This window comes from Physeter macrocephalus, chromosome 4 (assembly GCF_002837175.3).
Source record: "Physeter macrocephalus isolate SW-GA chromosome 4, ASM283717v5, whole genome shotgun sequence".
In the NCBI taxonomy this organism is placed as follows: domain Eukaryota; kingdom Metazoa; phylum Chordata; class Mammalia; order Artiodactyla; family Physeteridae; genus Physeter; species Physeter macrocephalus.
The window spans coordinates 21,147,692-21,268,827 of record NC_041217.1 but is presented as its reverse complement, the minus strand read 5'-3'; the positions used below and the strand labels follow the sequence as shown (position 1 = coordinate 21,268,827).

The 121,136-nt window shown below is 42.2% G+C and overlaps 3 protein-coding genes and 1 non-coding gene across 9 annotated transcripts; 2 read left to right on the top strand and 2 right to left on the bottom strand.

The window, feature by feature from the left end:
- Positions 1-9,141: 9,141 nt before the first annotated feature.
- On the top strand, positions 9,142-43,472 carry TAF1A (TATA-box binding protein associated factor, RNA polymerase I subunit A). Of its 6 annotated transcripts, none has more exons than XM_007127487.2 (12): positions 9,142-9,264; positions 9,947-9,967; positions 10,222-10,344; positions 14,251-14,420; positions 18,513-18,626; positions 23,722-23,920; positions 29,201-29,331; positions 30,108-30,266; positions 37,447-37,513; positions 38,605-38,728; positions 40,475-40,629; positions 43,090-43,472. In XM_007127487.2, exons 3-12 carry the CDS (start codon positions 10,224-10,226, stop codon positions 43,200-43,202), a joined length of 1,353 nt encoding a protein of 450 aa, XP_007127549.1. In that variant the 5' UTR covers positions 9,142-9,264; positions 9,947-9,967; positions 10,222-10,223; the 3' UTR covers positions 43,203-43,472. The 6 variants fall into 6 exon arrangements, with proteins under 6 accessions (XP_007127549.1, XP_007127547.1, XP_007127548.1 ...); XM_007127485.2 differs by having other exon boundaries at positions 10,212-10,344; XM_007127486.2 differs by lacking the exon at positions 9,947-9,967.
- Positions 43,473-49,718: 6,246 nt separating this feature from the next.
- On the top strand, positions 49,719-71,138 carry HHIPL2 (HHIP like 2). The gene is given in 12 exon segments (XM_007127488.2): positions 49,719-49,823; positions 49,825-49,900; positions 49,903-50,036; positions 52,323-52,386; positions 54,112-54,210; positions 54,213-54,303; positions 56,409-56,740; positions 62,328-62,379; positions 63,112-63,266; positions 66,950-67,040; positions 69,930-70,012; positions 70,714-71,138. Coding segments are annotated over 12 exon segments (1,707 nt in total).
- Positions 71,139-78,449: 7,311 nt separating this feature from the next.
- TRNAT-UGU (transfer RNA threonine (anticodon UGU)) lies at positions 78,450-78,522 on the bottom strand. The gene has a single exon. It is a non-coding gene; the product is annotated as a tRNA-Thr (tRNA).
- A 1,150-nt stretch (positions 78,523-79,672) lies between these two features.
- LOC102975640 (adenylyltransferase and sulfurtransferase MOCS3-like) lies at positions 79,673-81,923 on the bottom strand. Its single transcript, XM_024130679.2, is given in 2 exon segments — positions 79,673-81,812; positions 81,815-81,923. Coding segments are annotated over 2 exon segments (1,362 nt in total). The 3' UTR covers positions 79,673-80,559.
- Positions 81,924-121,136: the final 39,213 nt, after the last annotated feature.

The window sequence follows — 121,136 nt, the reverse complement described above, 5'->3', positions numbered from 1 at the left end:
AAATCTTTTGCACAGCAAAGGAATCCATAAACAAGACCAAAAGACAACCCTCAGAATGGGAGAAATATTTGCAAATGAAGCAACTGACAAATGATTAATCTCCAAGATTTACAAGCAGCTCATGTAGCTTAATAACAAAAAAACAAACAACCCAATCCAAAAATGGGCAGAAGACCTAAATAGACATTTCTCCAAAGAAGATATACAGATTGCCAACAAACACATGAAAGAATGCTCAACATCATTAATCATTAGAGAAATGCAAATCAAAACTACAATGAGATATCATCTCACACCGGTCAGAATGGCCATCATCAAAAAATCTACAAACAATAAATGCTGCAGAGGGTGTGGAGAAAAGGGAACACAAACAATAAATGCTGGAGAGGGTGTGGAGAAAAGGGAACCCTCTTGCACTGTCGGTGGGAATGTAAATTGATACAGCCACTATGGAGAACAGTGTGGAGGTTCCTTTAAAAACTAAAAATAGAACTACCATACGACCCAGCAATCCCACTACTGGGCATATACCCTGAGAAAACCTAATTCAAAAATGTTCATTGAAGCTCTATTTACAATAGCCAGGATATGGAAGCAACCTAAGTGTCCATCATCAGATGAATGGATAAAGAAGATGTGGCACATATATACAATGGAATATTACTCAGCCATAAAAAGAAAGGAAATTGAGATATTTGTAGTTAGGTGGATGGACCTAGAGTCTGTCATACATTGTGAAGTAAGTCAGAGAAATACAAATACTGTATGCTAATACATATATATGGAATCTAAGAAAAAAAAAAGGTCATGAAGAACCTAGGGGTAAGACGGGAATAAAGACACAGACCTACTAGAGAATGGACTTGAGGATATGGGGAGGGGGGAAAGTGAGAGAGTGGCATGGACATATATACACCACCAAACGTAAAATAGATAGCTAGTGGGAAGCAGCCGCATAGCACAGGGAGATCAGCTCGGTGGTTTGTGACCACCTAGAAGGGTGGGATAGGGAGGGTGGCAGGGAGGGGGACGCAAGAGGGAAGAGATATGGGAACATATGTATATGTGTAACTGATTCACTTTGCAGAAACTAACACACCATTGTAAAGCAATTGTACTCCAATAAAGATGTTTAAAAAAAAGAAAAAGAAATAGAAAATAAGTCTCTGGCCTTAATGTACTCGAAAGTTGAAAAAATGTTCTGATGATTTTGGGAAGAAGTGGGCTAGCTCTTTAATGAGGTGGTATTAAAAAATATATTACTATTTTGAAGCAAAAAAAGACTTATTATAGTTACATTAATTATAATAGTGTGATATTGGTGTAAGCAGATACACAGTAGGTCCATGGAATAGAATAGACAGTCTAGAAATAAACCCACACATATATAGGCAACTGATTTTCAACAAACATGCCAAGGCAGTTCAATGGAAAAATGTTAATCTTTATAATAAATGGTGCTGAAACAATTGAATAGCCATAGGTTAAAAAACAAAAATCAACCTCAACCCTTACTACACACCATATACAAAAACTGACTGGAAATAGGTCATTGACCTAAATGTAAGAACAACTTATTGAAGAGAACATAGGAGAAAATGTAACCTCAGGTTTGCCAAGATTTCAAAAACACACACAAAACCCACAAACTCTAAAATAAATAAATCAGTAATATGGGCTTTATAAAAATAAAAACGTTTGTCTGGGGCTTCCCTGGTGGTGCAGTGGTTAAGAATCCGCCTGCCAATGCAGGGGACACGGGTTCGAGCCCTGGTCCGGGAAGATCCCACATAACGCGGATCAGATAAGCCCGTGTGCCACAACTACTGAGCCTGCGCTCTAGAGCTCGTGAGCCACAACTACTGAGCCCGTGTGCCACAATTACTGAGCCTGCACTCTGGAGCCCGTGCTCCGCAACAAGAGAAGCCACCGCAATGAGAAGCCTGCGCACCACAATGAAGAGTAGCCCCCGCTCTCCGCAACGAGGGAAATCCCGCATACAGCAATGAAGCTCCAATGCAACCAAAAATAAAATAAATTAATTTTTAAAAAAGTTTGCTCTCGGGCTTCCCTGGTGGCGCAGTGGTTGCGCGTCCGCCTGCCGATGCAGGGGAACCGGGTTCGCGCCCCGGTCCGGGAGGATCCCGCATGCCGCGGAGCGGCTGGGCCCGTGAGCCATGGCCGCTGAGCCTGCGCGTCCGGAGCCTGTGCTCCGCAACGGGAGAGGCCACAACAGAGGGAGACCCGCATACCACAAAAAAAAAAAAAAAAAAAAGTTTGCTCTCACTTTTACATTCACTGTTATGAAAATGTAAAGATAAACCACAGACTGGGAGAAAATATTTGCAAAACATACATTCAACAGAGGAATTGTATCTAGAATATATAAATAACTATTACAACTTATTAATAAGAAGACAAAAAACCCAATTTGAAAAAAGTGGGTCAAAAATTTGAACAGACACTTCACTAAAGAAGATACAAATATGGCAGGTATGTATTAATGTAAGAAAAGATATTGAATACCATTAGTCATTAGGGAAGTGCAAATCCAAACCATAATGAGATATTATTGCACATCCACTAGAATGGCTAAAATTTAAAAGACTGATGTCTGATTTGAAAGACTGATAACAGATGTTGCCAAGGATGAGGATAATTGGATCTCTCATAACGCTGCTGGTTATAATTTAAAATGATTCAACCACTTTGGAAAACAGTTTGACAATTTCTTTAAAAATTACACCTTATCATATGAATGCCGTCTTTCCACTCCTGGGTATTCACTCAAGAGAAATAAAAGTATATGTCCACACCAAGACTTGTCCGCAAATGTTCATAGTGGCTTCATTGGTAATAGTAAAAAAACCCCACAAAAAACAGAAAACAAAGACAAACAAACAAAAAACAGCTGTCCATCAACAGCTAAATAGATGTTAAATTTTGGCATATTGCTCAGCAATAACAAGGAACTATTGATACTAGCAACAACAAAGAAATTCTGAGTGAAATAACACAGACCCCCAAAATAATACACACTGTAAAACGGCATCTATATAAAATTCTAGAAAATTCTAACTAACCTATGACCGTGGTTGCTTAGTGATAGAGCAGGGAGACTAGGGATGGACACAAAGAAACATAAGAGAAAAGACGACAGTAATGAGACCTAATCTTACTAGAGTGAAATCATCCTGTTAAAGAGGATCAGCCTCTTCAGTAAGTGGTGCTGGGAAAACTGGACAGGTACATGTAAAAGTATGAAATTAGAACACTTCCTAACACCATACACAAAAATAAACTCAAAATGGATTAAAGACCTAAATGTAAGGCCAGACACTATCAAACTCTTAGAGGAAAACATAGGCAGAACACACTATGACATAAATCACAGCAAGATCCTTTTTGACCCACCTCCTAGAGAAATGGAAATAAAAACAAAAATAAACAAATGGGACCTAATGAAACTTAAAAGCTTTTGCTTTTAAGGTCTGATTTTGAAAGATTATTAATCAAGCACAATAATTTAGACTTAGAATAAAAAACAGAAAGCTATCAGACTTTTAGTAAAGGGATCATATAACCGAAGTGGAATTTAAGCAAGTATCCTGTTCTAAAAGCCAAGGAGAATGAAGATTAGTGTTGGGCATGGCCAGTAGAGTTAAATCCTTTTCCTACAATTAAAGGGCCACGTCAAAGTCATGTCAAAGGGTATGTTCTCCTGGGAGTGCGTCATATACAAGGCAAGGTCTTCTATCACCATGTACTATTTGTCTAGTCCTGACAAATATTATTCCCATTTCTACTGAACGAAGAAAGAAACTCAAACATCTGAAATTGCCAGTAACACATAGGCTTATATAGAAGTTCTTGTTTCCGGTTCTGCCTAATTTACCTTGGCACTATTTTCACAGAAGTCAAATATTTGGTGCTTTGAACAAATACAGAACAAATTCCAGGGTAGGGCCTGGACAACACAATTTCCACAGTTTAGACTGTTTGGCTTTACCTATTTATGGTTTTCAGATAGGAATTACTTCCTTACTAGGACAATAGCATAGGCAGAGAATGTAGTCAAAAGGATTAAACTAGGTATCAGAAGTCTAACTGTGTGACCTTAGGCAAGTTGCTAACTTTTCTGAGTCTCAGATTCCTTGTCTACAACATTGGGGCTCATAGTAAAACTTCATAACGTTTCTATAAGAAGCAATGGGAGAGACTTCCCTCCTGGCGCAGTGGTTAAGAATCCACCTGCCAATGCAGGGGATGTGGGTTTGATCCCTGGTCTGGGAAGATCCCACATGCCGTGGAACGCCACAACTACTGAGCCTGCACTCTAGAGCCCATGAGCCACAACTACTGAGCCCGCGTGCCTAGATCCCCTGCTCCGCAACAAGAGAAGCCACCGCAATGAGAAGCCCACGCACCGCAACGAAGAGTAGCCCCTGCTCACCGTAACTAGAGAAAGCCCACGCTTGGCAACAGACCCAACGCAGCCATAAACAAATAAATAAATACATAGAAGCAATGGGATAATATATTAAAATGTTGCCCATTTATGTTGTTTAAATAATTAAACAGCAGAACTTCAGGCTCTTACAGCCAATAGGAATGGTTGATGGTACAAGACTCTCAGCAAATCAATGACTTTGTCACAGAGGAGACATTTTTTGATAGTACCTCTACCATGGAAACTGTTCCCTTCTTACTAAAAGGTAGCATGGAGGGTAACAGAACCCCCAAAGTGTGCTTGTGAGGTCAAACGTGCCTTCTGGAAGGAGACATTGAGATCTGAGAAGAAGAAAATATGCCCTTGATGTAACATACAATCACAGCAGATGTTACAGATCATACACAGCAAACCTCCTGAAGGTTCAGCATTTTGATTGATACAAGCAGTATAAATCAGGAACCGGAACATAAATACCATTATGAAGACTGCACTCAAAAGTGGATCCTAAGCAATTGCACACTGAAAGGGTAAGAGTTCTCTGCAAGTACAAAAGCTCATTCCAATTTAATTCTACATGGCATTTGAAATGGTATGGAATACATAAGAGGATGAATCAATGACATCAAACTAGAATGATTAAACAGAGAATCTAAGTATAACTTGATATTTCCCTTAGTTCTCACTGATTCTCTAGAACAATGCTGTCCAATAGCAATATAATGTCAGCTACATATGTCATTTAAATTTTCTATAAGTCACATTAAAATCAAAACAGATGAAATTAATTTTAATAAATTTTATTTAGTCCAATATATCCAAAATATTATCATCTCATCTTGTAATAAATATAATAATTATTAATGAGATGTTACATTCTTTATTTCATATGATATCTTTGAAATCTGGTGTGTATTTTACACTTACAGTACATCTCAATTTAGGTACATTTAAAGGCAGCACAGCTCTAGAAAGCAGGGATTAAATATTAACACCAGATCCAAACCATATATTATACATATTTGCACATTATTTTGTATACCTTTTAAAGAAAAGCAAAGCTTAAAATTGTGTTTTAGGATTTAAAATATTTTTGGCCAACCTCTCTTGGAGCTTCTGTGGAAAGAGAAAGAATGATGGTGATTATCTCAAAACCTCCAATTTTTTGTTTGCAATCAGACTTTCGTTATTTTGTTATCATTTATTTTTCATAATTACCTTAAACACATTTACTATTCTTGGCAAACATAAACCACGAATGACATTTAAATGTGTAATAAAATACTTTGCACAAGAGCCTTATCCCCTTAGGTTGAATTGTAGGAAAACACAGTTGCAGAACATGTTACTTGTTTAGGCAAATGTTTCTCACTAGAGCTCTATTGGCATTTTGGGTGGAACATTCCTACCAGTTGCAGGATATACAAAAACCCTAGCCCTGGCTATGAAATTTTAGTTCCATCCTTAGTCATGGTAACAAAATAATTGCCCCCATGCATTCACACCCACCCCCGGTAGAAAGGACACCAACCTCCCAGTTAAGAAGCACTGCTTAAGACTTTTGTTAAAATCTGATCAGTTAACAAAGCACCTGCGGTTGTGAATATTCTGTAAAAGAAACGAATTATAATATCAACCTAAGAAAAAAAATCCCTATATATCAAAGTTACTTGGAACTACAAGGGAGATTATATATATGTATATATATATATATACATAAAATTAAAGCTAATACTACCTTACTAGATGTCTTACATGTCTGAATTTGAATTTTCTCTCCTCTGAGAGGGGTCTTATATTGTTCTACTTCCACATCCCCACATTCGTTCCCTCTTCCACACTATCTTAAGTTTACACCTGAATTAATTGTATTTTTTTCTTTGTATTAATAGTCAAATCATGGATATATTTTGAATTATTTGGAATGACTGTAGAGGATTTTTTCCCCTTTATTCTTAACAAAAGAACATGCTTCTCAATTAAAACGTAGGAGAATATAGGTTGAGATGCAGGATGTAGAGTTATTTGGATAAAAATTGTCATTAAGTGGGAATTCCCTGGTGGTCTAGTGGTTAGGACTTAGCTATTTCCTTGCCGTGGCCTGGGATTGATCCCTGATGGGGGAACTAAGATCCCACAAGCCGCGAGGTGGTGCAGTAAAAAAAAAAATTGTAATTAAGTAAATATACATCATCTTCATGATGGCTGATCTCATTTACCCCTTATAACCAGGTTTCTCCACAACAGAACACAGTTACTCCTCAGCATTAACAGCTACCGGTTGTATGTTAAAGCACCCAGGAAAAGCAATATAGTCAGTGACTATCATAATGATTGAGATGTATAATGATATCAGTAATTATTTTTAGTATAGCTATCTTTTGGATACAACAATCATCACTAATATGATAATGTTATCTTTAAAATTGTATGTATGTATGTATGTATACTAATCGAATCTCTGTTGTGAACATAAACATTAATTGGTACTCTAGAGCAACTGTTGGCAAACTATGGCCAATAGGCCAAATCCAGCCTGCCACCTGTTTTTGTAAATAAAGTTCTATTAGAACATAGACATTCTCATTCACTTACATTTATCTATGACTGCTTCTGTGCGGCAACAGCAGAGTTAAATAGTAGTGGTGACAGAGAGACTGTATCACCTACAGAGTCTAAAATATTTACTCTCTTTAGAGAAAGAGTCTGTTGACCCCTGCTGCAGATTGTAAGCTAAAGGTCAGCAAAAAACCTACACAAATGATTTTTCTTTTCTTATGGCTAGAATGAATTTTATGGAATGAGATCAAGGAACTGTTAGTTGTCTTGGGCCAAGGTCTCTTCCTTATAGAGGAGCATTTAGGACTGGAAATCTTGACACTCACTGTCTCATGTCAGAGGTGAGAAAACCTGATGAAGTTCATTTTAATGAGGTTTAAGAAGTATCTTTTCTAGAGAATTTTCAGGTGAATCTAATCTTTCTAATTGGTGTCTGAAACATTCTTTATTAGATTGCAGGGAATCTAATAAAGCTTCACGGGAATAACTGAAAGGTTTGTGGGAATAATATTGTCTAAATAAGAGTTTTTTAAAAAATGTAATTCATCATGTTAAGTTGCTCTTTGGCACAATGCAATTGTAAGAACATCTTTTTGTTCCTTAGAACATGTTTTCGCCTAGATTGGAATCTAGAAGTCTTCGGTACGCTTTGCTTTATGTTTGCATTTTTGTCATGCCATTTCTTTCTTTTTAATCTTGTTTATGCTATCGGTAGTATAGTCACTTTCTTTTTACTCTCTTCTCTCCAACACATTTTCTACCAGAATTGTACCATGAAAAATGAAAGAGGTAGGTAGAGCACAGCAAGATATCAATGTTAGTTCTTAACTTTCTGTCTTTTGTCTACTGTTGTCTACAGTTGTCTGATAATGTTAAGGTAAATCAGAAAAATCTTCCCCATTTTTGTGGGAGCATGAATTTCTAACCAGATAAAATCCATTCTAGTTTGGCTTTGGTGAAATTATACTTCATAGCAAGGGAAGAAATGTAGCCAGACCAAACCTTTATACTAGAAAAGTATGGCTATATTATTTTCTGTGTGTCCTCTTGGACCACAACTGTCATTTAGTCAGCCTTGCCTGTGGAGTTAGAGCAGGGGCTTGAGTGAGACCAAGGATTTATGACACAAAAAGCAGCAGGAGAATTTTTCTCACAAGCCCATAGCTACTGCATAGTATTTGTGAAGACAACATGTAATCAAGTATTTCAACATTTTAAGGAATCCCTGTACAAACTCTCACTAGACCCTTTAATCACCTGTACAATATTGTGATTCTGCTCAAATGGTTCACTTTCAGGGCAGGGGAAACTCAAAAGATTCCTGTGGGAGCCCATGCCATTATTTGTGCAGCCTTAGTTATGAACAAAACTCTTGTAATGACTTTAAAGCTGCTTCTCTTTAACTTTCACTACTTAGTACTAGTTCTGTTCTCTGATGCTACGAAAAAAGTCTGACTCTTCCTTCACAGATGAGCCCCCCAAATTTTGGAAACATTGTGTTCCAACGAGTCTCTGCTTTTCCAGTATCATCTTCCCTAGAACCCCTCAATTTCCCCTCATTTCACATTTAACCATCTTACTTTCAACCCTTATTTCATTAAGTTCGTCAACGTTCCTCATGAAAAGTGACTCCACACCGGTGCACAGAACCACTGCCGCTGAGAAGGAAAAGATATTCTCGTCCAAATTTGGGGGAAGCAGTCAGAGTCATTTAAATTCAAAGCTAAACCTTTAATGAAAAAGAAAAACGATTTCAAGGAAGCAATTAACAGGCTATGCAGAGATTTATCTTGTTAGGGCCACGAGCCGCGCCTCCGAGGCTCGCGGCACGCGCCAGCAAGCCAAGCAGTAACTGAAAGGTCGTCGTACGGGGAACTACTCGGGTAAAGTGACATTCTGCTATTTGGACTGTTACCCTCATCCAGCCGGCCTCACGGTGCATTAATCTTCATTTGCAATTAAAGTCTCCTACTTTTTTTCCGCCGAGACAGTCTAAGATGCACACCTGGGTCCAATCCAATGGGAAGGCAGCTGTCCACGGCCAATTCCGGATCACTTCCGGGTCGAGGCGCCTCCAGCGCCCAATCGGGAGTTAGGGGCGGGGCTGCGTCTGCGCGCCGCCGGAGCGCCGGGGTCAGGTTTTGTGCGCTTTCGCTCTCAAGTCGCTAGCTCCGCTTCGCGTGCGAGGTTGTTCACGCTGGTCCGGAGTCTGGAGATTGAGTTTGGTGTCGCATAAGAACTCTGGCTTTAGGCAGGTAAGTCCCGCGGTTGTCTTCCATTTCATTGCCTGCGTTCACAGTGGAACGGGAATGGCTGTAGTAGGATTCACCTGTGTTCTCATATTTTCTCCTGCTCCTCTGAAACCTTGAGTTCTGAGGGCGAGCCTGGAGGCGTGGGGCAGCTTTGGTTACCGTGACAACTGCAAGACACCAGTTTAGGCTTTGAGAATTTGGGAAGGGAGAGCTTCTTCTGGAATGACTCCTTAAAATACGTGTGAGTCGGGTTCAAACTCAAGTGTTATTTCAAACCCGTGCTCGTAACCACAGAATTTGATTTTGAAAGGTTTATTCGGGTTGTGATGTGGAGAAGCCAAATTTGAGGCAGGGTAAATAGTTAGAAAGCTAATGCAGCAATTCAGACACAGTTTGAAGGTGTCCCGAGCCAGGGGAGTCGTGTAGAGTTGCGGAGCGGAGAGAAGATAGGAGAAGTGCTAGCAGGAAGTACCAGCAGGACCTAATAATCAATTGGATATGTGGAAGGAGGGAGAGGGGTCCTGAGCATCTGGACGGTTAAGTCCAAACTCAGCTTGACGCAAGGCTGTTTTTGTAGATACTTTGTAGCCCTGGTGTATAGAAAGGGCCCAATAAATGTTAAATACTACTGTTATTATTTGTCATATTGTTTTATTATTCATTATTTTGATGTTTCTTCCTCTAGATGACTTTTTTAACTTAAAAGGTTAGTATCTTATCTATCTTTGTATCTTCTTGAAATATAGTAGTAGTTGCAGTTGTCTTTTTTTTTAAATGGGTCATTCATTTTGGCTGCTGACATAATTAAATTCATTTCTTACTTTAAAGGAACTACCAGGTACAATTAATTTTGTTGATCATTGATATTTATTAGATAAAAGATGGCTGTCTTTCTGTATAACTCAGAAGCCTGTGGATTAAGATGTACAAAAAGTAACTGATGTTCTCAGTCTGGAATAGGTATGAGTGATTTCAGTGAGGAATTGATAAGGCCCACAACAGAGGATGAACAGGGGGAACCGCATGTGCCCTCTGGTACAGGAATATGTCTTCCTTGGCTCCAAAAGCATATAGAAACCATAGGTAAGTAAAATAACATATAACCATTTCAGCTCTGATGCAAGGAGATGATAAGATGCAATATGGATACGAAAATGGATAACCAAGCTGGTTCAACTTTCAAAATAAGAATGTATGAGGATTTTTTTTTTTTAGGCTGTTAATAAAAAAGAAATAATAAAAATAGATTCTTTTTTTTCTTTTAGAATTCTTTTTCTTTGAATTAATAACAGTCTGTATTATGGTAGATACACTTTTTTCCCCCCAGTAATACTTACTGAGCATTTATTATATCCCTGGCATTGGTTAAATATTGGGGAGACATAGTTGAAGAAGAGATGATCTCTACCACTGAGGAGTACATACCAGAAGTTTCTGTTGAATTGCATTGAAATAAGCCCTAATAGAATTGATCTATAATAGATTTCAAGAAAGGAATGTTTTCTTCTATTTTCATTTAATGTAGAAATAAACAAGTTTTTCTATGGAATAAATTCCTTATCAGAATATATAAAAGAAGCAGTTGTCTGTATGTTGGCATGTTGGGTCATGTAGTCCTGGGAATACATTTGAACCAGCACTTTTCTAATTGCCCACAAATATATCTTTCTTAGCCTGGCTTTCTTTCCCCTTGACTGAGATTCCCTGGATCCTAGAGTTTAGCTCTTATTTCTTTATTTTTTAATCTAAATATCACCTCATTTAATTATCTCAGTAAATTAGTCCTCAGTAAATCTATGTGCTAGGCATTTTAGAGATGAGGGAACTGAACTTCAGAAGTTAAAATTCTTAATGCCGGTATCAGGAGTCAAATCCAGGCCTATCTGATCTCAAAGCCTACATTGAGATACATATATTGAAAAAAGGGATAATATATGTAAAGTGCCTAGCATAGAGCCTCATGCATAGTGAGTGTTGAAAAAATAATAGTTTACTTCCTCTTTCCTCATTTTATTTTTGCTGAATTAATGTACATGGTTTGAGCCAGGTTTGAATGAAAGGTACTTCAGAGGGGATGCTACCTCACCCCTTGTAGGGAACTAGTAATCTAAAGTTTCTGCTAGTTTTAAGGCATACCTGGGCATGTGTCTGTCACCAGTGTTCTATAGAGAGCTTGAGTCAGTCCACAAACAAGTAGGTTTAAGACCAGAATTTACATGCTGAGACATGTTTCATATACTACAGATAGTCTGTTAAACCCCAAATACTTTCTGTCTGCAATGAGAATATGCTTGCAGGTAATATTGACATTGTAGTGGTAGTTAACCATAATAGGAAAACACAATTGCCTAACAATTATTTATTTTTTATTCTCTTAAATTTCTTTTGGCGTTTTGAAGGGTGTGTCCCCTAGAATAAAAACTTTGAAGGTGGGCACCAATCTGGAATAAAGCTGTATTTTGAGCACCTAGAATAGTGCTTGGCTATGGTGGTGCTCAAAAAATATTTGTTGATAGGCTGACAAGTTTCCAGGTTATTTCAAGGAAATTAGAAATTAGGTTGATGGCACTGGTTCTTTATTGTACCTCATTCCACCAAATTTCTTTTCCTTGACAGTTATTCTTAAAGTTTATCAGCAACAAATAAGATTATCTTTTGCTCACAAAGGATGAAATGAGAGCTACTCCTGAGGTAATTAGGCTCAGTTGGAAGACAGGAGGGGAATTTTCCAAGGATTTATGTGTCCTAGTCTAAAGTTAATTTCCAGTTTGAGCTCTGAAAACTTGAGAGGTAGAAGGGAGTCTGGCCTGAAATCAGTATTCCTTTAGGTGAATAACTGAGGTTTTAGGGAAGAGGTATTTTGTCACTTTCTTGGCCTAGCTGCCTGGTGTTGCTGCTGATACTGGGAGTTTGGGGGTAGATCCTGTTAAATGCAGCTTCTAATTCAGAGAGGTGGGTGGGACATAGTATTCTGCATTTCTAATAAGCTCCCTGGGGATACTAAGACTACATCAGGATCCCCAGGTGATTTGTATGTACATATAAAAAGTTTGAGAAGCACTGGTCAAGAGAAATAGTCTTTGGGACTTCCCTGGTGGTCCAGCGGTTAAGACTCTATGCTCCCAATGCAGGGGGCCCTGGTTTGATCCCTGGTCAGGGAATTAGATCCTGCATGCGGCAACTAAAAGATCTGGCACACCACAACTGAAGAGCCCGTGTGCTGCAATGAAGATGCCGCGTGCCGCTACTAAGACCCGGCACGGCCAGATAAATAAACAAATAAATATTTAAGGGGGGAGAAAAAAAAGAGAGAAATAGTCTTCTACTTTTTTTTTTCCTGAAGAATTAGGTACTATCTTGCACAGTTTTAAGGTGTGATCTAAAACTTGTATCATAAGTTTGAGAGTTGCAAAAGGCATAATTTTCAGCATATATGGGCGCTTTTAAATGAAATTATCATGTGACTTAAAAAAATAATTTGGTGGAATCTAAATAATATAGGGATGTGATACCTTTATCATCCATTTAGTATTTATGAAAAAGCTTTTAATAGATGGAAATTTTATATTGTTCCTTTTTCTTTTATACTTTTATTCTTGCCATAAAGTATGTATCTACATTTAATTAATTTTTGCTAATATCCTGTAAGGTTTTAAGTATTAAAATCTCTTCTGGATTGAGAAATCATTGTAATTGATTTTTGTACCCACCTAATCAAAATAACATAAGTAGTGTTACAATTTTTGTTAAATTTTAAGTATTAAAGGTAAATTTTTATAGCCTATTTATCTCAATAAAATGGGTAAGGTTATCGCTTTTTCCCAGTTCTTACATCTGTGGATGAATATTACGTATTCCTAGAATGAGAAAAGATTTAGCTTCAATTCTACCGTATTTTGTTTTAATCGGAAATTCTGAGAAAGTTTAGTCACATAAGTAACTAGCTGGCAATGAATGGAGTTTAATTATAGCAATGTATCAGGTCTTTGGATTCCTTCTGAATTATTTATGAAAAAATTACATAGTGATCTAAAAGAAAAAATTATTAGGGTCTCCTACAATTTTGATAAGCAAAGAATTAAAAATCACCTGACTTGCAAATGGATGTGTTAGAGACGTTCACTTTCTCAACACTAAACACCTGTATTTTCACCTTAAGGTAAAAGATAATGATTTTGATCATGAAGCCTTGTGTATAGGCATGGTTTCCTAGGAGATCAGTTTTAGGAAAGAGTATGTGAGAAAGTTGAAGATCTGCAAGTTGATTGCTGTAAAACTATCTTTGCGTGGCACTTATTAGTCTCTGTGTACTCCCAGGGGTGAGGGTACCCCAAATGGAAGACTGCTGGCTTGTACGTGTCTTTAGTAGCGTGGGAAGAGAAGAGGTGGCAATATGCCACCTGTTACTCATAACCGGGGTTGTAACTAAGCACAAATATTCTTAACAAGGGGATTGTCAGTACTTTCGAGATATAAATGCTAATGTCTACAGTTATTATAATCTCCTTTGCATTGACATCATTGAGTTACTGGGAACTCAGTCCTTAAAAAATAAAAGTGCACCTCTTGGTGTTTTCAGAACATAGGAAGGTGAAAAAGACCATACTTTCCTAGGATGACCCTGATGATTTTTACCCATTCTAAATACTTGGGACTGTGCTTTTGGGGCCCTCTTTAAGAGATTCTTCCCAGATTGTTTAGTGCAAGGATGAAGGGACAGTTGAATCAGATTTGAAGGATCTGGTGATCCTGGTAGCCTAAGAATGTCAAATTAGACATCTTCTAATTAGATATTTTTTTCATTTGCTAAAACTGGTTAAAATGGGTGGAAGAGTTTGTTTCAAATGGAACCAGCTTTGGAATTGGGGATGGGTTGGGTTAAGTAATACCTACTGCTCTACTTGTTAAAACTATGCTTATCAGAAATGTTTCTTGAATTGTTGATTTGGGGTCACTGTGGGTCAAGACTCTCCTCTTTAACCTTTATAGCGACTGGAGGAAAACAAGAGAAGGATTTTGCTCAGACAACAAGTGCTTGTTTAAGTCTTATCCAAGAAGCTCTGCTGAAGCACCAGTGGCAGCGAGCTGCAGAATACATGCACAGTTACTTTCAGATCTTGGAAGATTCAGATAGCAATAAAAGACAGATTGCACCGGAGGTAAGTAAGGTCTGAGTCTGCTGGAAGACAGGACAGAATCCTGGGAGTTTCTGCCTCTTGAACTCCACCCAGAATAGCTTTTGCTATTGATTGATTTTACTAAAAGCTACTAAAAGTGGTTTTGGGTAGAGAGTTTGTATGAGGACATTTTTTTGCACACTTCTTTTTCCTATTATCATTTTAAAGGAGACAAAATTAGTTTTAAATCTGAACTCTCCGATTCCCCAATACTCATTCATTTAAATAATTCTTTCCCTGTGTCCTTATTTTCCCTTTTCTGTAGGACGTTCCCCATCTTCAAACAAACATGTTGTCATTTCTCCCATTTAGCATCATCTGTTGACCCCTACTTCTTGCACAGGCTGCACCCCATTTCTCCGTTCTGCCTTTCAGCAAAACTCCTTGAGAGAGTTGTGTGTACCTGTCCATTCCAAACCCTTTCCAGTTAGACTACCCACCAGCCATCACCATTTCTACCAAATTGCTTTGTCACGGTCAACAGTGATCTCCATGTTGCTGAATCCAGTGGCAGATTCTCAGTGCTCATCTAACTTGATCTGTCAGCAATATTAAACATAGTAGATCATTCCCTCCTGTGTGACATAGCTTCTTTGTCTGGCTTCCAGGACGCGGTACTCTCCGTTTTTTCCTCCTACCTCACTGGCCATTCCTCAGTCTCCTTTTCTGATTCCTCCTCTTCTCCTTTGCTCTCTGACGTGGGACTACCCAGGAACTCTAACCCTTAGTTGTTATCGTTATCTGAACTCACTCTTGATGATCTCATTCAGTTTCATAGCCTTATATTCAGTCTGCATGCTGGCGATCCCCAATTATGTATCTGGGGTCCTGACATCTCTCTTCACGTCCAGATTCCTGTATCCAACTGTCTACTCAACGTCACCTCTTGATGTCTAATATCAGCTAGTATGGTATGTCATATCTAAACTAGCTCTTCTGATAGTCCCTGTCCAGCCTAATTTTCCTCATCTCAGATGACATTTCCTTTATGTTTGTAATTGCGAGGGCCAAACTCCGGGGTGTTCTTTCTTTTATACCCCATATCCAAACCATCAGTAAATCCCATTAGCTCTACTTTGAAAACAAGCTCCCTGCAGTTTGAGTACTTCTCACCTACTCCATTGCTGCACCTGGACTCAAGTCCCTCTCACCTCACTTAGATGACTTCTTGCCCTCCCCTACCCCCGCAGTCTATTTTAAGCATAATAACCAGACTGATCCTTTTTTAAAAAAAACTGGTTTTATTGAGATATATTAACACGCCATACAGCTCACCCATTTAAATTGAACAGTTCAGTTCAATTGCACAGAGATGTGCAACCGTTACAGCAATCTAAATTTAGAACATTTTTCGTCATGCCCAGCAGATACCCTGTACCCACGTGTAGTCGCTCCGTTCCAACCCCCAGCCCCTGGCAACCACTAATCTACTTTCTATTCTGGACATTTCATATAAATGGAATCATATAACATATGGCTTTTTGTGAATGAATTCTTTCACCGAACATAATGTTTTCAAGCCTTTCCACATTGTAGCATATTAGTACATCATTTCTTTTTATTGCAAAATAATATTCCAGTGTATGGCTCTACCTCATTTTATGTATCAATTCATCAGTTTTTAGACATTTGGGTAGTTTCCACTCTTGGTTACTATGAATAATGCTGCTTTGAACATTTATGTACAAGGTTTTTTTTTTTATGTACAAGTTTTTGTATGGATGTTTGTTGTAATTTCTCTTGGGTGTATACCTAGGAGTCGCATTGCTGGGGCATAAAATAATATGTAACCTCTTAAGGAACCACTAGACTGTTTTCCAGAGTGACTGCTCCATTTTACGTTCCCACCAGCAATATACGAGTGTTCCAACATCCCTACGTCCTCGCCAACCGTATTATTGTCTGTCTTGATTTTAGCCATCCTAGTGGTTGTGAAGTGGTATCTCATTGTAGCTTTGGTTGGCATTTTCCTAATGATTAATGATGCAGCATAGTCCTTTTAAAACGTAAGTGAAATCATGTCACTCCTCTGCTGAAAACACTACAGTGTCTTCCCATTTCACTCAGAGTAAGAGCCAGAGTCCTTCTGATTGCCTGCAAGTTCTCCGTGCTCTGCCCACTCCCTTTCCCCCTTTGACCTCATCTCCTATTACTGTCCAACTTGCTTTTCCTTCTCCAACCTCACTAGCCTCCTTGCTCTTTCTTGAACAACCATACTCCTTCCTGATTGGCTTTGCCTTTGCTATTTCTTTTACTTAGGAAGGTCTTTCTTCAAATATCACTATGGTCACCCTCCTTCAAGTCACACCTTCAGTGGGGCCTACCTTGACTATTTAAAATTGCAACTGGGGCTTCCCTGGTGGCGCAGTGGTTAAGAATCCACCTGCCAATGCTGGGGACACGGATTCGAGCCCTGGTCCGGGAAGATCCCACATGCCGCGGAGCAAGCCCATGTGCCACAACTACTGAGCCTGCTCTCCAGAGCCCGCGAGCCACAACTACTGAAGCCCGTGCACCTAGAGCCCGTGCTCCGCAACAAGAGAAGCCATCGCAGTGAGAAGCCTGCGCGCCTCAATGAAGAGTAGCCGCCGCTCGCCGCAACTAGAGAAAGCCTGTGCGCAGCAACGAAGACCCAACACAGCCAAAAATAAATAAATAAATAAATAAATAAAATAAAATTGGCACTGCACACCAACCCCCTTCACTTTCCAACTGGCACTCCTCCTGATCCCTTTATCCTGCTTCATTCTTTTCCCATAATACTTGCCAATTTAATTATTATATTTCTTGGTTATTGTCAGTCTCTCTACAATAGAATGTAAATTCCACAAGGGCAAGGATCTAGAACAGTGCCTGGCATATATTGTTAAATTTATTCTATAAAAGACAGTTTATCCACAAATAACTTCACATGAATATCTCAAGTAGTTTTTACTATTACAGTAACCATTGCATCAGTTAGATATTTAATAGAGCCAATAAATATTAAAGAAAAAAATTTAACCATTGATTGAAAGTTTAGTTAATGGACTAAAGTTATACAGATCTGTAAAACATTGGCCCAGTTACAGTCTCTTTTGGTCCAGAGTTTGTTTTACAAAATGAAAGAATCAAATCAGTGGTTTCCAGACACTTGTTTGGGCTCTGTTTAAATCGCATAGGGCTTTTGTTTAAAATGTAGATTCCTGTGCTGCACTCCAGTTCTACTGAACTGAAGTCTGAATCCCTAGAATATTTATTTTTAAGTGGTGTCCCAGATAATTCTACATACAACAAGGTTTAAGAACCACTGTGATAGGATAATCTCCACATTTTCTTTAAGCATCAAAATAACTGCAATTTGGTGTTCTGTAAATGAAATCTTGGTCTTTCTGAGTTGGGAAGATGAGTATTACGAGTACACAAAACAATATGTATGTTCAGAGAAAGAATTGATTTAAAATCCACTTAAATTTACTTTGAAGTCACTATTGAAGTACTTTAAATTGGGTTAAGAGAATAGACCATGCAAAAGAAGAGCTCCAAGTTCTGTCACCAAAGTTTTGGTGCTCTGGGGTGAAAATATTTTTATTAAAATTTGTCCATAGCTGATGAAAATTCTTAAATTGGAGCTCTAAATATAGACTAAATATAGTCAATAGTTGTAGATACTTGATGGGATCTCAAGAAACATCTGGTCCATAGCTCTCATTTGGTAGATAATAAAGATAAGGCTGAGAGCAGTGAAGAAGCCAATATTAATAGAACCCAAGTTTTCTGGCATTAATATTCTTCCTGCTGTACTAGTTAAAAATGTTATTTTCAATATGTATCTTAACTGCTTACCTTCTTTAGACTACTAACTACTGTTATAGTTACCTGGTATTTTCATTTAATCAACAGAAAAGATTTTTATCCCATAAGATATAATATTAGTTTCACTGGGTAAAGTACAGTAAAATGTTGATGGTAGTGGTGTCTAGAAAAAGGAACTATAGGTGGTTTTTTAACATTGTAATCAGGAAAAAATAGCTTTCTTAGATATTGGTTAAGGCAAAGATTTTACAGTTTTGTTAGTAATTTCTGTTTTGACAGATTATTTGGAGGCTTGGAAGTGAAATTCTTTATTATCATCCCAAAAGCAATGTGGAGACTTTCAATACCTTTGCTGACCGGATGAAAAATATTGGTGTCATGAATTACTTGAAGGTGAGTATATAGGTTTTGTGAATTTACATCTGCGGCATTCATTTCTAAAAATTGCTTGTGTCAGTGATGAGGTAGGTAATAATGTAAAAAGCATGAGAAAAGGGGTAAGACACCTGGGTCAATAAGAGAAGCTGAAAGAAAGCAGCATCGTGAGAACCATTTACTTCTCCATTTCCTGTTGCCTACCACGTTGTCTGAGTGAAAGTATCTTCTCTGTGTGTATCTGGCTGCCAGAATCAGTCCTTCAGAGATGGCAGTTGTGCTTCATTATGATGATGGGCCAAATTCTAATATGTTTACTTAAGTCAGTTGAGGTCTCTGAGAATTGATGCTTTTGGAAAAGGGAAACAGCTAAACAAATTGGGAATTTGAATACTTGAGAAAAAAATTGTTTCCAGCTTTGTTGAGATATAATTGACATATATCATGTAAGTTTAAGGTGTAAAATGTGATGATTTGATGCATGGATATATTGCCAAATGTTTACCATAATGAGGTTAGTTAACACCTCCATCCCCTCACATAATTACCATTTTGTTGTTGTTATGATGAGAACGTTAAAGCTATATCCTCATAGCAGTTTTCAAGTTAACAGTGCTATAATCACCATGCTGTACATTAGATCCTCAAACTTACTCATCTTATGATTGAAAAGTTTGTGTCCTTTGACAAACATTTCCCCATTTTCTCCACCCCTCAGCCTGTGGCAGCCAGCATTTTACTCTGTTTCTATGGGTCGGATGTTTTTAGATTCCACATAAAAGTGAGATCATACAGTATTACGATTTTCTGTCTGACTTATTTCACTAAGCATAATGCCCTCAGAGCCCATCCATGTAGTCACAGATGGCAAGATTTCATTCTTTTGTGTGGCTGAATAATATTCCATCGTGTGTGTGTGTAACATTTTCCTATCCATTCATCCATCAGTGCTCACTTAGATTGCTTCCATGTCTGGGCTTTTGTGAATAGTGCTGCAATGAACATGGGAGTGCAGATATCTTGTTGAGATAGTGATTTCACCTTTGGATATATATGCAAAAGTGGATTGCTGAATCATATGGTAGATCTATTTTTAATTTGTTTGAGGAACCTCCATACCATTCTCCATAGTGGCTGGACCACTTTACATCCTGAAGAGAATGTACACCAGCAGTATACAAAGGTTCCCGTTTATCCATATCCTCACCAACACTTGTTATCTCTGTCTTTTTGATGCTAGCCATTCTGACAGGTGTGAGGTGATGTCTCATTGTAGTTTTGATTTGTATTTCCCTGACAGTGATGTTGAGCACCTTTTCATGTACTTGTTGGCCATTTGTGTATCTTTTTTGGAAAAATGTCTATTCAAGTCCTCTGCCCATTTTTAATTGTAATGTGTTTTTTGTTGTGTTTGCTATTGAGTTGTATGAATTCTTTATATATTTTGGGTATTAACCCCTTATCAGATACTTGATTTGCAAATATTCTCTCCCATTCAGTAGGCTGCATTTTCATTTTGTTGATGGTTTCCTTTGCTGTGCAGAAGCTTTTTAGTTTGATGTAGTCCCACTTGTTTATTCTTGCTTTTATTGCTTGTGCTTTTGGTGTCACACCGTAAAAAATCATTGCCAAGACCAATATCAAGGAATTTTTTTCTCTGTTTTCTTCTAAGAGTTTTATAGTTTCAGATCTTACCTTTAAGTCCTTAATCCATTTTGAGTTAATTTTTGTGAGTGGTATAAGTTAGGGGTCCAATTTCATTCTTTTGCATGTAAATATCTAGTTTTCCCAACAACATTCATTGAAGAGACTGTCCTTTGCCCTTTGAGTATTCTTGGCTCCCTTGTCAAATATTAGTTGACGATATATGGATGGGTTTATTTCTGGACTCCCAGTTCTGTTCCACTTGTCTGATGTGTCTGTTTTTATGCCAGTACCATCCTGTTTTGATTACTGTAGCTTGGTAATATAGATTGAAATCAGGAAATGTGATACCTGTAGCTTTGTTCTTTTTCAAGGTTGTTTTGGCTATTCAGGGTCTTTTGTGGTTCCATACAAATTGTAGGATTATTTTTTTCTATTTTTGTAAAAAATGCCATTGGTATTTTGATAGGGATTGCATTGAATCTACAGATTGCTTTAGGTAGTAAGGACATTTTCACAATATTGACTCTTCTGATCCATGTGTGAAAATGTTTCTGTGTTTCTAATGTTTAGGTGGAACTTTCTCCTTTTATAAAAGACTTATCCAAAAGAATTGCCGTACTTAAAAATGTTATGACATCTCCCTCTCTCTGGTATATATGAGACTAAAAGCACTTTCTCAATAAAGTTTTTAAATGCTTTGCTTTTTATATTTTTTTCAGTGCCTCCAAACAAAGTTTTATTGGGACATTGCCACACCCATTCATCTCCATATTGTCAGTAGCTGCTTTTAGTAGGACAGTGGCAGAGTTGTGATAGAGACCATATGGCCTGCAAAGCCTAGAATATTTACCCTCTGGTTTTTTGTTTTTACTTTTACTATTTTCCAAATATTTAAAAATTGCTGTAAAATATGTATAACATAAAATGTGGTATTCTAACCATTTTTAAGTGTGTAATTCAGTGGCATTAATTACATTCACATTGTTGTGTAACCCTCACCAGTATTTCCAAAACCTTTGCATCACCCCAAATAGAAACTCTGTACCCATTAAGCAATAACTCCTCATTCCCACCTTCTCCCAGGCCCTGGTAACCTCCGATCTGTTTTCTGCGTCTATGCATTTGCCTATTCTAGGTATTTCATATAAGTGGAACTGTATAATATATGTCCTTTTATGTTTTGCTGTTTCGCTTAGCATAATGTTTTCAAGATTTATCCATGTGTTGGCATGTATCAGACTTTATCCCTTTTTATGGCTCGATACAATACAATATTCTATTGTATGTATCTGTGAAATTTTGTTTATCCTTTCATCTCTTGTTTGGTTGTTTCCACCTTTTGGCTATTGTGAGTAACACTGCAGTGAACATTGGCGTGCAAGTATCTGTTTGAGTTCCTGCTTTCAATTCCTTTGGATATATACCTAGGACTAGAATTGCTGGGTCATATTTTTTGTCATATATACAAATACATATATTTTATATATATATATAAAGTATGTATGAACATATAATTTTATGTTTAACTTTTTTAGGAATCACCAAAATGTTTCCCATAGTGGCTGCAGCATTTTATATTCCCACTGTTCTCTAATTTTGAAAAATGATTTTACCTAGTTTAGAATTCTTTTCAGATTTTATTAATTTAGGAAAAACTTTTTGCTTCTTTTATGTGCCAGGTTCTCCCTAATGATCTTATTTTCTGGTAGACCACATACATTATAAGTAGAAAGTAAATGGAGGCAGCATATGGTTTTACTTTAGGAAGAATTTTGTAAGTGAACAATTGGAAAAAGGGAATGGCCTGCCTTGGTGTTGTGTGCTCCCATTTTCTTCTTTCAGGGAGAAACTGGATAGCCATTTGATTGGGGAGGGAAGGTAGAGTTTTAAGTAAATTATTGGTTAGATCCTTTTAAGCTCATAGAATCTACTCAGGTGAAGTAAAGAAACCTGAGAGAAACCTTATTTCATACTCTGGAGTCTGAGGGTGGTAGTTAGGATAGGTAATAAAACATGTTTTGCTGTTCATAATTTTAAAAACACTTGCTGCTGTTTTCCAGACAATGTGCTAGCCATGGTTCTTGCAGTAGGGGGAGACAGGCATGTAAATGGAATAAATGGTTATGGGTGCCATAGTAGAAGTGTACTGTACAGTGAGAAGACAAAGTGGAAAATGGTCGGCTTTCTGCAATTTTGGAAAGGGCTGGGATTGAATGAGTAGGGGAGTCGGAAAAGAAAGGAAATGAGGCTTGAGATGAGTGATAAAGCTAGTGGGTATTCACAGTGCATACTGGGGGAAAGAGTAGTCTAGCATGGCAGGGGATAATAAAGAGTTTAATAGCTCTGTGTCTAATGCTTTAGTTACTCTAAAAATCATGTGGGTGGAAGCCAGGGGAAGTAAGCTGAACTCTGTGTGCCATTTCTCAGGAGCTTAGATTTTTCTTCTGTAGGCAATGGGAACTATTGAAGGATTTTACACAAATGACTAATGAGATTTCCTTGGCGGTCACATGGAAGATGGATTGTAGCGGGGCAGGATTAGAGACACCAGTTGAGAAATTATTACAGTAGTTTAAGATGAAGGTTTGAACTCTGACTCTGTTCAGATGATTAACTGTACTTCCCATTATTCTCCTCCTTAATGTCCTCCCTACTTGTATTGCTCGTTCTTTGTGTAATTATTCTTTTTTTTTTTAAATTGAAGTATAGTTGCTGTATAATACTGTGTGAGTTACAGGTGTACAGTATAGTGATTTACAGTTTTTAAAGCTTATACTCCATTTATAGTTATTGTAAAATATTGGCTATATTCCCTGTGTTGGACAGTGTATCTTTGTAGCTTATTTTACACATAATAGTTTGTACCTCTTATTAATCTCCCACACCTATATTGCCCCTCCCCTCTGTGTGGAATTATTCTTATTGCTTCTCCTGTATCAGGCATACACTTGCCATTTGAACCAGTGCCATTCTTCAACACCCCTTATTAAGATGTTTTCTCTGAGTTTATATAACATGTATAAAATAATTTATTGTCTGCTATGGGCTAAACTAGGTATTAGGTGGTATACAAATATCGTCTCACTTAATCCCCTTAATGCCCTTCAAAAGGGTTAATAATAATTGTTCCATATAAAAGAGGAGACTCCCAAAGGGTGAGAGTAACTTACTCAGGTTTATGTAGCTTTAAAGTAGCACTTGAGCCCGGACTCTGTCTTCAATGTCCCTGTTCTTTTCACACTGCCTTCTGTTTGTAAGTTTATATAATTTAGTTCTCATTTACATAATGATAATTTTTTCATTGGTCTTTCTGCTAGATTGAAATTTTTGATAATGAGGACAATATTGCTCCATCATTTGTGTCCTACCAAGGTCTTAGCCCAAATGTATCATATATTTACTGAGCTTTTTGACTAAGGGTTATCTAATGACCTATATGACAGTGGGCTTTTTCTTATTGTTGCAGATCTCCTTACAACATGCATTATACCTTCTGCATCATGGTATGCTTGAGGATGCAAACAGAAATCTCAGCCAGGCAGAGACATGGCGATATGGTGAAAAGTCGTCTTCTCAGGAAGTGTTAATCAACCTTATTCAGGCCTATAAAGGTCTTTTGCAGTATTATATTTGGTCTAAAAAGAAGATGGAATTGTCTCAGCTTGGTGAGTGAATATGAGTGATAAGTAGTAAGACTGACTCAGAGGGACAGAAGGGGTCTGGAGGAGTAATCTAATTCCCCTACTTCCAAGCCTGGCTTTATCCAGATAGTACAAAGAACAGACATTTCTGTGGATGTAAAATTCTTGATCATCCTTTATAAAATTTCTGATATTTAAAAAAACTTTTCAGACATCAATTAGGTGATTTATAGATTAAGTTCATGACCATTTTAGATTCACTGCTTTCTTAAACATGATTTCCAAGATAGGTTACAAATTTTCTTCAGCAGGCATTATTGCATATAAGAAGCATTATTTCCTCTGTGTTTACAGTGGAGTTTAGTTTGTTTCATAATGTTGTTTCTTAGGAAAATACGTTTAAAGAGTAGGGCAAGATAATGTTGTTTCACTTCTGTATAAAGGTCAGAACAGACAGTTTTCTTGATTTACTGACCACCCCAAAAATTGACTATGTGTTCTTCTCAAACTGACTTTCCCTGGTGATGTCATCCTCTCCTGTCCCTAAATTTCTGTTCTTTGGAGCCGTGTGATTCTCTGTACTTTTTTTCCCTTGTATAGTTTTTCTCCATAACTCCTCTAGGATTGACCCCTTCCTTTCTGTTTTCACATCCTCCACCCAAGTCTCAGTTCTGACATTTAATCACGTCATTTGTGTTAAGCAGTGTTTCCTTACTGTCCTTATGTGATAGTATTTCCTTGGTCTCTGGGCATGTGGGTTCACTAATCTCAAAATTCCCTTCCTGTTTCCCATCTTTGATCTCCCCCAAGACACTTCTGAAATGCTGTCTTCATCATGATAATATTGTGAGGCCTTTGTGCATTCTCCTCCTCTAGAATGGCATCTGCCCTTCAAGACTCATTAGACCCCGCCTCCTCTTACCTTAAGTCTAACGTATCAGCTGCATGTTCAGCCTATATCATTTGGCTCTTCACCTCTTGCTTTTTAATCATGCTACGTTTTTTCATGTGTGTTTTGTGTTGTATCTCCCTGTTTAGACTCATCAATCTTTTGAGGTCATATATCTGTCCTCTATTTCTTTTGCTAACCTTGTCATAATGCCTGCCGTAAAGGCTTGCTGATACTGATTTAGGTAAGTTTTAAAGTCAGTATTTACTTTTCTTCCTACACTTTTATGTAGAACTCAAGCAAATATATGATGATTAAAGCAGTTGGAATGTGGCATTTACACCATCACTCCCATGGATAGATAATTCAGTACCTTCTGCAGCTGACACTCTTCTGTAGCAACAAGAGATAAAGATGGGATAATATGTGGTGCTCTTTAGATGGTCTTTAACCTCAAGTGTCTGTTTAATGAGAAAAAAAGTTAGGACTAGTTCTGTATAACCAACTCATAAGAATGGAACATGTGAATGTATGCTCAGAGCTGGTTTGGGATTTTTCCTTGCTGCTGTGGCCTGTGCTCGTTGGCTTTGATGCACTTGGTGGCTGGGAATCCCCTTCCATGCTAAATCCATACCTAACCTGTACTTACTCAGGGATCTGCCTTGCTTTCTTAACCATTTTTTTGATATCATTTCATACCTACTTTCCTGTTACCACTTCATTTCCAGGTTCATATTGATATTTATTCAATTGATCCACTGGGAAGAGAATACCAATCCCTGTTTGGGGGTGGGGGCTACTTTTTTGGCCAAAAAGTAGCACTGGTACCAAAAAGTGTTTTGTGCTTCTATCAGCTGTTGCTTTTGAAAGACTGATTCTCCTTTTAAACCTTTAAGATTGTGAAATATATCCTGAAACAGTGTGTAAAACGAATGTCTGGTAGAATGGATAATTATGAAGCAAACATCCATGTAACTACACCCAGATTAAGGAGCACAACATTGCTGACCCCCTAAAAGTTCCCCATGTGTGCCTATCACACTTCCTCCCAGTGTCTCAAGAAGACTGTCCTGACTTTAAGGGTAACTACTCCCTTGTTTTCGTTAAATACTTTTACCACTCAAGTATGTATCTGTAATTTAGTTTTGCCTATATCTCAGTTTCATATTTGGATTCACACTGTATATATTCTTTTGGGGCCTTGCGTATTTTGTTCAGCATTTAACATGTGTTCATTATAGTTGGATTAGCTCTAGTTTGTTCATTTTTATTGTTGTAAAACCATACGTTGTGTGATATCATGCAATTTATTTATTCCTTCTGTATATTGATGGCCATTTAGGTTGTTAATAGTTTGGGGCTATTATAATTAATGTTGCTTTGAAATTCTTGGGCACGTGTAGTGATGCACATATGTGTGTATTTCTAGGAGTAGAACTGTTGTCACAGAGTATGTATGTCTTCAGCTTTACTGTATAATAGGCTGAACTCTTTCCAAAGTGGCTACCAATTTATATTCCACTAGTAGTCTGATTTGGGCTTTCTTTTGTCTGTCTTCTCTTCATTGTTTGTTATTGTCAGAGTTTTCATGTCACCCAATTTATTGGGTGTGGTAATCTCACGTTTTTTTTAAGAACAACAGCTTTATTGAGAATTGAGATCTGATTCTTAATATGATTCACCCACTTAAAGTATAAGTTCAGTGGTTTGTGGAATATTCATAGTTGTGTATCCATTACCACAATCAATTTTAGAACACTTTTATCACCCCAAAAAGAAACGCTGTAGCCATTAGCAGTAACTCTCGACTCTCCCCAGTTCCTCCTGTCCTAGGCAACCACTAAACTACTTTCTGTCTCTAGAGATTTATCTATTCTGGACAGTTCATCCAAATGGAGTCCTAAAATATGTAGGACTGACTTCTTTGTTACTGACTTCTTTCACTTAGCCTAATGTTTTTAAAGGTTCACCCACATTGTAGCATGTAATGGCACTTCATTCCTTTTTATTTATTTTATTTATTAATATTCCATTGTATGGATATACTACATTTATGTATCCATTATCAGGTGATAGACATTTGGGTTGTTTTCCACTTTTTGGCTATTTTGAATAACGTTGCTGTGAACTTTTGAGGGACCTCTGGACTGTTTTCCAAAGCAGCTGTGCCATGTTCCATTGCTACCAGCAGTGTATGAGGAGGGTACTAAGTTCTCCATGTCCTTCCCAACACTTGCCATTATCTGTCTTTGATATAGCTATCCTGCTGGGTGTGAAGTAGTATCTTGTGGTTTTGATTTGCATTTCCCTAGAGGCTTATAATGTTGAGCATCTTTTCATGTGCTTGTGGGCCATTTGTGTATCTTCTTTGGAGAAATTGGCATTCAGATCCTTTTCTCCTATTTTAATTGAATTACTTATTATTTTATTATTGAGTTATAAGAGTTCTTTATATATTCTAGGTGCAAGTCCCTTTTCAGATAGATGTAGGATTTGGAAATGTTTTTTTTCTATTCTGTGGGTTATCTTTTTTTTTTTTTTTTTTTTTTTTTTTTGTGGTACGCGGGCCTCTCACTGTTGCAGCCTCTCCCGTTGCGGAGCACAGCCTCCGGACGCGCAGGCTCAGCGGCCACGGCTCACGGGCCCAGCCGCTCCGCGGCATGTGGGATCTTCCCGGACCGGGGCACGAACCCATGTCCCCTGCATCGGCAGGTGGACTCTCAACCACTGCGCCACCAGGGAAGCCCTCTGTGGGTTATCTTTTTTACTTTCTTAATGGTGTTTTTTGAGTCACAAAAGGTTTTAATTTTGATGAGGTTGTTTGTTTTTTCTTTTGTTGCTTGTGCTTTTGTTGTCGCATCCAAGAAACCTTTGCCTACTCCAAGGTCACAAAGATTTAGACTTGTTTTCTTCTGAGAGTTATATAGTTTCACAGTTGTTTTTTTAAAAATTCATTTTGAGTTAATTTTTTTATATCACGTGAGGTAGGTAGGGGTTCAGCTTTATCTTGCATGTGGGTATTCAGTTGTTCCAGCATATTTATTGAAAAGGCTGTTATTTTCCCACTGAATTGTCTTGGTACCCTTCTCAAAAATCAGTTGCCCATATATGAAATTTTATTTATGGACTCTAAATTTTCTTCCATTGATCTATATATATCCATACTTATGCCCATATCACAGTCTTAATTACTGTAGCTTTATAGTAACTTTTGAGGTCACAGTGTGAATCCTCCAAATTTGTTCTTCTTTTTAAAGATTGTTTTGGCTATTCCTAGTCCCTTGCATTTCCATATGGATTATAGGATCAGCTTGTCAATTTATGCAAACAAGCCAGCTGGGACTTTGATAAGAATTGCATTAAAGCTATAGATTAATTTAATAAATCTTCCAACCCATGAACACAGGATGTCTTTCCATTTATTTAGGTCTTCTTTAATTTCCTTGAACAATACTACTTTTCAGACTATAATTTTATGTCTCTTTTGTAAAATTCATACCTAAGTAGTTTATCGTTTTTGATGCTATTGTAAATGGCATTATATTCCTAATTTCATTTTTGGATTGTTCATTGCAAGTATATAGATATACAATTGATTATTGTGTGTTGATTTTATATTACGCAACTTTCAACTCAGTTATAATAAGTTTTTAATGTATTCTTAGGATTTTCTATGTACAAGATCATGTCATCTGCAAGTAGAGATAGTTTTACTTCTTCCTTTCCAATCTGGACATTGTTTGTATTGTTTTCTTGTTGAATTGCCCTGCCTAGAACCTCCCTTATAATGTTGAATAGAAGTTGCAAGAGAGGACATTCTCTCTTGCATGCAGTCATTCACCATCAATTCTGATATTAGTTGTGGGTTTTTCATAAGATGCCCTTTATCAGATTGAAGAACTTCCTTCTTTTCCTAGATGTTCAGTGTTTTTATCATGAAAGGTTATTGAATTTTGTCAATTGCTTTTTCTGCAACAGTTGAGATGGTTATGAGGTTTTTGTCATTATTCTGTTGATTTGCAATATTGTATTAATTGATTTCAGATGTTAAACAGCCTTGCATTCCTGGAATAAATCCCACTTTATGTGTTGCTAGATTCAGTTTGCTAGTATTTTGTTGAGAATTTTTGCATCTATACTTATGAGATATTGGTCTGTAATTTTCTTGTGTTGTCTTTGTCTGGTTTTGGTATCAGGGTGATTCTGATCTCATATATCAGTTGGGAAGTGTTTTCTCTCTGTCCTTTTTTAGGGGCAGAGTTTGTGATGAATTAGTACTATACTTGAAGTGCTTGTTAGAATTCACTAGTGAAGCCATCAGGGTCTGAGCTTTTCTTGTGGGTGGTTTATTGAGTACTGATTCTGCAGAAGTCCTCAGTACTGAATACTTTAAAAAATCTTTTGTCTTTGGACAGATGAGGATGATTATGCTTACAACACAGCGTCCCAGAATATGCTCAACCACAGCTGGAAGACATCTATAAACCTTTGTGCATTGATTCAAATTCCTGGAGTTTGGGACCCCTTTGTGAAGAGTTATGTAGAGGTAAGTAAACTTTTCATAAGATTTTATTAGTTTCATTTTGTTATAAGCTTAATCTTTATTGATCAGAAAGGAACTAATGGAGAAAATTGTTTAAAAATAAAAAGAATATGATGCTTTTTTTGGTGTGAATAATTTTTGTTTATTTTACCAATATACTGTAAACGTTACTGTGTTTATTTTCACCACTGGATAATGTGTCATGGCCGAATACAGTAGTCCCTCAGTATCCGTGGATGCTGAAGTCCCTTGCTTTTTGAAAGTTTCATTAGTGCTAAAGTGATAATTATGTTGTCCGAAGATAATCTCTGAAACCGTATGCTAGTGAATCTGGAAATTTCTGTGTCAGGATGGGAAGGAATAAAAGGAAAGGAATTATAATTCCTTATGCACTCCTTTTGTGGCTAAAGTTATGTAGGGCACTGAGGTTAATTGCATCTATGGTCTTTTTTTGGTCTTAGCGTGTCCTACTTTGAAGACTTTATTTCTCATAGGAACACTTCTTATGTTGAAGTTGCTGCATTTTTCAGTAACGAAATATGATAAGGGAAAAATGGGAAACCTTGTAGGCCTTTTTTATGATCTTCTGTGTTCTATGGAGGTTGTAACATATGCTGGTGGAAGCAAAAACTGGCATCACTATTGTTCCCTATATAGTAAATGCTGTTTTTCAGTTGTATGACTTTTTTTGTGCTCATCAGTAAAGTTAAGTTGTACATGATATTTCATGTAGCTATCTTACAGAATTTAGCTAAGATATCATGACTTATTTTATATAGATGCTGGAATTCTATGGGGATCAAGATGGAGCCCGAGAGGTGCTTACCAATTACGCCTATGATGAAAAGTTCCCATCAAATCCAAATGCTCATATCTACTTATACAACTTTTTAAAGAGAGAGAAGGCACCAAGAGAGAAACTGATAAGTGTGCTTAAGGTAGAGAATTTTTATGTCAGTGTTTGAACAGGGTTGGGGATCTACTTTAAGACATTCTTAGGTCACTGCTTTCCAACTTGCATGTTACAACATCCAGAGAAAATAACAGTGTATGTATGGTACACTGAGGTAAAGACAGGAGGCTGCAGCCTCCCGGCAGACCCTCCCATCACTACCATTCCCCCATCTTCTGCCCAAGTGAGACAGAGGGGAGAGGATCAATATTTCAGAAACTGTTTGTCACCCTGGTTGGAAAGTTCTGCATTGCTTTTTTTTTTTTTAGAAAATCATCTTTATTGAAATTTAACTTACATACAATAAAACAGATATTTTAAATGTACACTGGGATGCATTTTTACAAATATATGCATCCATGTAACACCATAATAATCAAGATATTGAACATTTCCATCACCCTAGAAAGTCTCTCATTTCCCTTTGCAGCCAAGCCGCCCATGTACTCTTGGCCCCAGGCAGTCACTGATCTGCTTTCTGTCCCTATGGATTAGTTTTATCTCTTCTAGAATTTCATATAAATGAAATCTGACAGTATGTACTCTTTTTTTTTTCTTTAGGTCTGGATTTTCTTGCTCAGTAGAATGTTTTTGAGATTTATCCATATTATTGTATCGGTAATTTGTTCCTTAATACTGCTGAGTATTATTCCATTTTTATACATTCACTTCTTGATGGACATTTGGGTTATTTTCACTCTTTGGCTATTATGAATACCACTGTGAACATTCATGGACAAGTTTTTGTGTGCACATATATTTTCATTTTTCTTTGGTAGTTGCCTAAGAGTGGAATTGCTGGAAGGTATATGTGTAACTTAAGAAACTGCCCAACTGTTTTCTGAGGAGACTATACCATTGACATTCCCACCATCAAAGTATGAAAGTTCAGTTTCTCTTATTTGTCTTATTGATTTGGAAGTTTTTTTTAATATAATCTGGGTACAAGTCCTTTGTCAGGTATATGGATGGTAAATAGGTTCTCCCAGTCTGTGGCTTGCCTTTTTGTTTTCTTTACAGCATCTTTCAAAGAGCAGAAATTTCTAATTTTGGTTAAGTACAATTTACTCATTTTTCTTTTACAGTTAGTATTTTTTGTCTAAGAAGTCTTTGCCTACTCCAAGATAATGAAGATTCTCTTCTGTGTTTTTTTTTCCAAGAAGTGTTCCAGTTTTATGTTTAGGTCTGTGACAGGTTTTGAGCTAATTTTTTTGTGTAGTGTGAGGTAAGGGTCATTGAAAAGACTATCCTTTCCCTGTTGAATTACATTGGTAACTTGGTTGAAAATCAGTTGACCATACATGTAGACTCCATTGTGTTCTAGTGATGTGTATTTCCATTTGTATACAAATACCACACATCCTGACTACGGTAGCTTTACAGCGAGTCTTGGAGTCATGTCATGGAAGTCATATAAATTTGTCCCTTTTCAAAATTGCTTTTAGCTTCTCTAGGTCTTTTGACTTTTCATGTACATTTTAAAATCAGTTTGTCAATTGCTACAAAAATATCTTGTTGGGATTTTGAATCTGTAGATCAATTTTGAGAGAATAGACATCTTAGAAATACTGAGATTTCCAAACTGTGAACATGGTATGTCTCTCCATTAATTTAGGTATTTTATTTCTCTCTGAAATGTTTTGTTTTTAGTGTATATATTTTGTTAAATTTACCCGTAAGTGTTTCAAGTTTGGGATTGTTACTGTATGTGGTATTCCTTAAAAATTTTTTTTATTGTGATAAAATATATGTAATATGAAATTTACCATTTTAACCATTTTCAAGTGCACATTTTTTCTTTTTTTTTTTTGGCCACGCTATGTGGCATCTGGGATCTTAGATCCCTGATCAGGGGTCGAACCTGTGCCCCCTGCATTGGAAGCTCAAAGTCTGAACCACTGAACCACCAGGGAAGTCCCTCAAGTGCACATTTTAATGGCATTGCCATGAAGTACATTCACAGTTTTGTGCAACCTTCACCACTGTCTACTTCCTGAACTTTTTCATCATCACAAACAGAAACTCTGTATCCATTAAACCATACGGCTCCCCCAACCCCTAGTAACCTCTATTCTACTTTTTAAAAAAATATATTGAAGTATAATTGATTTACAATATTGTGTTAGTTTCAGGCATACAGCAACCTCTATTCTACTTTCTGTCTCTTTATAAGTTTGCTCGTTCTAGGAACCTCATCTAAGTGGAATCATACAGTATTTGTCCTTTTATGTCTTGCTTATTTCATAATGTTTTCAAGATTCATCCATGTTATAACATGTATCAGAATTTCCTTCCTTTTTAAGCCTGAATAATATTCCATTATATATATATGTGTATATATATATATATATATAATGGAATATTATATATACATTATACAAATATATTCCAAATTTTATTTATCCATTCATCCCTTGGTAGACATTTGGGTTGTTTTCAGTTTTTGGCTCTTGTGGATAACTCCACTATGAGCATTGGTGTACAGTATGTGTCTGAGTCCCTGCTTTCAGTTATTTTAAGTATATACCTAGGAGTGGAATTGCTGGATCATATGATACTTCTTTGTTTAACCTTTTGAGGAACCATCAAGCTGTCTCCATAGCAGCTGTACCATTTTACAGTTCCACCCGCAGTGCATGAGGGTTTAAATTTCTCCACATCCTCACCAACACTTTGTTACTTTCCTTTTTTAAGAAATTGATAATAGGGCTCCTGAGGCGTATGAAGCGGTATCTCATTTTTGGTGTACGAAGCGGTATCTCATTTTTATTTTGATTTGCATTTTCCTGATGGTAGTGATGTTGAGCATCTTTTCATGTGCTTAGTGGTTATTTGTGTACCTTCTTTGGAGAAATGTCTGTTTACATCCTTTTTTTGAATTAGGTGTTTCAGTTTTTTGTTATTGAATTTAGGAGTTCTTTATATATTTCATGGTCAGTTTCTAATCATATTTTAGAGGAATAAGAAAAAGAAAGGTCCTTTTCAGCCTATACAAATGACTGAGAAAAATCCTTTCCTACCAATCTTCCTTTCAAAAAGCCAATTAGCTCTAATCTGTACTTGTATAGTCATCAAAATTGACATTATCAAACCTTCATATGTGGAAACTATACATTTTATAAAGTTTTCAACAGGCTTTGTTTTACTGCATAATACTTAAAAAATGTTTTTAAAGAAAATCTGGTTTATTCTTGATTCAAGGCACTTTACATTTTCTTAACAGCTTTTTTGAGAGAGAATTTACATAACATAAAATTCACTGTTTTAAATGCACAATCCAATTTTTTTAGTATATGTGCAGTGTTGTGCAACCATTATCATAATCTATTATAGAACGTTTAATGACACCCCCCCCCAGAGAAACACCGTGCCTATTAGCCCACACCCACCCTCTCCACCCAAACCCTAGGTAACCACTAATCTACTTTCTGTCTCTATAGATTTGCCTATTCTGGACGTTTCATATAAGTGGAATAGTATAATATGTGGCCTTTTGTGACTGGCTTCTTTCACTTAGCATAATATTTTTAAGTTCATCCATGTTGCAGCATGTATCAGTACATCATTTATTTTTATGGCTCAGTAATATTCCGTTGTATGAATAAACAGGTGGAGAAAATATTTTGAACACCCAAAAGAGGATTGGGACTTTCATTTATCTGGCAAGTAGTTTTTTCCAAGTCCAAATACCTTGTGACAAGTTAGCTATGCCACCAAATAACAGCTATTTTCATTGCCAGGGAGTTGATAAACTCCCAGAGGACACTCTGGATAAAGGACCCAAGTCCAATTCTATCAGCGTAGGCTGAGGTTTATTTCTTAATGTGTTTGTTTATTGTTGATTTACTACTGTGGGAACTTTCTTGTTACACAGATTTTGGTGAACTATTGATTATAATGAGTTCTGCCCCTAAGTGATATGTGAGAACTTTGCTACTCTATCCTCTTACACAATAAGATCAGGCCCATGATTAGCACATTGAATATAAGGCCTATCCCTCATTTATAAAAGATGAAGAACCATTTATTATTTATGAAGGATTTTGAAAATTTGAAATCCAACCCTAGGTAACCACTAATCTACTTTCTGTCTCTATAGATTTGTCTATTCTGGACATTTCATATAAATGGAGTCATACAATATGTGGCCTTTTTGTGACTGGTTTCTTTCACTTAGCATAGTTTTAAGTTCATCCATGTTGTAGCATGTGTCAGTACTTCATTCCTTTTTCTGTCTCAATATTATTCCACTGTATGAATATACAACATTTGCTTATCCATTAACCAATTGATAGACATTTGGGTTGTTTTTACTTTTCAGCTATTATGAATAATACTTCTGTGAACTTTTGTGTAAAACTTCTTGTGGGACATACGTTTTCAATTCTCTTGGGTATACATACCTTGAAGTTGAATCACCAGAATATGCTAACCTTATGTTTCACTTTTTGAGGAATTGCCAAGCTGTTTTGCCAAGGAGCTGCACAATTTTATGTTCTCACCAGCAATGTATGAGGGTTCTAATTACTCCACATCCTCGCTCTTATTTGTTACTGTATTATTATTGCCATCGTAGTAGATGGAAAGTAGTATCTCATTGTGGTTTTGATTTGCATTTCCCTAATGACTAATGGTGTTGACCAACTTTTCATGTGCTTATGGGCTATTTGTTTATGTTCTTTGGAGAAATATTCCTTTGCCCATTTTTTAATCGGGTTGCTTATCTTTTTGTTGTTGACATGTAGGAATTCTTTATATATATATTCTGGATACTAGACCCTTATCAGATATATGATCTGCAACTATTTTCTATTTTCTCCCTTCTCGTGGGTTATCTTTATCTTTCTTGATAATGGTGTTTTGGTTTTTTTTTTCGCTGCGTGGTGTGGCTTGCGGGATTTTAGTTCCCCACGAGGGATTGAACCCAGGCCCTCGGCAGTGAAAGTGCCGAGTCCTAACCACTGGACCACCAGGGAGTTCCCTTGATAGTGTTCTTTGAAGCACAAAAATGATTCATTTTGACAAAGTCCAATTTACTGTTCTTCCTTTGGTTGCTTGTGCTTTAGTTGTGTCATGTCTATGAAACTATTGCCTAATCTAAGGTAACACATATTTACACCTAGGTTTTTTTCAGAGTTTTATAATTTTAGTTTTTACCTTTAGGTCTTTGATCCATTTTGAGTTAATTTTTGTATGTGGTGTGATGTAGTGGTCTAGTTTCATTCTCTTGCCATGTGGATATCCAGTTGTCCCAGCACTGTTTGTTTAAAGGAATTTTCTTACTCCCATTGAATTGTCTTGGCACCATTGTCAAAAAACAATTGATCATGGATATATATGGTTTATTTCTGGACACTGAATTCTGTTCCATTGATTTATATGTCTATCTTAATATCAGTACCACAGTCTTACTTGCAAACTGCATAATATACTTTTAGAGTTCTATTTTAATTTTACTCTTCAAGATTTCTCTTTACCCATTTGTGCAAGAAAATACTAAGGACAGTTACAACAAAAGCAAGATGCTGAACTTCACTCAGGTTGTCACTCATTAATGGTGTTCTGAAAAGACTTTAAAAAATGGAATAGAAAATAACTGTATTCAACACTTATCTTCAAGACAAGATAGATTTAGAGAAATTCTGGTTTTCCTTTTGAAAAATACAGTATTTGAAATTAACTCAATAAATGGGTTTAAATAGGTTGAACATAGCAGAAGAGAGAATTAATGAACTGTGTAGAAAATCAGGCTAAAGAAGGAAGAGCAAAAAGGATAAAAAGTGCAGAAAAGAGTGTACAAAGGACTTGGTGAAAGGTCTGAACTACTTGTAATTGGAGCCCAGGGAAAGGAGAGAGAGAACGAGGTTCAAAAGCAAACAAACAGGGCTTCCCTGGTGGCGCAGTGGTTGAGAGTCCGCCTGCCGATGCAGGGGACGCGGGTTCGTGCCCCGGTCCGGGAAGATCCCACATGACGCGGAGCGGCTGGGCCCGTGAGCCATGGCCGCTGAGCCTGCGCGTCCGGAGCCTGTGCTCCACATCGGGAGAGGCCACAACAGTGAGAGGCCCGCGTACCGCAAAAAAAAAAAAAAAAAAGCAAACAAACAGGCAAAGACAATATTTAATGAGTCAATGGCTAAGAATTTTACAAAACTGATGAAAGACTTCCAGAGTTCTCATAGTGTTCTGTCTTTTGATCTGGGTGCTGATTATGTGAGTGTGTATAACTTGTGAAAGTTTATTGAATGGCACACTCATGATTTGTGTACCTTTCTAGTACATATGTTATATTTCAATAAAATATTTTTTAAAAATCTAAGTGAATTGAACTATATACAGAATTCCCTAAATCAAAAGAAAATATGATTTTGTAAAAACTGAGTTTTCATAATACTCTGATATTGATATATTGATCATGTTGATTGATCTCTAATTTAAAAACTATTAAGAGAAATTAACAAATTTACTTTTCATTTTATGGGAAATTATTTCAGTGTAAGGTTAAATTACCTCAGCAGCAGACAGAATAAATTCATCTCTAATATTAAATGTGTTTAAGTGAGAAATATACTTTCAATCCTATTTTTTGCATATTCATAAAAATTGTCCATCCTATTTTTAGAAGGAAAAACCTTTAACTTCTCCCTATTGTGTAAAAAGATCATAAAAATGTCGACTTGAATACTCTTAATGTACTGTGTTCCTGAACACAGTCTTCCAAAGTAACTAGCCTTGCCTTTTTTGGGTTTTGTTTTGTATATTCTGTGACCTTTTGTGATCAATAAATATTAAATATCTTTCCTATGTGATATTGATTCTCTTTTTCTTTATTTTTTTCCTCAGTCCTGGCTACTGAAAAGAAATTAAGTTTTTAAGTGTGGTAAACAGTATAAGTATAGAGAAAGTAAAAAATCTCCGTCTATCCACATCCCCCCACCCTCCCAACCAACTATCTTGTTGTTAGGAGGGATTTTTTTTTTTTTTAAATAGCTTTACATAGAACACCTTTCTATACCAAAATTGAACTGGATAACAGTAAAGTATCTTTTAAATCCTTGATTCCTTTACTGAGGGCATATTAGATAGTAAGAACTTTATTTGAAAGTAAGCTGAAATTAGAGACAAGCCTTTCGAATGTGTAAAAATTACAAGATTATCCTTTCTTCCAGATTTTGTATCAGATTGTACCATCTCATAAACTGATGTTAGAATTCCATAGATTACTGAGAAAATCAGGTAAGTAGTTTGTTTTAAATCTCTTTGTGCAGACAAGCTGTAGACTGGGGCTCAGCAGACTGTGGCTATGGGCCAGATCCACCTCTTGCCTGGTTTTTTTTTTAATATTTCTTCCTTCCTTCCTTCCTTTCCTTCTTTTCTTTCTTTCTTTCTGCATTGGGTCTTCATTGCTGCACCCGGGCATTCTCTAGTTACGGCAAGTGGGGACTACTCTTGGTTGCAGTGCGCGGGCTTCTCATTGCGGTGGCTTCTCTTTGTTGCGGAGCACGGGCTCTAGGCGCACAGGTTTCAGTAGTTGTGGCGCGCAGCCTCAGTAGTTGTGGCGCATGGGTTTAGTTGCTCCGTGGCATGTGTGATCTTCCTGGAACAGTGGTAGAACCTGTGTCCCCTGCATTGGCAGGCGGATTCTTAATCACTGCACCACCAGGGAAGTCCCCTCTTGCCTGTTTCCATAAATCAAGTTCTGTGGGAGCACAGCCATGTCCATTTATTTATATACATAAATGTAAAAGCAGTCTATGGCTGCTTTTGCCCTACGACAGTAGTGTTGAGTAGTTATGACAACCTGTAAGGCTTGCAAAACTTAAATAGTGTCTGGCCCTTTACAGAAAAAGTGTGCTGACCTCTGCTATAGAATTAAGGCAATGGTTGCAAAAGAAAAACGGCTTCAATTTATATGATTCAGCTCATTTTAATCTTTACTGGGATTCAGCTCAGTATAGAAAAGAAAATAATTCTTCATAGGAAATCTGCTTGCTAAGTCCAGTAGGTACTGGGACTACCTCGGTTCTTCTCCTAATAGAAGAGAACATATGTAAAATGCCCAAATAGGGCCGGTACCGTAAGTAATGTTCTCAGTAGTATAAACCCATATAGAGGTCAGACTCACCACCCTGCGTTCATTAATGTGGACTAAATTATCGAATTCTTCAGATTCATCACAGGAGAGTATGATCATAATGAATTGTTTTAAACTGTTAATCAAACTAGAAGGCTTATGATTCAGTGATACTTTATCCGTGGAATCTAATCTTTTAGCTTTGCGCTCTTCAGTGCTTTCTGTAAACTCTTAACTGTTGTGACCATTGCAGAAAACGAAGAACACCATAAACTGGGGTTGGAGGTATTATTTGGAGTCTTAGATTTTGCTGGATGCACTAAAAATATTACTGCTTGGAAATATTTGGCAAAATATCTCAGACAGACTTTAATGGGGTAAGTAAGAAACATACAGTGTATATTACTGGATCAGCGTAATGTTTTATAATATTTTAGCTAATAAAGTTCTTTGTTTATGTTTTTGGATTTCTTGAACTGTATCTTCAGCTGTTTTCTTCTGAATACGTCAGAAGAACAGGAAATAGGAAGTCACAAGTAAAACATACAAAAATTCTATCCAGATTTTTTGTGCTATCAAAATGGATAATAGCCCTTACCACTATTCTGCTAAGAGCTAAGTTTGTGCTTTTTAATGGGAAATAGGGACCAGAAGGGGTCACCTCCACTCTTCACTATATTCTTTATAAAGCTGTTTGTGATTTGTGTCATCAACTTGTAAGATCACATGGGAAGCAGCTTTTCTCCCAACAGTTCTCAGTCATTTTCAGTGGGTTTTTTTAGGACCTCATAAAATCGTCACGGTTATTCATTCAGCAAATATTTAAGTCCCTTGTGAGCTGGGTATCTAAAGCAATCCCTCTGATCAAAATAATCATCAGTGCCACATTTTGAGTAAAAAAAAAAAGGAGTGGCCCTTGTCATTTTTACCTTGTGTGTGAGAGAATAAAGGATATCACAAAAATTAAATTTCATTGATTTATTTTATCCATTTTAGTTGCTTAGGAAATTCATTATCAGTGGGAACTTGCTTCAGGCTTCAGACCTGACTTGACCTTACAACAGTCTTGATTAGGAAGTATTTTTGGTGTGATATGTTGATGTACTTACTGTAAACCACTTTCCAAATCTAAAGCACTGTACAAACCCTTACTAACCCGAAGGTTCTTTTTTTTATTATTATTATTATTTTTTGCGGTACGCGGGCCTCTCACTGTTGTGGCCTCTCCCATCGCGGAGCACAGGCTCTGGACGCGCAGGCTCAGCGGCCATGGCTCACGGTCCCAGCTGCTCCGCGGCATGTGGGATCTTCCCGGACCGGGGCACGAACCCGTGTCCCCTGCATCGGCAGGCGGGCTCTCAATCGACCACTGCGCCACCAGGGAAGCCCCCACACGCTTCTTGAAGGCAGAGAAATGTGCTGCTCACTTTTTAAACCTCTAGAAGTTCTGCCACAGGGGCAAATAGGTACTAAATAAGACTTTGCTCTATTAAATTATTGAGGAATACTTAGCATTGCCTGGGTTTAACTGTCAAACCTATGTGTTCCTGTGTTTGTATAATAATGCCATCTCAATTTGGATAGTAATTCTTTGTAGCATATAATTTTAAAGTAAGGTTTTGAAGTAACTTTTAAGAAATAAATAACAATAGCTAACATTTGTTGAAAATTTACTTTGTACCAGACAGCATGCAAAGAGCTTTATATGACACTTGCTATACTATGGACCAGTTTAATCCTAATAACAATGCTACGAGATGGGCACCATTAATATCCTCAAGGAAATTGAGGCTCAGAGAGATTAAGCAACTTGTCGAAGATCACATAGATAGTAGATGGAAGATCTGGGATTTGAATCTGAGGTTTTGACCTTAGAGTCTATGCTGTTAACTGCTGTGCTATACTGAACTGGCTCTTTCATTAAATGGAAAATGGGAAGTAGAGATCAAAGAGGACAAAAAAGGATTTGCTTTCATGTGTGTGCTATGCCATGGCCATACTCAGAAGCTAGTTTGGAAACATCTTCCTTGTCATCTTTGCACAGACCCTACTTAAGTTCAGATTCTGACACTATAGTTCTGTCTCCATCACTGACCTTCCCTTTTGACATTTTTCTTTTCCAGTAGTCATCTTGCCTGGGTTCAGGAAGAGTGGAACTCCAGGAAAAACTGGTGGCCAAGCTTTCACTTCAGCTACTTTCTGGCAAAAAGTGATTGGAAGGAAGATAAAACTTTGGCTTGTGAGAAAGCTTTGGTAGCTGGGTTATTGTTAGGAAGAGGTACATGTTTTGTTTTCTTTTTATCTAGCCATAACTTTCAGGTGATTTTGAAATTACAAGGTGTGACCATTCATTCATATTAGAGTTTACCTAAACAGTATCTAAGGGTATTAGATGCTGGAAAAATAACTGCTGAGTGGAAAAATGAATACTGAATTCGGGCCAGGTGATCTGCTTGTAGGGAATTTCCATGGATTAGAAACAGTGATTTCATATTGTTGATCGTCATTGGTTTTTATGCTCTAACTTGAGTATCTTTAGGGGCCATTAAGATAAAGGATGCACCGTTTTCACAGCAAATGACCATTTGGCTGTGCTGTAGAGAAAGTTTACTGAGATTATCTACTATATTAGACATAGAAAAATATTCTTTATTGACCTCATTTTTTTATGACAGCTTTATGTTATTTATATTTACTTACCTGTTGCTGTAAGGATGAGACATTTTCTTCCCTTCAGAAAAGAAAAAAACCCTCCTGTTAACTTACTTAAAAGTTCTCTTAAAAGAAAGGGAAATTGGTCTTTTCTTTGGGGAGTATCTTGGCTGTTAAAACTCTTACCTGCTTTGTACCACTGAAATACAGAAAGGTAGCCAGTACTGAAATGAGACTGCCACAGAACGTGTCCAGAGGTGAAGAAAGTGACCTCACAGTGGCCATGAGTAAGCGCTGTGTGGCCAGGGAGTTTAAGTACCCTAAAGAGATTCTTCAGGTCGGTTTAGATAGAATTTGTATTGATTTGGAATTAGTATTCTCAGTTAATGTTTCAGATGGTTACTTGGATTAGTAAAGTACTGATTTTATGGGAGGAAAGGGATTAGTAAACATGAAAGTAGTTTTAAAAATTTCTCTCTGATGTGCTGATGACAAGAAACAAATGTGATTTGGACTGTGGCTTTCTGCTTTACGAGTGTAGAGGTTTCTGGTACAGATATCAAAAGGTACCTGTCTGAAGACCTGGGTTAACTTTCCAATTCTGTCCCTTACTTGCCATGTCACTTAGGTCAGCAGTTAACCTTTGGGAGCCTTCTGTTTGAGATGGGCAGTGTAGCACCTGCCCTGTTTGCTTACAGGATTGTTGTAAGCATCACACAAACATCACATCAAAGTGCTTTATACATTCTGAGGCCTCCTGCGAATATCAGGCGTAAAATGTCTGAGAATGGGCTCACCTTTTCTTCTTTCAGGGTGTTAGTATGGGGGTTGAGTCAGTCTCTTGGGAGTTGTGCTGGGTTTTGTTCTGGGTTACCCTCATTACATCCTGGGATTCGAATTTTAGTCGTGGCCTCCCTTTGCTTTGTGCTTGGAGTAGGGTACGGTGGCTGCCCTTCCTCCCATGCTCTGCTCAAGGGGAACCAGGCCCATTTCTCCTTGGAGGGGCCTTTCCTCCCAACAGTTCAGGCTGCTTGGCTGCCCTGTGACTTTAGCTTGGTGGGCTTGAAGTTAGGAATTGTAGTTTATTTGGCTTTTTCTCTGTGTTAGATCGGTAGCAGAGTTTCTTCCAGTTTTCTGTATTCGAGACAGAAGCAGAAATCTGCGTACGAAGTATTTTGTTTTTGCTAAAGTGGTAGATGTGTTTAGAAACACAAATTATTATAGTAACACCACACACACCACTGCTTCCCGGCTAATAAAATATTAGCAGTTCTCACCTTCTGTTTTCAGGGATAATAAAATTGTTACTCTAGGTACAATATATATTCTAGCAGTTTCCCAGAGAATATGAATAAATGCAAGCTGAGACTGTAATAAAATTAATTTTTCCTATTGTTTTTTATGGTCTCATTTATTAAATAGAGAAAATCTCTTATAATATCCAGTTTACATTTTTCTTACAGGAATTTGATTCATGTCTCTGAAGTACTTAACTAGTGATCCTCTTAGCATTGTAAGACTATGAAAAGCAGGTAGAACTTCTGATGAGCACCTTTGGCATATCTGCATGATCACCATCCAGCTGCCTGCTAGATGGCGGGAATGACTAGATTAAATTTTTGATTTCTTCTAACCTATGATTTGTTTATTCTAATTCTTCACATCATGGTTTTCTACAGAGAACCTCCTTACTGTCATAGATGCGTCTTTGGCTCTTTTACCAACTTATCATTGAGAAGGAAGCTCTAGTAGTTTGCTTCTGGAGAAGGCTCATTTAATATATGAATATATATAATATGCATATCACCTTAACTAAGGTTTAGGAGGGAAGGTAGAAAACAAGCTAAAGTATATGCTTTAATTGTGATGCATCAGAAATATTTTTGTATGTAGGAAGCAGTACATTTCATTGGTGACCGCTCTGAGAATGGGCTTAGACATATTGGTATAGATAATACAAATCCGTCTACTTTTATATTTATCAGTATGCCAGAGTTGAAGCAAAATTTTTTAAATGTAGAAATATACTTGAAGAATTTGATGATAAGTATTAAAACTTTTTATTTTGCCTTGTTTTGTTTCTTAGGTTGTAGATATTTTCGGAATATTTCAAAACAAGATCATCAGGTCTTAAAGAAGAAAATTAAGCAGGTGAAGAAGTCAGTGAAAAAATACAGCATTGTAAATCCAGGACTCTGATAACTGAATTTTAGTTACTTCAGATTAGTAGCTGCAGAGTAGTAACTCAGTTGATAGCTTTAAATGTATTTATTTATTTGGTATTTTAAGAAGGTAGCTTATTTGGCTATGAAAAAGTTATATATTTAATATTTTCTTTTACTATCAGTTATAGCTAGAGAAATAGTGTCATTGCCTTTGCTCTTTGTAAATATATTTTTTCTTTTTTTCATACTGTTAAATGTAACATTTACTAAGGAATAATCTTCAAATAAAAATATATTTGTTTAATCAGAGCATATAGCTCTACAGCAGTTATTGCTATTTGCAGATAATTTGCCTCTGATAACTGTGTAATAAAATACAACTTGTGGGACTATTAAATGAATGTGTGTATTTTAGATGCTAAATGATCCATGTTAGGTTTACCACCATGAAGAATATATTGGTGATGAGTTCTGTTAAGGAAACAGAGAAAGATTTAGAAAAGAACTCCTCCTCTTTCTCTTTTGGTAGTAAGACATGGCAGTGTGGGGTTAAGTGACCTCTGGTAGAGAGCTACCTTTGACTCTGGAGGACTCATTTGGGTCAGAGAGGGTAGGAGGGGCCTGGTTGCTTTTAGCTGGCACTGGCCTGACTTTAAAGGATTCTAGCTTTGTTGGTTTGCTTGTTTGCCTTGCACAGCAATCTAAGACATGCTCTAGAACTGCTGTGTCCCTCTCCTTTCTCTTGGAAACCAGAATGCAGCAGTAGGTAGCTGGACAGTGGAGAAGTCGTGTCCCAGGGTCATACAGGAAGCCCATTGGGAAAGCTTCACTCAGAAGCCAACAACAACTTTCCTGGAATATCAGCTGAGGTTTATAATATGTTGTGGTAACTGGTGGAGTAAGTGCTTCTTGAAAACTGTCTTGGCTCATATACATTTACTGTCCAGATAACTAGTATTTGAGTTCCATGAAGGCTCCCTAACTTCAGAGCAAGTCCGATATTAAGATGGCAAACCACATGTTTTCCCCATTGGCTTATATTCCTACCAATTTCAAACCATCTGTCAGAAAATTAGGGGACAAATTATGCTTTGTCAATAATTTAATTCGATATTTTATACTTTGTAAATAAATGACTATCAACAAATAACTACCCAACTTTATAATATTTGTGTGAAACAAGTAGGTGCCCCACAGAACCAAAGTAAAGCAAGTGAAAACTACCAATGAATAGGGCCGGCTTCACCACTGGGAGTCCATGCTTGGGTGGTAAAGGAGTTTCGTATAAGATCAACACTATAAGGGTGAAATTCCCAGAGGGTGTGGACAAAATCTCAAAGCCTAAGCCAAGATCGTCAGGGCATCTACTCCCTGAAACCTATAGTCAAAAACTCTAAAATAGGGTTTATGAATTCTCATGATCCCTAGCAGGATGGAGGTGAGAATGAAGGAGAAATGAGTAGATATGGTTATCGAATGTTTATATCTAATTGCGCAATAAGAGCAATGTGAAATTTTTTTCAACTGTGAAATGTTTTTAAGCCCACTAAAATTAAAGCTAGTTTCATGAGTCATAATGGCTAAAATTTATCAAGCACTTTGGGCTTTACATTTCACCATCTCATCACTGCAGTCCTATGAATTATCCCTATCTTAACAAGAAAGAAAGTGGTGTCTTCAGAGATTCAGTAACTTGCCCAGGGTCACGGCTGGTAGGTGCTGGCTCCAGGACTACAACCTGATCAGTGTGGTTCCAGAGGTCACACTCTGTCTGTGCTATGTGTACTGCCTTCCAGTGTAGTCATGTTTATAACCTGTAGCGCCCTGAGCTAGGGAGCAGGAAAAAGCATAGAGGGAATCCATCACCCAGCCTTTCTCCTGGGCATGGAAGGTTCCCTCTCTGTGTCCTCACCGATCCCTCCCCATACAGCCTCTTGTGAAATCACCATATTGTTTAATGGTCTTTGTACATCCGTCTTTCTCAGTAGTATATTACCTAGCCTTAATAATCTCCATATCACCAACACCTAACAGAATTTCTGGCTTATTAAATATTGAGTAGAACTGAATGAAAATTTATGAAAGCTATGGACTGAGTGCGCCTGTCCCATAGGCATTAATAATCTTGGTGAATTTCTGCATTGGGAGTGCAGAGTCTTACCCACTGGACCACCAGGGAAGTTCGTGTACTTTCTTTTTAAAAAAATATTTTTATACATCATGATGGAATGAGATGCAATTCAGAACACCTAAATTTTCTTGCCATCTTTTGCAGTCACCTAAAGCGTGACCCTAAATGTTCATGAAACCTCTCAGACTTAAGCCACTTGTCTATACATTGGTAATGGCATATCTACCCTGCTTAGTTAATAGAATTATTGTGAAGATCACATGAGATGAAGTGAGAAAATACTTCATAAACTATAGTACATAATACAAATGAGAAGAATTGTTAATACTTTCCCTAAGCTCAAACGTGCCTGCTCATTTTCAGACTGTGAGAGGAGGCAGATAGATGCCAGAGAAATCAGTAAACTATATGCGAGGCTACTGCGCTGGAGCATTTCTTTTTATATTGTTTCTATGTTATTCCATGACCTGATTCTAGGATAAACACCAGACTGTTAACCTCTCAGTATCGATTTTAAAAGGCATTTGCTGGGCTTCCCTGGTGGCACAGTGGTTAAGAATCCACCTGCCAATGCAGGAGACACAGGTTCGAACCCTGGCCCATGTGCCACAACTACTGAGCCTACAAGCCACAACGACTGAAGCCCATGCGCCTAGAGCCCGTGCTCTGCAACAAGAGAAGCCACCGCAATGAGAAGCCCGCGCACCGCAATGAAGAGTAGCCCCCGCTCGCCGCAACTAGAGAAAGCCCACGCGCAGCAATGAAGACCCAATACAGCCCCAAATAAATAAATAAATAGATTTATTTTTTTTTTAGAGGCACTTGCCATAGGAAACAATGTGTGTGTGTGTGTGTGTGTAGCTGCTATGGGATGAATTGTGTGTCCCAAAAAAGATGCATTGAAATCCTAACCCCCAGTACCTCAGAATGTGACTTTATTTGGAGATTGGATCTTTATAGAGGTAATCAAGTTAAAATAAGACCATTAAAGTGAGTGCTAATCTGACTGATGTCTTTATAAAAGGGGAAATTTGGACACAGACATGCACACAGGGAGAAAGTTGTGTGAACACAACGACAGTTATTGAGGTGATGTATCTACAAGCTAAGGAATGCAAAACATTGCTGGTAAACCCCGAAAAGCTAGGGGAGGGACGTGGGCCAGATTCTCCCTCCTGGCCCTCAGAAGGAACCCACCCTGCCGACACCTTGATCTCAGACTTCCAGCCTCCAGAACTGTGAGACAATAAATGTCTGTTATTGAAGTCTCGCAGTTTGTGATACTTTGTTACGGCATCCCTAGCAAACTAATACAATAATTTTTGTTTGTTTGTGGTTTTTTTTGCGGTACGCGGGCCTCTCACTGTTGTGGCCTCTCCTGTTGCGGAGCACAGGCTCCGGACGCGCAGGCTCAGCGGCCATGGATCACGGGCCCAGCCGCTCCACGGCATGTGGGATCCTCCCGGACCGGGGCACGAACTCGTGTCCCCTGCATCGGCAGGCGGACTCTCAACCACTGCGCCACCGGGGAAGCCCTAATACAATAATTTTTAAAGAAAACATCATGCCTGCTTCAAAAGTGAGAGCTAAAGTGATTTCAGATACTCAGTCTTGGCCCAGCTGGTGGTTCCAGGTTTATCTCCTAAGCTCACCTCACAGTCAAAATTTGTCATCCGTTCTTCCCCATCTGTACCTTATCTCAATACCCTGCTCAACCTTCATTAAGATTTTTTTCTTTGCCCCCTCCAGCCTGATGTCATCTCTCCCTCCTTGGAATCCACTGGCAGTTTGTTCCTTCCTTATTATCTTAATATAATCTACCTTGTATTATTTGGAAACTTATTTTAACTTTTCTTCTCAGAGCATAAATTTCTTGAAAAAGTTTGTTTCGTGCATCAGTTTTCTGTTCAACATTCCTCTTCCAGCATAACGCTTTGCACATGCTCATACAAACCTACTGAACTGACGTTGAGACATCTATCATAAAATTAATTACTGCATAATTATTATATAACCACATGTATTATGGTATTATATCTAAAATATTATGCAGTCCCATCTGAAATATTACATATTTTAATAATGAGAAATTCGTGCTGTCATTACATCTGATGGGACCTGCAAGCCAATCTCTCCCTGCTAATTTTGTAATCACTGTGCCCCAAGCAATAAGGTCTGATTTACATGTCCTGGGTAGGTAGGAAGATTTGTGTCTTCATATGTCTAAGTTTATTTTTTTAATGCCGAGTTCTAATTCTGTAAACAGAATCATTTAGAATTATTTTCCAAAAAGGAGGCATTCCTTTGGACTCAATTTGTTTTTTCATGGCAAAGGAAAACTGAGACAAACGTTAGTACAATCAGAAAGTACTCTCAGGTCCTACACGGAACAAGAGAATACACTCATTCTTACACGTCACAGGGTAAACGGTCACCTCCCATTTCTGAGAAGGCCTCAGGGCTGAGGATTCACTGGCCGAAGTTGGTCCAAGTGTAGCTCCTCCCGCCCAAGGCTTCCAGAGCAATGACATTATCTGACCTTGGAGCAAACAACCCCGTGGAATCAGCACAGCCACCAGTGAATTACTGCTGCTGTTATTATGTTTTAAAAAGCAACATTCAACGAGGTATGATGTTGAACAGCACCCCCAGGAGAGCAGGGCTGTTTGGGGATCATTCTAAGGACACCCTCCCCTTGACTTTTCTCTTAGTTACAAAAACGTTGCTTGTATTTTAAGAGCTATTTTGGGCTTTCATAATCCAGAGCACCATGAGCACAGCCTTGGCTAGATTGAGGCTCAGTGGTCCCTTCTTTGTGACGCTCTGGCGAAGGCTATTGGTGGTGGTGGTGATGGGGAGCCAGTGAGAAGAATCTTTGACTTTGTCTGCATTTCAAAGGGCGGTTTTTGCCAGTAGGGACATTTCAGGCTGGAGTGAAACCGTGGAAAATACCCAAAGGAAAGTGAGCTCAGGTACCAAATGTTCCCTGTGAGCCTGAGCCCCTGTTCGTGCCTCTGTTTGGGTTTGGGGCCGTGTGAGTTTGGGGTGCCGTGTCCTTTATCACACATTCAAGAAATATTTATCAAAGGCCCGTTATGTGCCAGGGACATGTATAAAGCAAAACATGTATCAGGATTCTTCAGTACTAATGTTGAAACATATGCTAAGTGAGGAGGGATGCCCCAAAGCAAGTACAGATTTGGCAAAAATAAAAAACCCAGATGTTCTGTGCTTCCTGATGAAACTGTCCCTAAAAGTCCTTGCCGATGCCGTGTTTTCACCAGGCCACCCTCCCTCCTTTTCCTTCACCATCTCCTCTTTTTTTTTTTCTTTTCTTTCAGTTTTATTGTGTTACAGCACTGTATAAGTTTAAGGTGTACAGCATAATGATTTGACTTCCATACATCCTGAAATGATTGCCACAATAAGCCTGGTGATGATCCGTCCTCTCACATAGATACAAAATTAAAGAAATAGAAAAAAAGTTTTTTCCTTGTGATGAGAACTCAGGATTTACTCTCTTAACTTTCATATGAAACATACAACAGTGTGAATGATATTTATCATGTTGCACATTACATCCCTAGTACTTATTTAGCTTATATCATAGCATAACATAAGGAGGAAGTTTGTACCTTTTGACGGCCTTCATCCAATTCCTCATCCCCCCGCCCCTGCCAGTAACCACGGATCTGATTTCTTTTTCTATAAGTTTGTTTCTGAAGTGTAATTGACCCGCAACACTATGTTAGTTCCTTTTACACAATGTAGGGATTCGCTATTTCCATACATTTCAGAACGATCACCACGATAGTTATGATTCGCCGTCTCCTCTTGACTCGTGAGATGTCCCCTCAGAATACCCACCCTTCCGGATGGCAGGAACTGCACCGTCCACTGCCTCCCCCTCTGTCTTCCCAGACCCACACCCGTGTCCCCGTGTTGCTGCTGGCACGGCATCGCCTTCCAGTCTGCTGTCTGGGACAGCGTAACGTGTGGCCTTCTCCTTGGAGATCCTGGGCTGCTCAGCTTGTGAAGGGCTGTAAACAAAGTGGGGATTTCCTGCAGGAATTCTTTGCAGTTTTAATGAACCACGGCACGTCTGCCGTGGACATCACCGCACCTTTCTGCCAGCACCCCAGTAGCTCCGCAGTCAGGGCAGGCCTTGTACCAGCTTCCTGTTTAGGGGACTGGAGGGGAAGGGACACCTCTCACTGCTTTCACAAGAGACAGCTACCCAGCTTCCAGAAGGGACACGGCTCAGAAACTGCCTCAGTGAACCTGGTGAGGTGGGGGGTGGGGGGGGAAGAGAAGGAAGGAAGAAAAACTCAGCGCGGGAGGGAGGGAGGGAGGGAGGGAAACAGCAGAGAGCAGGAAGCCAGCCTGAGCACACAGCAGCCGGAGAGTTCCAGGACCAGGATGCTCAGGAGGTCCATTCCCAGGGGCAGTCGGAGTTGGCGGGCCCCCTGGCTCCTCACCTCTTCTCGAATTTTCTGCCTCTGCCTCTCGGTCTTGTTGGGCCAGGGGGGGCTTGCTGCAGGGGCACCCCCAGTGCCTGGATTATGGGCCCCCCTTCCAGCCCCTCCTGCACCTCGAGTTTTGCTCTATGAGACCTTCGGCTGTTGTGACCAGCTTGAGGACCACCGCATCGCTGTCCGGTACTGGGACATCATGGAATACTTTGATCTGAAGGGCCACGAGCTGTGCGGCGGTTACATTAAAGACATCCTTTGCCAGGTAGGTCTGAGCGGAACCCTCTGGGGAAGTGAGGGAGCCAGCTTAGAAAAGTGCCCTCCAGCCCCAGCCGATGGGGTGCTGGGCTGGCCGGCGGGGGTCCTGGCAGGGAGGGCTCTTTGGGCCCCCAGCCCTTTAGAAGCTTGCTCACCTGCCAGCTGCCTCCACCTGGGGCTTTGGGCTCTGGACAGACACACTGAGGTGGAGTTTGGTTTCCACAGGTTTCCCAAAGCTCTCCCTCTGGGGTTCTGCGGGCCCTGATGCTTTCTCAGGCCCCAGAAGAATGCGATTGGTATTCTTCATGGAGCTCTCTGGGCAGCCGTGGTCTGGGTCCTCCCTGCAGGGCTCTGAGAGCCGGGCACAGCACACACCTGTGGCGCTCACAGAGCACATGCGGGGAGTGGTGGCATCCGTGGGGATGCAGCCCTCGTCCACCGGGTCATTTGTGCCAGGGGGTCTCTGGTGTGATGATGGGAGCTCTCCCCAGCTTTCCAGACCTGGCCTAGGAGAGCTTCAAGCTGCTAAGTGGCAATGACTCAGAGGTTCTGCTTCTCCTGGCTCTCCAGTAGCCAAAACCCACATCCTTGGCAGACATCACCTCAGTAGGGCTCAGCCCGAACTCACGCTGGATGCAGACTGCACACTCTGACTTTGTGGGAAGAGGGGTTCAGGGGTACAGGGGAGAGTCCGTGTTGGAGAGCAGGTGAAAGAGGTTGCCGGGAGGAGCGCTCTCATGATGTGCTGGGGGTGAGACACAGCAAATCCAGGCAGACCTTTGATCTGAGACCCGCCTGGGCATGTCAGCACAATTACTTGGCTCTCCTGCTGTGATTGCAGAGCCAACTGGCCACCCCAACTCCCAGTGAAGGGAACATAGCAGAGCCTGGCACAGAAGCCAGCCACCTGTGAGGCATCGCTCCGGGCTGTCCTCTCTTACCTCGGGTTCCACCCCTTGGCTGTTTCCTGGAGAATTAACTCCGGGATAACCATCTGGGCAGAAGCTGCGCTCTTATGAGAAACACTGAGACTCTTAATTTCTGAGATATTTCCCTGATAAAAATGTCTCTTCCCTCCCTCTCTCCTGCCTCCCCCTTCCCTTTTGGGTGAGGTTTCAGAAAGCCAAATTCAACAGCTCTCCTGTTTTAAGGATTTGAGGAATAAGAATAAACTACACACATCTATAATGGGAAAGAATACGAGAAAGAATATATAGATGTATAACTGAATCACTCTGCTGTACAGCAGAAATTAACACAACATTGTAAACCAACTATACCTCAATAAAATTAAAAACAAAACCAAAAATGAAACAAAAAAGGATAAGCTACAAGTGTCTATTTATTAAAATTCACAACTTTATTCTCCCTCTTTCTTCCCCCCCACACGTGGTGTGTTCCCAGCAATGATCCTGTAGGCAGCTACTAGGACCCCCATTTTACTGATGAGGAATCAGGAGTTTTAAAGGACTTACTGAAGGTCAAACAGGGTCGGGGCACAAATCCGGAGGCTCAGGCTCCAAGTCTCGTGCCCCTTTGATCACACCACACCAAAGTAGAGTCACAACAGCCCTGGCCCATCCACTCAATGGTTCTCTGACCTGGGGCAAGCGTGAGCTCCATTAGCACAGAGGCTTTGTGCACCTTGCTCCCTGTCATAGCCCCGTGCAGAGGACAGTGCTTGGCACCCAGTAGAGACTCTTCCTGGGCCTTCATTTTCTTTTTTTTTTAGAGCATCATTTATTGCCCTTAGCTTTTTTTTTTTTTTTTAACATCTTTATTGGAGTATAATTACTTTACAATGGTGTGTTAGTTTCTCCTTTACGACAAAGTGAATCAGTTACATGTATACATATGTCCCCATATCTCCTCCCTCTTGCGTCTCCCTCCCTCCCACCCTCCCTATCCCACCCCTCTAGGTGGTCACAAAGCACCGAGCTGATCTCCCTGTGCTATGCGGCTGCTTCCCACTAGCTAGCTATTTTACGTTTGGTAGTGTATATATGTCCATGCCACTCTCTCACTTCGTCACAGCTTACCCTTCCTCCTCCCCATATCTGCAAGTCCATGCTCTAGTAGGTCTGTGTTTTATTCCCGTCCTACCCCTAGGCCTTCATTTTCTAAGACAGAGAAATGATAGTTACTGAGCTGATTGAGTAAAGGCAAACTGTGCAAACTCTAAATTGCTGCATAAGAGCGTGCCATGGTAGTGATTATATGTCCACAGCCTCCTTTGCTCCTGGGTATTTCATCCTTATTTTCGTCTTCCCTCTCTCTTCTTTCTACTCCCCAGGGGTGGACAGCTCAGTCAGGGACTCAGAGCAGTTCATATGGCTTCTTGTCAGCAGCTCTGGCAAGTATCCTAAATAGAAACAGACAGCCCAGGGAGAGATGCTGTGAATCTCTGGGCTCTACCTTCTGCTCTTCCTGATAACCAAGAAGTCGCTCTGCAGTCTGCAATCAGGGCTGAAATAAGAAAGAATGGGGAACTCAACATATCTGAGAAACACTGCTGGTCCCTCTGTTATGTGATGAGAGAACAGACGTGAATGAGATGGCCCTGGGGGAGGCATCAGTGATCAGAAGCGGGTGCTGGGCCAGAAGACCCTGCCCTACTCCACAGTCCCAAACTACCCCCTTTAAATTGGTCTTTCTTACTTTCCTCATCTCACTTGCCTCTGCCTTTCGTCACTATTGAAAGTTGCTTGTCTTCCCACAATATTCTATTTTCCTTCTCGAAAACGCTATAGTTTAGAGAGGCCCAAGTAGCAGATATTTCTTTGGTTCACAGTCCTTGTATGTTTGTAAAGAGCAGTCATATGGCCCCATAGCCACAATTTAAATTTGTGTGGCTCCCTGCATGGTGTTTTGTATATATTAAACACTTCAATATTTTTAATAAATAAGGGAAGAAATTGCTAGATGCCTAATCTCTGGGAATGATGTAGCGTGTTCATTTTGATCATTTTATTTTTAAATTATACAATATTTTGAACATATGGGAAAGCACAGAAAATTAAGTAATTAACACTACGGATCCAACACTGAGATTCAACAAATGTAAAACCCTTGCCACGTTGCTTCAGATGTGCGTAAAGAAATTAAATCGTACAGACACAGCATTTATGATAAAGGGAAAGATGGAGACATTTGGTACTCTCTCTTTTTTAGAAAAAATTGATCGTTTAATAAAACTATGTCAAGGATGAACTTAAAATGCTAGAGATAGTGTAGTGAATATGAGGCCTTTTTTTTTTTTTTTTTTTTTTGCGGTACGCGGGCCTCTCATTGCTGTTCTTCCCGGACCGGGGCACGAACCCGTGTTCCCTGCATCGGCAGACGGACTCTCAACCACTGCGCCACCAGGGAAGCCCTCATTGTTGGTTATTGAGGTGAACCCAAGTTAGCTTCTTGAGTTCATGGCTTCTTCATGGCTATAGCCACCACCTTACAGTTCTAGAACCATGCTTGCTTGAGTTTCCAGAGGGTAAGCAAAGGCCGGCACCCATAAGGGTTTGAGAAATGATTTTAGATAATATCAGCATATTAAATATAATAGCAGCCTCTGATTATTGTGTGACCATTAGATCCCAGGCCCTTTACCATGAACATGGGAATTCTCATCCTTTCAGGAAGCTGTGACGCAAGGCTGTTAAGTTACTGTTGTCTGGTCAGATGGAGGGCTCAGTTCTAACTGACCCCGCGCTTCTGCTCTTTCACTCTACTATGCCACCTTTTTTCCTTCTCCTTTCTGCCTTGTCTCTCTCTTCCCATGTAGACAGGTTAGGGGATTGAAAAGAGCATGAAGAAGTGATAGACTGACCCCTGTGTGGTTGCCCGAATGAAAGGACTGAGAGTTCTCGTAGAGCAGAGAGTAAGGCTGAGCCCCAGAAAAGGGTGATTGTTACCCAGCTGTGTCTACAGCTCATGAATTCAGGATATGAAAGAAAAATGATCCATGAGGGAGTCATACTAGGAAACGAGGGGTGTCCCAGAGCCCCCAGGCTACCTGCTTTGCGATCCTTGGGAACTCTGAAGCAGGTCTTGGCTGGCTTGGACCAGTCATTTCTGGATGTCTCAAGAGGATGCTGTTTCAGTTTGTATCAAAGCATGGTTTCTTTTTCTTTCCGGGGTCATTTTGGAGATAGAAGAACCAGCCTTAAATCATAATGGTGGACAACTTTTTTTGGCCTGGATGGCTATGTGTACATATTCACTGGGGATGGAGGACAGGCTGGGGATCCCTTCGGCAAGTTTGGAAATGCTCAGAACAAGTAAGCTGGATGGAGGCTGGGCCCCTGTCCCTAAGATTTAGGATGAGCCCTGGTGTAACGTTTTTGCTGAGATGGAATCTGCAGAGGGTCAAACCCAGATCACTTACTATAAGATGTAACCCCCTCTGTTGATGCAATGGGAAGAGTATTCGGTTTTCTCTCCTATACATTTCAGGCATAATGTAATTTGGTAATTAATATTATGGATGCTCAATGTAACTCTCAGAGGGCCATGTAGAGATGAATTCAGAATTTTTAAAAAATATGTATTAGTGGGACATTATTTACTATGCCAAGATCTGACCGTCCAGTTCGATTCAACTCAACAATATTATAGATCACTGTGTTCCAGGCACTGTCTCATGTGGAGACACATGCGAAGTGAGTGAATAAGAGCTAATGTATATTGGATGCTCACTGTGTGTCCAGTGCTGTTCTAAAAGCCTTATGTATATATATATATATATATATTTTTTTTTTTTTTTTTTTTTTTTTTGCGGTACGCGGGCCTCTCACTGCTGTGGCCTCTCCCGTTGCGGAGCACAGGCTCCGGACGCGCAGGCTCAGCGGCCATGGCTCACGGGCCCAGCCGCTCCGCGGCATGTGGGATCTTCCCGGACCGGGACACGAACCCGTGTCCCCTGCATCGGCAGGCGGACTCTCAACCACTGCGCCACCAGGGAAGCCCCCTTATGTATATTTGAGCATGTAATTCTGACAACCACAAGGGCAAAAATTTTAATCTGTTTTCTTAATTGACATATCCCCAGCACCTAGAATAGTGCTTGTCACTGGGGTCATGCCATAAATACATTTGGAATGAATGGATTCTATGAAGTGTAGGTATTATGAGAGCCATTTTATAGACAAGAAAATAGGGGCAGAGAGGAGTGAAGTAGTTTGTCCAAGGTCACACAGGGAGTCAGTGGCAGAACCAGAGTTCAAACTCAGACGATCTGGCACAGGAGCCCAACGAGGCTGTGCTAGCTAGATAAAAGACACCTGACCCTTCTGCCCTTTGCACCCAGCAAGGACGTGGCTCTCATTAGCCCTGGTAATAAAAATATTAGGGTTGGTAATACAATAATAAAGAGCTAACATATGTCGAATGCCGACTGTATGTCAGGAATTGCATGCCATGCTATATACACAATAACTCGTTTAACCCTTACATCACAACCACGTTGCAAGGCAGTTACTCTCCCCTGCCTTACAAAGGAGGAAACAGAGGCTCAGAACCACAGTCATTGGTAGAGCTTCTTAAAAGCCTCTGTTCTTTCCACTGACGACATTGTTATATGAGGAAGAATAGAACCACCTCCTTTAAAAAATTCATAGTATTAGACCAAACCTGAGAGAAACCATCCCGTTATAAAAATAGAAAAATTGAAGCTGCAACTTGCTCCGTGTCACATGGACCAGGACTACATCAAACTTTTGCCTAGTAGTTCTCTTTGAGTCAAAAATCGGGAAGTCTTAACACTATATATTGCATATATAGAGCAAGTATGCGTGTGTATATTACCTCCCCATGTAATTCTTGGTTGTCACTTGAGATCAACTATCAGTAGGCTCTCTTGGGCGGTCTCCTCTAGTTCTGTGACATTTTATTTTATTTAGAATATGTAACATGAGATCCACCCTCTTAAAAATTTTAAGCGTGCAATACAATATTGTTAATTGTAGGGAAAATGTTGTGCAGCGGATCTCTAGAACTTATTCATCTTGCATACAAATGGAGAACTTATTCATCTTGCATACAAATGGAGAACTTATTCATCTTGCATACAAATGGCCAACAGGTACGTGAAAAGGTGCTCAATGTCATTAACCATCAGGGAAATGCAAATCAGAACCACAATTAGATATCACCTCACACCTGTTAAGATGGGTATTATAAAAAAACAAAGGACAAGTGTTGGCAGGATGTGGATAAATTTGAACTTCTGTATACTATTGGTGGGAATGCAAAATATATAGTACAGCTGCTATGGAAAACATTATGGAGGCTCTTCAAAAAATTAAAAATACAACTAGCATTTGATCCAGCAGTCTCACATCTGCATATTTATCCTGTGCCTGTTTCTTGGCCTTCTTCCTTTCAGAAGTTCCCTGCTGGGAAAAGTGTTAAGGATCGATGTGAATGGGGCAGGCTCAGGTGGCAGGCGGTACCGAGTGCCCCTGGACAATCCATTTGTTTCTGAGCCGGGGGCCCATCCAGCCATCTATGCCTACGGGATCAGAAACATGTGGCGCTGTGCCGTGGACCGAGGGGACCCCATCACGCGCCAGGGCCGAGGCCGGATGTTCTGTGGGGATGTGGGACAGAACAGGTTTGAAGAAGTTGACATCATTGTTAAAGGCGGGAACTACGGCTGGAGGGCAAAGGAAGGGTTTGAATGTTACGACAAAAAACTTTGTCACAAAGCCTCTTTGGGTAAGTGAGAAGCGCTCTGATTTCTTGAATGAGTTCAGTGAGTTGCAGGTGGAGGAGGTGAATTGCATTGATTGATTTTTTTTGGTCATTGAAGCAATCTTGCATTCCTGGGATAAACACCACTTGGTCAAGTTGTATTTGATTAGCATATTGTTTTTGTTTTAATATATTGTTGAATTCAATTTGCTAATACATTGTCTGGAGTTTTTGCATCTATGTTCATGAAGAAATAGTGAGCTGTAGTTTTCCTTTCTTGTATTATCTTTGTCAGATTTTGTTAACAGGTTAATGTGAACTTTATAAAATGAGTTGAAGAGTATTTCGTCTTCTTTAATTACCTGGACTAGTCTGTGTAAAATATGTGTTTCTTCCTTCTAAGTGAAGCCATCTAGATCTGATGTTTAATGGTAGATAACACGTAGTTGGGTCCTGTTTTTTGATCCACTCTGACAATCTCTGTCTTTTAATTGGTACATTTAGACCATCAACATTCAAAGAGATTATTGATATAGTTGCATTAATATCTGCCATATTCATTACTGCTTTCTATTATGTTTGTTGATCTTGTTCTTTGTTCCTATTTTTTCTTCTACTCTTTTTTCTGCCTTTTGCAGATTTAATTGAACACTTTATCTGATTTTTTCTCCTTTCTTAGCATATCAGTTATACTGTTTTTTTGTAATCTTTTTTTAGTGGTTGCTTAGCGTTTGCAATATACATTTACAACTAAGCTAAGTCCACTTTTAAATAACATCGCACCACTTCAAGGGTAGTCCGTGTCTTACAATAATAAAATAATCCCACTTCCTGCCTCTTGTCTCTTGTATTACTATTGTCATTTATTTCACTTATATGTAAGCATACATAAGTATATATAATAATTATTAATATATAATAATTATAGCAGTGATATATTAAATAATAATTATTAATATAATAATATATTTTATAATTTAATAATACTATTATTTTACTATATACATAAGCATACATAATCAAATACATAGTTGCTATCAGTATGTTGAACAAACTTCTATCTGTTAGATCAATGAAGAATAAGATAAATAAAAGTTTTGATTTTTACCTTCACTTATTCCTTCTTTGATGCTCTTCCTTTCTTTATATAGATTTGAGTTTCTGACCTATATCATTTTTCTTCTCTCTAAAGAACTTCTTTTAACATTTCTTGCAAGGTAGAGGTACTGGCAACAAATTACCTCAATTTTTGTTTGTCTGAGAAAGTCTTATTTCTCCTTCATTTTTGAAGTATAATTTCACAGGTACAGGATTCTAGGCTGGCGGCTTTTTTCTCTCAACACTTTAAATATTTCACTCCACACTGTTCTTGCTTGCATGGTTTCTGAGGAGAAGTTTGATGTAAGTTTTATCTTTGCTCCTCTATAGGTAAAGTTCTTTCCCCCCTCTGGCTTCTTTTGAGATTTTTTTTCTTTATTTTTGATTATCTGTAGTTTGAATATGATATACCTATGAGTAGTTTTTAAAGCATTTATCCTGCTTGGTGTTCTCTGAACTTCCCAGATTTGTTGTTTGACATCGAACATTAATTTGGGGAAATTCTATATAATTATTGTTTAAAATATTTCTGTTCCTTTCTCTCTTCTTTTGATATGCCTGTTATGCTTATGTTATACCTTTTGTAATTGTCTCACTTTTCTTGGACATTTTGCTCTTTTTTTTTCCAGTCTTTTTTCTCTTTGCTTTTCAGTTTGGAGGTTTCTATTGAGATATTCTCAAACTCAGAGATTCTTTCTTCAGCCATGTCCAGTCTACTAATAAGCCCGTCAAAGGCATTTTTCATTTAAGTTATAGTGTTTTTGATCTCTAGCATTTCTTTTTGGTTCTTATTTAGAGTTTCCTTATCTCTGCTTATATTGCCCATCTGTTCCTGCATGCTGTCTACTTTATCCATTAGAGCCCTTAGCATATAAATCATAATTGTTTTAAATTCCTAGTCTGATAATTCCAACATCCCTGCCATGTCTGAGTCTGGTTGTGATGCTTGCTTTGTCTCTTCAAACTGTGTTTTGCCTTTCAGTATGCCTTGTAATTTTTTCCTAATTGCTGGTTATGATGTACTGGGTAAAAGGAATTGCTGTAAATAGGTCTTCAGCAAAGTGCTGATGAGGTGTGGGGGAAGGGAAGTGTCCTATTCTTATGACTAGGTCTCAGTTTTTTAGTGAGCCTGTGCCTCCGGACTGTGAACTTCATCTGTGTTTCTCAGTTTCTCTCCCCCTTCCATACACATTTAGGTGGGACAGGATGGCTACAGTGGGCTGGAGTTAGGTACTTACCTTTCCCAGGTCTGTGAGGCTCTGATAAAATCCTGGCAGGTTAGTCTCTGGTTAGTTTCTCCTGAGGAGAGACATTTGTTAAGAAAAACAGAAAGCACCGGTGTATTTCAAATGGTTCCTTTTTCCCTCCCCACTGCTGGAAGCACAAGGAGATTTTGCTCTGATATTTACTGTGGGAAACTGGTCCAGCTCCTGGAGGTAAAAGTCACAAAAGTGTGGGGACCCTCGATGACTGGGCACACCTGCAGCTTCTAACTCTCAGACTCGCCCACACTGAGCTTCTAGCAATTTGTCAATCATAGGTTAGGTTTTCCAACCCCAGAACTGATTCCTGTGAAGGTTTCTGCTTATGGTTTTCTATAAGTTGTAATTCTCTGTATCTGCCTGTTTGTCTCTCCAATTTTGGGGGCAGTGGTCGCCCTGTGACCTCACTTCTCTTAGGGATCTAAGAATAGTTGTTGATTTTTCAGTTTTTTCAGTCTTTTGCTTATTGTTAGGATGGTGTGCTGACTTCCAAACTTCTTACATGCTGGACCAGAAACTAGAAGTCCTCTGAAGTTTTCCTCGTGGAGACTTTTAACTACAATTTCAATTTCTTTTATAGATATAGGCTATTCAGTTTCTTTCTTTCTTTCTGAGTGAGGCTTGGTAGTCTGCCTTTCAAGGAATTTGTCCAGTTCATGTAATTTGTCAAATTTATTGGCATAAATATTCTCTTATTATCCTTTTAATAACTGTGTTACTTATACCAAATATTGGTAATTTGTGTTTCTCTCTCTCTCTCTCTTTCCTGATCAGTCTGGCTAGAGTTTTATCAAATTTATTGATCTTTTAAAAAACCAACTTTGGGGTTCATTGATTTTTTTTCCTATTATTTTCCTGTTTTCTATTTCATTGATTTATACTCTTTTCTTCCTTCCTCTTGCTTTGAGTTTGATTTGCTATTCTAGTTAAAGTTTCTCAAGATGGAAGCAGAGCTCACTGATTTGGGACCTGTCATCTTTTCTAATGTATATGTTTAGTGCTATAAATTTCCCCTCAAGTACTGCTTTAACAGCATCCCATAAATTTTGATATATGTTTTCATTTTCATTCAGTTAAAAAAATATTTTCTAATTCCCCTTTTAATTCTTTGTCCCACAGTTTATTGTGAAGTGTGTTGTTTAGTTTCCAAATTATCTGAAGGTTTCCAAAAATCTTTCTGCTATTGATTTCTAATTTAGTTTGATTGTGGTCACAAAACATACTGCATATGATTTGGGAGATTATCCTGTATTACCTGGATGGGTCCTAAATGTAATCACAAGCATCTTTAGAAGAAGGAGGTAGAGGGAAATTTGAAGACAGAAGAGGTAGAAAGCAATGTGACAATGGAAACATGAGAGGAAAGGCAATGTGACATGGGACCATGAACCAAGAAATAAGGACAGCATCCAGAAGCTGGAAAAGGCAGGGAAACAGATTCTCCTCTAGAGCCTCTGGTGGCAGCACAGTCCTGCCAACACCTTGATTTTGGCCCAGAGAGACCCATTTCATAATTTTGGCCTCCAAGACTGTAAGAGAATAAATGTGTGTCGTTTTAAGCCACCAGGTTGTGGTAATGTTTTACAGTGGCAGTAAAAATGAATACAGTTACCATTCCTAATACTCTTCATTCCTTGGTGGAGATTCATATTTCTTTCTGAGATCATTTTTATTCTGCTTGAATAGCTTCCTTTAACATTTTTGGAAAAATGGGTCTAGTGGTCATGAATTCTTTCCACTTTTGCAGTCTTTATTTTCCCTCCATTTTTTGAAAGATATTTTTGCTAGGTATAGAAGTGTATGTTGACATATTCTTTCTTTAATTCTTTAAAAGTGTCCACTATCTTCTACTTTGCATCATTTCCAATGAGAAATCTGCTGTCATCTTTATATACGTTCCTCCATATTTATGTGTCATTTTTTTCCTCTGGCTGCTTTTAAGATTTTCTCTTTATCACTGGTTTTCTGAAATTGCATTAAGACATATCTTGGTGTAGTTATCTTCATATTTCTTGTGCTTGGATTTGGTTGCACTTATTGGATCTGTGAATTTATAGCTTTCATCACATCTGGAAAATTTTATTTTTATTTTTCAAATTTTACTTCTGTTTCCTCACACCCTTTCTCTCCTCTCATTTGGATACATTTACACTGGGGCATTTAAAGTTTTCCTACAGCTCACTGATGATCTATTCGTGTTTAAATTTTTTGGATAAATTCATTTTTGGATAGTTTCTATTTCTATGTCTTCAGTTCATGAATCTTTTCTTCTGTAATGTCTAGTTTGTCATTCATCCCATTCAGTGAGGGTTTTTCAAAAAAAATCTCAGATGTATTTTTTGCCTCTAGAAACTTGACTTTAAAAAAATATCTCCTATGTCTCTATTTAATGTTTTGAACATACAGAATATAGTAATAATCACCTTTTTAATGTTCTTGTCTGCTGATTTTAACACCTGTGTCAATTCTGTGTCAGGTGTTGTTGATTTTTCTCTTTATAATGGGTCATATTTTCCTCATTCTTTACTTGCCTAATGATTTTCGATTGGATGCCAGACATTGTTAATTTAACTTGTGGGTGCTGAATATTTTTGTATTCCTATAAATATTCTTGAGATTTATTCTGGGACACATTTCAGTTACTTGGAAATAGTTTGATCCTTTCAAGTCTTGCTGTTAATATTTGTTATGCAGGACCAACATAGAGCTTATTCTAGAACTATCTGTTCTTCAATATTGAGGCAAGACTTTCCCAAGAACTCTACCCAATGCCCTGTGAATTACATTCCCAATATATCTGACCCTGAGTAAGTGCCAGGTACTTTTAGTTCTAATTATTTTCCTTGATTTAGCTATTTTCCTCACATGTGTCTACTGTTAAGTATACTGATAGATTCTTGAGGATGACCCTTTGCAGATCTCTGGAGTCCATTCTCTGTGCAGCTATCTGTTCTCCAATACCTGTCCTACAGACTCTTCCTGCATTGGTCTTCCTGGACTCTCATCTCTGTCTTTTCAACTCAAGGCCTGTGCTAGGCTCTGCCTATGTTTTTCTTCCTTATGCTAGAAACTCTTTCAAGGTAGTAAGCTGGGACAATTGTAGGGTTCACTTTGTTTATTTCTCTGTTAGAGAACACAGTCCTCCATTGTCTGATCTCTAGTATCTTTTAAACCATTGTTATTCTATTTTGTCTAGGTTTTTGATTATTTAAGGTGGAATGGTAATTCTAGTCCCTGTTACCCCATGTTAGTTACAAAGGATGTTAATATTTTCATGCTGCAATTCTTCATTACAGAGATAAGGTAGAGTTAGTAATTGGGTCAGTTCCTTTGTCAGCACTTGTTAGATCTTTGGGATTTAATTGTTCTTTATATTTTTCCCATAACCCCCATCCACAGGGATTCTTAATTAAAGCATATGCATTAGAATTACCTGTGGTTGGGCATCTCTATTTCTATAAAGCTCTTCAGGTGACACCCCTGGTTACCCAACTTCCTTTCTTTTTTCTTCTAAAAACCTGCTTTTAGTTCAGATAGATGACAGAGGAATATGAGACATCTATCTGCTACTATACAGACATAATAATAATAATAGCTACTGGTTTTGAGCCCTCACTATATGCCAGACACTTAGTGAGATATTTATATATATTATCTTATTTAACGTTCACAATGCTTGCCTATGGTAAATTCTCTTACCATCCCCCATTTTATAGATTGATAGATTTTATAGAGGCTTAGAGGTGTTGAGCAACTAACCAGTTAATAAAAATTAGATTAGTCTTTTGTAGTGGTGCAACCTTCACAGGGCACCAAGCTCCTCTTATAATAGCAAGTGAACTTCCCCATCTAGGGCAAGTGGGTGACCAAAATATCTCTGCAGCAGCTTTTTTGATTCCTGAGGGAGGCTAGTTATTGGTCTCCTATGGGGGACTCACTCCTGGTAGTCAAGGATTCCCTGATTCTAGGAGGAAAAAATATTCTGCAGGGTGGAAATATAGATTCCTAAAATATAAGGTTTTGCTTTTCATCTAGTCGACTTATGGCTTTGCAGGAAGATAGAAAAACGAAGAAATGGAAGAAACAGGACATTTGCCCGGGCAACACTGAGTCCTGTGCCTTCCCAGGGTTGATCAGCACATACAGCAAGTTTATCATCTCCTTTGCTGAAGATGAAGCAGATAACAAACGTACAAGGTTATTCTATTTCTGCTTACCGGAACTTAGATAATCACAGGCATTGTGAACTGAACATTTATTATCATAATAATCATTATTATTACTATTGTTATTATTACTCTTATTGTTATTGAAAAAGCAAACCACTTTTTCTATTTTCACTGTCATTTAGTCACCTTTTATAATGTACTGGATACTGTTCTAAGCACTTTACATTTTAAAATCTTATTTAGTAATCACAACACCCCCATGATGTAATTATTATGTTTATTTCACCAATGAGGAAACAGATCGACTATGCCGACCTGACTTACCCCTTCTTTGTCGAACTGCACAGCTCACTGTGCAGGGCAGACCAAGGTCTACACTGTAGTCTTTGCAATCCTTTGACTATGAAGGAGGTGCATGTACTCCTTCCTTCCTGATTTTATTCTAATCTGCAATTATACAAATGTGGACAGGGCCAACAGTGGGGCAGACAGTGGGTGTTTATCCTGCTGGTGTTGCCTGAGAGAAAGTAGCTCTGATGATCCACCGGCTGGGCTGGGCTCTTCCTGACCCTGCCAACAGTTTGTTAGGCAACTTCTGTGAATGAACAAGGGAGAATTTCTTTCTTGAGAGATCTGAGAAAAGGGTAGACAGCTAGGTAGGAGGCTACTCCCTAGAGAGATTAGGCATATGTTAAGGGCATCAGCAAAGCAAGGCATGTGTGCACATAAGAGCGGGTGGGAGGGAGGGAGAGAGAGAGAGAGAGGGACTCAGCTTTAATAAATATCCTCAAATTTTGAAATCAGAAAATGAGGTTTTAATTTCAGCTTTACAGAAGCTATGTGTCAATTTGAAAGTTAAATTTTTATTTTGTTTAGGTAAGTGGCAACAAGGCCTGTGATCCTTCCGGTATCTGGCACTGCACCTAGCCATGCTTGGAGGCAAGGAAGAGACTAAAATGATCTCTTAGGGGTCCCTTCGAGACACAGGACTCTCTGCAAGTGTAAACCAAAGCCTTGATGGTTTCCTCAGTGTTTGGTTACTTTCCACTCTGAGCCATGGGTGGCTGTACAAGAGCTTCACTTGAGTTGGACATAAAGAAAACCAGACAGCATCTGCACCGTTTCCTCTCAGCTAGCTTAGGAATAGATAGTTCAGGATGAATATTTTGTAGGAGAGGATATTTTGGAAAATTTAAGCGTTCTTAAGAGAGAAACGTCTTGTGTGAGTTCCAAGTTGGAAGTCCAAACATACAAAAAAGCAGAGAAACCACAGGCTGGCGGGTGAGGCTCAGTGGAAAGTAGATGATGTGGAAGCCACAGGCCACGGTGGGGCCTCTCTCCTGCTGCTGCCCCAAGGAGGCTGGAGACCCTTGGAGGCCGCCTGCCTGGGGCCCCTGGGCTGCCGCATTCTGTGGCTTGCTCCTTTTCAGGATGCCACAGAAAACCCAGGTTTTGGAGGTTTGGTTTGTTGAGCCGGTAGACTTCTCGCAGGAGAAAACAAGGCAGGTTTTGAATACCACTCAAGTACATCTGGCAGACAAAACTAAGTGTCCTTGGCTGAATTTGATGGAGTGGACTTGCCAAAGTGTTCCCAAGCCAGACTTTGCCCTAGGGCAGCCCTGAAGCCAGGGAGGCTGTCCCCGAGGCAAGTTATTTTCTTCCAGAGTTGCTTGCTTTTGTGTTTTTGCAAAGAGAGATTCAGATTTTCTGCATGTGTTATAGTCTTTCCATTATTGACCTATTTAGAACTCAGTATTATTTCATTATTTTACTATCAGTCACCAGCTTGAGATAAGCCACATTTTAGTTGCACCAGAGCTCTGCCTTCACTGTTGCTACAGTTTATTTCCTGAGTTCTTCTAGCCAACAGCTGGCACGAATGAACGAGTGAGTAAATAAATGAGTGAGTGGCGGGCGTGGGGCTACCCGTGGCTGAGTTCTGATGGGTTGGATTTCTGAATGTCAGTCACTGAAGCACATCCTCAGGAAGACTGGCTGAGGTCCTAAAGCTTGCAGTAAATTCACATTGCATGCATTTTGCTTTACATGGCCTGTTATAGTTTTTTGGTGTGTTTTTTTGCCCTGAAATACGTTTTTTAAAAATGTCGGACCCTACAGATGAAATTCACTTCTAGCATTGTCTTCCCTTAAAAATGCAGTGGGAAATCTATGGCATGTTTGGAACATATAATTTACACCAACTGTAGTCATGTGTAGGGAATATGCAGCAATGCAGGGTTTCCAATTCTCCTTTTAGACCAGAAATCGTTTGCGTGGTTTGGAGGGCCCCTGCCCGAGGGTGACCTGTGCACATGCGGACAGTCGGTAGACGCCTCATTTATCTAATGTCAGCATCACCTTGGATGGTACCTGGGGTTTCTAATCAGAGGGGCAAACTGGCTCTAGGGAAGGGTTTGTCCTAAGTCCTCAGACCCCCTTACAAGGGGAAGATTATAAATACAGTTTGTCAATACACAAAACCAAAGTCTATTAGTCAGTTGTTACCTTGTGTGCGTTACCTCTGCAAAGAATATCAGTCTCACACTCGGCCTGCAAACATTAGTCACTGCTCTCCACGAATTCAAGGAAGAAGATTGTTTAACGAGCTCAGAGCTGTCTAAAGCTCTAGGCTTTTCCAATTTGCACCTCATTAAGACGTTTCCTTCCATAAGGTTGAGAGAGAGCTTGTGTAAAGCACACAACAGCAAGTGCATTAAACCCAGTGCGAGAGCACAAAAGTTGTGTCGGGCTCACAAAACTGTCACGGTGCCAGCCTTTAGGGAACAGAGATATAAGGAAGTAAGAGGCACTGCCGATGGCTGAACACTTCCTCATTTAATACCTAATAATCAGGGGAGGTATTCTTATCTCCCTTTTACAAATGAATAAATAACACGAGGGTTACCTAGGTGGAGAGTTTGCCCGAGACAACACAGATGGTAATGGGTGTTATCAGATTTCAAACTCAGATTTATCTAACCAAAGTTGGGCTCATAAACCCTACACTGTCCCTCACAGGGAACCGTGAAACGAGGTGGAATGAGGTACTTACTGTGAGAAGGGAGCAGTGTTTTCTGGAGTTCAAACACGAGGAAGTGGGAGGAAACAGGGGCCCCTGGTAAAAGAGCTGCAGAAGACAGTGGGTGGGGGTGATTTCTGTGGGGTGTGGAGAAGACCAAGGGGGTGCTGAGGAGTGGAGGGTGTCACAGGAAATAAGGAACCCAAGACCGAAGAAGGTGGAGCTGGAGGACACCGGGAGATGGGGGAAGGGGCACGAACACAGTAAAGAAGGGGTAATAGAATATAAAGTCTCTAATAAGTGGTCCTCAGCCTGTGGCTTGCCTATCTCTGGGCTTCACGGAGACTCCTTATCAGTAGTGAAGAACTGGGGAGGGAGATGGAGGCTCACTGAGGTGAAGTTTCTGAAAGCAAAGAGGTGATAAATGAGATGAGAAGCCCTTTGGCTCAGGGAACATGAACAGAAACGTGTCTCTGCTGGGGGACACCCCAAGCCTGTCTGGGGGGCTGAGATGGACTTTCTCCTTGGGGAGCTCACAGACCTTGAGGCCTCACTCTCAGTAGGGATTTCAGGGACCCCTTCCTGGGGCTCACGCATTTCAGGGCCACAACCCCTGGTGATGATTTTCTGTGCGTTCAGCTGTCTTGGCCCGGCCTTGTGTCCTGTCCTTGATGGCCTGTTCCAGTTTTATCAGGGGAGCTCTACTTCCTGGCCACCTCTTACCTGAGCGCCGACACACCACATGGATCCACTGACAAATGTGTTGACCCATTGAGGTGAGACTTGGGTTACCTTTTCTTCTCAGGTGATTGGAATCGGTCTTTATCTCCATGGCAGGTCAGAAAAACAGTCCTCACTCCCTAAGAATTACCAGATATGATCAACGAAGCGTATCTTTCTTTTAGATGCAAAGCAGATTGGTCTGGGACTTCCCTGGTGGCGCAGTGGTTAAGGCTCCGAGCTCCCAATGCAGGGGGGCCGAGTTCGATCCCTGGTCAGGGAACTAGATGCCACACGCGCACGCTGCAACTAAGGAGCCAGTGAGCTGCAACTAAGGAGCCCACGTGCCATAACTAAGACCCGGCGTAACCAAATAAATAAATTAAAACAAAAAAAAGCAGATCAGGCAAGACAAATGTGTAGGACAACGCACCTGTAGGAATTATGGAATATTTGGGAAATGGTCTCTTTGTGGTTGGAAATGAGGATATTGAGCCTTTCTAGGATGACTGGTCTAGACCTGTGGCTCCTGTCTTGTTTTTTGTTTTTTTTTTTTAATATGCTTCTGGAAACTTCTGTCTGGGATCATCTGACAGTGGGTGTACGCCTCTGCCCACCTGAGTAGATATTGCCGCCCTATCCCATGGGTTGGTCTTTGGCACAGGCAGTTGGCCCTCCGTATCCGTGGATTCCACGTCTGTGGATTCAAACACCTGTGGATCAAAAATATTTTTTAAAATTCCAGAAAATTACAAAAAGCAAAACTTGAACTTGCCATGCCCTGGCAACTATTTATGTAATATTTACAACTAATTACCTAGCAGTTATATTTGTTTACAGTTATTTACATAGCATTTACATTGTGTTAGGTATCATAAGTAATCTAGAGATGATTTAAAGTATATGGAGAATGCGTAGGTTATATGCTAAACACCGTACCATATTACATAAGGGACTTGAGCATCAGTGGGTTTTGGTATCTGCGAGGTCCTGGGACCAATCCCCGGGAGCTGTAACTGTCAGGTTTCTCAGTGTCTCCACCTGATCCTTTCTGGAATTCAGTGACAGTATTTATTCACTTGGTAGACTCTATGATGTGTAACTCTGCTTCTCTGCCCACCTCTCTCAGAGACTAACCAACCTTCAACTCATCAGGCAAAAGCCATACTCCAGCCTCCCATTTGTGAGGTTGTTGAAGGTGTGTCCGTATCTGTCCCCGGGAGAGTGATACAGTGTATCCACCCTGAGAGCTCTGGGCAGTGTGTGGGATTTATCTCAGGATTCTTACCCAAAGCCAGAAAGTCTCCCTATGAATCAATCAGCTTGAAGGTAGACCTGCAGAGGAAGACCTCCCTGTGAGGCTTCTGTTACCATATCCGGGGTGGTGTTCAGAGGACATCTGCTGCTGGTGAGGGCTCAGAAGCCCAGCCCAGCACAGCTCCCCTTGGCAACCGGGCTCGGGTTTGGTGTTCTCAGAAGTTCCCAGAAGAGACTCGGTCCCCTGAGGCTGTGCCAGGGGCTCTCCTGGTGGAGTGCAGGGTTGTCAGGGGTGAATTAGCGACTGGCTGTCTCCACTGCTGGGTCTACTCCATGCAGATCTCCTGTGCTTGAGGGATGCAGCAAACCCAGGGTCTTTAAAGTGCTTCCAGGGGCTGACGGTGCCTGGGTGGGGAGTTTTCTGCTCTTTCTAGCAACAGGTTTCCTGTGTGAATCCCTTTTTCTTTCCTCTGACAGTTTGCTGATTTGGTTGGGGGATAATTTGGCTTTTACCTCTAGTGGCAGGAGAGGTCAGTCATAAAGCAACCGTAAAGGCTGCTGTACACTGAAGGCATCCTTTCTCCTCTCAGTTGACATTCATGGAGTCACTTCTGTGTCCCAGGCACCGTGCTGGGTGCTGTGTGTGCAGGCTGACATTTGATGCTGACAGAATCCCAGGGAGACAGGGATTAGTTACCTAATCTACAGATTAGGTAACTGAGCCTAGCTACCTTCAGTCACTCGCCCGAGGTAGAGCTAGTAGGAGGTGACAGAGGACAGGAACGCGTTCCTCTTTCTGGCTCAGTCATTTCAGCACTACCTCTTCACTTCCGTTATAATGGCGACCTGAATTGTACAGACTTCTGTAGCAGTGGGTCCCGATTCTGCCCTGCTTACTTCTTCAGCCCGGCTTTGCACGAAATGCACCCTCTGCAGCATTCTAAGGAGCAGTTGGTTTATTTATGCGTGACGTTCCCCTTCCATCTTTTCCTCTGCCCTTTCCTTAGAATCATAGACCCCGGATGCTGGGTTTGAATCTCGGCTTTACCACCAACTAGCTGGGAGTGTTCCTAGCCCGCAAAGTCCCTTTTATCTCAGAAGATGCACCCAGGGGAGAGCAGTTTGAGAATCAGAATACAGAGAGAGGCAGAGAGGCTGCCGTTACTTGAGGGGCCGTGCCGTGAGTATCTGAAAAGATTTTCTTTAAAGGGAATCACTTTTGTATGTGCTGAGCACGGCTCCAAGCGTTTTTTAAAAAATAGTTTCAAAAATTATATATCAATCACTTACGGTGTGCCCAGCACACAGTTCTTATTTTATCCTCCCCGTCTCCCTGTGAGGATGGGTGATATTATTTTTCTATTTTATACAAGCGAAAATCGAAACTTAGCAAGGTTTACTTGCCCATGGTCCCCAGGATTTGTACCCTATTCTCCCTGTTGCCAAGCCCATGCTCCAACCCCCTCACTACACTGTCCCCGAAGGGCCTCACTACAGTGTCCCTGTGATGTCCATGTCCTTCCTCCTCTCTGCCTGAGCTCATCGCAGATTTCCTGTTACCTCTGTCCCATCCCTATGGATAAGGGAGGGCTGAACCCCGTTCTTGCACATGTATGCCTTCTGGTGACCGGGATTTCATGGTTCCATCTTCAGAGGCTTGTATCCTCACTTTTTCTCTCTGTTTTTAGGCGAGCACCTCCAGGCAAGTGCAAGTACAGGCCGGTGCCGCTGAAAGCCAAGAGTAAGCGGGTCCAGTTCAGGCCACTTGCTAGTGAGTCCCTCTCTGTCTTTAGGCTCAGGCCTTGGCATCAAGGTGCCGGCACAGTGCCCTCTGCAAACAGCTGCAATCCCGGGGTGGCAGGTCTTATTTTCTCACCTGAGGCTTATCCTCTGGCTAAGGACTATGACCTGTGGCTCAGTCTGTAGGTCTCCTCTGTGTACCAGGGTGAGAGGGGGCAGCACCTGCTTCTGCTGTGACCTGCTGCCATTCATTCACTCATTCATTCGTTCGTTCAAGTATTCATTCATTCATTCATACTTTGTGGCAGTCCCTGTGCCAGTTCCTGAGGATACGGCAGTGAACCTGACCTGTAGGAGTTTAGAATCAAAGGAGAGGAGGGCATGTAGTGCAGGCAAATGAAGAAATAAATATAGCATGGAGGTTCTGGCTAGAAGGATGTCCAGGGGACTGAGAGGGCCCTCAGAGTGAGAACCTCTTCCTCCCGGTAGGGTAGTCAGCAAAGACTTACAGGGGAGGGACACTATCTTAAGGGAACTATTCTAGAGCCATGCATCTCTGGAGTGATCCCATTACAAAAGTAATCTATTTAGATCAAGGCCAGGGAATTAAACATATTAATTTCAAAAGTATATTCAAGAACCCTCAAACGGGCATAGGATTCCTGGGCGGCACTTCCCTTCGAGCTACTTTCCAGAACTAATATTTCACCTAAATAAACGCTTGTTTCCCGGAAACGGTCTTGGACTTGCTAAAGGAGCAGTCCGAGGAAGCTGCTAGAAAACTGCCCAGTGCAACTTCAGCTTCCAGTCCAGACCGGGCCTCATCTCAGAAGGGCTCCTCCAAGAAGCCGGCTTCTCGCACAAGCAGCGAGAAGACTTTTCCAAGGTCTGGCGCAAAGCAGAGAGCCAGAGCGTGGTCCCCAGGCCTCCAGGGGAAGAGGAAGAAGAGCCCGAGACGCCCCCGAGGCAGAGGCAGCCAGTCGGCACAGTGGAGGCGAGCTGGCAGAAGTGTCCCTTTGCCTCTTCGGTCACGGTGGCTGGTCAGGGGACGAGTGCGCAGAGAACCACCTTGCCACGCGGAAGCTGCTACTGCTGAAGGTGACCTTAGACGCATGGGAAGCCGGGGGTGGAGGTGGGAACCGGCGGAGACAGCTTGATTTAGGCGGCACGGTTGTCCTGTCCACGGGAAATTTTCCATCTAAACGGATCCTCCTTGTCCGCTTCTGCGGGGAGACCAAACCCCACGTTGCCGGGGCACCTGGCTACTCATGTGCACTAGTCTGTAAACCTGCTTGGAATTCCACTATGTGTTTATGTTTTGCTTTGTAAATGCCTGTGACCTAAGGTAGTAAATCAACACTTGCTCAAATGCACAAGCTCCTTTGAGCTCCTTTATGTTTGTCTGGCGTTAAGAAATGTGACGTGCCTCGCCAGTTTGCCTAAGAACGATGTCACTCCCATGCCTCATCCCAGCTCAAAGAGGAGGACTGTAGAAACAGGTTTCCAAGGACAGCCCCTCTAAAATGGTCATCTCCTTTGCCCCCTTTAAAGATCAGGGTCTGAATAAGGTCAGGTCCTGTTCTGTACCTCCAGTGCCTATTATTTTGCCCTGGCAAATAGCATAATAAACGTGACTACGTTTCGCATACCTATTGTGTGCTAAGTTTATATATTATATTATCTGAAACCTCAAAACCTTGCTTCTTATGTGTTGCCATATAACTTATGTTGAAGATGAGGAAAGTGAGGCTTGGTGAGGTTAAGCCGTGTGCCCTAGACCACAGCAGCCAGGGAGCAGGGAATTGTTCAGCTGGACTTGAGCCAATGCCCATCAACCTCCGGTGAAGGTGCCTCCCTGGAGGGGCCTCAGTGAGGGTTGGTGGCTTTTAACCAGGTATTTGAGGAATGAAAGGGCTTAGAGAGGAAATGACCCCTGTCTTCAAGAAGTTCTCCAAATTGTGCAAAGCATCCAGAACGGTATAGGCAATTTGACCTAAGCAGAACAAAAACAAAAATGCCCCGGTTGTTAAGGACTTTTAGAGGTCACGTGATCCTTGCTTTAGATGAGGTTGGACATATCTTGGACAGGTTATTTTAGACTTCCAAAGAAGTAGATTCCATTTTTTTTCTTTAGCAAACTCCATTTGTAGGGTAACCTAACCTAATGTAAATACACCAAGCTTCTCTGATTCTCCTCCTCTTGTCTTGTCTTTATTAAAGATGCAAAACACTGGTCATCACTTTCTGAAGATCATTTTTAGATCATCTCTTAGCTACTTTCCTTTGCCGTGTCTCATGGTTTTGCTTTTCTTTACTTTTGCCTACCTTTGTAGCTCTTATGAACACTCGAGTTGACTGAAAAAAATCGCACAATCTAAAAGTTGAGAATTATACTTCATTTGGCAGACTTACTGAGGACTATAGCACAGGATAGCAGCCTCTCAGGTAGCTCTGAGGGACTGTTCCAAAGAGGTAAGGGAGGAGCCAGGATATATGGGAATTTTTGCTGAAAACAAACAGACAAACAAACAAACAAACAACATGTGGTTGAACATCAAAAGATTAATGCTAATCACAAGAAAGAGACATTTCAAGTTAAAGATCTTAGTGCCTTTCTATGTATGGGAAGATGCAAGAGTCTGGGCTCACTGAAATTATTCCTTAGGTATGCATCTTAACTCTCTAGAGCCAGTCTCCTGTTTTTCTCCATCCTGAATTCTCCTCAGGGTGAACTGTCAGGGGAGGCTGCAGTGGCTGATGGCTTGATAGCCACAACATCCTTTGTTTACTGAAATGGCAGGTGACATTCTTTGTACACACTCTCCAGGATAGAAATGAACTTCAGGGTCTGACCAACCCTGATATTTTACACTTTTAGCTTCTCAGATGAAGATATCAACGTAAAGATGGGAGGGCTTACACCCTGCATCATTTTGTTGAAAGATGGCTGAAAATCCTGGTGCAGTTCAGGGAGACTGGATCTAACCTCTGGAAAGAATATAGGAGCTCACTCTGTCTCATTTTCTTCCTGTACCATCTTTCTTTAAAGACGTGTGGCAAAAATAGAGTCTGGCCCTATTTGATGAATATAAATGCAAAAATCCTCAACAAAATATTAGCAAACTGAATCCAGCAATACATAAGGAGGATCGTACAACATGATCAAGTTGGATTCATTCCAGAGTTGTAAGGATGGTTCAACATATGGAAATCAGTCAATGTGATATACCACATTAACAAAAGACAAAAACCATATGATTTTCTCAATAGGTACAGAAAAAGCATTTGATAAAATTCAACATCCATTCATGATATAGACTCTCACCAAAGTGGGTATAGAGGGAACATATCTCAACAAAAGTCATGTATGACAAACCCACAGCCAACATGATACTCAATGGTGAAAAGCTGAAAGTCTTCCTGCTAAATTCAGGAACATGACAAGGATGCCCACTCTCACCACTTCTATCTAACATAGTATTGGAAGTTCTAGCCACAGCAATCAGACAAGAAAAACAAATAAAAGGTATCCAAATTGGAAGGGAAGAGGTAAAATTGTCATTACTTGCAGATGACATGGTCCTCTATATAGAGAACCCTAAAGACTCCACACAAAAACTTAGAACTAATAAATGAATTCAGCAAGGTAGCAGGATACAAGATTAATTCACAGAAATCTGTTGTATTTTATACTAACAATGAAATATCAGAAAGAGAAAGTAAAAAAAAAAACCAAACTGTTTAAAATTGTGTTAAAAAAAAAAAACCTAGGAATAAACTCAGCCAAGGAGGTGAAAGACCTATATGTTGAAAACTTTAAAACATTTATAAAGAAAATTGAAGATGATTCAAGAAATGGAAAGGTATCCCATGCTCTTGAATTGGAAGAATTAATATTGTTAAAATGGCCATACTACCCAAAGCAATTTACAGATTTAATGTGATCGCTATCGAAATAACAATGACATTTTTCTCAGAACTAGAAAAAATAATCCTAAAATTTATATGGAACCACAAAAGGCCCAGAATGACCAAAGCAATCCTGAGGAAAAAGAACAAAGCTGGAGGTATAACCGTCCCAAACATCAGACAATACTACAAAGCTACAGTAATCGAAACAGTGTGGTATTGGCACAAATCAGATATATAGATTGATGGAATGGAATAGAAAGCCCAGAAATAAATTTACTTACCTATGGTCAATTAATCTATGACAAAGGAGGTGAGAATACACAATGGAGAAAAGACAGTCTCTTCAGCAAGTGTTGGGAAAGCTGGAGAGCTCTATGTAAATCAATGAAATTAGAACACACCCTCACATCATATACAAAAATAAACTTGAAATAGTTCAAAGACCTAACTATAAGACATGACACCATAAAACTGCTAGAAGAGAACATAGGCAAAACATTCTCTGACATAAGTCATGGCAATATTTTCTTAGCTCAGTTTCCCAAGGCAAAAGCATTAAAAGCAAAAATTTAAAAATGGGACCTAACCAAACTTAAAAGCTTTTGCACAGCAAAGGAAACCATCAACAAAACTAAAAGACAACCTATGAAGAGGGAGAAAATATTTGCAAATGATGCGACTGACAAGGGGTTAATATCCAGAATATACAAACAGTTCACACAACTCCATATCAAAAAAACAAACAATCCAATCAAAAAATGGGAAGAAGACCTAAACAGACATTTCTCCAAAGAAGACATACAGATGGCCAACAGGCATATGAAAAGATGCTCAATATCGCTAATTATTAGAGAACTGCAAATCAAAACTACAATGAGGTATCACCTCACACTGGTTATCAAAAAGTCTACAGTAATAAATGCTGGAGAGGATGTGGAGAAAAGGGAACCTTCCTACACTGTTGGTGGGAATGTAAGTTGGTGCAACCGCTATGGATAACAGTGTGGAGGTTTCTTAGAAAACTAAAAACAGAGTTACGATATGATCCAGCAATCCCATTCCTGAGCATATACCCAGAAAAGATGAAAACTATAATTTGGAAAGACACATGCACCCCAATATTCATAGCAGCATTATTTACAATAACCAAGACATGGAAACAACCCAAGTGCCCATCAACAGACAGTTGGTTTAAGAAGATGTGATATATATATATATATATATAATATATATGTGTATGTGTGTGTATGTATACACACACATACATATATATAATATATATGTGTATGTGTGTGTATGTATACACACACATACACACAATGGACTATTAGTCATAAAAAAGAATGAAATATTGCCATTTGCAGCAACATGAATGGACCTTGAGAATATTATACCAAGTGAAATTAGGCAGAGAAAGACAAATATTATATGATATCACTTATACATGGAATCTAAAAAAATAATACAAATGAATCTATATACAAAACAGAAACAGATGGCAGACACAGAAAACAAACTTATGGTCACCAAAGGGAAAAGAAGGTGGGGAGGGATAAATTAGAGTATGGGATTAACAGATACAAACTGCTATACATAAAATAGATAAGCAACAAGGATTTACGTATAACACAGAGGACTATATTCCATATCTTGTAATAACCTATAATGGAAAACAATCTGAAAAAAATGTATATATAGGGCTTCCCTGGTGGCGCAGTGGTTGGGAGTCCGCCTGCCGATGCAGGGGACGCAGGTTCGTGCCCCGGTCCGGGAGGATCCCACATGCAGCGGAGCGGCTGGGCCCGTGAGCCATGGCCGCTGAGCCTGTGCTCCGCAACGGGAGAGGCCACAACAGTGAGAGGCCCACGTACCGCAAAAAAAAAAAAAAAAAAAAAAAAAAAAATGTATCTATGTATAACTGAATCACTTTGCTGTACACCTGAAACTAACACAGTATTGTAAGTCAACTATACTGCAATTTAAAAAAAAAAAGGCTCTGGCCTGGAAGTGGGTTTTTTTTGGTCATGTTTTTATTTAATTTAATGAATTTATTTATTTGGCCATGCTGGGCAGCTTGTGGGATCTTAGTTCCCCGACCAGGGATTGAACCTGCACCCTCAGCAGTGAAAGAGCAGAATCCTAAACACTGGAAAGTGTTTTGAGCCCTGGGAGAAAGGTGCTCAGAATTCATGTGTTAAAATAGAGGACCACATCCATCAAATTCAAGGCTTTCTGAACACAGCTTTTCAACAGAAGGATAGCGGGTCTAGAGAAGGGAACTGAACAGGTACCCTGAAATGCTGGGAACCTGGGGGAGAGGCAGGGTATTCCTCTCAGGAAAAGTGGCTTTATTTTTTGGAAGACGGCTGGCAATGCCCGTGAACTTTCATGAAGGGGTAGGACTGTGAGAAAACAACCACTAGGTCACAGCCAACATGTATTCAACTTCCTTAGAGCCTGAGGAGTTGAAAGGTTCAGAAAAATGCACACATGCATGTGCTTGTTCTTTATAGAAACCGGTAGGAGGAGGGGGAAGGGGATGAAAGATGAGGACTGGGAATGGCTGGAGGGAGATGGGACTGGAATGCATCTTTTTCTTACTAACTCTGTTACCTGATGACCATGTAAAGCCAGGGTAAGGAGTCTTGGTATTAAGGTATTTGAGGATCTGAAATGGCTTTGCAAAAAGGCATTCAGCGCCAGTGAAGTGATGCCCATTGTGTGATAATTATGTATATTTTTCCTGTATTAATGGGGCCTATTTCCTCAAGGCACTCTGACCACTTGTCTCCCAGCACTCCTAGCAGCAGATATCCAGACCATAGCAGGGCAAAATAACCAACAAAAGCATGTGTGTTTTTCCAGAGCTAAAATCTTGCAAGCCAAGATAGAAATTCTTACAGTTACATCATTCTCAAAACTAACCTACTTTAAGAAATACATTCTCTTAATGGACTTGAGGACACCGTGGGGCATGGGGAGGGTAAGCCGGGACGAAGTGCGAGAGTGGCATGGACTTATATACACTACCAAATGTAAAATCAATAGCTAGTGGGAAGCAGCCGCATAGCACAGGGAGATCAGCTCGGTGCTTTGTGTCCACCTAGAAGGGTGGGATAGGGAGGGTGGGAGGGAGACGCAAGAGGGAGGGGATATGGGGATATATGTGTATGTATAGCTGATTCACCTTGTTATACAGCAGAAACTAACACACCATTGTAAAGCCATTATACTCCAATAAAGGTGTTAAAAAACATTCTCTTGTTCTTTGTGGAGTTTTAGATTACGTTGGGGAGATATGTGATTTCATTTCAACCAATGCCATGCTTACTGCTTGCCAGGCACAGTACTGGCTCTGGGAGACCCAGAGATGAAAGGTTTACCTGATGTGAGCACAGGTTAAGAATTAACCTTGAACTCAAGGTAACAGGACCCTGGCTCCTTGAACCCACACCATCCAACAGAAATACGAGAGCTGCAAATGGGAGCCACACGTCATTAAAATTTTTCTAGTAGCCACATTAAAAAAAAATAGGTAAATTTAATGTATTTGTTTTAATTAATCCAATATATTACAGTATTATCGTTTCAATACGTAATCAATTAAAAATTACTAATGGGACAGTTCACTTTTTTTTTGGTACTAAATTTTCTAAATCCAATGTGTATTTTATTCTTATAGCACATCTCAATCCAGAATATCCACGTTTCAGGCACTCAGTGGCCACATGTGGCTAGTAGCTACTTTACAGACAATCCTTTATCAAGAAATCCTGGGTGGAGAGAATTCATTTATTGAGAAAAGTCTCTCGTGACTCTACGCGACATTCTGGAATTCAGGGAAAAAACGGAGAAACGAAACCGGTTGCAAACTTGGCTTCCCAAACAGCCCGAGACTATTTTTATGAATCGTTTCCCCCTTCCTCTCGAAGGGGGCAGGACCTTGGAGCCAGGCTGGGCTCCGAAGCCAGGGCTGCCACGTGTCATCACAGCGCGGGCCTCCGTCCAGGCCACGCTGGCCATTCTCTGAGCCCCGGGAATAGAGTCGGAACGTGCACTCGCCGGCCGAGAACAGGAGAGTGGGAGCCTGGCCACAGCGCCGCCCGCCGGCCGCGCCGCGTAACTGCAAGCACAGCACCGCCTCCGCGCGCCCCGCCCGCCCCGCCCGCCCCGCGCGCCCCGCGCTCCCCGCCGGAGGTCGAGTTTCCAGCGCGGGCCGCCCCTTTGCCTTTTGTAACTCAGTGCTGGGAGTCTGCAGGGCGTTGAAAACTAGCCGGTGGAGCCTCGCGCCTCCCTTTTGCCGGTGCTTGGGCCGCAGGTCCGGGTAGCGCTGGGTCGCAGAGGACCGCTTTTCTTTTCTTTTTCCTGCTCTTTGTTGCATTCCAGGATTTTCTCTTCCGGGTCACTTCTAAAACACAGTAAGGATGCTCATGATTTGCATTTCAGGAGTAACTTTTAATCCTGCCATAAGTAACGTTTTCAGAAATCACTTTGCATTTTGATGCGTGTTTACACAGGACGATTTTTTTGAAAGAAAAAAAGCACGAATGCATACGAGGCCCCAGCGAGGATCGAACTCGCGACCCCTGGTTTACAAGACCAGTGCTCTAACCACTGAGCTATGGAGCCTCCTTGCTACTTACATTTCTCTAGTTCAGGGACATTGGAAGCAACATTGCTTTCTGGCAGTCTGAAAGTGACCCTGTGCATCCTCTGTCAGTGACAATTATAAAGAACATAATAAGTAGAAAAAAGCCCAGTCTCAAAATTGTATGTTTATGATTACAAAATACTAAATCATACCTACGATAAGTGATGCCTACAGATAAGTGCTGGAAGGGAAAATGCAAAAATGAAATAATGTTCTGATGATGTTATGAGTGGTACCTTTACGTCTTAAAAAATTCTCCAGTCTAGTGTTTACATGACAAATTGTATCAAGTTTCGCACTTATAGGGAAGTTATAAGGGGGTGTCTTTGGTTCTTATAAATTAAATAAGTTATTGATTATGGATGAATTGATTCAACACATTTATTGAGTAATTACATACTATTAGACATCAGAGTGAATAAGTAAAGCTCTGTCCCTGCTCTTTTTTTAATGATTGGGATCATAAAACCATGCCTTATTTCCTTTTGCTTAATTAACTCTTTACTGAAGGAATGAAATTATGCCCACAGCATGATCCATCACCGCACGAAGGAGAGGATGATGATCACCCGCTCCCAGTGGTCTGCAGGCTTCTCTCCCTTACCTTCTTCAGGTGTCTGCTCACATTCCGTTTCTCAGCAAGACACCCACCCCCTGCCCCTTTAAAGCTGCACTGTGCTCCTTATCCTGTCCTTTTGCCCCATGCTACTTAACTTTCTTTCCTTCTAGATAATGTGCTTATTATTATGTCTATTATTCTCTCCAGGTTAGGATGGTCCTTCTTTGAGGCCAAGGGTTTTTGTTTTATTCCCCGTTGTATTCCCAGCATCTAGAATAGTGTCTAGCACACAGTAAGTGCTCAATAAATGCTGAATGAATGACATCTACGATGATGTTCATTTTGTGAGCCAGGAGAAATCAGGGAGACGTTTTGGGAGGTGTCGTGTCATCATTTTCCTTTACTTCCACTTCCACAGCCTCTCCATACAAGTTGGAATTTTTTTTTTTTTTACAACTATAAACAGAAATTTATTTAATCTGAGAGTATTTATCTACAGTAAAGCAATAACAAGTAATATTGGTCAAATATTCAAAGTTCTTCACCTGAAACTGCAAAGGAGAGAAGAATGTTCATTATTTCACTTTAATTCAATATTGTATTTGGCATTCTGGCCATACAGTAAAGACAAAAATAAAAATAACAGGTTGGACAGGGACAAAAGGACAGGGGAGGGCAGAAGGCTGGGACCTGGGACTTGAAGATTCCAAAGCAAGCCAAACCACACAGTTTAGAAATTTCTGTATGTGTACAACATAAGGTGGACCCTGAAGTTAAGTCTAAGAAAAAATCAGCAATTTATAAAAGAAACTGACATGCTACAAAGGTGGTTTCTATCTTGCTAGACTGTAAATATCTTACTTGGCTATTAGTTGAAAATATTTAATAGAGTGACCACTTCCCAGCTAATTTTCATTTTAATGTTTTAACAATTTACATTTTAAACACTGATTTCTCTAGGGCATGTTCCATCATCTGAATTAGAAATAACACCCAAAGAGTGTCTTAGTAAACAATAAACTTAACTATATCATCCGTGATCAAGTCAGTTAAGTATATTACACCTTTCCAAGCAATGAAATGGACAACTTTAAAGAGCTTTTTAATTGCGAGATTAAAAAAAAAAAAAAATGGCAGGACACGCAAATGACCTGCAGTTCAAAACACAAAGTCCTGTCACTTACATTCCATCCCACCTGTTCAACACACCATCCAAGTGCTGCAAACACCAGCCAGTTCAGAGGAACAGTGTTATAACCCCTTAATTGCTACATCACCCAGTAAGTTACAATTAAAAAGCTCCTTATAAAAAGAAGTCCACCTATCCGCAGATATTGGAGAATCCCAGGCTGTTCCGTACATTACTGAAAAAAATGCAAATACATTCATAAAAGCAAAAAAACTTTAGGTAACATGACAACCCACATCTTTCGCTGATCAGACTCTACCGGCCATCTCAGTATTGCGGAAACGTTCCATCGATTTTGGCAGCCCAGGCCATGAGGCCTCCCACAACATCCCGAACTGTTAAAGAGTCTAAGTCTGTCCAGGACTGCAGGATCTTCACGGCTTTCTGGGAGTCATTGCCCAGTTTGCAGATCACATAAATGGGGAGAGATGCCCCTTCCTGTGTGCCCTGCTTCCCTTCCCGGATTGCTTCTCCCAAGAGTTTCAGGCTCTCCGCATTCCTCCGTTCCAAATGTTTCAAAGGGATGTGTAGCGAGTGAGGCAACCGACACAGGTCCACCTCCACTGGAGGCCTGACGTCCAGCAACAGGTGGGGTGACCCGGAATCCAGAAGTCGCTTATAGTCGACGACAGAAATTCGCTCCTCCGGGCTCAGCAACTGTAGGGAGCGGCACTCATCGGTGGCCGAGGAGCCACAGAAGCTTTCGTAGTCCTGCAGATCAGTCACAGTGGGCCGCTCCCCGGAAGCTGCGCAGTCGGGCCTGCGCCTCCGCAGCCGAATACAGCGGAAATGACCTCCGAGGGCATCAAAGAGCAACAGGCTGCCACTGTAAGAGGGGCCCAGACCTGCAGCGATCTTCAACACTTCCAGCGCCTGCAGGCAGCCCGGGACCCCGGTAACCACACCAAGCACCCCGCCATCCGCGCAGGTGGTCACCGTCTCCGCCGGAAGTGGTTGCGGAAACACGCAGCGATAGCAAGGCCCACCGCCGTAGTGGTAGACTGTGAGTCGGCCCTCGAAGCGCAGGGCGCTGGCCGACACGAGGGGCCGGCCGGTTAGCACACAGGCGTCGTTAAGCAGGTAGCGAGTGGGCACGTTGTCGGAGCAATCAGCCACCACGTCATAGCGGCCGACCAGGTCTAGCGCCGTGGCTGGCGTAAGCGCCGGGGCGTAGGGCACGCACTCCACCGCCGAACTGAGACGGCGCAGTGTAGCGGCGGCCGAAAAGACCTTGGCCTGGCCGGCCAGTGCCTCGCCGTGCAGCACCTGACGGGCCAGGTGGCTCCCTTCTACTACGTCGTAGTCCACAAGGCCCAGGCGGCCGACGCCGGCCGCTGCCAGGTACTGCGCCAGTGGGCAGCCGAGCCCCCCGCAGCCCACGACCAGCACGGACGCGGTCGCCAGGCGCAGCTGTCCCTGCACGCCCAGCTCAGGCAGCACGAGCTGCCGACTGTAGCGCAGAATCTCATCTCGGGACGGGGCGGCCCTCGGCGGCAGGGGAGACACCGGAACCAACCTGACTCCTGCTCGGCCAGAAGAGCCGCCGCCAGCCTCTGCTTCGGGGAACTCAGCTCCTCCTCACGCTGGGCAACTTCAGCCTGCAAAGTGAGCACCTCCTGCCTGGCCGCCATGGCAGCTTCTTCCCAAGTTGGAATTCTTAACACCCTTTAGTTTCCTTGGCCGATCGGATTTTCTTATTGTCCTGTTTCCCCGCCCTTTGCTCTGAGATTGACTGTCCTATTGCGAGGCTTTCCTCCTCCCTCCGCTCCAGGAGCCTCCAGGGGCTTCTCATTGTTCTCAGGATAAAGGGCAAACTCCTCGGTTAGTTTCATTTTTTGCATACAAACTTCTCCTCCCTCTCAAGCAAGCCTAAGAAACCCCTCCATTTCTCATTTTACGTGGCTTCTTCTCCCTGTAACATCTTATCCTGATTTTAATGTCTCACGTCATCTTGCCAAAAGCACCAAGAACTGGCTTATTTTCCATCTGAGGTGATTTTGAGGAGTGCATTTGTTTCTAGCCCTGGCAACATATCAAACACGGTGGGGCTTAAACAGTAGAAACGCATTGTCTTACGGTTCTGGAGGCCACAAGTCCAAATTCAAGGTGTCGGCAGGGTTTTTTCCTTCCGAGGGTTTTGAGGAAGGATCCCACCCAGGCCTCTCTCCTTGGCTTGTAGACGGCTGTCCTCTCCCGGTGTCTCTTTCCTCTATCTGTGTCCGTTTCTGTGTTCAAATTTCCCCTTTTTATAAGGACACCAGTTATGTTGGATTAGGATCCACCCTAGTGATCTCACTTTAACTTGATTACCTCTGTAAGGACTCTGTCTCCAAAGAGCCCACATTGTGAGGTACTGGGGGTTAAGACTGCCACATGAGAATTTTGAGGGGACACAGTTTAACCTGTAACAAGTAGGTCAGGCATTGAACCAAGGCAGCAGCAAGGCCTCCCTCCATTCCCTCGATCCCGTGCTGCTTCTGGCCAGTGGGAGGTTCACCAGGGATTTTCACCTGCACCAGCCTTCCCCACAGCCCTGGTGAAGAGGGTCTGCAGGCGGCCGCGGGTAGGATGTGATGGAAAAATGGACCCTCTCCTCTCACCTCAAACTTCTGAACTGTAGGATGAAGGACAGGATGAAAGATCAGGAGGGTGGGCCTCCTATAAAGACTTTAATTTGCTCATAAGTAGCATGGCATCAGAGGAACATGTCTGGGAGGGTTTTATATTTAATTTTATATCCCTTCCTCCTTCTCCTGACCCCCTCCATCGAGCCCGAGCTCAAGCCCTTTCACCACCTCTAAAATGGAGGCCATCATTTTGGCTCTATCTCAGAGCACTCTGGGGGATTCACCACAGTTGTGAACCTGACAGTGGTCAGAGATCGTGAAGTGCCAGATACAAACACGACAGGCATTGCTCTTCATAGGCTGAACGTCTCCCCCTAGTCTGTGGTTGACCCAGAGCAGAACATCTCAGGGGGAGATTCCAGCCTGAGGCCCTAGGAGCGGGGAAGGCATCCAAGGTCCAATCTGGGTGAAGGGAGAGGAGGAGATGGAGACAGAAGTCCCTCAACTATGCGGTGTGGGTTTTTTTTTTTTTTTTGCTGTAAGGCAGCAGTTTGCATGGCAGTTTGCTTTGTTTGCGCGTCACCCACAAGCTCTCCTTTCTCTCCAGCTGTGCAGGGCTGAGTCTCCTGCATCCCAGAGGTGGGGAAGTAGGACAGAGGTCGGCTCTCCACCCACCTGGGGCAGCGGCTCTCCACCCACCTGGGGCAGCGGCTCTCCACCCACCTGGGGCAGCGGCTCTCCTGCACTGTCCTCGGCATCACTGTTCCTGCACCCGCTGTCCTGGGAGCAGGCCTTATTCGATCCCATCCAAAATCAGGTGAGGATGTGAGGTGTAAGCGTCAGGGGGGACTTTCAAGTTTATGTAGCCTGCGCTTCATTTTGAAGATGAGGAAGTTCGGCCCCGGGAGGGGAAGGGGCTGACGTCCAAGATGAAAGGTAGGCTCTTCAGTGGGGACCCGAGGGTCAGGATGTGAAGGGAGGGAGGAAATTGGAGGGTCCCGCCTGGGATCTGTTCCCTCTGTACACCCACCCACAACGGGGTGTGGGGTGGGAATAGGGCCCCTTAGCTGGGAGAACCCCAGAGTCTGGGCATGGAGAGAGGGAGAAGCAACACTAAAGAAGGGGAGGGGCAGGAAGCCGAAGACCCTATTGCTTTATAAACCCAACACAGATTCACACGCGGAAGTGACAGCAGTTAGGGACTGTGGCCCCATGTCTCAGGAAGCATAGAGCACACAGGCTTGTCTAGTTACAGGAGATTCAAAATGAGCGGGATAGGGAATCCCTGCCATCCAGGTTTCCATTTAGGCCTAGAGAGGAGGGATAAATACCCGAGTGCATTGCCATGTTCTTGGTGTCCAGTGAAGCTGGCTGCCTGGCTCAGGTGTCTGAACTCGGACCCGCGCCCCCCACCCCACCCCCAGGTTGGTAGGAGCTCAGGACACAGGAAGGGCTCAGGGGCTCAGAATCTGGGATGCTGGGGTCAGGGGCCTTGCGTCCTAGATGACCCTCTCCTCTATTTGCCCAGACCCTTGGTGGGAGGGGCTGTAGCATCCTCCAGAATGACTCAGGGCACACACCTCTTGTCAACAACCCGGACCCACACCGCTTCCGGCTGTCAAGAGTTCAGAAAAGAAACAGAAGTAAAACCAATGAATCACTGAAGCCGTAAATAGTTAAGAGTATTGTGCACGCACCAAAAAGATGGTTTGCAAATGGGGAGCGCTCAAACCGAACCATGAAATGAGGCTCCAAGGGATATTGCTATATAGCAGCTTATATAGTGTGGAGTCTGTGACTGTTGATTCTTCGCAGCGATTGGTTATGGTATTAGAATTGTTTCCAATATTAGAATTTTCTGAAATGAAAAAGAATCGGTTTCTTGGTTACCTCGTATCAGTTTTGGGGAACAGTTTAAGTTTTGCTTATGATTTTCAGCGGCATAAGGAAGAAGTGATCCAGGTCAAGTTAACCTTGCTTGTTTTGCAAAAGAAGCTAAATTAAGCTTTGCTTGTATAACTAAACTGGTCTTGTCTGCTCCGGGGCTTTGTGAGTCTGGTCTCTGTTTGTGTTTGATTTTAACAGGCCAGACGCGTCCTGTCCCACACGTGGGTGGGCAGAGTCTGACCTTCCTGGAGGCAGTTCAAGAGCCAATGTCCTATGCCCGATGGAATGCACCCGCTTATTAAGATCATTGTAACAAAATTCAGCTCCTGGATGTTGGTCCCATCTCATGCAAAATAGACCTCTCTCAGACAGGATTTTAAAAAGATTGCTGGCCTTTGGATGGGATTGATGCACGGGCTTCAATTCTGAGTCTGGAGCTAGGTGTGCCCCAGCCGTGCAGGGGCGTCATTGGGTCAGGGTGTACGGCCAGTTAGTGGTGGGACAGGGGTTGCCGGTGTTTAGGTTGCTCTGGGAGGGAGGAATCTGAAGGCATGAAGACCAAAGAGGCTGGAGAAGACGCACCCCTAGCCCCACCACCTGCTGAGCCAATTTACTAGCTCACACAAGGTCTCATTTGGTTGGCGCCGCTGATCCTGGCATCTGTTCAGGAGCTGCTGAGCCAACAAAGCCTGGCTCACCCCGGGAAGGTGAGGGTTGATCATTTGCAGATCAAAATGCAGGGGGAGGGCAGGGCAGCAGGAAGACCAGGGACTTCGGGGTCTGGTAACTGAGTTTGAATCCAGCGACACCTGGTCCTGGTCACCTTTTGCTGACTGCAGAGGGCTCCAGGCTGCACCATGGACCAGCTCGGTCTTCATTGTCACAGGCACCTGGTGCCCAGCCCAGCTCTGCCCTTTGCTGGCTGCACCGAAGTTACCTAACTTTTGAGGATCCGTTTTTTTCACTTGTGCAGAGGGGCTAAAGTGTCCATCCTTCCCAGGGTGGTCGTGAGGATAGAACAAAATTCTGCTGTAAAGATGCCAGCCCAGGGCCAGACTCACTTCCCCTTCAGGTACCACCACGTGGACCTGCGCGGTCTGGTCGGCTCTCTGGCCTTCCCTCTGTCTGTGGCAGAGACAGCCGGGAACCTGCAATACCCACTCTGCCCTCTATTCCTCGAACATTCAGACTCTCAGTCTCCACTGGACACTTGCCATCAGCTTTTAACATGCTGGAGTCTCTCTCACAAAAAGCATAATAAAACAAAACAAAACAAAACAAACTCTCCCTCCACTCCAAGGAGTTGATTTCACTTGTTCTATAATAGGGAAGAAACTTTGTATTCTGTTACAAGTTAATCACTAAAGGGATGTTGCCTTTAAGCTTAAATTATACATAATGGCCCCTCTCTGGGAACCCTGCCTCCCAGGTAATGAGCATTAAGCTAAAATACCTTTGTTTAGCTCACAGGACCAGGCCCATGTGTGAATGGCTGCAGGGAGGGAGAAATGAACACATCTCCTCTGGAGTTTGGCTGCAACCAGGACTCTCCCTCCTCCTCTTTTAGTATAAAAGAAGCCTGAATTCCAACTTGAGGAGGATGGTTCTTTAGGACACTAGTCCGCCATCTTCTTGGTCTGCTGGCTTTCCACATAAAGTTGCTCTTCCTTGCCCCAACAGTTTGTCTCTCGATATATTGGCCCGTCTTGCGGCAAGCAGTACAAGCTTGGACTTGGTAACAGTTCTCTCCGTTCCTCATCTCCCACTCATTCAACTCTCCAGCTCCCTTCTACCCCAGAGCTCCCCTGAAATGACCCTCCCTGGCCTCGTCATGGATAAAACCTTGGTGTCTTGGCAGCACTTGACACCACTGGCCATTTATCCTCCTTCGATACTCTCTTTCATGTCCGTCATGGTCCACACTCCTGACAGGCTGCTTGCTCCCAGGAAATGGTTTCTCAGCCTTCTTTACAGACTTTCCAGGCACGTAGGGGCCAGCTTACCTGAGCCTGAATTCTGGCTCTTTTCCTGCCAGTCTGGGAGTCAGTGGTGAACCAAACCGGATGTGGTCCCTGTCCCTGTAGAGCTCGTGGGCCGGTGGGAGACCGCCATCTTCAGATAGTTGGTGGCTTCATGGGGACCAAGGCCGAGGAACAGGAACAGTGAATGCAGACAACTCGCCTTCCTCATTTGTAAAACGGGGATAATGATGATGATGATGTTAATAGCAATAATGCCTTCTCATGTGGGTACTTGGGAATAAGACGTGAAGCAGAGCATGTAAATACTTTATCCGGAGCCTGGTGTCTGGGGGGCGCTTACTGATGTAAATTACTTTTATTACTCATTTGTACCTAGAAGTACCGAGTGCAGCCCTCCTATCGTCTGTGGGAGTGTTGCTCACAGAAACGGAGGTGGCAGGAGGTAAAAGAAGGGATGTAGCCCCGTTTCTGCATCCAGAGCTCCTCTCGGGGACCTGCTGAGTGAGACGTTATCACTCTCCTTTGAGCTGAAATAGGAGGCAGTGCGTCATGTTCAGAAAGAGGAGATTCTCTCACCTCCCCAAAGACCACGGATTAGAATTAACCTTATTAAAGTCAGACAGGGCAAGCGCTCAGTGAGACCAGGCGGGGGATAGTCTTTCAGTGGACGCAGCTGTCAGCTGTCTTCTGTCATGTTCCCAGTTCTTTGCAGCCATTTGTAGAAGGAGTTTCCATCCACCACCTGCCATAGACAGTGGGGTGGGATTTCCAGACTTTGGGTCAGTAGGATGAGAGGCTGGAAATGTTGAGTTCAGGGACTGGAGGGCAGTTGAGACACTGAGGGGGTCCCAGGAAATTGTTTGTAGATGAATAAACAGAGACTTTGAGAGCTTAAATAACTGACCCCAAATAAAGGCCATACAGTCAATTATCGGCCACAGGGTCTGAACCCAGACCCAGGGCTTTCCCCTGGAGCAAAATCTCCTCTGCCATAACACTTTGGATTGATCTTCTTACAGAGAAGAGCGACAGTCTTTATGTCTTTAAACCTAAATCTGGATATATTGTTTTAATGGTGCTAGCACACTCTAGAAGGACTGTGGACAATCAAGACTGTTCCAGAAACACTTGTGATCTGTGGTCCCAGGATCTGGAGGTGGTGATGAGCTCAGGGTTTGGAGTCACAAAAGCCTGGTTTTAAATGGTAACTCTGCCACTGCCGGCTGTGTGACCTTGGCCACATTACCTGACATCTCTGAGCTCCAGTCTCTTTATCTGTAATGTATTTCCTCAGAGAGTCAACACAGACTGGTTTCTCGGCTGTGAAGATTAAATGAGATAATGTCAAACCCCTGAGCATGCCATTTGTGCCTTTTATTTTATTTTTTTGTGGTATGCGGGCCTCCCTCTGTTGTGGCCTCTCCCGTCGCGGAGCACAGGCTCCGGACGCGCAGGCTCAGCGGCCATGGCTCACGGGCCCAGCCGCTCCGCGGCATGTGGGATCCTCCCAGACCGGGGCGCGAACCCGGTTCCCCTGCATCGGCAGGCGGACGCGCAACCACTGCGCCACCAGGGAAGCCCCATTTGTGCCTTTTAAATGGTAGCAGTGGCAGTAGTAGTAGTTGTTAGTATTACTGTTTTATATTTCTGTGTGCTTGCCTTCTAGAAGAGTGGTTCTCAACTAGGGGTGATTTTTCATGCCCAGGGAACATTTGGCAATGTCTAGAGATATTTTGATTGCCATAATGGGGGAGAGGGAAGCTACTGGCATCCAGTGGGTAGAGACCAGGTATGCTGCTAAACATTCACGGTGCACAAGAGAGGCCACCCACCCCCCAAACAAAGAGTCATCCAACTCAATGGTTCCAAACTCTGGTTTGATGGTCGAGAAACTCTGCTCTAGATATCTGAAAAGAATTTGGGAGCTTGAAGGCTAGAACCACTGAGTGATAATGCGATGTTAGATTTTGGTTCTTGCACTGGCAGGGGGGCCAAGGGGCACTGAGTTTACGGGGGCTGTAAACAGCCCCATCTCTGGGTAGTTGCCACAGAGGAAAGACTTAACACCTCTTTACATATGAGTTCTGGCAGGTAATAATAACACTAAGATTTATACTCCTTAGGGGTGCTGTGAGGATAATCCTGCATCCAGAGCTTAGAGTCGCTGGTATAAAAGGCTAAATAAAGCCAAGACGATTGCATCAGGTCCCGCCGGAGGGCTGCCTTTCTCCACGGTGGTGCTTTGGGCACCTGGGGGTTGCATTCCTCCTCCTCTCTCATGAGCTCATCGTTTATAAATGACAGCCACCCAAGTTGGAAAGTATGACCCAGAGTTGGCAAGTAGAACACTTACTCAGCTTTCTTGTTGGAGCCTTGTGTCTTAACTTATTTATATTAAAAATAAGACAAATATAATACTGCTAGGCAAGCTGTATTATGCGAGAAGAGAAGAATGCGTGTAGAAATTCTCCTTGAGAGCACAAAACTTCTGTCAAGGTTAACCACCGTTATTTATCTTGGCTGCGGTTGAGCGAGTGGACACTAGGTGGCGCTACGTTCCCACGCGAGAGGACGGTGCCTTCCGTGTTAAGTTATTAATGTCAGTCTTGGAGTACATGCACCCCAGAGTGAAAAATATAGTAACAGGAAAGATTTAGTTCTTAAAATAAGTCAGCAGCCCAATGAAGCAAATACTACCATGGCAGGTACATTTTCTTGCTGGAACTGATGGAAAAGGGCATTTATTGCTTACAGGCATCTGGCTACATATATCAAATGATAAAAACACACAATTAGATGAAACCTCCCAGCAGGCCTGGCCTCAGGAGAGAATGAGAAGCAGCTGAGCTCAGCCATAGGCCTGGGATCTGGCGTTGATGTGCCTCTGTCACGACTGTTGCATAAATCTGCAGTCGTCATGAGAAGACCCTTCTAATTGTCTGGTTGGCTCTTCCTGAATTATGAGCGGCCTGGCCCTGCACTTACTTAGGCAGCCATGCCACTTCTTTTGACCCTCAGGTTTTTTACCAGTTAGAATAGGGATCACTCTTCTGGCCCACGTTAGAAGTAAGCAGAGTGAAGATCACAGGTGGCCATGGATGGGACTGGAAAGGAGGAAGTGCTGTTTGCATGTTGTCATGGTGATGGGGCCCAACTTCTCACTGGCCCCTCTGCCCAGCAGTTACCATGCGGTCTCTCCAACCCAGTTGTAAATGGATTTGGACTCACTGGCTCTGATGCAAATTCACAATCATCTTGCCACTGGTCTCCACAATCTGTAGCCACTACTGCGAAGTCCCACGTGGGTCAGGGCTTTAGAAAGGAAGGTACAGGACTGAGAGGGTGGCTGCAGACCCAACAGTCCTGCGTTCCAGCTCTGCCACCAACTAGCCCTTTGACCTTGGAAATGTCATTTCACTGATGCCTTCGTGTTCTGCTGTCATCTGTAAAATATAGATTGAATGGGCAAGATGGTTGCGAGAGGGCCTGAGCTTCTCCAAGGGCATGCACATCGATCAGAACCTGAGAAGGTTTGCAAATCAGGTGGCCAGACAGCCACACGTGATGTCAGAAGAAGTGTTCAAGCCAGTAGAGGGGCCTCGAATTGAGATGGGCTGATGCCATTCCCACCAATTCAGTCCCTTTTCATTTTTGCTTGTCTGCCCAGACTCGGTCCCTACACATGCTTAATAAACTGTTACAGTTTAGTCTCTGCTCTTCAGTTTCCTGACGTGTAATAACGCACTGATAGCTCTCATCTCACTGCTAGCACTTTAGGGACATCAGCTTTCTCAGTTAATGCTCACGGCACGTGCAAGTTCAGTACATCTGAGGAAACGAAGGCGAATCACTTCGGAAAGTCCTGGAGCAGGTGGGTGGTAGAGCTGGGAGGCTAACTCAGGTCTCTGAGAAAGCAGGTAGGCAGGAGACTCAACTGCCCCAAATGAGGAGCAGAGACTCTGCCTTTTCCCTCGGATTAGAAAGTGCCTAGAGGCTGCTCTGGAAAGAATATGCAATGAGTTCTCGTTCAATCGCTGATGATAATTCGAAGGACGTACAGATATACATCTACTCCTCCACGGAGGTGCAGGGCTTTATTTTTATCCGGAGTTGCACACATTCATCATGTTATAAAGAGCCATGGACTCAACTGGGTGTCCCACAGGGTGGCTCTCCTAATGGCCAGTTTAAAACATCTGTCAGCATGGAAGGGGGACATGAGCTTGCCGGTCCAGGCCTGAGCGAGTGAGTCCCCATCCTCCCTCCTTTGGTTTGGGACAGGCCAGTCCCCTTACTGCTGGGCCAGTAAACCAGGGCTGTCTGGGCCAGTGATTCTTCGGGGCTGAACATTCACCTTCCTGCCAAAGTGACAGAGTGGTGGACAGTCTCCAGCTCCCTGCTGAGGTCAAACCTTTGAGAGGCAAATGATTCTTGAAATAACTCTGATTTTGAACTTGCTAGCGTCACGCCGTCTCCCAGACCTCATTTCAGGCCTCCCGAGAGTCAAAGAGCATCTTGTCTTCCACATATTGTCAAAAGAGCTGAGCCCCACCGCCCTCCCCGGGGCCAGGCTCTTTGAGCTTTGGAATGTAAAGTACATTTGTCAGCTTTGCCTGTCTCCTCCCAGGTCATTCTGTGTCGTCAGTTTCAGGTAGGGTGGCTGGGCAAGGGAACTAACATTTGTCGAGGGCACACTGTGTTTTAGGGACCCACGAGGTGCGTTACATACATTTATCTCACTTACTACTCACAACCGCCCTGTCTGGTAGCACTAATTAGCCTTGATTTAGAGATGTCTTCAAGGATGACCTTGTCTCTGATTATGCAGCTTGAAAATGTTGTAATTGGCTTTTAGGCTCAGATCTGAACTCTTCCTAGTGCATTGTACTATTGAAGTTTGTGCCTCAATCAACATGTACTTATTTAGGTCTCTTTTCTGCAAAAAAGTGCTGCCCTAGGTAACCTAGAGAGATGCAAGGAGTACAGGACATGGTTCTTGCCCTTAAGGAATTAGAATAGAGTTGTGGGAAGAAGACTTACACAGATGGAAGTTAATGAATAATATGAAGAAGTATCACAAATGCCCAGTAGGAAGAGATGACATGTTCAGTCTGAGGGAGTGACACCTGGGTGGTCAGTAGAGGTTCATGGAGAAAATGGGAAATGAGTTAGTTCTTGAAATATGCGTATGATTTGGGCGGGGCCAGAGATCAGATAGAATCTAATTGAAGCAGACCTGCATGGTATGTTCTGAGAGCAGGAGTTGTTTCATGATGGGGGGTTACTGGTGGGGGAGTAGGAAATTTGGGGTGGGAGCCTTAATGCCAGATTCTGGAGTTTGGACTTTGCCCTGAAGGCAATGGCGGAACTGTCAAAGTTCTCCAGATGGGGTGGGGAGTAGGCAAAGATTTGAGAAAAGTAGAACTTTCAGAAATATTACCCTTTTCTACAAAGGGTAGAAAAGAATAGAGAGAAGACAGACCAGGGAGAAAGGAGGAAGGGAGAATAGTTAGGAGGCTAGTCATTTGCCCATCATGTACCAAGTAATATGCTAAGAAACTTTATAATCTCTTATCCTCAGCCTGTCCCTCTAAGACAAATATTATTATCCCAGGTTAATAAGGTATCCGTGTGGCATTATTGTTCAACAAATCTGTTTTCTCTTCTCCCTGGAAATACAGTTAGACCAAAATTTCCAGATCCTCTTGCAATTAGGTGTGGCCATGTATATCACCTCCAGGCCTGGCTCATACCTACTTCTTGGGAAATTGTCTACTTTCTCTCTTCTGTTATCAGCCAGGTGGGTGTTGAGGACCAAGGTGACCACTGTATAATAAAGAATCTGTCTGATCTTTGTCCCAGGTTCCTTGGAGGGAGCTTTTGTCTTTGTTATTCATCATGGGCCCTGGGACCACAGCTGGGTTTTTGCTAATGAGGTGACTCATTATGGGCACGCTGATAGTTTCAGGTAGGCCATGGGAAAGAACAACCATGAGATCAGAAGGTGGAAGTTTTGAGTCATGTGATATCAGCCTGATCTCCTGACTTCTGGGAAAGGGACAGGGGTGGGGGGGGGCAGTGCTGGAGATTGAGTTCAATCATGTGACCAGTGATTCAATCAATCGTGTCCACGTAATGAAACCCCCATGGAAACTCTGGATGCTGAGATTGGGTGAGCTTCCTGGTTGGTGAACACACTGATGTGGCAGAAGGGTGACACATCCTGATTCCCTGGGGAGAAGACATGGAAGCTCCACATTTGAGACCCTCCCAGACCTTGCCTTCATTTGGCTGGTCTTGATTTATATCCTTTATAATAAAACTGTAATTGCAAATACAGTAATTTTCTAAGTTCTGCAAGTCATTCTAGTGAATTATCAAGACTGAGGGGGTGGTGGAGACCTCCAAATTTGTAGCTAGCTGGGCAGAAGTGTGGGTGGCCTGAGCTGGCAGCTGGTGTCTTAAGTGGGGGCCGTGCCCTAAACTTGTGGGGTCTTTGCTGAGTCTAGATAGTTGGTGTCAGAATTGCACTGCAGTGACCTTGGAAGCTGCGTGCTGAAGATGCCTGACGCTCGCTTAGCCTGGATCCTGAATGACTATATGGACCAGAACTCCATCCAGCTCTCCAGTACCCAATGGATTTTATGAGAGCAATAATTAACTCCTTTTGGATTAACTCTTAATATTTGGGGGTTTATCTGTATAAAATTTAGCATTACCTTCATTGACAAGCCATTGAGAGGCCTGAATTGCTTTGACTTTGGAAAATATACCCATGTTGGATTATTTTATCGTTGAGCTCCTAGAAAACGGTCAGGTCCTTACAGGTACGGACGGGATTTTACTGTTCAAGAAATTGATGTTTCAACTGTCAATCATCCTGGGCAAGAGTAAGGCAGTCCTTGGCCTGGGAGAAAGAGCACCTTCCTCCTTTCTCAGGCCCAGACTCTGACTGTGCAAAGGCCTGGGGCACCTCCAGTGTTGGGGATGAGCTACCCTTGACCCTGCAGGGTGACTCCCAGCTGTGGCAGTGGGGGAGCAGCTTCAGCAGTGTTTGGCTTGTGCCTGCCAGGTGCACACCTCCATGCAAAGCCACGGGAGAAGCCAGGACTGATTTTAGGCATCCGCAGAGCTGTGCTTGTTCCCTAAAGAATTTGAGGCTGGAAAGAGGTCATTGCTAAGAGCCATTGCCCCTGGTCCAGGCTGTTTCTGCTGAATGAGCAGGTCAGAAGACGACAGGTCTGGTGGTCTTGGGATCCGTGGGTGAGTGTGCAGAGCACTGGTCACAGCAGCTGTGGCTACTGGGGGCCTTCTCTTTGCCCTGCTTTCATTCTCTGGGCTGCATCAGGGAGCCCAAATGGACAGGAGGCATCAGAGACCAGCATCTGGAGGGCCATGATTGCAGGAACAGGCCTCAAGGAGCTCCCCTTCTCCACAGACCATGTCCAGCGATGGGGAGAAACTTCTTGCCCTGCTCATCTGGGCAGGCGAGGGCTCCCTGTGATTGTGCTTTGAACACTGAAGCAAACATATTTTATAGAGAAGAAGACTCGTAATAATAGAGCTGTGCGTGAGTGCAGTGAGAACAAAAACCAAGCGGTGAAAGTGATCGACAGTACGGGGCGCATAAAAGACCATGTTTGGCCATTGATTCAAGACTGAAGAATCTGGAGTGTAGATTAGAGATGAGATTAGGGCTTTAGGGAGGTGTCAACGAGACCCTTTCCTGCTCCTCTTGGAAGCACACTGTCCACAGGCGATCCGGGTCCTAAACCCTCTCTCCCATCAAGTGCTTTGCTTCTGCAACGACCTCTTCTCTTTTCCCCACAAATTTTCCTTCTCCACTGGATTACACCACCATACAAATATGCGGTAATCTCCCCACATCACAAACCCCGCCCTAGATTTTGTTTCCTTTTAGCTGCTGCTCCAATTCTTTGCTCCGCTGAATATCAAAGCTCTGCGGAAGACTTGCTGTTTCTAGTTCGTTCCTCACCTCTCGTTCTCTCATCCGTCTCCTTCTCCACACGCCACTGAATCTACCCCTGTCTCGTCTCCGTGACCTCCGTGTTGCCAGATCCAAGGGTCTATTCTCAGTCTTCACCCCACTGGGGCCCTGGCCTCGGTTGACCTTCCTGAAATATTTTCTTGCCTTTGCCTCTAGGCCCTCATTCCTTTTTTTTTTTTTTTTTTTTGCGGTACTCGGGCCTCTGACTGCTGTGGCCTCTCCCGTTGCGGAGCACAGGCTCCGGACGCGCAGGCTCAGCGGCCATGGCTCACGGGCCCAGCCGCTCCGCGGCATGTGGGATCTTCCCGGACCGGGGCACGAACCCGCGTCCCCTGCATCGGCAGGCGGACTCTCAACCACTGCGCCACCAGGGAAGCCCAAGGCCCTCATTCCTGACTGTCCTCTTACTTCCCTAGCAGCTCCTTCTTGGTCTCCCAGGCTGCCCCTCCTCCTCCTCCTCATCTCTAAACATCAATGTGTCCCGCGGTGAGATCTTCTCTTCTCTCTCCAGACTCATTTATTGGAGGAGCGCATCTTGACCTAGAGCGATAAACATCTGCGTAAAATAGAGCCTCTCGCTGCAGCTGTCTCTGAAGCCTGCTGTATTTTCTTTCATCACCATCTGGGTTGTAGTTTATATCTATTTCTTTGATTACTGTCTGAGTTCTCTCATCCCTGAGGGCGGGGGCCTGATTCTGCCCGCTGCTGCATGACCTGCCGTGTGCTTGCGCAACAAGTGGACGGACAGAGACGTGGCATCTCTGACTGGGAATGTGCTCTGGGAAGATGATGAGGAATCCAGTGTTAGAAACATGGAGCTGGCAGGACGCCCAGGTGCAGGTGTCCAGGGCGCTGCTGGAAATTCCAGCCTGGAGCCTAGAGGGGCCCGAGGTGGAGGTTGTGTCCTCGTGAAGGGGAGGTGAGAGCCAAAGCATAAGTGAGCTCTTCAGGAATGAGGGGTCAGAGGTCTGAGGCTGGAACTTGGGGGACAGGGGTGGGTGAGGGATGAGGGGAAAGGGGGCCAGGAGGTGCTGTCCTGTCCTGGCAACCAAGGCAAGAGATTCAGGAAAGACGGGCTGCTTAGTGGTGCAGCTGAATGGGAGAGCGTGGCCCCCATTTCAGGAGCTTCAGGTATGGGAGGTCATGATTCCAGTTACTGTGACCAGGGTTTGATAAGGAAAGGGAGGTGAGACCCAGGATGGCAGTTTAAGAGGGCAGCATGTGTGACAGGAAAGGCTGTTGTCCCTTAGGATTGGGGAGGTATGGGTACATGAATCACACATCAGGGTTTTTAGATACTCAGGATTTACAGATGAGTAAAACCAGCAAATTGATATAACAAATTATTTATACTGACAAATAATATTTATACACCAGCACAAAGAAGTCAGATTTATATAATGCAACAGCATAAAAACTCTGTTCCCATAAACGACTGAAGTCTTATAATTGATCAAGATCTATTACACATTGATGAGAGTCGTGAATTTGCCCAGCAGCTCAGCTCTGCCTAGAGATGTGAGAGGCTTAGGGATGGCATTGCTATCTGGACGATAGCATCACATTTTGATCCGAATCTAAAAGACTCTTCCATGACTTGGCTGTTATAAATAGTGCTGCAATGAACATCGGGGTGCATGTAGCATTTTGAATTCTTGTTTTCTCCGGATATATGCCCAGTGGTGGGATTGCTGGGTCATATGGTAGCTCTATTTTTAGTTAAGGAGCCTCCATACGGTTCTCCATAGTGGCTGTATCAATTTACATTCCCACCAACAGTGTAGGAGGGTTCCCTTGTCTCCACACCCTCTCCAGCATTTATTGTTTGTAGATATTTTGATGATGGCCATTCTGACTGGTGTGAGGTGACACCTCATGGTAGTTTTGATTGGCATTTCTCTCATAATTAGTCGTGTTGAGCATCTTTCCATGTGCTTCTTGGCCATCTGTATGTCTTTTTTGGAGAAATGTCTATTTAGATCTTCCGCCCATTTGTTGATTGCATTGTTTGGTTTTTTTTGATATTGAGCTGCATGAACTGTTTGTATATTTTGGAGATTAATCTCTTGTCGGTCGCTTTGTTTGCAAATGTTTTCTCCCATTCTGTGGGTTGTCTTTTCATTTTGTTTATGGTCTCCTTAAGCAACCTAAATGTCCATCGACAGAGGAATAGGGAGAGAAGATGTGGTACATATATACACTGGAATATTACTCAGCCATAAAAAAGAATGAAATAATGCCATTTGCAGTAACATGAAGGGACCTAGAGATTATCATACTGGGTGAAGTAAGTCAGACAGAGAAAAACAAGTATCATATGATATCGTTTATATGTGGAATCTAAAAAAATGGTACAAATGAACTTATTTACAAAACAGAAATAGAGTCACAGATCTAGAAAACAAACTTATGGTTACCAGTGGGGAAAGGGGCTGTGAGGGATAAGTTGGGAGATAGGGATTGACATTACACACTACTATATATAAAATAGAAAACTAATAATGACCTACTATATAGCACATGGAACTCAACTCAATACTCTGTAATGAGCTATATGGGAAAAGAGTGTAAAAAAGAGTGGATATATGTATACATATAACTGGATCACTCTGCTGTACACCTGAAACTAACACAACACTGTAAATCAACTATAGTCCAATAAAAAATTTAAAAAAAAGACTCCTTCTCAGATAAGGGGCCCAGCCGGGATTTTCTCACTTGATTGGGAATGAGGTGTTAATGTCAAATGCTCTTCCTCAGAGAAAAACTGATTCAATTAATATGGGAGGTTTGATTAATTCATACTGGGACTTACTCATTAATCTTATGTTTGTCTCATCTGTTGAATACCTACTATATGCCAGACCCATTGCAAGATATTGAGGAATGCCCAAATAAGAGTAAAAATGAGTGATCTCTGTTCTCAAGGAGACCTAACGTTATCTGAGAGATGGGTTTTATTATCTTCATGTTTATAGTTGAGGTTAAGTGAATTGCCCAAGGTTGCCCTGGGCAGAGCTGATCCTGGTAAGCAAAGGAGAAATAATTTATGGAAATTTAGAGGGGAAGATGCTGGAGAGAGGGAGCAAGATTGGGAGAAATCAAAATAAGGAACAGGGTCCTGAGCACAGGAAAGGGCAGCCTTTGGAAGGAAGAAGGCTGGGTCTCCTAGCAAGTAGGGAAGGGGGGGAGGATGCGTGTAAGTGGGAGAAATGGAGGCATTCACTCTGGTGGCCCCAGGATAATGGTAAAGTGTGCCATGAGGTGGTAGGCCTTGAGAGACTGTGCAGTTTTTAGGGAGGGCAAAGAAGCTTTGAACTATGTGCTATGGGCATATCGGAAGGCCTCATGAAACTGAGCAGGGCCCTGTGGGCCTCCTGGGCACAAAAGCCTTTCTGTGTCCCCCATTTCTTGATTCCAGGACATAGGCTTCATTCAGCCTCCATGACCTTCCCTGAGGTCCAATGGGCAGGTTCAAACAGTTGTTAATTAGGAAAGGGAGGGGAGGCAGACCAGGGAGAAACAAACAGTCAAGAGAAACAATAGTGCAGCCTTGGGGCAGGGTCCTGTTTCCCCATCAGTGGATACACACAATATCTTAGAGCTGTTTTGCAGATACTGAACCCCCTCCAGGTGGGGGAAGTTAACGATTAACAATGGTATGCTGCCCACAAGCATGTAGAGCCCAGACCTGTTGGAACCTTAAGGGTGATGATGCTGACTCCTACTTACCTCACCACCAACCCGTCAGAATAATGTCCGTGAGCTGATCATGCCCTCTTCGAACCATTACTATAAAACTTCTCACTATCCTCTCCAAGTGGGGAACACATAGTTTTAGGAGGCAGGAGCCCGCTCTGTTCCCCCTTTGCCTGGCAAAGTAATAAAGCTATGCTTTTCTACTTCACCCAGAACTCTGTCTCCGAGATTCAAATTCGGCACCGGTGTACAAAGAAGCTGAGATTTTGGCATCAGTTTTGGGGGAGGGGAATTGAATTGATGATCTCCTGTTTCTTTAAACAGGTTCTTGTAAGAGGCCAGAGAGCCTCTTTCTCCTGGTTGCTAGCCTAAATTCTTCATTTATTCCACACTTATTTATTGACTTCATACTATACGTGAGAGATTATACTGTGGGAAACATATAGATGAATAACATACTGGTTCTGCCCTTAGGGAGCTTCAAGCTAAGGTTTGAGTTATACAGTATTAAATGCTATATGAGAGGAAAAATGAGGTGCCTTGTGAGTTGAGGAGGGGGCCACACCCACTGGGATTAACCTGGAAGGCTTCATAGGGGAGGTGGTTGGGAATTCAAAGAGTTTGGATTTGGCCATGCAGAGAAGGAAATATGGTCCAGGTGGGAAAGCTCTGAGGGCAAGTACAGAGATGATCAGGTAGTTCAATTTATTGTGCACTTAAGAGGTATCTCTTAAAAACAAATATTGTGTATTGACGCATATATGTGGAACCTAGAAAAATGGTACAGGTGAACCGGTTTGCAGGGCAGAAATGAGACGCACATGTAGAGAACAAACTTACGGACACCAAGGGGGGAGAGCGGTGGGGGGCTGGTGGTGGTGGTGGGATGAACTGGGAGCTTGGGATTGACATGTATACACTAATATGTATAAAACGGATAACTAACAAGGACCTGCTGTATAAAAAATTTTAAAAATTCAAAAAAATAAAAAGAGGTATCTCTTGAATGAATGAAGGAAAGTTGAATGAACTAGGGCTAAGAGAGTCTGATGCCACTTAGGTGATCAGAAATGTGGACTGAAATCCAGATAATGACAATAACACACTTATGACACTTATGATGTGCCAGACACTGTTCCAATACAGTTATATACGGTTAGTAGCTTAATCCTCATGGCGGCCCCATGACATGCAGTCATGATAACCCAGTTTACAGTCAGGGACTTGCCCAAAGTTTCACAGCTCGTACGTGGTGACCTGGGATATGACTGCAGACAGTCTTGTTGGATGACGGAATGCTAGGCCGTGATACTGTGATTTATAATAAGAAATAGATATTTGGTCTTTGTCTCCGTTTCCAGCACGGAGCTCCTAAAACCCTTGGAATTTCCTAAGTGATGAGAGTGATAAAGATGTCTTTTGTTGTATTAATGAGATGACTTTTGGTCCTCACCTAAGGATGGGGGCTGGTTGGCAATGGAGCCAACCATATGATTACAGGGCTGGAACTTTCAGTCCCACTGTAGACCTCCAGGGAGAGGAGACGGATTGGAGGTTGACTCAATCAAGGTTGGCCAATGATTTAATCAATCATGACTTTGTAAAGAAGCCTCCATAAAAAACTCAAAAAGAGAGAGTTAGGAGAGCTTCCTGGTTGATGAAGACATGGAGATTTGGGGAGAGTGGTGAGCCTGGAGAGGGCATGGAAGCTCTATGCCCCTTCCCCATACCTTGCCTTATGCATCTCTTTCATCTGGCTGTTCCTGAGTTATAACCTTTTTTTTAATAACCCGGAGATCTAGTAAGTCAAATGTTTCTCTGAGTTCTGTGAGCTGCTCTAGCAAATTAATCAAAACTGAGGAGGGGGTTGTGGGAATCTCTGATTCATAGCCAGTTGGTCAGAAGCACAGGTAACAACCAGGGCTTTTGACTGGCATCTGAAGTGGCGTGAGGGGGGCAGTCTTGTAGGACTGAGCCCTTAACGTGTGGGATCTGATGCTATCTCTGTGTAAATAGTGTCAAGACTGAGTCGAATTGTAGGACACCCGGCTGGTACCTGAGAATTGCTTGGCGGTGTTGGGTTCCAAGTCCCATCGGAATTGAGGTGCTCAGACCATTTTACAGGCCAAGAAGTCAGGATCCTTCTTATACTTCTATCTGCTGTCACCAGGCTGCTCACACAAGGCCTCACCTCCATTTTCATCTCATTATTATATGCACCCATTCCCTCTCTCACACCTCACATTACTACCCTCACTCTCTCCACCTTACTGAGGATGGAGATGGCATCGGGAGGCTGCAGGTGGCACCAGAGACCTCATCAGGTGGCATGCAGAGTCCCAGGGGAACACTGGCTATTTCTGCACAGCTCACTGCAGACTCAAGCAGTAAGTGGTAATTGCAAGTAACTGCAGGAGTGGGTCTTGGTTTAAACTTGCCCATTACCAGAATTCTGCATTTTTTTTTCATTTTATTTATTTAGTTTTAAATTGAAGTATAGTTGATTTATGATGTTACATTACTTTTAGGTACATATAGCAAAGTGATTCATATGTATATATTATATATATATATTTATTCTTTTTCAGATTTTTTTCCATTATAGGTTATTACAAGATATTGAATATAGTTCCCTGTGTTATACAGTAGGTCCTTGTTGTTTATCTATTTTTAATATAGCAGTGTGTTTCTGTTAATCCCAAACTCCTAATTTATCTTTTCTTACCCCTTTCCCCTGTGCTAACCATAAGTTTGTATTCTATGTCTGTGAGTCTATTTCATAAATAAGTTCATTTGTAACATTTTTTAAAGATTCCACATATAAGTTATATCATATATTTGTATTTGTCTGACTTACTTCTATGATCATCTCTAGGTCCATCCATGTTGCTGCAAATGGCATTATTTCATTCTTTTTTATGGCTGAGTGATATTCCGTTTTTTATATATATATATATATATATGTATATATGTATATACACACACACACATACACACCCCACATCTTCTTTAGCCATTCATCCGTTGATGGATATTTATGTTGCTCCCATGTCTTGTAGACTTTGCAGCGTTCTAATAAAGCCAAAATAATTTGGATAAATTTAAGCTGTGCAAACTCCTTGGCCCGGGATCAAGTTTCTCCTTTTCCATATCTGTTTTTTCACGTGCCCTGGCCAATAGGCCAATCTGTGTGTCTGTATTAATGAGTCATCACAGTGATGAAAATGCTTCACTGTGGGGCTTCCCTGGTGGTCCAGTGGTTTGTCTTCCAGTGCAGGGGGTGCGGGTTCGATCCCTGGTTGGGGAGCTAAGATCCCACATGCCTCGTGGCCAAAAAACCAAAACATGAAACAGAAGCAATATTGTAACAAATTCAATAAAGACTTTAAAAATGGCCCAAATCAAAAAAAATCTTAAAAAAAAAAAAAAAAAAAAAAAGAAAGAAAGAAAATGCCTCATTGTGTCTCTGTGGGGCAGAGACCTGGGGATGAGAAGGCTGAAGTGGTGGGACCAACACTGAAGTGTCTCAGCAGCCTGGCATCTGGGGAAGGAAAGTTGGCCTGAGAGGGATCCCGTGTATTCTGATTTCTATTTTAACAGCTTATGCTGAACCCCTGTAAAGGCACAAGGGCCTTCTGACATCTAAGACCTGGGTGATGTTTCTCACTTTGGCTTGATGGTTGGACTTTAACCCGGACCACCAACGTGAGGACCGATCACATGCCAGGGGCAGGGCAAGATGTTGGAGATCTGCTGATGCCTAAGACCTGGACCTTGCCCTGAGGGTATCCCAGCTTAGCAGAAGAGACAGATACGTACATGAATGACTCATCTGCCGCGTGCACGGACTCGTTCAGAGACGTGTGGGTATAGGGTGCTCAGGAACACAGGTGAGGGGGCATGAGGAGGGAGGGAGGAAGGGAAGGAGAGAGGAGCTGACAGTTGCAGGACGCGTGAGTGTGAGCCTCCTACTGATCACGTGTTAGTAGATCTACGATTACTATTTAGTTGGAAGGGTCTGCTTGGGCTACTAAGTTGTTCTGCAGGTGGGTGATTGGGTGAGACACGAATATTCATACCGAGGTTGATTACAGTTGCTGTAGTCTAAATCATGCCACAGTTCCCTCCATGACCTCACCATTGCCTCCACCCCAGCCTCCAAGGACCAAGTGCAGGCGGTCTCCGTGGTGCTGATTCCTTCTTCTGTGATGAGGGAGGCTGACACAGGTGGGAGAGACCCAAGGAAGGTGGGGACACTTCTCTCTAGAGTCTTGCTAGAGAGATTGGGAATCAACTGAATCACCTCCCTGACTCCATCCTGGGCTCCCGAATCTTGGAAGACTGGAAGGATTTACAGCTGCTTCCCTGAAACCATGACAAGGTCATATTGTTGCCCTCAACACCCCAAACCCGGGGCAGGGGGTGGAGGATCTAGTCTGAGGTCATCCATGCTCTCTTTCTTCTAGTTCTCCCTGCAGCTGTGAGTCTCTAATCCAGAGTACTCCATACCTTGCCTTGGAGGAGTGTGGTGAGAAGGCACAGACGCCACATCAGGCAGCCCCACCATTCACTCACTGCTTGACTTTGGCCAAGTTACTTTATAAGCTGCACTTTCCTCATCTGTAACATTCAAGTCGAGTTAATACTAGTTTCTACCTTTTTGTGACTCTGAAGCTTTTAGCTACTCTGAAGCTTAGGTTTGATTGTGTATAAATACCTATTTATACGATGCTGAGCACATGCCTGGACATTACCTAAAATATATGAAATCGTAAAAATATGTAGTTTTTTTTTAAGCTCTTAGTTGCTCTGATGAAACGCTTGTTTATTTATTTATTTATTATTATTTATTTATTATTATTTTGAAAATTGATGGTATAGTTGATTTACAATGTTGTGTTAATTTCTGCTGTACAGCAAAGTGAATCAGTTATATATATACACACATTCTTTTTAATATTCTTTTCCATGGTTTATCACAGGATATTGAATATAGTTCCCTGTGCTATACAGTAGGACCTTCTTTTTTTATCCATTCTATATATAATAGTATTTATGTTGCTCCCATGTCTTGTAGACTTTGCAGCGTTCTAATAAAGCCAAAATAATTTGGATAAATTTAAGCTGTGCAAACTCCTTGGCCCGGGATCAAGTTTCTCCTTTTCCATATCTGTTTTTTCATGTGCCCTGGCCAATAGGCCAATCTGTGTGTCTGTATTAATGAGTCATCACAGTGATGAAAATGCTTCACTGTGGGGCTTCCCTGGTGGTCCAGTGGTTTGTCTTCCAGTGCAGGGGGTGCGGGTTCGATCCCTGGTTGGGGAGCTAAGATCCCACATGCCTCGTGGCCAAAAAACCAAAACATGAAACAGAAGCAATATTGTAACAAATTCAACAAAGACTTTAAAAATGGTCCACATCAAAAAAAATCTTAAAAAAAGATCTACGATTACTATTTAGTTGGAAGGGTCTGCTTGGGCTACTAAGTTGTTCTGCAGGTGGGTGATTGGGTGAGACACGAATATTCATACCGAGGTTGATTACAGTTGCTGTAGTCTAAATCATGCCACAGTTCCCTCCATGACCTCACCATTGCCTCCACCCCAGCCTCCAAGGACCAAGTGCAGGCGGTCTCCGTGGTGCTGATTCCTTCTTCTGTGATGAGGGAGGCTGACACAGGTGGGAGAGACCCAAGGAAGGTGGGGACACTTCTCTCTAGAGTCTTGCTAGAGAGATTGGGAATCAACTGAATCACCTCCCTGACTCCATCCTGGGCTCCCGAATCTTGGAAGACTGGAAGGATTTACAGCTGCTTCCCTGAAACCATGACAAGGTCATATTGTTGCCCTCAACACCCCAAACCCGGGGCAGGGGGTGGAGGATCTAGTCTGAGGTCATCCATGCTCTCTTTCTTCTAGTTCTCCCTGCAGCTGTGAGTCTCTAATCCAGAGTACTCCATACCTTGCCTTGGAGGAGTGTGGTGAGAAGGCACAGACGCCACATCAGGCAGCCCCACCATTCACTCACTGCTTGACTTTGGCCAAGTTACTTTATAAGCTGCACTTTCCTCATCTGTAACATTCAAGTCGAGTTAATACTAGTTTCTACCTTTTTGTGACTCTGAGGCTTTTAGCTACTCTGAAGCTTAGGTTTGATTGTGTATAAATACCTATTTATACAATGCTGAGCGCATGCCTGGACATTACCTAAAATATATGAAATCGTAAAAATATGTAGTTTTTTTTTAAGCTCTTAGTTGCTCTGATGAAACGCTTGTTTATTTATTTATTTATTTATTATTTATTATTTATTTATTTATTATTATTTTGAAAATTGATGGTATAGTTGATTTACAATGTTGTGTTAATTTCTGCTGTACAGCAAAGTGAATCAGTTATATATATACACACATTCTTTTTAATATTCTTTTCCATGGTTTATCACAGGATATTGAATATAGTTCCCTGTGCTATACAGTAGGACCTTCTTTTTTTATCCATTCTATATATAATAGTTTGGAAATGTTTGTTGGTCGAGTCGAGTGCTTTTGGAGTATTTGTGGCCTTAGTCATTTGAGTTATTTTCCTCCCACAGACTTTTTGAGAATTTGTTGACTGTCCTGCTTGAAGTGTTCCCGATATTATGACTCACTTGACATATGTTTATTGAGAACCTACTGCGTGCCAGGCGTTGTTCCAGGCCCCGGGTGTGCAGCAGTGGACAGTTCAGACATTGTTCCCGTGTCGTGAGCATCCCCTGGGGTTCCCACCGTGGGCTGTGCTGGCTGGACTGTTACCAGGTGTCCTGGGGTGGGGCTGGGGGCAGAAGCTGTTTCCTTGTGGTGGGCTGGGGAGTGCCAGGTTGACCCCATAGATGGTGAGCTGGTGATTTTTAAAGTCTTCACCTGCCGCTGACCTCTCTGCAATGGACTTACCTCAGCTCTCTGCCTTCTCGGTGGGCAGAGGTCAGCCACCCACCAATACACCTTCTGTTTGCGAAGATGCCCTGAAAAACTGAATGAAAACGCAACACCATTCCAAAGTGAGGACCTATGCTTTGGGCTGTATTTTGTAAGGAACATTCTTTGAGTCTTTCCACGGACAAATCTGTCCCGCTCTGAACGCAGTATGTTGAGGCTCGACCTTGGCTACACTTACCGGGAAGCTTTTGAAAGAGGCTGATGTGCCAGAGGGGACCGCCCCCCCCCCCCGCCCCTCCCTGGACCAACAAAATTGGCCTCTGAGTGGGCCTGAGCATCATTTATTTTAAGTTTCCCAGGTGGTTTTAGTGGCAGTCAGGGCTGAAGCAGGTCTTGTCAAAATCTTGCAGGATAGAAGCTCCTAGATTTTCTTCAGCCATCAGCAGGCAGTTTGTCTATGATCATTGGTGAAAGTGCGTCGTGTCAGTTCCCCAAATTGCTTCCCTAAACTTCCTCCTGAGAGTTTGGTGTGTTTGTTAGGAAGAGCTTATTTTCAGAGGTGGCTTCTGCTATTTTGTTCCAAGTGGACTCCCTTTTTATTTTTTGATGGGTTCTGAAAGCTGTTTGGAAAGAGATAAGGCAACCTCTTGCCTATAAAAATGGGACCAAAATAATACATGATTTCTCACTTACAAATTAGGAACACAAAAGAGACAGTCAGGTAGAGTTAACTAATGTAAGAATTAAAATTTTACGAGGCACTTACGTGCCATGTATTGTGCTAAGGGTGTGTTTGTGTGTGTTTATACATACACATATATACGAGATGAATAAAATTTGGTCACTACGCTTAATCGAATGAGAAAAGGAGTCCTCCCTGCCGTGAGAGTAAAGCAGGAGGATGGGAAAATGGAGGGCTTGGAGTCTGTGTGGGCTCTGGAGCCAGGCTGCCTTGTCTGGATTTGAATTCTGGCTCTTGCACATTTCAAAATTCATTTGACCTTTATTTACTTTAGTCCTCTCCTCTCTGAAACGAGAGACAAGAATCATACCTAGTTAATTACGTTGTTGTGAGGATTAAATATGTAACATATATAAATTATGCAGAATAATGCCTGGCAAATAGGAAGCACTTGATGGATGAGGGAAATTATTGTGTCAAGATTATAAACGGAGCATTACTGTTTCCCATTTTCAACGAGATTTGAAGTTTCTGGAATGGCAACTCAACAGTGACTGAGTCAGATGTCCACCACTTCAGACATGGGGAGGTTGGCTGTCCATTTCCTCAGTCCTCTCTGGCCTTGCCTGGGATATAGATGCTGTGAGAGCATCCTTGGGTATGTTTTGAACGTGTCTGAGCCGTGGTTTTATCATCCGTCAAATGGGAAGACTATCTATTTAGCAGAGCTGGTGTGAGGATAAGATCCCCACACAGGGCTCTCTAGCATAAGAGCTCAACAGATGGTTCTTCATTCTGCAGAAATGACCGTGTGTTTTGCTGGAGCAGGCACTGCTCTAGGCATGGGATGATACTGAGAAGAAAGCAGCTGGAGGGAGCTGGGAGGGGTGTGCGGGGACAGGGGGATATTGAGGTTGCAGCTTGGTAACATTAACACTTATTTTTAAAGCTCTCGCCTCCACCTGGCCCAAGTCGATACCATTACGCTTTGCATTTGATTCAGCGGCGGGATTAAGTGTGCCCCGGGATTCAGGGGATGGTGGTGACGGCGAGCCGTCTGACATTCTCATCTGCATGAAGGGATAAACTGTCCTTGCATCTAATCCACAACCTCGTGTGAAGCTTGTAGGCAGGTCACTAAGCAGAGCTTGATTGGACCACAGCCTCTAGAGGGGCTCTTCACACCTGGCAGATAGTTTTGGAAAGACTGAGCATGCATGTTAATTCCCTTCCTCTGCACGGTGAAATTTACTTACAAGCCGGATTGGCGTGTTTCACAACATGCCAGGATCTGCAGCTGATGAGTAGAAGTGACGATGACAATAGAAGACAATTTTAAGCCTAAACCAGAGCCTCAGGGAGGCTATGCCCTCCTCTCATGGCGGTTTGCTCTCCAGCTGCACTGCTTGGCTGTCTGTTTCTAACTCTGCCAACCGGGCACGCAAGTCTTTAGCCTGCTTCCTTTACGAGGGTGTGAAAACTTAATAAAATGGCTGAAAATTTCTCTGCTGCTACAAATTGGCCCAGAAATCCCTATTTAGAGTACTTTCATATATGAGGCATCCAATCAGACAAACACCTAAAAAAATGCTTAATCATTCATCCCTCTACTTTTATTTTTGGTCCCCGATTCTTCCAGAAAAGCAAATGCTGGGAAACATCAGCAGCGATAATTAGCAGTGAAGCTGAGGCAGCGGGTACTGCTAGATGGTCCATGTCTAGCAAAAAGTTAGGGCTGGGATAAGCACTCCTTTTATGCAGTAATTTTGGGGAAGAAAACTGAGTTTGACTTCTCTACTTTGATGATGGTTTCCCTAAAGGGAACCAGTGGCTATTTACGTATTCCAGAAGAGGTCGTCTGAACAGTGTGACATTTAGTTGCTATATTCTCTTTAATCTAAAGCATCATTTCCTAAATGATAAGCCACAGAGCACTGCCCCTGAGTGGCATCTATGAAGAGGGTTTTGTGGTCACAGTGGCCTGGGAAGCCTCGGTACTATAGTACCTCCTGGAGATTCACGGCTCATATTGGCAGGTTAAAGGCTCTGAAAAGTCCTGCAGAGAAGAAATGGGTTTCAAGTTGTCTAACCAAGCATGTTGCAAATTTATTTGACTATGAAGCCCTTTTTACACATATAACACCTACCTTCTGGGAACCTGGGTCAAAGTGAAGGGAGTAGCATTTAATGAACTTCTTCCATTGCAGGAAAACTGTTAGATGCTTTATAGACTTAGGTTGTTTCTTACACTAGCCTTCTGAAGTGTACATTTTCATTCGCATTTTACAGATGAAGAAAATGAGGTTTGGCAAGATCAAGGAGCTTGCTCCAGGTTACACAGGTAGTAAACAGTGGAGCCAAGATTGGAACCTTGGTCTCTGTTACTCCGGATCACGTTCTCTTTTTACTTCGCCAATTCATAATACCATTCCCATTTTTAACCAAGGAGGCAGAAAGGGAATAGATGGGAAACACTGAAGGACTTAGTTTGAGGGTCAGTCAGGTGCAAGTTTGATATTTTTTTCTTCCTGATGGAGGCAGTCAAGACCTTCCACCTTGTAGGAACATCTCTCTGCTAAGTGAAATGTTTGCGAGGTGGCCATCCCATAAATTTAGGAGTTATTGTGATGAAGAGGTGGCTGCCCTTGAGTTTGGAGTACAGAGATATTTAGATGGGTTAACAGAGGCCCACAGCCTATATTATGATCCTCCTATTTCGAGTGATTCTTTTTTTTTTTAATTTTTATTGGAGTATAGTTGATTTACAATATTGTGTTAGTTTCAGGTATACAGCAAAGTGAATCGGTTATACATATACATATATCCATTCTTTTTTTTTTTTTAGATTCTTTTCCCATACAGGCCATTACAGAATACTGAGTAGAGTGCCCTATGCTATACAGTAGGTCCTTATTAGTTATCTATTTTATAGATAGTAGTGTGTATAAATCAATCCTTATCTCCCAATTTATCCCTCCTCCTTCAAGAGGTTCTTTCATCAGGTCATTCCCATCAACTTCTCCATCTGCCGAAGTTCTGGTGGGTTATGAAATGTATCGTCTAGTTCTGGTAAAGAAGAGCTGGCCGCCAGCAGCCAGCAGGGTAAACACGTCTGATGAAGCATCCTGTTCCCTGTGGGCTGCCCCTCATCCTCAGATGCCCTGTGTGGGAGGTGTTTCTGCCTAAAGGCCCTCGGGGGAAGGGTCTGCTCTGGGGCTTGGGGAGCTGGCCCAGGGCTGACCTCCTCAGGACATCGCTGCTGCTAAGTCAGGATCCGAGGCCCTTCTCCTGCTTTTCCCTCTTCGGACTCTCTCCTAGTGTGTCGTTGACCCTCCTGGTGTGACAAAGGGGTTTTGCTACCAAATCTGGTTTCCAAAGCATAGTTTAAAAAGATTTCCTGGGCTTCCCTGGTGGCGCAGTGGTTGCGAGTCCGCCTGCCGATGCAGGGGACGCGGGTTCGTGCCCCGGTCCGGGAAGATCCCACGTGCCGCGGAGCGGCTGGGCCCGTGAGCCGTGGCCGCTGAGCCTGCGCGTCCGGAGCCTGTGCTCCGCAACGGGAGAGGCCGCAACAGTGAGAGGCCCGCGTACCGCAAAAAAAAAAAAAATCAGGATTAGGATTGAATAGTTTCTCAAAAACTGTCTTGTTCCAAGTAAGGTGACTACATATCCAGTGTTGCCCACTAAATTCCCAGTTTATGCCTGCAGTATGAAAGGTTTAATCTGGGGGCATCTGTGGCTTCACAGAGGAAATTTGAGCTGGTTTTGAAAACGAATGGAAGCTTTATGAAACACAGACAGAAAAGACAGTCTTGAGAAAGAAGAGACATGGACGAAACGTGGGTAGTGTGCTTGGGGTGGGTGTGAATTAGAGAAAGCACCAAAGTGGGATAATAAGAGGTTGGCTGAGGCCTAGTGGCTACTGGACATGGGTTAAAAAAAGATTTCTTTTAGGTGGCCTGTCCTAGGAGGGTATCTAGAGTGAGAGGTGTGAGAGAAAACTGTCAGGGATGATGCCCACCCTTCACGACTTCCCTCCCTGCTCTGAAAAGCAGGGCGGGAACGCGGCTCCGGCTGAATAATGCTGGTCTTGGGAGGGAGCTGGAGAATTAAGTAGAGATACCAGGGTCTTGGTCAGTGTATTCAATTCATCTAAAATGCTTCTCATGCTGGCTGGGGGCGGAGCAATGAAGAAAATAAAGATGAACAAAATCAGATACTCCTGGGAGGACACATGTAAACATGTAATCGCAAAACAGTGTAGTCAAGGCTTTAGGAGAGGCACTTACTTACAAGGTGGGAAGGCAGCGAGGGGTCAGCACAGCCTGGGAGCGGGGGTCCCAGCTGAGCTTGGAAGTGGGAATTTCTTGTTGGACAAAAGGGCAAGGAGGGAGAGAAGGACATTCCAGGCAGAGGTCACAATGTGTGAAAGAGAATAAGGAGGTTTCTGTAGCCAGTGAGGGCTGGGGAGGAACCTCCCCTGGATGGAAAACACAAGCTCCTGGATGCAGACTCGGGGCAGGGAGTAGAAAACCAGAAAGGAAGACCACAGTTCAAGGATACAGGGTAGGGAAGAGGACGTTCAAATGCCTTTAATATAACAGATGTTACGCCGAGTCACTGCACGGAGAACGAAATTATCTTTGGCGGAGAATCATGGGCTTGGTTTTGTCTAAGGGGCATGAGATTTATCATCTTATCCTCCATCTCTTTTCCCAGAAAGACAGTGGGAGAGGGGAAGACAGGCCTCTGTCCAGACTTTTGCAAAGCCATGTGCTACAGCTAAAGCTGAAACTTAATATGATTGTTCACCACGTGGCCCAGGCAGTGTGGAGGTGATGGCAGGACTCTGCAGGATCCTTACTTCTTCCCAAACCTTCGGGGCAGACAGGTGAGCCCTTTTCCCAGCTGTGGTGGAGCCACTTTCCTGCTGGTGCCTGAAGGCCGGCTCTGCCCCAGCTTCGAGTCTCAGGCTGCAACAGAGAATACCCGTGTTGTGCGGGGAAAGGCATTCTGTGAAGCTGTCAGGGCCTGAATATATATATATATATATATATATATATATATATACAGCGACTGGGTTGCAATATGTCCAGAGTTGCCATCAAAAAGAAAATAAGGGAGATCTTGCAACAGAGAATACCCGTGTTGTGCGGGGAAAGGCATTCTGTGAATCTGTGAGGGCCTGAATATATATATATATATATATATATATATATACAGCGACTGGGTTGCAATATGTCCAGAGTTGCCATCAAAAAGAAAATAAGGGAGATCTCCACATTTGTCAAGATGTCACACCTCGTGTATTTATAGCTGGACAGAGTGACTTGCTGACCTCCATGCTACTCACAGGGGCCGCATCCATCTTGCCCTTCTCTAATCCTTCAGCCTCCCTTTGACGCTGCAGCTGGGCCAGGCTCTGCTGATAAACACTGGCCTGAGGCCGCATGTCGCTCTAGCAGCTCTGCCTGCGGCCCCCCCGGAGCAGGACGCACACGAGGGCTTTGTTTGCTTTTTCCTGTTTCTCTTCCTCACCCTCAGTGACCTTCATCACGGATTTTGTGGAATGGAAACAGTAGGACAGGGTATGGAAGAGAAGCCGGGACGGAGATGACAAACACCAGCTCCGTGGCCTCATGAGTTCCTTCTTGTGTTCTGAGTCGAGGCCGTTCGCTGAGGCCTCCCCAGGATCAGCTGGATCCGGGGGGCGTTTCCAATGGACAGGACGGGGATACAGCTGGGTGAGCAGAGCCCATGAGCATATGCGCCTACAAGCAAAAGGCAGGAGGGAGGAAAGGCTGGGTACCAAGGGACCTCGGAGAGAGGGTCAGGGAGGCGTGCACACATGTGTCGCAGGCGAGGCCAAGGCCAGGCTGTGTGGGCCCAGGGGTTGAGGTGGAGAGGGCTTCCAGAGAGCCAAGGGCAGGGAAGGAGCTACAGTTTTCCTTCTAGGGCTCTTTCTCAAAACCCTTAGAAAGGCTATGGTGGAGGAGGATGGTCCTGAACTTGTGAAAAGAAGACTTGCTTGGGTCTTGACCCAAAACAGCAGGGTCTTATGAACCAACCTTTTTCTTTTTCTCCTCCTTCCCTCCCCCTCCTCTTCCGGGCTGCCCCACTCTGCAGCACTCCAGGTTTGAGGGGAAAACCTGCCTTCTGTTCCCACCCTCAAGCATGAGGTTTCGTGGGTTCAAAGGCTGAGGTTCTAACGTAGATACTTCAGGCTCCTGAAGATGGGCTGGCGAGTGTGGGTTTCTCCCTTCGGGCTAGGAGAGGTGGCGAGACTGCACTGAGAGGTCTCTTGTTTGCTGCCTTTTCTCTTGCAAACTGTCCATCTCTATTTGGGGGAATTGGGTGGGTCCGGGAGCTGAGGGGCAGTCACTGGCCATCAGTGGGAGGTGTGAATGTTGTGGACAGGCCAGGAGAGGGCAGGTGTGTCACATGGGTGAAGCCAGCTTACAACACTGAGTCAAAGTTTGGCCCCCCCTCCCTGTGAGGAGGGTGAGAAATTTGGACGTAAAAGCAGAATTCCAGGTTACAGAGGCTCTGGTGGTTGACATCTGTCTCTGCTTGGAGGCAGCAGAGATGGCCACCTGGCTGTCTGAAAGGCAGGAAGGGGCCCAGGTGCCTCCAACGACTTGCTCCCTATTCTGCTTTGGCAAAGGAAAGTGGTTCCACAGCCCAGAATTAGAATAATTCGATTCTCTCTTGGCATCATTGAATCATGAGCCCAGGGTGTTTATCGGGTGGAGTAATTAATCACACAAATCCTTTCTCTTCCTCCTTCTATTCCCTGGTTTTTCAAACACACCCTCAGATGAACAAACTGGGAAAACAAACAAGAAAACAAAGCAAAAAAGGGTACAGCCTGGACGCAAATCATAAGCAGTTAGAATAGAAATCGTCTTCTTCATAGGGTCCCCCCATTTAACTGCCATCTCTCCTACCCCACCCACTTGGAATGATGTTGAAAACTGGAATTTTCGCTGCAGGAAGCCAGAGTCTGCTTTCAGATGGCTTCATGAGGTTGGGGATAGTGTACCGCCAGGGAATATCAGCTTGGGGGCAATGGAGACCATCCTTTGCCTCCCAATGGGCGTGGTGCGGAGGAGGGTGGGGTGTGAGGGTGGGACTGCAGTCCTTGAGCTCAGAAGGGGCCCCTGGGCGAATGGGGGTCTTTGCTCTTGACCTCGGCTCTCTGGTTCCATTCATTTCTGCCATTTTGTAAAACACTTTTGAAAGCACAATTTATAATTTTGAGGTGTTCTAAATGTTTTAATGCTGGGTAAAACCTGGTGGCCTTGTCCTTGTCATAGCTCTGGACGCAGAAATAAAGAATTTATGCAACGAGCTACATTATTTAAAACAACTGAAAAATAGTCAAGAAATATTTTATATTAATACCAAATCCTTTAAATATGTCAAGTCCTTAAAAAGTCCTGTGGGGAGTCAATAAACTTCTAGGAATTGCATACCTTCGTCCACCACTAGGCAATCAGTGTTAATGGTTTTGACACTGGCAAATCGAGTCTCTCCCCCATGACATGGTATCCTCGGGGACAGAGGAACTAATAGTTGTTCATTTCAGCCACGCTGGGATGCTTCACATTTGTTATCTCTGTCCCTATGCCCTGTCTCCCAGCCCTCGACACAGGTAGGTGTCTCTCCCTACTGCGCAGGTGAGGATGGAGAGACTCAGAGTCTGGGTAACCTGTCCAGCTAATCAGTGCTAAGCAGCAGGAGTTAAGAAGGGTTAATGCTGGGGTTTGAGCCCAGGCCAGCCTGACTCGGAAAGCTTTGCTCTTCCGGTTACCCCATGCCGTCTTTCTATGGCTTTGGTTCCTGTTTCAAAGGTCACACACACAAAATACCATCTTTTCAGGTCAGGTGTGCCAAAATTCCTGGTTTGGCGTTGGACCCTTGGTCTCTGTGAGTGCCTTCGAGGGGAAGCTGTGATTTGTATGCCCCCCTCTGCTTCCCACAGGTGTGGGCTAAGTTGGGTTGGTAGGGCAGGTGGCACATAAGGTGGATAATTGATTTTCTTCTCATGAATATTTATTTGAGGTTACTTCTCCAGCTGCTCTCCTTCTGCAATTTCAGAACGGTCACTGAGCACTGCACAGGAGCATGCCTGTCCCTCTCCTTCTAGGTCACTCCTCTCACCACTGGAGGAACAGGGTTGAGCCAATGATCACTGGAAGGCCTGAATGGAGAGCACTGGGTACACTGTCTGGGCTTGGGGCTTTTCCAGATTGCATATCCTTCATTGCACAGAGCTCTTTGGAGCCATCTGATGAATTGATTCTCAGCACGGCCATCTGCACAAACATGCAGGGCTGCTTGCAAGACTACGAGGCAGTTATGCCCGAGTTATGTGGCTGGGCCCCCGGGCAGCTCTGGAAAGAGGAGGATACATAGGTCACCGATAATAGCCTATGATGGAGAGGAGGAACCATAAAGTGCAGAAGACTCATTAGTTTTGATGGATTGGGCTCAAATAATACAACATTTTAGTCCCTTGTGTAAAATCTAGGCGAAGTACAGAATAGAAATGTCTCTTTGGGCCCACGGTAACTGCCTTTTGGGGGAAGGGAAAATTGGTGATCCTTTTATTATGGTTCAGGGGTTCAAAAGTGACTAAGTTTGTGTAGAAACCATGTCTTTGCCTCAGAGAAGGCTGTTTATCCGGTGTTCTATCAACAAGAACTGAATATCAAGTGACTCATCCCCCATGAGTGAAAAAATGAGTGATATTCCTACTTATGTCTCTGAAAGATGGAAATACCTTACATGCGCCCCCCCCCCATATTATTATGGATGGACAAACTATGTTCACTGAAGTTTTAATGTAAGATGTATTTCATAGGTTCAATTCTGGGACCCATTACAATGTAGGGGCTTTTTTCTCCACACCATCAAGCAATTCTCAGACACCAGCTGGGTGACCTACAGTTCAACTCCATTCGGACACTACCTACCTGGAGATAGCATCAGATCCCTCAGGCTCAGGGTTCAGTCCCACAAGACTGCCCGCCACTTCAGATGCCAATTGTAAGTCCGGGTTTGTCATCTGACCGACTGGCTGTAGATCAGAGGTGCCCACAACCCCTTAGTTGGGTTCAATTAATTTGCTAGAGGGGCTCACAAAACTCAGGAAACGAGTTAACTCACTTGATTTCTGGTTTAATACAAAGGATAGTACAGGATAGGAATCAACAACCAGGTGAAGAGATACGTAGGGTGAGTTCCCGAGCAAAGGAGCTTCTGTCCTAATGGAATTTGGGTCCCGACACAATGGCACATGGAAGCGTTCTGGTTCACCAACCTGGAAGCTGTTCAAAACTTGTCCTTTTGGGGGGTTTTTGTGGAGGATTCATTACATTGGCATGATGGATTAAATCATTGGCCACTGGTGACTGATTCAACATCCAGCCCCTCTCCCTCCCCAGAAATCAGGGGGTGGGACTAAAAATTCCAACCATCTATTCAGGTTGGTTCCCCTGGCAACCAGCTCCCATTCTTAGGTGATTTCCAAAAGTCCCCTCATTAACATAAACTCAGTTGTGGTGGAAAGGGGCTGATAACGTGATACTCATTTCACCTTGAGGGCTCTGAAGGGATTTCAGGAAATGAGGACAAAGGACAAAATATTATAACAAAAAGTGATCCCATTTCTTTTACTGTTCAGGAGATTCCAAGGGTTTTGGGAGCTAAGCCAGGAACCCTGAAGGATGACCCAAATATATATTTATTATAATCACAATATCACAGTAGGGTACTAATTCTTTACAAATTGTTAGTCTTTGCATTGCATATTTAGGAATATGCTCAGTATTGAGGTTATTAGTATAATTCTGACCGTGATGGATAACATACAGCTTATATTAGGTTTCCCATTCAATGTTCATTCATTCATTCCTCATTAACAAGTTACCCTTTCATTCTTTCTTAACACAGTGCCCGGCATGGGGTAAAAAGTTAATAAAATTTAGATTTTAGTATTATCAAGAAAAGAGTATTAATTGAGCACCAGTCTTAGGCACTGTGACGGGCATAGGTGACGGAGTGCTGAGTAAGACACAGCTAGTGCTGGAATGGAACATACATCTAGTGGGGGAGACAGGCCAGGAGACCAGGCAATGAATGCCTCTGTGGGGGACACATGGCACGGGCACCTTTCCCAGACTTGAGGTGCTCAGAGAGTCTGAAAGACAATTGGAAATTATCCAGGCAAAGAGGACGGGTAGCCGAGGGAGCAGAGGTATGCCTGAAGGTGAGAGTACATTGTATTCCCAAATAACGAGCGCGTTCCTGGAGAGAGACCACTGACCTCTATTTCGGAGTGATCACGTTGCAGCCTCCACACTTTCCTTCTAGGTGTCATCTGTGTGAACCTTTGGTCTACACCAGTGGTTCTCAACCGGATTTTGCTCTCCCGCCTCCCCATCTCCAGGGACATTTGGCATCATCTGGAGACATTTTTTGGTTGTCACAACTAGAAGGAGGGGGGTTTGCTACTGGCAGCTAGTGGGCAGAGGCCAGGGTTGCTGTTAAATGTCCTATCTATGCACTGGACGGCACCTCAACAAAGAATTCTTCAGCCCCAAATGTCAGTGATGCTGCAGCCGAGAACCCCTGGTCTGCATTAAATCTCTGTACTAAGTCTTTGGCCTCTGAAGTCCCTTGATGAGCAGTCCCTGAAGGAGGAAGTGGGCCCCGGTGGATGGGATATGGGGGCACCAACCAGGAGCCTTTTGTCGCGTTCTCCGCTAGATGCTGGAGGAGGAATTTCCTCTCCACCCTTCATGTTCCTGTCTGTACTAATAGAGAGCAGTTGGCTCATAACTCTAAAATGTATCAGAGTATTACTGTACAAGCTGCTGCCTTCCCAATGGCATTTTAACCCTAATCGTCATCCTGAAGAGTTTGTGTAAAATGAGATAGTGATGTCACATTGAGTGACTGTGACAAGTAAAAGAGATAACACATGTGAAGTGTGTGGCAGGGAATGATACACAGGTGCATCTTCTTCTTCTTAGTGTGTTTACTGTGGTGTGATGGCTTCTTTGATGTGTCAACTTGTGAAGGCTACAGTCCCCAGTTATTCAACAAACACTAGTCTAGGTCTTGCTGTGATGGCATTTTGCAGATAGAGTTATCTATCAATCATGTTGCCCCCCAAGGAGGTGACTTTAACTAAGAGAAATCATGCTGGATCACCTGGGGGGTGGGGCATGACTGACTCAGGCAGAAGGCCTTAAAAGCAGGGCTGCGGCTTCCCAGGGGGAAGAAGGAATTCTGCTCTTGGATGACAGCTTGAGCCTGTGCCTGTGAGTTCCAGCCCCACCGACGTAAGCAGCTTTTGGCAGGAAAGAGCTCTCTGCGGGAGGCCCCTTTGCTCTTGTCACTAACCTTTAACCAGGCCCCCCCCTGCCCCCCATGCTCCACTCATCTCTGGCCCAAGCACACCTTTCAAATCTTTTGATCACACAATACCTTGCCTAAGGTGTTGGTTCTCTCCCGAGATCAAGTCAGTGGAAATGAAGAATAAGTGATGAACAGATGACCAGATCTCTTCCCTAGCTTCCCTTCAGCAATCTCCCAAACTGTGTGACTAAACTGTGTGAACAAGATAATATCTAGAGGCACGGTAATGACTCTGACCCCCTATCTCAATGATTGAGATTACTTCCCTTTTTCCCTTTAAAAACTTTCATGGCCGAGCAGAATCTTCGGAGATGGTTTTTGGGGGACACTGAGTCCACCATCTCCCCAGATTGCTGGCATTCTGATTAAAAGCAACTTTCCTTTCTACCAACATTTTTCTCTCTCTCTCTCGTATTGATTTTTTTTAACATCTTTATTGGAGTATAATTGCTTTACAATGGTGTGTTAGTTTCTGCTTTATAACAAAGTGAATCAGTTATACATATACACATGTTCCCAGATTTTTGAGCAGTGAGCAGCTCGACCTGAGTTCGGTAACACTGAGATCTTTCGTTCCTGCCTCACTGCCTTGGGGATATCGGTGTGCTCAGCCGGTGCCCACAACGCATAGGTAATTTCTTGTAATGAATCTCTTAATATAAGCTCCTACTGCGTCTGCTTTTCTGATTGAACCTTGACTGAGATGATTGGTTTTCAAAGTATGTGACGTCCACTTGGTAAGAGGTATTTCAAGGTTCTTGAAACGTATTTAAAAACAATTTCTGCTGAAACCCCTGTCCCCTCCCACTTCTGAGCGGACAGGTGATGATCACAGAATACACAGAATAAAAGGAAAGATCTTTTTGTCAAATCTTTCCGGAGTGGAGGCCAAGAAGGTAGATTGGATGTGGAATTGGTCTGGCTGGTTAAGTGGACTTGATCTCTACCCTCTATGAACTTGCGATCTATAGGTAGGTTTCAGGGAAAGCTTATGTAATTTTGATATATAGTTCAGCTTCCTAATGAGGGTGGATCCCAAGGTGAAGCATTTATTTGTTGGGCTGGGTGATGATGGGGCAAATGCAAGTTGGAACGAATCTGTGCTACCTAAAGCATGGAGATGGACAGAAGCTGAGGAAGGCCTGAGAGAGGAAGGGGGCTGTGTCCAGGTGGCTTCCGAGGCTGGAAAGGGGGCCGTGAGAAGAGAAGATGGGTGATGTGGCTATTAGGAGAACTTCATGGGAAAGAATAGAAAAGTATGCAGGGGATTTTAAAGAAAATTTAAGATTTTAAAGAAAATTTTCCTTATGGTATGAGAATGTAAACCTTATTCCTTGTCTTCCCATGAACTCGTCACTAAAGTATTCATTTTTATTAATAAATTATGAATTTTAATCAATTTTGGGGGTATATTGAGGTGTTGAGCCCTGCTGTAAGGGGAGTGGATAGTGTGATGGAGGCTTCATATGGGACCTGGTCACACATGGCTTATAAATTTTTAAGGATGCACATTACATTGTTTTGTTAATGCAGTCAAAAAGGCTTCGTTGGGTCTTCATTGTGGTGTGCGGGCTTCTCATCGTGGTGGCTTCTCTTGTTGCGGAGCTCGGGCTCTAGGCGTGCGGGCTTCAGTAGTTGGCACACGGGCTCAGTAGTCGTGGCTTGAGGGCTCTAGAGCACAGGCTCAGTAGTAGTGGTGCACAGGCTTAGTTGCTCCGCGGCATGTGGGATCTTCCTGGACCAGGGCTCGAACCTGTGTCCCTTGCATTGGCAGGTGGATTCTTAACCACTGCACCACCAGGGAAGTGCCACAGCTGACTTTTAAAAAAAGTCACCAGTGTCTGCTGATTTATTCTTTTCAGAACTCTGGTATTGAGTCGTTATTTTGGGAGTCTCTTTCACGTGTTAGTAAGAGAGTCTCCCAGAGCAAAAGGCATTAGCTCATCATCTGATACGGCTCATGGATGAGTTGATTTGTAAGTGGAAGCCTCTTATGTTGATTACAGCAGGACATGGAGAATAATCTTCAGGAAAGGACTATGGAAAATAATTTCAGCTGAATGGGAAAAGAGTTGTCATGCTATCTTTTTTTTTATTATTAAGACTTTACTTTTTAAAAGAAGTTTAAGGCTTCCATTCTATCTTGTTTTTAAGGGGCCTGCTTTCCTAACCTCAGTGGAATGGAGAACCAGTTATTTAGCCAACTCTTGTTTCCAATTAATTTCTCTGAATCATCCAGGTGTATGTTTTAGGCTGTATTTTTGTCAGCATTTTTATTGACACAGTTTTCCATTTTACTTTGCAGTGTGCAAAGATTAAGCCATAATTTGATGAATTACAGGAATAGGAAGAAGATTTGTCAAGGGGTAGTGGTGAGGGTCATCTTGAGGATCTACTCTGAGCCCTCCTTGAACTCCTTTCTCTAGCCGTTTCCTGGCCCCTCTCTGCTGGGATGGGCTTGGGTTTGGTGATCCTCATCTACCCTCAGAACTATATTGATACCCTGCTGTCCACTACTCATTTCACAAAGTAGCCTTTGGCCTGGTCTGACTGAGGCAACGTCTTGTTACTTCTTCCTGCTATTAACCGACTTGTTAAATTCTGGTGTTTTCATTTGAAATGTGAAGAGAAACTTGCGTTACGTAGGCAGTTGGTTTGGAATGGGATTCCTGGCAAAGGAGTGACCTTTTAGCGCTGGCTATATCTGGTAAGACACCAAATGTTTTCCTTTCAAGCTGAGGTGGAAGAATTTCTTTGATGGGGCAGGAGGAGGAGTTGACTTCTAATTCTCCAATATTCTTTGATTCTAAAATTCAGATAACAACTTATTATTTTTCTACATCATCTCCAAACAGATTTGTTTTTGTCATTAAGTGTGTTGAGTTAAATGTAAAATTTCTTTAATTTGCTTTCTTTCTGAAAGCTTGTGCTCCGATTGCTATATCAACTAAAATTCTCCTCTTCTTAAACACATTGCCCCCCAACTTTTGCCAATTTATTTGGTAGATTGAAGACAAAGTAAAAAATTAATACAGACTCATTGTAATGTGTGAAACAATACGAAGATGTATGTAAAATAGCTAGTAATAGTCTATCGACCACCCAGCCCATTCAAATTGTATTCTCATGAAATAACCAGTGTTAAAAGCCTGATGTATGTACTCTTTAACATCTTTCTTCATACTCATCCAAGCCTACATAAATACACCTGATATGTGTAGGTTCCTTTTTCCCCTTAAACATGAACTCTTACTATCTAATATCCTCTACCTTGCACTTCCCCCCTAAAAACACACCATGAGCATCCCCTTGAATGAACAGATTTCGCTAACCTTGCTGTGTTCCATACAGTAGCCAGTAGCTACGTGTGGGTATTGAGCACTTGAAATGTGGCTAATCCAGATTTCCAGGACTTAGAATGAACATAAAAAGGATGTAAACTATCTTGTTAATAATTTTTTTGTTGATTACATGTTGAAATGATAATATTTTGGATACACTGAATTTAAATAACATATATTATGAAAATTAATTTCACCTATTTCCTTTTACTTTTTTTTTTTTTTTTTTTTTTTGCGGTACGCGGGCCTCTCACTGTCGTGGCGGCCTCTTCCGTTGCGGAGCACAGGCTCCGGACGCGCAGGCTCAGCGGCCGTGGCTCACGGGCCCAGCCGCT

Coding starts and splice junctions, on each gene's coding strand:
- TAF1A (XM_007127486.2), top strand. CDS start 10,224: ATGAGTGATTTCAGTGAGGAATTGATAAGGCCCACAACAGAGGATGAA. Junction 14,421..18,512: donor AAAGACAGATTGCACCGGAG/GTAAGTAAGGTC, acceptor CTGTTTTGACAG/ATTATTTGGAGGCTTGGAAG. Junction 30,267..37,446: donor AACTGATAAGTGTGCTTAAG/GTAGAGAATTTT, acceptor CCTTTCTTCCAG/ATTTTGTATCAGATTGTACC.